The sequence below is a fragment of the Sus scrofa genome, chromosome 7, assembly GCF_000003025.6.
Source record: "Sus scrofa isolate TJ Tabasco breed Duroc chromosome 7, Sscrofa11.1, whole genome shotgun sequence".
In the NCBI taxonomy this organism is placed as follows: Eukaryota; Metazoa; Chordata; class Mammalia; order Artiodactyla; family Suidae; genus Sus; species Sus scrofa.
Genome location: NC_010449.5, coordinates 91,226,714 through 91,334,936, shown reverse-complemented (window position 1 = coordinate 91,334,936; position 108,223 = coordinate 91,226,714). Strand labels below are relative to the sequence as shown.

The following is a 108,223-nucleotide window of genomic DNA, read 5'->3' as shown; positions in this document are numbered from 1 at the left end:
ACTTCCATATGCTGTGAGTGTGGCCCTAAAAAGATGAAAGGAAGAAAGGGAGAAAGGGAGAAAGAAAGAAAGAAAGAAAGAAAGAAAGAAAGAAAGAAAGAAAGAAAGAAGGAAAGCAAGCAAGAAAGAGAGAGAGAGAGAGAGAGAGAGAGAGAGAGAGAAGGAAGGAAGGAAGGAAGGAAGGGAAAGAAAGAGAGAGAGGGAGGAAGGGAGGAAGGAAGGAAGGAAGGAAGGAAGAAAAAGAAAACCTAGGAACCTTTTTTAGAAAGGCTCAAGTCCATCCTGGGCATATATCTGGACAAACTTTCATTCAAAAAGATACTTGCACCCCATGTTCATTGCAGCACTAATCACAATAGCCAAGAAATGGAAACAACCTAAATGTCCATCAACAGATGAATAAGAAGATGTGCTATGGGAGTTCCCATTGTGGCTCAGTAGTGACGAATCCAACTAATATGCATGAGGATGGGGGTTCGATCCCTGGCCTCACTTAGTGAGTTAAGGATCTGGCATTGCTCTGGGCTGTGGTGTAAGTTGCATAAGTGGCTTGGATCTGACGTTGCTGTGGCTGTGACTGGGAGGTACAGCTCCAATTTGTTTTTTTGGGGTTTTTTTTTATGATTTTAATTTTTTCCATTGTAGTTGATTTACTACATCTGTGATTTGACTTTAGCTTGGGAACCTCCATACGCTGCAGATGCGGCCCTAAAAAGCAAAAAAAAAAAAAAAAAGAAGAAGAAGAAAATGTGGTGTACATATGTACAATGGAATACTACTCAGCCACAAAAAGAATGAAATAATGCCATTTGCAACAACATGGATGAACCTATAGTTTATCACACTAAGTGAAGTCAGAAAGAGAAAGACAAATACCACATGACAGCACTTAAATGCGGAATCTAAAACATGGCACAAATGAACGCATCTACAAAATAGAAACAGATTCAGATACATAGAGAACAGACTTGTGGTTGCCAAGGGGGAAAGAAGTGGGATGGACTGGCAGTTTGGGGTTGATAGATGCAAACTATTACATTCAGAATAGATAAGCAATGAGGTCCTACTGTATCCAGTCTCATGGGATAGACCAGGATGGAAGATAATATGAGAAAAAGAATATGCCTGGATCACTATGCTGCACAGAAGAAATTGACACAATACTGTAAATCAACTATACTCTAATTTTATTTTATTTTATTTTGTCTTTTCTAGGGCCACTCCTGCGGCATAGGGAGGTTCCCAGACTAGGGGTCCGATCGAAGCTGAAGCTGCCAGACCACACCAGAGCCACAGCAATGCCAGATCCAAGCCGCGTCTGCGACCTACACCACAGCTCATGGCAACGCTGGATGCTTAACCCACTGAGCAAGGCCAGGGATTGAACCCACAACCTCATGGTTCCTAGTTGGATTCGTTAACCACCGAGCCACGATGGAAACTCCAACTATACTCTAATTTTAAAAAAAGGCTCAAGTCCATATCCTCCCTCCCCTACCACCTGCCCATTATTTACCAGGGAGGGACACAGGCAACAGAGTTTCAGAAGTTCCCGGGTGGTTCCAACAGACAGTAAGGGTTGAATCCAGTAAAGAGAATCCAGTATTAAGAGTTACATCTTTCAGGAGTTCCCATGTGGTGCAGTGGGTTAACCTGTCACTGCAGTGGCCCAAGTCACTGCTGCAACACGGGTTTGATCCCTGGACCAGGGATTTTCGCATGTCTCAGGCACAGCCAAAACAAAAAACAAAAAACAAAAAAAACTCTTTCAGTGCTTCTCAAATTTTAATGTTCAAGCAAATCACCTGAGGATCTTCTTAAGCTCAGATTCTGAGTCTATACGTCTGTGGTGAGACACAAGAATCTGCATTTCTAACAAGCTCCTAGGTGATGCCCATGCTGCTTAGCTATCTACCACTTTTTTTTTTTTTTCCTTGTCTTTTTGCCTTTTCTAGGGCCATTCCGTCGGAGCTGTAGCCACCGGCCTACACCAGAGCCACAGCAAAGCGAGATCCAAGCTGCGTCTGCGATCTACACCACAGCTCATGGCAACGCCGGATCCTTAATCCACTGAGCAAGGCCAGGGATCAAACCCGCAACCTCATGGTTCCTAGTCAGATTCGTTAACCACTGCGCCACGAAGGGAACTCCTCTACCACACTTTGAATAGTAATACTTGCTTTAGCTAGGGCTCTTTCACCTTTCCTTTTAAATTCTTTCTTTTTTTTTTTTTTTTTTTTTTTTCTTTTTGGGGCCGCACCTGCAGCATATGGAGTTTTCCAGGCTGGGGTCAAATTGGAGCTGTAGCCGTTGGCCTATGCCCCAGCCACAGTAACACCAGATCCAAGCCACATCTGTGACCTACACCACAGCTCATGGCCACACCAGATTCTTAACCCACTGAGCAAGGCTAGGATCGAACCTGTGTCCTCGTGGATGCTAGTCAGATTCGTTTCCGTTTTAAATCTTCAGAATCATTTTCACGTGAAGATAACATTTCCTAGGCCACACAGATGTGGCTGGATCAAAATCACTTCAAGAAGTCATTGCAACCAGTCACTTGAAATTGAGCTGAGAATGTAATTGTTTAACTGAACCTATTTCTCAAACCTATGTCCGGGAAACCAGATCCATCATTTTAACTAAACTTTCCCATCTTTCGTTTATTTAATTTAAAAACTTTAGTGTAAAAGTTATAAAATGTCCTGATGTTATAAGGGAAGAAAAAACTTCCACAAAAAAAGCCAGGTGTGTTCTCTGATTTAAATTGAAAGTTTTAAACGTTACTATCCTAAAATGCCACAAGATGGGGATGTGACTCCAAACAAAAACAAAAACAAAACTGCTTCCTGTGTTTTATCTGTTTCCATAGTTTTCCTTCTATTTCTGTATCTGTTTTTCCTTTCTTCTCTAGTTGTCTATTTTTTCACTGTCATTCTTTCTCATTTGAAATTTTTACTAGGTATTTTCACCAGGTAGAAAAATAACAGGGTGATATGAAATAAATTATGGTAGAGTAACAGGCTGGAACACTATGTAGCTATTTTAAATGTATTTATAAAACCTATAGAAATATGGAAAATGTTTGCCAAAACATTAATTTTTATTGTTAAATGAATTACATTGGGGCAATTCTAATACCCCAGCTGCCTATATAAGCAAATGGAACCTATAAATGCCTCAAGGGGAGTTCCCCTCGTGGCTCAGTGGTTAACAAATCCGACTAGGAACCATGAGGTTACAGGTTTGATCCCTGGCCTTGCTCAGTGGGTTAAGGATCTGGCATTGCCGTGAGCTGTGGTGTAGGTTGCAGACATGGCTCGGATCCCGCATTGCTGTGGCTCTGGTGTAGGCTGGCAGCTACAGCTCCGATTAGACCCCTAGCCTGGGAACCTCCATATGCCGTGGGAACGGCCCTGGAAAAGGCAAAAAGACAAAAAATAAAATAAAAAAATAAAAAATAAATGCCTCAAGGTTAAGAAATCTAAACCTAAGGATATTAAATGTTTCTGCACAGCAAAGGAAACCCTAAATAAAATGAAAAGACAACCCACAGAATGGGAGAAAATATTTGCAAATGAATCAACTGGTAAGGGATTAATCTCCAAAATTTATAAATACCTCCCACCGCTCAATACCAAAAAAGCAAACAACCCCATCAACACATGGGCAGAAGATCTAAACAGACAACTCTCCAAAGAAGACATACGGATGGCCAAAAAACACATGAAAAGATGTTCAACATCACTCATTAATAGAGAAATGCAAATCAAAACCACTCTGAGGTACCACCTTACACCAGCCAGAATGGCCATCATCAAAAAGTCTACAAACAGTAAGTGCTGGAGAGGGTGTGGAGGAAAAGGAACCCCAGTACACTGTTGGTGGGAATGTAAATTGGTGCAACCACTGTGGAAAACAGTATGGAGATTCCTCAGAAAACTAAACATAGAACTACCATTGGATCCAGCAATCCCACTCCTGGGCATCTATCCAGAGAAAGCCATGACTCGCAAAGACACATGTACTCTGATGTTCGTTGCAGCACTATCTTCAATAGCCAAGACATGGAAACAACCTAGATGTCCATCGACAGAGGAGTGGATCATGAAGATGTGGTACATATACACAATGGAATATTACTCAGTCATTAAAAGAAATGAAATACCGGCATTTTTAGTAACATGGATGGACTTAGAAATTATCATGCTAAGTGAAGTCAGTCAGATGATGAGACACCAACATCAAATACTATCACTTACATGTGGAATCTGAAAAAAGGACACAATGAACTTTGCAGAACAGATTCTGACCCACAGACTTTGAAAAAGGAGACAGCTCAGGGGGTGAGGGGATGCGCTGCGGGTGTGGGATGGAAATCCTATAAAATTGGATTGTGATGATCATTGTACAACTATAAATATAATAAATTCATTGAGTAATAAATAAATAAATTAAATAAAATAAAAATAAACCTAAGGATAACCAATCACAAATGGCCAACCAGGCTTTCAAATAATGCAGCCTTGGAGTCCCCTTCGTGGCGCAGAGGAAAAGAATCCAACTAGGAGCCATGAGGTTGCAGGTTCCATCCCTGGCCTCCCTCAGTGGGTTAAGGATCTGGTGTTGCCACTATGCCGTGGTGTAGGTCACAGACTTGGCTTGGATCTGGCATTGCTGTGGCTATGGCATAGGCTGGCAGCTGTAGCTCTGATTAGACACCTAGCCTGGGAAGCTCCATATGCCATGGGTGCAGCCCTAAAAACACAAAGACAAAAAAAAAAAAAAAAAAAAGAAGAAAAGAAAGAGAAAAAAATCAAATAATGCAGCCTTACTCTATAGCTGATCAAATAATTTCCTTGCTTTGTTTCCACCTTTTCCCTATAGGACTCCTTCCCCTAGCTCTTGTCAATGGAGTGACTCCTACCCATGGCCAGTTTGGTGCTGCCTTATTTGAAACGATTTTTTTTTCTCAAATAAACTGTTAAAAAATTTAAATGCCTCAGTTTACATTTTAACACAACAAAATGGTGTGATACTATCACTACAATAATTTTTTTAAATGCAAAAACTAAGAATGATGGAAAAATAATATGTAAAACTGAAAGGTTTTAAGATTCGTGTAATTTTTTTCCTCTCATTTGCAATTTTTTTTCTTTTTCTTTTTTTGAAATGAGAGGTGCAACATTTATTTCAGGTTCTCTTTTGGATTTGCTTTTGTTTGTTTGTTTGTTTTGCTTTTTAGGGCCCCACCATCTGGACGTTCCCCCTCTAGGGGTTGAATTGGAGCTGTGGCCACTCACCTACACCACAGCCACAACAATGCCAGATGGGAGCTACATCTATGACCTACACCACAGTTCACGGCAACACTGGATCCTTAACTGCTGATCAAGGCTAGGGATTGAATATGCATCCTCATGAATATTAGTCGGGTTCGAAACACACTGAGCCATGACAGGAAATACCACTCTTGGGTTTTGGGGGTTGGGTTTTTTTTTTTTTTTTCCTATTTTTTTTCCTTTTTTGCCACACAGGCAGTATGTGGAAATTTTGGGGCCAGGGATCAAACCTGTGCCACACAGCAGTGACCAGAACCACGGCAGTGAGAACCCAGGACCCTTAACTGGCTAGGCCATCAGAGGACTCCTGCAAATTTTCTATATTACATTGTCTTTCAACAGTAAAAACATTAAAACAAAATGACTCAGATACTTGGGAAATTAAGATCTTGTTTAGGTCACAGGATTATGGATGTATTTTCTTTTTCTTTTTTTGTCCACACCCATGGCATGAAAACGTTCCTGGGCCAGGGACTGAACCCAAGCCACAACAGTGATAACATGGGATCCTTGACTGCTAGGTCACCAGGGAACTCCTAGATGTATTTTCTATTATGAAATTTCAATTTGATGGTTCTGGGAAAATAATAAATATATCTTATTAAAAATGGATGGGTAACACAATTCTTAAAATATATAAGAGTATCAAAAAATCAAATACCAGGAGTTCCCCTTGTGGCGCAGTGGTTATCGAGTCTGGCTGGGAACCATGAGGTTGTGGGTTCTATCCCTGCCCTTGCTAGGTGGGTTAAGGATCCGGCGTTGCGGTGAGCTGTGGTATATGTTGCAGACTCAGCTCAGATCCTGCGTTGCTGTGGCTCTGGCATAGGCTGGTGGCTACAGCTCCGATTGGACCCCTAGCCTGGGAACCTCCATATGCCGCAGGAGCGGCCCTAGAAAAAGCAAAAAGACAAAAAAAAAAAAAAAATCAAATAACAGAGTTCCCATTATGGCTCAGCCATTAACGAACCCCACTAGCATTCATGAGAACATAGGTTTGATCCAGTGTTACCGAGAGCTGTGGTGTAGGTCGAAGATGTGGCTCAGATCTGATGTTGCTGTGGCTGTGGTGTAGGCCAGCAGCTACAGCTCCAATTGGACCCCCAGCCTGGGAACCTCCACATGCCACAGGTGTGGCCCTAAAAAGATAAAAAGACAAAAAAAAAAAAAAAATCAAATACCTAGGGAGTTACCTGGTAGCCTAGAGGTTAAGAACTCAACATTTTCACTGCTATGGCTCAGGGTAATGCTGTGGCTTAGGTTCAAACCCCAGCACAGGAACTTCTGCATGCCATGGGTGCAACCAAAACACACACACACACACACACACACACACACACACACACACACATTAAATATCTAGAAATAAGTCTAATGAAAGAGGTACAAGATAACTTGCAGAAGATTGCTGAGAGAAATTAGAGAAGACCTAAAAAAAACGAGACACAGATAAGGTTAATGGGCTGGAAGATTCAATATAAATAAGACATCTAAAATATGGAGTTCCTGTTGTCGCTCAGCACGTTAAGAACCTACTGGTATCCCTGAGGATGCAGTTTCAATCTCTGGCTTCGTTCAGTAGGTTAAAGGATCTGGCGTTGTTGCAAGCTATGGCGCAGGTCATGGATATGGCTCAGATCTGGGGTTGCTGTGGCCAGCAACGGCAGCTCTGATTTGATCCCTAGCCTGGGAACGTCCATAGGCCGCTGGTGTGGCCCTAATAAGACAAAAAAAAGATAAAATAAAATAAATAAGCTACTAGAATATATTGTACAGCACAGAGAATACAGCCAATACTTTATATTTTTATTATTTTTTAATTTTAATTTTTGTCTTTTTAGGGCCACACCTGCAGCATATGGAAGTTCCTAGGCTAGGGATCAAATTGGAACAGTGGCTGCTGGTCTACCCACAGCCACAGCAATGAAGGATCAGAGCCGCATCTGTGACCTACACCACAGCTCAGGACAATGCTGGATTCTTACCTACTGAATGAGGCCAAGGATTAACCTGCATCCTCATGGATACTAGTCGGGTTTGTTACCGCTGAACCAGGATGGAAATCCTAAAATAACTATAAATTGAGTATAATCTTTAAAAATTCTGAATTACTTCGTTGTACACCTGAAACTTATATATTGTAAATCAACCATACCTCAGTTTAAAAAATATTCAATTCTCTCTAAAGCAATTGATTCAATGCAATCCAAGCAGGATTTTTGGTGAAAACACAAAAACCTAGAATAGCCAAAACAATCTTGAGGTAAAAGATCAAAGTTGGAAGACTTAATATCATGAAAAACCACAACCTACTGTAAAGTCATGATGTGATGTTGACACAGGAAAGACAAAAGAGAACAGGATATAATAGAGTCTGGAAACAGACCGAAGCAAATGCAGTAACTTGATTTACAACAAGTCAGTGGGAAAGGAGAGTCTTTTCAACAAGTATGCAGAAAAAAAGAGCCTTGATTATTTACTTCATATTAAATAAAAAGTAATTCAAAATGGATCATAAGCATAAATATGAAAGGTAAAATAATAAAACTTCTAGAAAAAAAGGAATAGAATATTTGCATGAACATGAGGCAAAGTTTCTTAAATGGAACATAAAACAGCACTAACCATAAAAGAATATATTGCTAACTTAGACTTCATTAAATTAAAACCAAAAAAAAAAAAAAAAAGAGGAAGGAGTTCCTGTTATGGTACAGCGGAAACAATCTGACTAGGAACCATGAGGTTGCAGGTTCCATCCCTGGACTCACTCAGTGGGTTAAGGATCCAGCGTTGCCATGAGCTGTGGTGTAGGTCACAAACACAGCTCAGATCTGGCGTGGCTGTGGCTGTGGTGTAAACCGGTGGCTGTGGCTCTGATTAGATCCCTAGCCTGAGAACCTTCATATACCACGGGTGCGGCCCTAAAAATAAAAAAAAAAAAAAAATTAAAACCTCAGGATCTCCCGTTGCGGCTCATTGGTAACGAACCCGACTAGTATCCATGAGGACATAGGTTTGATCCCTGGCCTTGCTCAGTGGGTTAAGGATCTGGTGTTGCTGTGAGCTGTGGTGTAGGTCACAGACAAGGCTTGAATCCCAAGTTGCTGTGCCTGTGGTGTAGCAGTATAGCTCTGATTCAATCCCTAGCCTGGGAACTTCCGTATGCTGAGGGTGTGACCCTAAAAAAAAAAAAAAAAAAAGACAAAAAAGTAAAACCTCTGTTTGTTAAATTGGAAGAATCAATATTATTAAAATGACTATACTACCCAAGGCAGTCTACAGATTCAATGCAATCCCTATCACGTTGTCAATGACATCTTCACAGAACTAGAACAAAATATTTTAAAATTTGTATGGAAACAAAAAAGACCTGAATAGCCAAAGAACATTTAAAAAGAAAAACAGAACTAGAGGACTCAGGCTTCCTGACTTCACACTATATAATAAAGCTGCATACAATATCAAAACAGTATGGTACTGGCACAAAAAAAATTGAAACGTATATCAGTGGAATAGGATAAAAAGTCCAGAAATAAACCCAAGTACCTACGGTCAACTAATCTGTAAGAAAGGAGGCAAAAACATGCAGTGGGGGAAAGAGAATCTCTTTAATAAGTGGTATTGGGGAAACTGGACAGCTAAATGTAAAAGAATGAAATTAGAACATTCTCTAACACTAACACAAAAATAAACTCAAAATGGAATAAAGCCATAAATGTAAGGCCAGATACTATAAAACTCCTAGAGGAAAACATAGGCCAAACACACTTTTGACAGAAATCACAGCAATATCTTGTTTGATCCACCTCCTAGAATAATGACAATAAAAACAAAAATAGGAGTTCCCATCGTGGCTCAGTGGTTAATGAATCTGACTAGGAACATGAGGTTGCAGGTTCATCCCTGGCCTTGCTCAGTGGGTTAAGGATCCGGCATTGCCATGAGTTGTGGTGTAGGTCACAGACGAGGCTCGGATCCGCGTTGCTGTGGCTCTGGCATAGGCCGGTGGCTACAGCTCCAATTAGACCCCTAGCCTGGGAACCTCCATATGCTGCGGAGCGGCCCAAGAAATGGCAAAAAGTCAAAAATAAATAAATAAATAAATAAATAAAATATAAAAACAAAAATAAACCAATGGGACCTAATTAAACTTAAAAGTTTTTGCACACCAAAGGAAACCATTAAAAAAAAAAAACCCAAAACCAAAAATACAACCCACAGAATGGGAGAAAATCTTTACAAACAAAGCAACCGTGAAGGGATTAATCTCCAAAATATACAAACATCTTATGGAGATTTATATAATAAAAAACTAATCAAAAAGTGGGTACAAGATCTGAATAGACATTTCTCCAAAGAAGACATACAGATGGCCAAAAAGCACATGAAAAGATGCTCAACACTAATTATTAGAGAAATGCAAGTCAAAACTATAATGAGGTAAGACCTCATATCAATCAAATGACATCATCAAATGTTTACAAGTAATAAATGCTGGAGTGGCTGTGGAGAAAAGGGAACCCTTCTACACTGTTATGGGATGTAAATTGGTGCAATCACTATGGAGGACATTATGGAGGTTCCTTAAAAACTAAATATAGGGGAGTTCTGGTGGCTCAGTGGAAATGAATCTGACTAGCATCCATGAGGACGTGGGTTCAATCCCTAGCCTTGCTCAGTGGGTTGAGGATCTGGCATTGCCATGAGCTGTAGTGTATGCTGCAGACACGGCTCAGATCTGGCATTGCTGTGGCTTGGTATAGGCCAGTGGCTACAGCTCTGATTCGACCCCTGGACTGGAAACCTCTATGCCCCAGGTGCATCCCTAAAAAGACAAAAAACAAAAACAAACAAACAAAAAAACAACCTAAATATAGAATGACCATATCATCCAGCAATCCCACTCCTGGGCGTATATACAGAGAAAACTCTAATTCGAAAAGATACATGCACCCCAATGTTCATGGCAGCACTATTTACGAGAGCCAAGACATGGAAGCAACCTAAATGTCCATCAGCAGAGGAACGGATAAAGAAGAGGCAGTACATATATATATATAATGGAATATTATTCAGCTATAAAAAAGGATGAAATAATGCCATTTGCAACAACGTGGATATACCTAGAGATCATCATACTGAGTGAAGTAAGTCCGAGAAAGGCAAATATATGAAATCACTTATATGTGGAATCTAATAAAAATGGTACAAAAGAACTTATTTAAAAAATAGGAACAGACTCGCAGATTTCAAAACCAATCTTACGCTTATCATAGGTGAAATTGTTGGGGGGAGGGAATAATTGGGAGAATGGGAATAATTTATACACACTACTGTAAAAATAGATGATTAATAACCTATAGCACAGGAAAATGTACTCAATAGTTTATAATAACCTATATGGGAAAAAAGAGTGGATATATTTCTATGTATACCTGATTCACTTTTCTGAACACCTGAAACTAATACAACATTGTAAATCAACTATATTCCAATAGAATTAAATTTTAAAAAAAGATATCATTAAGACTATGAAAAGGTAGGGAGTTCCCATTGTGGCTCAGCAGGTTAAGAACCTGACATAGTGTCCATGAGGATGTGGGTTTGATCCCTGGCCTTGCTCACTGTGTTAAGATCCAGCATTGCTGCAAGCTGTTGTGTAGTTCACAGATGCAGATCAGATGCAATGTTGCCATGGCTGTGGTGTAGGCCTGCAGCTGCAACTCCAATTTAACCCCTAGCCTGGGAACTTCCATATGCCACAGGTTCAGTTGTAAAAATAAGAAAGAAAGAAAGAAAGAGAGAGAGAGAGAGGAAGGGAAGGAAGGAAGAAAAAGTAAGGCACAGACTGCATTTTACTGCATGAATGATAACACCTCAATAAAAAAAAAATAGTTTAAACGGACAGATAACAAAAATTCTCCTCTGAAAGTTAGGGTAGACATAACTTTCCTTATCTTTCCTATTAAGAACAGCTAAAATCCTTGAATATTTTATATAAAACAATACAAAGAAGACTCCAAATGCGGGAAGAAGGAAGCCTTTCAGAGGCTATGCTAGGGACCCTGGAAGGACACAGTGCGTTCACTGGGTTTTCTTTTTGCCTCATCTATCTCAGACCACCTGCTGGAGAAGATGGCAACTGGGAAAATAGCCAGTAGAAACCCACACTCTCTAGCCAAAAGCCCATATAAAGAGCAGCCTAGCAACACTGCAAACTTTCAGACAATAACTACTTTACTCTGGCTAAATGCTACAGAAAAAAACATCAGGCCCATCATTACCCCTGCCACAAAGGCTGACTGAGAGACCTAGACTTCCACCTTCACCAGGCTGTAGAGAGGAGCCCACCCTGCTGCTGGGGTGAAATCAGAGACGGCTGAATGGTAATAGCTTCCCCTAATGCCATTCTGTGGTCTCAGTGGAGAACCTGTGGGAAGCCTAGATGTGTGGGAAGCTGCCCAAAGGTACATTGCATTTGTCCCCACCAGGGGTCAATGAAGGCCAAGTGGGGAACTTGGACTTCTGCCTCTACCTTGCAGTAATGTGGTAATGCTTCTCTTCCTCTGCTGGAGCAGTGTCAGTATGCTACCAGCCTGGGCCCCTGGACTCTAATCAATAAATGTTGATGAGAGACTAGATAAGAATTTCAGGCAAGTCTTTATTGGGATTCATGCTGCAGCATGAGGGAGTTGAGAACAAGAGTCACGTGCCCAGGCTCTTTCCACGAGGGGAGATTCTTGGGTCCTTAAAACGGGTGACAATAGGGGCAGGTAGGTGGGTTGGGCATGAGACATAGCTTAGGTGGTCTGTGTGCAGGGATTGTGCACAGTGATTTTTGCTCCCAGCACCTCAGAAGTCAAAGTTGGTTTTGTGGCCTGTTTGTATCTTATTTTTCTTAATTGTCCCAACTGCCCATATATGGAATTATTTTTAGTCTCTTATAGTTTCTTTGTATCCTGTTGCATGAGGGGATGTTTGTCCAGGTACAAGCACTCCAGTGAAGGGTACCAGGTTCCAGGTCTCAGTTTATCTGAAATGAAGGGCTGCTATAACAGAAGATTTAAATAAAGATCGAAAATCTCCTAATATGATAAGTGCTCGGGTTTCAATAAAAAATCATTCATCAGGAGTTCCTGTTGTGGTTCATCAGTAACAAATCCAACTAGTATCCATGAGGTTGTGGGTTCAATCCCTGGCCTCACTCAGTGGGTTAAGAATCTGGTGTTGCGTCATGGCATAGTGGTTAACGAATCTGACTAGGAACCATGAGGTTGCGGGTTCGGTCCCTGCCCTTGCTCGTGGGTTAACGATCTGGCGTTGCCGTGAGCTGTGGTGTAGGTCGCAGACATGGCTCGGATCCTGCGTTGCTGTGGCTCTGGCGTAGGCTGGTGGCTACAGCTCCGATTCGACCCCTAGTCTGGAAACCTCCATATGCCGCGGGAGCGGCCCAAGAAAAGGAAAAAAAAAAAAAAAAAAAAAAAAAAAAAAAAAAAAAAGAATCTGGTGTTGCCATATAGCTGTGGTATATGTTGCAGATGTGGCGTGGATCCTGCATTGCTATGGCTGTGGCATAGGCCAGCAGCTACCATCCTGATTTGACCCCTAGCCTGGGAACCTCCATATGCTGCATGTGCAGTTCTAAAAAGAAAAAAAAAAAAATCATTCATCAGAAAAATCTCAACTGGAATAACCATAGACAATTCACATATGCCAATAGCAGTATGGTGTAGTTGTTAGAATTATCTGACAAGGATTTTAAGCAGCCATCATAAAAATGCTTCAACAAACAATTACAAACACACTTCAAACAAGTGAAAAATTTGGTCTCAGTAAAGAATAGAAGGTATCAAAGAAGAACCAAATGTAAATTTTAGAACTGAAAAATAAAATACCTAAAATTAAAAACTCGGAGTTCCCGTCGTGGCTCCGTGGTTAACGAATCCGACTAGGAACCATGAGATTGCGGATTCGATCCCTGGCCTTGATCAGTGGTGTTGCCATGAGCTGTGGTGTTGGTTGAAGACATGGCTCAGATCTGGCTTGCTGTGGCTCTAGTGTAGGCCGGTGGCTACAGCTCCGATTAGACCCCTAGCCTTGGAACCTCCATATGCCGTGGGTGTGGCCTAGAAAATACAAAAATACAAAAATAAATAAATAAATTAATTAATTAAATTAAAAACTCAATGTATAGGCTCAACAACAAAATAGAAAGAGACAGGAAAGAGTCAGTGAACTTGAAGATAGAATAGAATTCACTCAATCTGACTGATGGTGAGAAAAAAAAACTGGAGAAAAGCAAAGAAAAGGGCTTTAGGGACCTTAGAAATATAACAAACACATCTAAAAATTATGTCATTTGATCAGAAGGAGAAGCAAAAGAAGGCGAGGCTGAAAAAAACATGTGAAGAAATAATGGCTGAAAATTTCCTAAATTTGATAAGACCTAAACTTGGGGATTCAAGAAGATGAGCAAACACAAAATAAGATTAACCCAAAGAAATTCGTGCCAATATATATCATAGTCAAACATCTAAAACTAAAGACAGAGAAAAAACCTTGAGAGCAGTGGTGGAGAAAAAACATTTTACCTAAGGGGGAAAAAAAATTCAAATGACAGACATTCTCCATCAGAAACCATGGAGACCAGAGGAGTGACACAGTATTTTCCAAGTTCTGAAATAAAACTGTCATCTCAGAATTCTATATCCCATGAAAATATCTCCCAGGAATGAAGGGGAAATCAAGACATCTTCAGATGAAGGAAAACTAAGAGAATTTGTCACAAACAGATCAACCTTAAAAAAATGGGTAAAGGATGTTGTCTGAGCAGAAAGAAAATGCTAAAAGGAGGAATCTTGGAGCATCAAGGAAGGAAGAAAACAATTTGAAAGAGCAAAAATAGACTATCTTTCTCCTGAGTTTTCTTTTTTTTTCTTTTTTTTTTTTTTTTTGTCTTTTCTGGGGCCACTCCCACAGCATATGGAGGTTCCCAGGCTAAGGGTCAAATCAGAGCTGTAGCTGCTGGCCTATGCCACAGCCACAGTAACACGGGATCTGAGCTGCATATATGACCTACATCACAGCTCATGGCAACGCTGGATCCTTAACCCACTGAGCAAGGCCAGGGATCAAACCTGAAACCTCATGGTTCCTAGTTGGATTTGCTAACCACTGAGCCACGACAGGAACTCCTCTCCTGAGTTTTCTAAATTATGTTTGATGTTGGAGAAAAAAGTATGCCGCTGTCTGATATGGGTCTCAGTGAATGTAGAGGAATTATTAAGACTATTATAAATGCGGAAGAGTAAAGGGAGGTAAGCTTTCTACACGTGACTTGAACTAGTAAAATGCTGATACCAGTAGACTGTGATAAATGGTTGTGAGGTATTAGAAAAAAAAAAATATGTATATGGAGTTCCCTTTGTGGCTCAGCAGAAATGAATCTGAGTAGTTAGTATCCATGAGGACACAGGTTTGATCTCACTCAGTGAGTTAAGGATCTGGCTTTGCTGCGAGCTATGGTGTAGGTCGCAGACGTGGCTTAGATCTAGCATTGCTGTGGCTGTGGTGTAGGCCAGCGGCTATAGCTCCAGTTGGACCCCTAGCCTGGGAACTTCTGTATGCCGTGGGGGTGGCCCTAAAAAGACAATATATATATATATATATATATATATATATATATATATATATGTTGGTCTCTCCCCCTGGTTCCTGGCACAAAGCTCCTAAAACAGTTGTAATTTCCTAAGTGATAAGAGTCCTAGAAACATTTTTTGTTCTAATATTTGTTCTTTGGTTCTTGACACAAAGTTCATAAACACTTTGGGGTTTCCTGGTCGATAACAGTATCTTTTGTTCTAAGAAGGCAACTCTTGGTGGGATCCTAGATGGGGGCTGGTCACCAGAAAGCCCAAGCATGATTAGAAGCTTGGGATTTTCAGCCTATGCTCCCCACCCTATTCTCCAGCGAGGAAGAGTGGCTGGAAACGATGTAATGATTGAGCATGCTACATGCTGAAGACTGCATTAAAATCCTGAAAGTACAAGGTTTGGAGAGCATCCATGTTGGTGAAGCCTCCATATACCAGGAAGATGATGGATCTCACTCGACGGGGCCAGAAGCTCCTGCACTCAGAACCCTCCCAGACCTTGTCCTCTGTATCTCTTTATCTGGATATTCATCACATCCTTTGTTATATAATAAACTGGTAAAATGTTTCCCTGAGTTTTGTGAGCCATTCTAGCAAATACTTGAACCCAAGACGTTAGAGCAGAAAAATCAAAGAAGAGGCAGGAGGACGGAGCACTGAGACATCAAGAGAGTTTTATTGACTAACAGATTCAGATTGGCCAGGAACACTGAGAAAGAACGTGGGGCTCCCGGCCCACTTAGGGAGCAGTTAGTTATAGAGGAAAAGGGGTAGTTTCTATTTTTAGCACAGCTTTGTTCCTGGGCTAAGTCAGTATTCAAGGGGGAGAGGGAGGCAATCTCCTTAGGCATGTGGGTGGGTAATGGTTTGGGGTGGGGGATAGATCGCAGTTGTAAGGGAACATCCCATGATGAATGAAGTTTAACTGGTCTCCAAGGCACTGTTGGGGTGGGGGAATCAACCTTCTAGACTGTAAGTCTGATTAGGGTTTCGGTGGTGCCTGGCACGTCATGTCTCCACCTAACACAAGAAAGAGGAGGTCATGGGGAACTCGGATGTGCAGCCAAGTGGGGAGAAGTCTCGTGGGACCGAGCCCTTAATTGTGGGATCTGATACTATTTCTGGGTAGATCGTGTCAGAACTGACACCAACTGGCGTCACAGATTTATTGCCCTTGGTGTGGGGACTTCTCCTAACATTTGGTGTCAGAAGTATTGTGAGTGTGGTAGCAGTGTGAAGGTAAAGGAGAAACACAGACCAAGCTTTTTCTAAAACAGTTTTGTATATGTAACATAATACCTAGAGCAACCACTAAAAAAGCTACATAAGGAAGCATATATTCACACTGTATAGATAAGCCAAAATAGAATTTTAAACAAGGTGAAACTGTAAGCTGCTTTTTGCAAGAAAGAGCTCTCTGCAGGAGACCCCTTTTATCTTGCCACTTTAACAAAGCTATATTTTAACTAGCTTCCAGCCCAAGCACACCTTTCAAATCTATTGATCACACATATTTTGTTCCTTAGATCAAAGAAAAAGAAATGACCAATAAGTCATTAACAGTTGGTCAGAATTTTTTTTTCTTTTTTGGGCCATACCTGCGGCATATGGAAGTTTCCAGGCTAGGGGCTGAATCAGAGCTGCAGTTGCTGGCCACAGCCACAGCCACAGCCACACCAGATCCGAGCCACATCTGTGACCTACGCCAGAGCTTGCGGCAACGCTAGATACTTAACCCACTGAGCGAGGCCAGGGATTGAACCCACATCCCCATGGATACTAGTCGGATTTGTAACTCGCTAAGTCACAACGGGAATGCCACAGATGGCCAGATCTCTTCCCCAGTTTCCCTTCAGTAATCTCACAAGCAAACTGCGTAAACAAGATAGCCTCTAAAGAAAGGTCAGAAGAAGTAGATGAGCCTGCACACAGTGGGAGATGTCGACGAATCGGACCGCCTACCTCAGTAATTAACTGAGATTACTTCCCTTTCTCCCTTGAAAACCTTCATGGCCAAACAGAATCTTGGGAGCTGGTCTTGTTATAGGGGTCCACTTTCTCCCCAGATTGCCAGCTTTTGATTAAAGCAATCTGTTTCTACCAGCACTTGCCTCTTGAGTATTGACTTTTTAGCAGCAAGCAGCAAGACTGGAATTTGTCAACAAAATGTGTTATATTTGTCTTTTTAATGTAAAATTTCTTTTTCTTTTTTTTTTTTTTTTGTCTTTTTGCCATTTCTTGGGCTACTCCTGCGGCATATGGAGGTTCCCAGGCTAGGGGTCGAATCGGAGCTGTAGCCACCAGCCCGTGCCAGAGTCACAGCAACTCAGGATCCGAGCAGCATCTGTGACCTACACCATAGCTCACGGCCATGCCACATCTTTAACGCACTGAGCAAGGCCAGGGATCGAATCCGAAACCTCATGGTCCCTAGTTGGATTAGTTAACCACTGATCCACAACGGGAACTCCAAATGTAAATATTTCTTGATCAATTTCACAAAAAACTGCAATAAGATTTACGAGTTCTTTTTGTTGGTTTTTTATTTTTTAATTAAAAAAATTTTTAGGGCTGCATCTGCAGTATATGGAAATTTCCAGGCTAGGAGTAGAATCAGAGATACAGCTGCAGCAACTTGGGATCCAAACTGCATCTGCAACCTATACCACAGCTCCCCGCAATGCTGGATCCTTAACTGACTGAACACGGCCAGGGATCGAACCCAGGTGTTCATGGATACTAGTCGGGTTCTTAACCCACTGGCCACAAAGGGAACTCCTTTGATGGCAGAAGGAAGGGATAATAATTAGACTCATCATCTTCCGCTCTTGCTAACCTCCCAGCCAGGATTTGTCTGCCTACTCAATGCTCCAGGCAGTGGTTTGGGAGAGAGGACACCTAGCCAGTGAGATCTAAACTCCTTACCAAGCCCTATACAAAATCCTCCTGGTTCTGACCGCTACCTACCTCCCAACAGCCGACTGCATTCCTTATGCGTCAGCCTCTCTGACCTTTTGATTCCTTCAATAAGCCGATCTTGTTCCAGCCTCGGGGGCTTTCTTTTTCCTGGTCCTCCTTCCTGGCAAATTTCTTCTCCAGACCTGCCTCAGACCAGTCTGGCACCTTATACTTGTAGCTCCAGTGTCTCATCTCAGAGGATGTCGTCTGTCCTCTTCAAAGTCCTCGAGTAGCCCTGCAGGTCCTATTATTGCCAAGAGCACTCTGAGATTATTTCCATATTGTTTCTCTTAATAGGAAGGAAACTACTAGAAAGCAGGGATTTTGTCAATACTGTTTACCGCTGTACCCCTTCAGCACCTAAAACTACCTTGCACCGGGATGAATGAATGAATGAATGAACAAATACCTGCGGGCTGTCTCCTTGGGCGTACTCTGGCTTAGAAATAGAAATCAGTTTGTTGGGCGAAAGCACATTAACAGCTGTTTTAATCTGCCCGCTGAGGCCTTGGCCCCCTTTGAATCTCTGGGGTAGATAATCTTCAAATCCCTCTGGGCCAGGGCGTGGAAAAACCTAAACCCGAAGAGCGTCCCTCCTGTCGGCGGCGGAACTGCGGCTGCGCGCAGCCGGGGGAGGGGCGTGGCCAACCCCGCTCGGGAAGCTCGCCCAGAGCCGGCGAGAGGACGCTGGAGGGCGCGCCAGACGCCGCGGCGTGGCCTGGTGGAGGCGAGCCGGCCATGGAGGACGAGCAGAGCTTCTCAGACATCTGCGGGGGCCGCCTGGCCCTGCAGCGGCGCTACTACTCCCCGTCCTGCCGGGAGTTCTGTCTCAGCTGCCCTCGGATCTCGTTCCGCTCGCTCACCGCAGTCACCTGCACCGTGTGGCTGGCGGCCTACGGACTCTTCACGCTTTGCGAGGTAAGGCCGGCCGGCCCCTTCCCGCGGGCCGGAGTCGGAGGCTCGGCTTTAGAAGGGTCTTGGGTTGAGCCCAGACCTCTCGCCGGACCCTCCTCCAGTCGCAGGGCTGGAGGGAGGGAACGGGAGGGTTCTGGGGACGCCATTCCGCTGCTGGACAGCTCTCCTCCTTAGGTTTAGTGACGTTTGTGCTCCTGTACTTTATCCCGCTCACGGGCCGCTGCTCTGCTCCCTGGTTCCACCCAGCATACAGATGGAGCTCGTCCTTGCACGACAGTCCAAAACATTAACTTCCCCGTGCTCTCTGTAGTCCACGCGCATGGTCATTCAGGTCCAAGAGTTCAAGAGAACTAAATGGATCGTCATCATCCATCACTTCCACTCCTCAGAGGAATCACTGCTAACAGTACCTTAAAGTCTTCTAGAAACTGCCTGTGCCGCCACAGTAATGTCTTTGCCTCCGTGTGTCTTTGCCTCCGCAGTTCACACAAGCAAGTTAAGAGTTTGATATAGTTCTTCCTAATCTCCTTTTCAAGGCAGCCTAACTCCTCCTCCTCCCGATCCCTTCCCCAAACTTAAATTGTGAAATTTTGGACATGGGTGGTTTCTATGCTCAGTTCTAGACTCATTCCCTTTTTCTGGGCCTCAATGTTCACGTCTCCAAAATGCAATTAATATCTGCCACGCCACTTTCACAGCATTGTGAGGGTCACATGTAGTGGCTTTGTGACAGCCCTCAAATAAAAGGAATCATCCTTATTGTTTTCTTCAGTAATTTAGTTTCGTATGTAGTGCCCTAAATTGAATGTATTATCCCAGGAGTGACCTAACTAGAGCTAAGTACAGCAAGGCTATTTATTTCTATAGTTTGGGTATTGTTTCCCATACTGCATCCATTAATTTGTACCAAATTGCATTGAAAAGCTTGTTTGTAAGTCACTCGAATTGGTTAAGTTGCCAGGACCGTCCTTCCCCTTCCGTAAAAAGATTTAATATATAATATAGCTGAACTTCAATACGAGCTTGAGCTCTGACCATGTAGTCATGTGAGGAAGAGGGAACAGGTATTTTTATTAAATGCCCACCAAGTGCCTGCTGCTTTACTAAATGCCTTGTTTCAACCTTAGAAGAAAATCAAGACTCAGAGTAATAACTTATCCGAAGTGATAAAGCTAGTAAATGGCATACCTGGGTTTCAAACCCAGGGCTGACTCTGAAACCATTTCTTCTCACTACACTATGATGTCTCCTCCTTGGGGAGGGCTTACTTAGGCAAAATTTTTAAATAGGGGAAGTTTGTTATTGTGCCAGCTCCCTTTTGTATGCATTTCTCCCATCCTGGTATATCCCACTTACCCCATCAAATGTCCAGGCTCCGTAACTTCAGCTTCCTTTAAACTCCACTGCAACACTTCTTAAGGGCCCTGTGCACCAAAATTTCTTTTCTTTCCTCCTATTCAAAACTATTAGAGTAATGAATCTCAGCTAGAATGAGAAGTCTGATGAAGAAATTCCTTAAAACATGTGGCTTAACTTCAACCCAAACGAATACTGAATTGTTAGAATTTCAGAAAGAAAAATGAAGTATAAAAAATTGTAGGTAGTGGAGTTCCCATCGTGGCGCAGTGGAAACAGATCCAACTAGGAATCATGAGGTTGCAGGTTCAGTCCCTGGCTCACTCAGTGGGTTAAGGATCTGATGTTGCCGTGAGCTGTGGTGTAGGTCGCAGATGAAGCTCAGATCTGGTGTTGCTGTGGCTGTGGTGTAGGCTGGCAGCTGTAGCTCCGATTAGACCCCTGGCCTGGGAACCTCCATATGCCGCGGATGCAGCCCTAAAGTGCAAAAAAAAAAAAAATGTAGGTAGTAATGAAGTTTGGGGCAAGGATTACTTTCTAGAAATGCTAATATGGGTCAAATCCCCTAAGTATATCATGTTCTTCATCCCTTCTTTCCTCCCAGTTTTTGAACTCACAGTTCTGTTGGAATTCTAAGTCTTTATTTATTCCTAGAATATCGACCTCCTTCCTTTTCTCAGCTAAGTATATCTGTCAATAACCACTACCTCCTCTGTACCAGCTAAATCCTGCTTCCTTGGACGTCTTCATGGGATCTTCCTGTGTGCTTAAGTCTCTTTCTTGCTTTCGCTCTCTCTCTTTTAATCCAGTCTTAGGCACTTCTAAAAGTATCACTTCTAGTGAATAGTATCACAGTATCCTCCAAAAGTATTTTTTATATATTGATCTTGCCTCTAATAAATCTCTAAGGGCCAGAACCGAATTTTATCATTCTCCACTCTTCCTAATACTTAACTCAGTTCACACTGTGTACAAGACACTACTGTACTAGATGCTAGACTCAGTTAACTAAAAGTGTTTCTGGATCATCAGAGACCCAGCACAAAGATTTCTCCATCTTCCATTTGTTAATCCACAAATGATTATCTAGCACAGAGGTCAGCAAAGTTTTTCTTTAAAAGTCCAAATAGTAAATATTTTAGGCTTTACAGGTCTCTGTCTCATATTCTTCTGTTTCTTTTTCTCTTTTTCTTTCTTTTTATCAACCCCTTAAAAAATGTAAAAAACAGAGTTCCCTGCGTGACTCAGTGTTTAATGAATCCGACTAGGAACCATGAGGTTGCGGGTTCGATCCCTGGCCTCGCTCAGTGGGTTAAGGATCTGGCGTTGCCGTGAGCTGTGGTGTAGGTGGCAGATGTGGCTTGGATCCCGCGTTGCTATGGCTCTGGAGTAGACTGGCGGCTACAGCTCCAATTCAACCCCTAGCCTAGGAACTTCCATATGCCACGGGTGCAGCCCTGGAAAAAGACAAAAAATGTAAAAAACATTCTTAGCTGAAGGTGGACCAGACAAAAACAGATCACAGGTCCAAACAGTTTGCAGACCTCTGATCTGACACTTAACTATGTGTTAACGTAGAAAGAAGTAGAAAGTTACTTTCAAGGAAAACCAGAGCTGGTCAGTAGCTAAAGGGGTAAAAACAGATTTTATTCAGAAACAACTGTAATTGGAGAAAAGAGACCTCAGTATCAAATTGGGCTCCATCCTGAATATAGCAGGGGTCAGTGGGAATTTATAGTCAAGGAGCAGGGTTGGGGGTTCGTGGGTGGAAAATTACTCAAAGAAAACCTCAGGGGCAAAGGGGGCTTCTGGCTAAGCTGATTTGACAGCATTTTTGCTAAAGGCAGTCCAAGGTGATCAGATTCCAAGGTGATCAGATACCAGGGGTGAGAAATTCTCTAAACTCACTTGGCAAGATTCTTGCTACAGCTTGTTGGACCATGCAGGCCCAACAAGTATGGACACCAAGGTCCGATGCTTAGGAGAGCCCGACTAGAGGTAGGTCAGAGAGGGTGTCTTGTCAATAATAAAGTTTTTTTTTGTGTTTGTTTGTTTGTTTTGTCTTTTTGCCATTTCTTGGGCTGCTCCCACAGCATATGGAGGTTCCCAGGCTAGGGGTGGAATCGGAGCTGTAGCTGCTGGCCTACACCAGAGCCACAGCAACGCAGGATCCCAGCCATGTCTGTGACCTACACCACAGCTCATGGCAACGCTGGATCCTTAACCCTACTGAGCAAGGCCAGGGATCGAACCCGCAACTTCATGGTTCCTAGTCGGATTCGTTAACCACTGCTCCTCGCCACGACGGGAACTCTGTCAATAATAAAGTTTAATGAAACACTTCCTGCCCTCTCTTTTGATTCAAGGTCATCATTTCCCCCCGCCCCCCGTGCCATCCTTCTAAATAAGACATTTTTGGAAAAAAAAGAGAAAACAGTGCCACATGAAAGAAACATACCCCAATAGAAACTTTCTACTTAAGAAATGTTAAAAAAGTTTGTAAATGTGTCTTAGACTCAAAGAAAGAAATACCTTTTTGGGCGCCCTTAACACATCAGTTAGTCATTTCACCTGGTCAGTCAGCCACAACCCAAAACAACTAAACTAGCCCTAGATGGTAAGACCTGTATTATTTAACAAAACAAAAAGTCAGGGCTCTGAAGGCATGAGAGACTCAGATGATTTTGTGTTTTCATCGTACTGCTCTTTCACCCTTGATGTCCTCAGCCTAGCTTTCCACACGGTTTGGCAGAGGCCAGGTAGTTCCAGGCACCAAAACCTCAGGATGAAGGGGCCTTCTCTTCTTAGATGTCTTTTGGAGATGGCCTTGGAAGGAGGAGTAGCTGTTGAGCATTATCTGCTACACTGTGCTAAGCATTTTATTATTATTCAGTTGGTGATTTTGCTGTCTGTTTTACCGATGGAGCATGGGAAGCAAAGATCAGAGTCCTTAAGTTACAATTCTGGAAGGAAACTCTCTGGAGAGCGGTGTGATGGTGGGTATTTTGCTGACGGAGGTTCTTTTCCCTAGACCTCTCCATTTGTCAGCTGCGTGTATTTCATCACATGCTTTTATAGCACTACAGAGACCAAATAAAAGCCATTTCCTCTTCCTCCTTGCATGTTCCTCCTATCTGTTCAACTCAGGATAGGACGAAGGCTTTTTCCCACCGCCTAAAGTTGACTTATTAAACCGCAGAGATTTATGGGGAGGACCACTGGGTAATCTTACCGCCCGTGTCTGGCTCTCTCTTCAGAACAGCATGATCCTCTCTGCTGCCATCTTCATCACCCTCTTAGGCCTGCTCGGGTACCTCCATTTTGTGAAGATTGATCAGGAGACTCTGTTAATCATTGATTCCCTTGGCATCCAGATGACCTCATCCTATGCCTCAGGCAAAGAAAGCACCACCTTCATTGAGATGGGCAAGGTGAAGGATGTGGTCATTAATGAGGCTATTTACATGGTAAGTATTTAAGCAGTAACTTTTTTTTAAGGGCCTCAGCTGTGGCATGTGGACGCTCCCAGGCCAGGGGTTGAATCCGAGCCGCAGCTGCGGCAACCCTGGATCCTTTAACTCACTGCACCGGGCTGGGGATCGAGCCTGCACCTGCTCAGTGACCCAAGCCACTGCAGTTGGATCCTTAAGCCACTACGCCATAGTAGGAACTCCCTTAAGTGGCAAATATTATTGGCCTCTCTGGAGGAGGGAGCCCACGGGGTGTGTCTGGATCTACACTGTCTTCATTCCGAAAGTTACTGGTGTCACAGAACTAAACTTGAGAGTTCTCCATTCTGGTTATTTGTAGTGTTTTATTTCTGGATGACCTGTCTATAGACCATAAAAGTGAAATTTGCATTGAAAATACATGTCCTTTATTTTTTTGCTTTTTAGGGCCGCACCTACAGCATATGAAGGTTCCTAGGCTAGGGGTCAAATCAGAGCTACAGCTGCCAGCCTATGCCACAGCAACGCAGGATCTGAGCCACATCTTTGACCCACACCACAGCTCACGGCAACACCAGAGCAGGCCAGGGATCAAACCCGCAACCTCATGGTTACTAGTCGGATCCATTAATTACTGAGCCACAGTGGGAACTCCTGTCCTTTATTTTTAAAGAGATGCAGCAGGTTTTCATGGATAGATGGCAAGTCAACTTTATTTTCTAGCCCAGCTTCAAAAAAACCTCTGGTTTGTTGTTGTTGTGTCTTTTTTCATTTAAAAAACGAGAATATGCTTCTCCCTCACTTCAAAGCTATCAAGTGGTCTCTCATTTATGAACAAGTTTTGCGCCTTCCCTTGAAGCAAAGAAAACTTGAGCTTGACTTAGAACTCTGCTCTTTGGTTTATTTTCTTACAGCAGAAAGTGATTTACTACCTCTGCATCTTATTGAAGGATCCAGTGGACCCACAGGGGATATCCCAAGTAGTACCTCTCTTCCAGGTGAGCACAGAACACTTAAGTTTCTTTCCCAAAGACAATCCTCTCCCTCCCCCACCTCGATGTAGATCCACTGCTCCTTCTGTTCAGGAGTAATCTTATGTTGTCAGGAATATCTGAGGATACCTGAGGGCTGTTTTTACTGAGAAATAGGATTTTAGTTACTTCAGAAGTTCCTGGAGGAGTTCCCGTCGTGGCGCAGTGGTTAATGAATTTGACTAAGAACCATGAGGTTGCAGTTCGATCCCTGGCCTTGCTCAGTGGGTTAAGGATCTGGTGTTGCCGTGATCTGTGGTGTAGGTTGCAGACAAGGCTCGGATCCCGAGTTGCTATGGCTCTGGTATAGGCCAGTGGCTACAGCTCTGATTCGACCCCTAGCCTGGGAACCTCCTTATGCCGCAGAAGCGGCCCTAGAAAAGGCAAAAAGACAAAAAAAAAAACAAAACAAAAAAAAACAAAGTTCCCTTCTGAGGCAAATAAAGGCTTTCAGAAATGTTATAAATGTATACAAATTTTAGAGATAAAAATAAACCTAAAGCAACTTCTGCCTATAATTCATCATTCAGGATTTCCCACTGTGGCACAGCAGAAACGAATCCGACTAGTATCCATGAGGATGAGGGTCCAATCCTCAGCTTCGCTCAATGGGTTAAGGATCCAGCATTGCCTTGAGCTGTGTAGGTCAGACAGGGCCCCAATCCTGCGTTGCTGTGGCTGTGGTGTAGGCCAGTACTGTAGCTCTGATTCAACCCCTGGCCTGGGAACCACCATATGCCGCCAGTGCGGCCCTAAAAAGCCAAAAAAAAAAAAAAAAAAAAAATCGTCATTCAGCCACTTTGTCTCTGTCAGTCAGGCAGTATGTGATTTTACAGAGATGCTACTGATCTACACCTACTGTTCTACACTGTTTGGTGTGTTCCTTTTCAAATCTGCGTATTCTCATGCAGCCACAGAGGCCATTATACTGATTATTTTAAATAATTGTATCATATCAAATATCAGTTTATTTAGTCACTCTTTTGTTCACTTTTGAAATCATGTCCAGGTTTTTTCTTACAAAAAAAAAAAAAACACTTATACAAACATGATTATAATATTTTATAGATATATAAAATATTTATGTATGCAGTAAACTGTCTCTCCACCTTTCTTTTTTCACAAAGGATTTAAGGCAGCTAAGCTAAAAGCCTTTTGCATTATAGTTCAAAATTATTTTACTAAAGCTTATGAAGTTTCAAAGATTTTTGACAGTGTTTGAGAGTTGGCTCCAGAGACTGGACACCTTTACCGTATTTTGGGAATTTGTACTTGCTTTTCTATAGTCTTGACTAACAGTGGGTTTAGCTATTTTTTAGTTTAGTGTGTAGGTAAAGGAATTTAGAGTTATTAAATTTGTATCCTTTTTTTTTTTTTTTTTAAGGGCCGCAGGTGAGGTATATCCAAGTTCCAGGCTAGGGGTCAAATCGGAGCCGCAGCTGCCAGCCTACACCACAGCCACAGCAACGCCAGATGCAAGCTCACCACAATGTTGGATCCTTAACCCACTGAGTGGGGCCAGGGATCAAACCCACATCTTCTTGGATGCTAGTTGGGTTCTTTTCTGCTGAGCCACAATAGGAACTCCTGTATTTCTAACTCTGTCAGTGCAAAGAGACTTTTCATATTTCCTTGTATTATCTATATTTTCTTGTTTTAAACTGTCCATCTCCTCTATTAGTCAAGTAGAATCTAGATACTGATTATGTGTTGTAACGATTCACATGTTTGGGGTAGCAAACTTTTATTAAATTTGCTTTCCATGTATTTTTTTCCCATTCTGTGGTTTTTAATTTGTATTACATTTTATTATGTAAAATAATTTTTGATATTTACTTTTCTCTTTTTTTTTTTTTTGGTCGCACTCGTGGCATGTGAAATTTCCTGGGCCAGGGATTGAACCTGTGCCACAGCAGTGATAGCACTGGATCCTTAACCCACTGCACCACAAGGGAACTCCTCAATAGTTACATATTAAACTGCCCTTCTTGACTCTGAGAACTGTTTCGCTTCCTGTGAGGGTCATCCTTGTTATTCCTCTTGCTTGCTCTTAGATGGAGATCATGAAATTTAGACAGATTTAAAACTGTTGGAGTTCCCTTCGGGGTGCAGCAGCAACAAATCCGACTAGGAACCATGAGGTCAAGGGTTTGATGCCTGGCCTCGCTCAGTGGGTTAAGGATCCGGCATTGCCATGAGCTGTGGTCTAGGTCGCAAATGTGGCTCGGATCCCCCATTGCTGAGGCTGTGGTGTAGACCAGCAGCTGTAGCTCCAGTTCGACCCGTAGCCTGGGAACCTCCATATGCCATGGGTGCGGCCCTAAAAAAATAGTTTAAAAAGTAAATAAAACTGTTGAGCTCCTGCTCTGCAGTTCACAGGCTGGGCTGTGGGCCTACAAAGGGACTCCTCCCAGCGAGGTGCTGTGAGGCCTGAACTTCTGCCTCTGAGGCCACACCCGTGCCGTTTGGACCCCCTTGTCGTGGGTGAGAGACTGCAGATGCAGCAGCCCTGAGCACTCTGACGTTCATCCTGACTCTGCACTTCTCCCCCTTGGAATTCAGAGTGCCAAGCCCCGGCTGGACTGCTTGATTGAAGTATACAGGAGCTGCCAGGAGATCTTGGCACACCAGAAATCCACGTCAACCAGCCCGTGAGTCCCAGCATTCGTGATCAGTATTATCTCCCAGGGGAGGTGACTCCTCAGCCACAGCGACTGGTTTATTTTCCGGATTCTAAACCATCAAGTGGATGCAGGCCCAGTAACCAGTCTGGATGCGGCGGATCCCAGAGCCATAGAGCAGCTGACTGGAAATCTAACTTATTTTCCGTGCGATGCAGCGGAAAATATTTATGTATGTTTTAGGGTTTCCCCTGTCAGGTTTTGTGTACTTTACCAACTGAGGGGAGACCTCGAAACCATACGTCAGAAGTAACACTGACAAAGAGCACTTTGTGAAATTCCTGAGCACATTCAAGTTTACTTTTTGTTGCAATTTGTGGAGCAAGAAAATGGGAAATCGATTATCAGATCTCTTGAGAAAGGTAATTTCCAATTGCACTGTACCCCTGTATAAAAGTTGAGAGGGAGGGAAAAAAAAGCCCTTCAGGTACTGGTTGGTAGGAGGAAATGTCCTACAAAAGATGAGCCTCTGCCCATCTAGCGCCCATACAGGGTTAGCTTATGATGATTCTCTTAATAAGCAGATCTCTTTCCAAAACATACAAGGAATTGCTTGGTTCAGGCAGCTGCTTTTTATTGACAGACTTGATCATGGCATTTCAGTCATGGGGGTTAAGCACATTAATACTCTCGTTACTCAGCATTGTCTATGGTTTCAAAAACTTCTTTTGCCAAGAGGGATGAGACAAAAAGCCAGACAGAAATTTGACTCTGGTTTCCAGATATGTTAAAGGCCAGACTACAGAAGCCTCTGTTTACATGGCAGTTTCTTCTGTGTAAAATTAACGAATTAGGGCAGGATTCCTGAAGGGCTGGGAAGAAGATGGGGCGGGGGAATAGCTGGATCCCCAAATTCAGTATGAACACAGCTCCAGTCTTGCTTACTTTTTCTTTGGGATTTTTTTAAAAATTCCTGGGTAGGTGATAATATTCTTATTTACTTTAGAGCCACTCAAGATCTTACAAAACTAGAGCTGTAATTTCTGCCTTTTATACCAGCCCTGGAAGGGTTATTCAGGAGCCTGCGGGGACATGGGACATGTCACCTGTTGAGGTAGAAATGTCTCAGCTAAATCCCAAATCCTGGGGGAAGGGCAGGAACAGAAATGGGAGACAGCTATAAAATTGCCAGCCTGGCAAAGTCAAGTTTGTTTAAAAGAGGCCGACACTCTGATGTGCTGCTTTTTTCGTCATGCCTGTTGATGTAAAGAGTGAGAGAGCAGAAGCTTACAGCCACTAAGGTGTTCCAGTAAACCAGTTCCAGCCTTGCAGTTCTTGCAGTGTGCAACACACACACACTTTGTTGGGGTTAAAGGCCTGGTTCTTGGATGCTACTGCTAAATCCATATCGTTTGTTCAGCCTTTATTGACAAATGGTAAGACTGCCTTAGAACTATGAAATAAAACGCAGTTTCTCCAGTGTTGGAAAATCAGAGTATGAATGAACTCTTTCGTTTTGTTTTTCCTGTTAGGGGAGGGTGGAGACAGGTCACCTCTGCAATCAACAGAAGGCCTCACTCAGGGAAGAGGGGATATTCGTATCAGCAGGGGGCCTGACACTCTTAGGCCAAGGCAGGTAACACAGACGAGTGCTCTGTCCTCACACTGGTTCCCAGCGCGGGTTCGCTGGAAATCCAGAGGGAGCAAATCCAGGCCCACGAGCCTGGAGGGATCTTCTGTTCCTGACTCATCTTGGGTGGCCTCACAGAGCAGCAAAAAGCAGAGCGCATCTGCTGGTCTTTCAAAGAGCAGGGACAACCACTTTGTCCTACAGTAGTAAGCACAGCCTCCACCGAGCCCCATGCAGTCGTTAAGATGAGACAGGGAGCGGTTCCATTGGACCTACCCCCTGCCGTGCTTGCTTGTACCCAATTGTGCTGACAGTCCAGGGTGAGGGAGAAGAGCTTTGGTCTCAGCCCAGCTTGCGCCTTGTCTTGCAGAGGTCGGTGCAGCTGTCCCCAAAGGGCCCCACCGCCGCCTCCTCATCTGCGGTAGGGGAAGGAGGGCCCTGAGGCTACTTCTCCTCCAGCCCTGCCGACGCCTTCCCCACGTGGGAAACGAAGTCCAGTCTTAGTGAGTTCTAGGCTCTTGTCAGAGTGGGGGCATTAGAAATTTTAGTCCTCTCCTGTTGAGGGATGCCGGGAAAACTTCAAGTATCCATCCCCACATAAGGACCATATCTGGCTAAGAAAGAGTGGTCTCCCTGAGTGTATCAGTGCAAAAACCTGACCTAGAGCACTGATGCCCTCAGTAACCGGTAGCGGTGGGCCATCTCTCTCTGTGTCTAGAATCAGGCAGCATCCAGGGCTCAGTATCCTTGAGGGGAAAAAAGAGTGCTTTTTCTACTGGGTCTGGATTTGTAAAGGTTGGCCCTGAAACGTTATAAGGCACCTAGAGTAAAAGGCTCCATGGACACTGATATACACACTTCACAGAACAAACGGGCGAGGGTGGGGAGGGCTGTGAGACCCATCACAGTAGCATCGCACCCCAGGATGCATCTCTCTCATCCCAGAGGCAGCAGGTGGGGGTGGGGAAAGGGGCAGGAGAAACAGTCACAGCAACGTCGGCCCCTTGGCAGCGCGGGGAACAGAAGCGAAGAAGTGCCGCGCATCCAGTTCCCAAGGCTGGCAGGCAGCCGGCGGGTTAGTGGGTGGGCTCACAGCTGTGGAGCAGTGGTTCATGTAGCTGGCCACGATGAAGGTCACCTCTGCAATCTAAGGAGACAGCACACGAAGGACTTGAACTAGCCTTGGCCCGAACCCAGCTTTCTCACTCACTAGCTGTTGTGCTGGGTATATACCCTGCGTGGGCTTTAGTTTCTCTTAAAATACCCACTCAGGAGAAAACATCCTAAAGGGGTCATTACTGTGAGGTTTGGCAGCCTAGTGAAATGGGCGCCTGGGAGTCCCGGGATGCACAGGAACCCGAGGACAGGAGGACCAGTGTTCCATGCTGGTTGTCTCCAAGCCAGGGCAGGGGGCCTGCCTGGAGGACGGGATCTGTATATCCTCTGCTTTGGCAGGGAAGGTATTGAAAGGAGGGAAGGGGTTTGAGCATTAAAACAACAGGCTTTCAGTTACTCAGAAGGGAGTCAGAGACTACAAATCAGAACTTTGGTTTCAGAGTCTCTGGAATTTTTTTTTTTTTTTTTTTTTGGGCCAATCAACATTTCCTGAACTGAGTAGGAACAAGGCCCTTAAAGCCAGCGGGTCTTTGGACCTTCTTCAAGACCCCGGGGAAGGGGGAGCATGTGTCGATGGTCCCACTTGTGACTAGTGTCGGGATAATAAAACCCAAGGTAAGCCAAGAGCACCTTGAGGAAGCTGCCCTGGACCTGGACCTGCTGTAAGAGGAGCAAGAGGGCGCCTGACTCAGGCCTGCCTTGTGCCGAGACGGACAGAACAGAAGGTAACAGGCGTGTAGGAGGCGCTGGACCAGAATGAGTTCCCTCCCCCGCCAGCCCCTTCACCTGCCAGCTCAGCAGTGACTCCTGAGACGCCACATGCCTGAACTTCAGAGGCCCAATGACAGACAACGCCAAAGCTTTATCTGGGGCAGGGCCCTTCTAGAGAACTGTCCTAATCCCAGTTTCCTGTCTTGGCTCCAAGCTCCCCCCCCACCTCAGACCAGATCAGACCCACCTTGGGAGCAGCCATTCGGAAGATCAGCTTCTCAATGTGGCTTCTTCCAGAGCCCTGGTCTGGAATGGATCTAATCACAAGCATGAAGTCATCCCGGTAGCCGCCAAAAGTCATCACCGAAGCATAGGGATAAGTCACGTGCACTTGCTGTGGGGAAAGAGCCAGTTTGTTCTGGGGAAACTTTCCACGTGCCTCCCGAGCTAGGAGCCAGCAGGCCCGGTCTCTTTCAGACCAGGCAGGGAGAACTCTGAAGTGGCCACACTTTGAAGAGCCACACCTTAAATGTCTACAAGCTGTGAGGACACCAGCACTTGGGCGGTGGGGGCAAGAGCAACAGTCACTTAGCCAGGCCTTTGAGTCCAGAGAGGAGAGGCAAAGGTACTATTTGGGGGTCTGGGAGCCAGCCCCCACCCTCCCGTACCATCGTGTTGTGGTCCAGGATGCTGACACCATCCTCGTTCACAGCAATCCACACTGGAGCATTCTCCTTGGAAGACAGCTCTGCAGGCTGGGGAAATAGAAAATGCCATCAGACAGAGCCACCGCTAGAGATTCAGAACCATGAGAGCTTTCTGAAAGAGAAGGCACATCCAGGGATCTGCTAGGCTGTGATGCCCATCTTTTTCCTCCTTTTGGAAAACACAGAATATGGTATTTTTACAGCATGCCAGAGTAAAGGGGCTGCCCGTGGCGGGAGGCATCTGGCTTGGGGCTCTGGCCACCTACTAACTACCCCGAGTGGGCAGAGTACCACTTCCTTGCCGTACCTCTAGCCCATCCTGCCACAGTATAACAACACACTACACTTTGTTCCTGCTGCAGGACCAAGGCCAGCCCTGGCTGCTCTGTCAGGGGCGTGGAGAACCGGCTGTTTTCTTCTGGCTCTCAGAGACTGACCGCTTCCCACCTACAGTCTCTCCCAGTGCAGGTGCACCTGCTTCCACCAATTTCCTAGGGACTGTGAAAAAAAATTAGGAAAATAATGCAACCTTAGGGCTTTAGGCCCTGCCAGGGAGAAAAGTGACTATCCGGTGGACAATTCCTAGAATGACTCATTTTCACTGCTTGGGCTGCAGTCGGCAATCTAGATTTCCTGGCCAAATGGCTGATGGGAGAGATAGACCTGTTCCTTTTTTCAGGAGCTTTTCCCAACCTCCCAGACTAAGTGGGTCCCCATGTTATATGCCTAACACCCCTGGACTTTCCTTTCATGGCACTTGTGACATCCTGCAAAAACATTATAAATATATTCAGAGAGAGAGAATGTGTGATTATTTGATTGACGTGCACACCCCCCACCAGGTGGGAAGCTCCATGAAGCCAAGGACTCTGTTTCCTTTGCTCACCTCCTGTAACCTCAAACAACCAGCACAATCCTTGACACACAGTAGGGGCTCAACAGTTCTTTGTCAAAAGAACGAGTGAACGTCCACCGTCTCATCTGTACCCACCGTGAACAGGATCATGGTCCAGCTTCAAGGACAGGATACTGGGGTGCACAAAGTTCATGCACCCCAGATACCCAGTGAAGAAAAGTTCCAACTGAAATTACTCTTGGCCACCTGGCCTTCACACAGGAGAAACAAACAGTTGCCTGAGTAGTTAGATCTCCCTGTGGCCACGCCAGGCCTGCAGAGATGTATCTGTTTAGATTATACATTAGTCTATCTTTCAAACTTCTTTTAAAATAAAAGCATTCTTGAAAGGGACATCATATCAAGTCTGAAACCTGTTGAAACTTAGTTGATCCTGTCTTTTCAGGGCTAGGATTGGGAAAGAAGTGAATAAAAGAAAGTTAATCCTGGCTCCAAAGCAATGAATCACACACAACTGCTGTGGACCAGAGAAGTCTAGAGTAGGCAAGAAATGGGTGGCGAGACAGCGACCCCTGGTGGTTGCTAGTATGCAGGGCGGGTGCCACAGACAACCAGCTCAAAGGTGACAGCAGCTCCAGGAGAAACCCAGGGAATTCCCAAAAGGGTGGAAACCACTCCTTCCACTGGAGGTCACTCACACTTACCTGAGCAGCAAAGAGCTTAGCACCAAAGAAGGGCCATTTCCGGGCCACTGTCAGGTAGATGCGGACGCATTCAGAAGAGGAGCAGCCTTGCAGGGCTGCCCACTTTGTGGTCAGCTGATCTGCCAGGTGCCTGGTTTGAACAGATGGAGAGAAATGTCATGTTTTTGTCACAGCTCTGACTTTTCCCCAGGTCTGCAGCCCACGCCTCCCCACAAGACCTTGCAGCCTACCTCAGCTGTTCAGGGGGGGCCCCGTGTCTGTAGCGCCTTGGGTAGAACCTATCTAGGACCTGCTGTAGAAGATGCTGAGCCTTGGCAGGGGGTGTGACCCCAGGGCCTGGCAGGACGGGCCTCTCCAAGTCCCCATACTCTACCTGTGGCAGAAGCACATGGAGGGTCAAGTCAGGAATCTGGACATGAATGGGGTGGGGAAGGTGAAATAAACCATTTTTTCATTCCTTTATTGGTGAGGTGTGAATGGATGTGAAAAACACTTCTTGTGAACAGACAGCCCTTTTAGCTCAAGCTTCCCGAACACTAGAGAAACCACCTTAGGGTCTTAGAATGTCAGACACTGTCCAAATTAACTTTCGTCTTGCAGTTGAGGTTAAGTGCCCTATCCTAAAACATGGTTAATTAGCAGCAGACAAAGGAAAACAATGTAGAAATTCTGGCTTCCAATCCAAAAGTATGGGATACAGGATGGAAAATGCTACAGATACAGCAGAGTGTTCCAAACACTGGCGTCAGACAGTTGCCATTTACCAGCTTTGTAACCCTGATCAGGTTAACCTCTGTGAGCTTCAATTTCCTCATCTATTAGGGGATGAGAATTAAATAGAGCAGTGCTTAGAAAAAGTTTAGCATAGGACCCTCTATAATGTATTCAGGAGTTCCCGTCGTGGCGCAGTGGTTAACGAATCCGACTAGGAACCATGAGGTTGCGGGTTCGGTCCCTGCCCTTGCTCAGTGGGTTAACGATCCGGCTTTGCCATGAGCTGTGGTGTAGGTTGCAGACGAGGCTCAGATCCCGAGTTGCTGTGGCTCTGGCGTAGGCCGGTGGCTACAGCTCCGATTGGACCCCTAGCCTGGGAACCCCCATATGCGGCGGGAGCGGCCCTAGAAATCACAGAAAGACAAAAAAAAAGAAAAAATCAACTATTATTATTTCCCCTTCCTCTTGAGCATGTAGATCCAGACTCGTGTGTATGTGTGTGTGCATGCGCGTGCACGTCTTTTTAGTACTGCACCTACGGCACAATGGGAACTCCCAGAATCTTTCTTATAGAAACCATAACGATATCCCAGGTAACTTCAGCAAGACGGCCTTCTAAAGGGAATGGGAAGAAGAGGAAAAGTCTGAATGTGTTTCTTTTCCTAGTTCGCATCACAGTGTTTGACAGATTAAGTACACATTTTACCACATACACCATGGGACACACGTTACCTAAGAATCATACTGAGTACAACTCTGTAAGGGCAGGCAGGATGTATTTTTTCTTTCAGTATACAAAAAAGGGAACTAAAGCATAGACAAGTAAAGTGACTTGGCTAAGATCTCATGGCAGGAAGGTGGCTTTGATTCAAACCTAGGCCCCGGGATTCCGCGCCCAGAGTTCTGCATGTAGCCTGTATCTGCTGTGAGGCGCTCTGCTGGGTGAGGGGTCCGTGAGGCCACCTCTCTGGCACCTCAGGATCCGCAGAATCTCCTCTTCCCGCCTGTGTGATACATTCCATCTGGGGGTCCAAGACGGCCTCCTGACCCTCCTGATACCCAATCAGAACCTTACCTGGGCCATCAGGGCAGCCATCTCCAGAGCCAGTTCCTTGTTGACAGGAAACCTCCCCGCCACTATCTCTCCGCTAGCCTGGGAGGCCAGCAGCAGCCGCTCTCGCTCTGTCTCCCCTTTGACTTGACTCCGAAAGTACAGCCTACAGGGGAGAGAAGGAGGAGCCAGCACTTAGCTGGGGTCCCAGTGGACGAGGCTGTCTCTGCATCTGTTTACCCTGATTTCCAAAGAAAGAAACTCTTCTTTTTACACCATTTGTGAGCCTATGTTCCACTGTCTCCAGAAAAATTTAACCAAGTATAACCAGAGGAGATAACAGGGCTATCAGATGTCACAGCAACAGTAGCTGTTCACTTTTTTTTTTTTTTTTTTAACTGAAGCCCATATTTCATTAGGATTTTCTTTTATTTTGCCTGATATTCTTTTTCTGTTCTGGAATGCCATCTGGGATCCCACAAGACATTTAGTCTCAGACTTTCCTTGGTTTTTTTTGTCTTTTTAGGGCCACACTTGTGGCCTGTGGAAGTTCCCAGGCTAGGGGTTCAATCAGAGCTGAAGCTGCCAGCCTATGGCACAGCAACGCCAGACACTTAACCCACTGAGCAACGCCAGGGATTGAACCCACATTCTCATAGATACTAGTCGGATTGGTTAGCCGCTGGGCAACCATGGGAACTCCTAGTTGTTAACTCTGAATTCACCATCAGACTTACTGGATTTAATGAGGGGAATCTGGTACCTAGCATCATAGCTTATTAGGGAACTGGATGAGTTAAGATTCCAAGAGAATTTATTTGCCTGGAGACATATCTGGGATGGAATTTTCTTACTCAAATTGATATAAATCAGGGTATCTCCTGTATTTCCTGGAACTGGTATAGGAGCGATTTATTCTTTAGCCTTAAAAATCTAGTGCTCAGACAAAATCTCATTCTCCTCATGTAACGCATTTGGTCTGTTTGGTGGGGCAGGTGTGTGTGCACATGTGTGCACATGGACATGTGATGTGTGAGTATGCAGACCTAGTTCAGGGACTGAAAGCCTGAGCTTCCCATGGCCTCACAGAGACCAGCAGAGCCAGCCTGGGCCCCAGCTGATGACCACCACGCATTGTTGTACGTGTGGGCTCCCTGCCTATGCAGGCCGGGCCTCCAGTTGGGGAATTGAAGACTGCACCCCAGTGGCAGCCATCCTGCTTGGTCCCCCGCCTCCAGGGGTGCTCAGGACCTGTTCTTATATATCAGCTTCACGACACGTGAGCCACCCTCAGACTTTCCAGAGTGCAGCTCCTTCAGGGCTTGCTCCCACTTGGAGATGGCATCGCAGATCTGGAAGAGGCAAAGAGAAAAGTCAGAAAAGCTCCCGATTTGGGGAATAAATAAGTCAGGGCAGAGCAGGGGGCAGAGCTGGCTGACTGCCCTCCTTCAGGAGGCTGACCTGCCGGCCTCATGCTCCCAGGACTCAGGGCGCCTGCCACTCCTGCACAGACACAGGTGCAGCTCTGGGCATGGCGTGAGCAGCAAACCTCAGAACGCTGCCCCCGCTGCCTTGACATCTGAGGGGGCCTCCCGGAGGCTAGACAGGCCCCAGTCAAAAACCACAACCTCTTGTCACTGGCTCCACTTCCCTTCCACTGACTCCATTCTCTTCAGCAAGTATACCAGGGGGCCTACTCTGTGACAGAACCTTACAGATGCCTGGGCATTTAGAAGGAAGGTCCATGGCGCAGTTTTTCCAAGCAACAGTAAAAGAGGGTAGAAGCCTTTGCCCTGTTACCATAAAAAAAGGAGATGCTGGAGCCCAAACACTCATCCTCATTCCCATAAACACCCAGCATGCCCCACGGCTCTGACCTCAGACCCTAGGACAATACAGGGCTCGAATCTCACTCTAGGGCCTTTACTCACACAAGTACCATAAGGATCTACCTCTTTAAAGTACAGTTGGACTTGGAGTTCCCGCAGTGGCTCAGTGGTTAACAAATCCATGAGGTGCAGGTTCAATCCCCGGCCTCACTCAGTGGGTTAAGGATCCGGCGTTGCTGTGAGCTGTGGTGTAGGTCACAGATGCAGCTCGGATCCCGTGTTGCTGTGGCTGTGGTGTAGGCTGGCAGCTGTAGCTCTGATTTGACCCCTAGCCTGGGAACCTCCATATGCCGTGGGTGCGGCTCTAAAAAGACCAAAATAATGATAATAATAAAAAAAGTACGGTTGGACCTGTAAGCGCAGCACAGGCCCTGGGAGACGGGGTAAGAAGGAGGTGCCAGTGTGCAGCCCCACCTCCCCTGGTGCAGGCAGCGCTGGCCATCTAAGCGTGTATGTACGAAACTGGCAGCAGGCTGTGCGTGGGCGGGGCTGCTGCTGCGGGGGGCCTCCCTGTCCTTCCTACACTGATCTGAGAAGCGGTGTTTCCCCTGAAGCTGGACAGCCCCTCCAGGGAGCAAGGGATGTAGAGATCTCTTTGGCACCAAGGGCACAGCACCTTTTCTCTGCCTGATGGGACACACTGCAGGATGGCCCAGAAACGCTGGCCTGGGGAACGCCTCGGGCTCAGCCCTGAACTGGCTGGGGCTGGTCAGGCACCCAGCAGGGGGGGGGCTTCCTCCCGACACAGAATCCTGACCCCTCAAGCTGGCTCCGGAGGGGCTCAGCTGGCTTACGGGGGAGGCCATCACCTTGACGCTCCCCTGCAGGCAGTGTTCCAGGTCCCGGCCGGAAGGGTCATCTGTGAAGAGGGCAAAGCCGGAGTGGGACGACGTCCTCATGCCCGCCTCCTGGTTCAGCCGCTGGAGGAACTCATCCACTGTGGACGAGCCGTCAAAACCCACCACCTGCCGGGAGAGGGAACGTCCTGAGTGGGGCTCGGGGGGGGGGGCAGTGGGGAGTCCAGGAGGTGGGAAGGCTTGGCTGAAAGAAGCAAAGGGAACGCAAAGGCCAAGGGACAGTGAGCACAGCGGCCTCATCACCTGGTATGTCCCGTTGGCGAAGTGCACGGGGATGCTGAAGGGCAAGGAGTGGTGGAAAGGGTTCCTCAGCAGGATGGACACCACCTCCATGCGTGACGGCCTGGCCTCCCGCTCCCCGGTCTGCAGCGTCCGCTCCACGGCCCGCTGGCAGTAAGTGGCGTACTGGCCAGTTTCATTTCTAAAAAGACAGGCAAAGGAAGAAGAGAACACCAGGGAATGTGCCTGTTCTTGCCACCTCGACACTCTGGCTCCCTACCTCACGGTCACCTGCAGGACCAAACCTGTAGCCGGGCAGGCTGTGATAAGAGCCCCAAAGACTGTCTGAGCGTTTGTCACTCGGGACCTATTTGCTGCAGGTGGCTGGCAAGGACATTTTCTCTAAAGGCCAGAAAACATGGTAACAGCGAAGGAAAATCTAGGGATGATTTGGAGGCGCCACAGCTTCACATGAGAGCCCCCGCAAAGCATCCATGCACAAGTGGACTGGTGTGCAGAGGAGCCCAGGCGTGCCCAGGTCTCCACACGCTCATCTGTGTACACGGTGGTGGGCAAAGTCTCCCTGTGCAGAGCTCAGAGGGCAGGGGCGAGCTGATCCATCCTAGTCTCTCCTGTGTCCCCTCCGTCTCGCTGGTCGGTGGTGCCGGAGTGGCAGAGGGAATGACGCTGACTCACCTGGGGTCTGCATGGCGTTGGAGCTGCTGTTTGACGTACCAGAGGAAGTGGTGCTGAGGCAGGAAAAGCGGGGCGCACAGAGCCAGGAGCTGCCAGCACTGCCAGCGGAGGAGAAGGCAGGGTGGGGTGAGTGCTGGGTCTGCAGCATCACTGCCATCCCAGTCCCTCCAAACCACAGCCCCCAACCTTCTGCGGGCACCAGGATGGCCAACTTGTCCAGAACCGCCATCCCACAATCTGTGCGCAGATTCAGGAGGGGCACAGAGAGGGCAAAGGGCCGCAGGCAGCTTTTTTGTTGTCGTTTTAAGGGCTGCACTTGCAGCATATGGAGGTTCCCAGGCCAGGGGTCTAATTAGAGCTGTAGCCACCAGCCTGCACCACAGCCACGCCAGAACTGAGCCGTGTCTGCGACCTACACCACAGCTCACGGCAACGCCGGATCCTCAACCCACTGAGTAAGGCCAGGGATTGAACTCGCCACCTCATGGTTCCTAATCAGATTCGTTTCTGCCGCACCACAGTGGGAATTCCTCCAGGCAGCTTTGAGCACTGAGGCTGCCCAATGGCTGCCAGGCTCAGGGAATACCTTCCGTCTTTCCCACCCCTGGGTAGCCCTGACCAGTGGGCTGTTCCACCCCAGGGGTGCCCACCTGCACAAGGGAGTACTTCTGTGGCGGGCGGCAGCTAGTCTGCTTCATGAGCTGGCAGTAGATCTCGCTCTGCAGCTCAGGGTGAACCAGGCAGACCTGCAGTGCTGTCTGTGCCAGGGACACATGGTAGTCCACTGAGGCGGCCTCCACGGGCACGTTGATGAACAGCTGGCAGGACTGCAGGGAAAAGGCGGTGGGCATGGGTAGCCCAAGAGTCCCTTGATTATCACCCCCTGTGATGGGCAGAGGCTGGACCATCCCCCTGGGGCAGTTCACTGCAGACAGCCCCTTCTAGGAGGGGGCATTGTTACTGCTCAAGAGCATCTACGCTTGCTGAGAAAGCTACTTTGGGACAGAATCCTTCCTTCATTATTTGTTACTCGTTTTTTCTTTTTAGGGCCACACCTGTGGAGGTTCCCGGGCTAGGGGTCAAATTGGAGCTGCAGCTGCCAGCCTACAGCACAACCACAGCAATGCCAGATCTGAGCCATGCCTAAGACCTACACCACAGTTCACGGCAATGCCAGATCCTTAGCCTGCTAAGTGAGGCCAAGGATCAAACCCAAGTCCTGATAGATACTAGTTGGGTCTGTTACCACTGAACTACAGTGGGAACTCCTGTTTTTAGGGTGTTTTTTTTTTTTTTTTGGTTACTTGCAGTATGTGGAATCTCCCGCCAGGGATCGAACCTGAGCACAGCAGCTACCTGAGCCACTGCAGTGATAACACTGGATCCTTAACCAGCTGTGCCACAAGGGAGGTCTAAATCTTTCCTTCTTTAAATGTTTCCATTACGTAAGCAAGACATATTCATTTGTTTTTTAAGACAGAATATTCAGAGGGGAACAAAGAGCATTCTAAAATAGGTCAGACTCTCTCAGATCCACAAGGAACATAAACCTGCCCTTTCCTGCTGTTCACTATTGGGGGGGGGGTGCTCCTCATGTCACTGGCGCTTCCCTAGGGCTTATGAATGAAGGCCCGGAGCTTCCAGCCTCATGGCCACAAAGGAAGCGGTGGGAACCCTGAGGGGCTGTCTTTCCCTTCATATCCCTCCATGAATGATCAGATCCCTCCATGAACTAGCCCCTAACTGCACGAGCCTCCTCCACCCCAGCATCACCATGGTGAGCAGAAATGCTCCAGGAAGAACCGGGCAAAGGTGAGGGCGCCGCTGCCAGCCCGTGGGCTGGGCTTTGCTCCCACTTTACCTTGAAGAGCTTGAGAGCCTCCGTCTGCAGGGCCTCGGAGGGCAGCGTGGTGAGGGAGGTGTACAGGCCGTCTTTGCTGTAGCACAGCATGGGGTGCCTCCAGAGAGGGGAGTCTGCGCAGAGCACCAGAGCGCAGCAGCAGTTACCACCCAGGAGGGAACTCGCCTCCCGCCCCACCCCCACTTTGATCTGGGGGAAGACGGGGGTTCACTGTCTGGACACTCGGGCTGTGCTGGGTGTGTATCCATAGGATGTAGGGTGTAGGCTGTGCCGTTGTGCCCTGCATTCATTCAGCACACCTGCAGTGTGGCTTACAGATAGGTGGCCACTGCTCTGCTTATGGGGCTGCAGTAGTGGTGAGTGTGCAAGGTGTGGGCACCTGAGCGCAAGTGTGTGTGCACAGGGATGGTCCCCTCCCTGCAGCATCAGGTCTGGATAGAGGAGCGTATATCAGCCTGGAATAAACAAGCCCTGGAGCAGCAGTAAAGCAGTGTGTGTGGTGGGAGACCTCAGATCTTCAGGGTCTTGAGGATCAGTAGCAAAATAAAGACCCCAAATGCCCCAGGCTTGGGATAGCCTGATCTCAATTTAGGCTTCGTTTATTAAGAAACTCTAACTATAGACTAACCAGCCACCTTCTTTCCTCAACCCTCTGCCTGGCCAGCAAAGTTGCAGTGAACAAAGCAAAACATTGACCCACATCACTGGAAAGCCTGCTCCCCACACAACTCCTCCAGAGGCAGAGTGGTCTCCTCAGTATCCTCACCAGAAACGGGGTTCCTGGAGCTTGGGATGGGAAGGCCCTTCTGTGGCTTAGATGGTTTGAAAAGAGCTTTAGGGTACAACAGTGCTTTCCTTGGGTCCTTGACCAACAATTACCCAGCCACCAGCCTCCCTCCCAGCAGTGAGGGCTCCCTTTGGCTTACCTGGGTCTCCCTCACCATCCATCAGCTTTCCAATGAGCTGCTCATAAGCCGTGCCCACCTTTGCACTGCTGCCACCTGCAGCCACTGTGAGGTGGTAAAGCCATGTATCCTGGAAGAGGATGGAAAGCCATCTGATGGGGAAGGGCTGGGGAAGAGGGGAGGCAACAAGAGCACACCAGACCAGCTTGGAGGCAAGAGCCCCAAGGGAGCTTCTCTGAAGGGGTCAAGCCCAGGGTCAGGTTCAGCCTGTTTGGTTGGCACAGGTCAAAGTCACCAGTCTCTCAGAGGAAAGACTGTGGTCCTTCTAGCTCATGGCCCCGCTGAAGAGATGCTGGTCACTGGGAATGAATTCAATACAAGGAATATTCCAATAAGGAAATACTCCTAGTTGCCAAAATGTCCAGGAGGGCAATAAATGTGAATCTGGGGAAACTCGGGAAGAGAAAGGAAAAATGAGAATCAGAGGTCCAAGCTTGGCCAAGGAGGGAGGCCCAGCCCCGTCTCTCACCTTTTCATGCTTGGTGCCAATGAGGAGGTAGGTGGGGCTGTGCTCTGGGGGATGGATCACCAGGGTGCAGTGGGAGGAACGCAACCGCCCGGTTCCTCCGGCCTCATAGTCCTCGTCTGAGTCACAGGATCGATCTACTTCCTCTATGCACGCGTCCCGCACAGGCAGCCGGCCCAGGGTCGCTGTGGATGTGAGCCTTCTGTGAATGGGGGTCCAGTGGGGAACAGAGGAGTCTGCTTTCCCTGAACCCTCGGGCCTCGCAGGGCTGGGAACTTGGATGTGGGTGGATGTCAGGATGGGGAGGGGAAATCCCTGGCTGAGGCGGGCTTGGGGGAGCACAGGTTGACCCCAAGCAGAATCCATGGGCCATGCACACTGGGCACACACTCTAGAGGCATCTGGCCAGCCGGCTTGGGGCTGTTGTGGGATTGGATGAGAAGAGGGTAAAACTGGGGCCTTCCATCAGGACATGGAACCACAGGGATTGGGAAGCTGCCAGGAGGCTGGTACCTTGTCCTCATGGCTTCGATAGTAGTAGAAGGTTCTTCCGATAAGAGCACACCAGACCAGCTTGGAATGCCCATGCTTGACCTGTAAGCCAGAAATGAACCGGCATTATGAAATCCAGGGCTGGCAAAGAGAAGCCACATGGAGACTAATCTCAAAACCTCTGGTCCAAGAGCTCCCACTGTGGAGCACCAGGATGCAGGTTCAATCCCCAGCCTGGCAGAGTGGGTTAAGGATCTGGCATTGCTGCAACTGCGGCTTAGGTCTTGGAACTGATCCCTGGCCTGGGAGCTCCATATTGCCACAGGGTGGCCAAAATGAAAACAAAAAACAAACAAACAAAAAAACCCCCCAGCCCTGGTCCAACTCAGATCTTTAGGTCAATCCCAGGCCAAACTCAGATGCCACCCAGGCTCCCTACTAATGGAACTAGCTGTTTCACAGGGCGCATCCGTGGTATGTACTACAGGACACCTCATGGGTCCTCATGTGACCTGCCATTAAAAGATCAATCAGGGAGTTCCCGTCGTGGCGCAGTGGTTAACGAATCTGACTAGGAACCATGAGGTTGCGGGTTCGGTCCCTGCCCTTGCTCAGCGGGTTAACGATCCGGCTTTGCCGTGAGCTGTGGTGTAGGTTACAGACGCGGCTCGGATCTCGCGTTGCTGTGGCTCTGGCGTAGGCCGGTGGCTACAGCTCCGATTAGACCCCTAGCCTGGGAACCTCCATATGCCACGGGAGCAGCCCAAGAAATAGCTACAAAAAGACAAAAATAAATAAATAAATAATAATTAAAAAAAAAAAAAGAGATCAATCAGGCCAACCAGATGCTCATCCCGGGAACATGACCACAAGAAGAACTGGCTCGTCAGCAGAGGCTGGAGTCGGGAGGGAAGGGCCATAGCCGGCTAAAGCCTTCAGGCAAGTGTAACCACCTCTCATGAGCACAGGAAATGGCCATGAACATGGGCTGAACGGGGAGGTAGAGGCAGAGGGAGAGCCCACAGCACTGAGCTTGCTCACGCATCATTCCTGACAGCGTCCTGGCCCAGTTAACGTGCTTCCTCATTAACCTCCCAAGAATGGGATTAACAGGTGCTTCTCCACTCCTCACAACCAGAAGGCCCCCAACGAAAATGTCTTTAAGGGCAGCCTGAGATGACATGTCTTTGGCCACACCTGCCTTGCGGAGATGAGTTTCCCACTAGTCATATGAGGCGTGGTGGGTACCAGACCGGGGGCGGGGGGGCACCTCCTAATGACTTCAAAATGGGTCTAAGATATGCATTTCCCTCCTCTGTCTTGAGAAAAGCTCTTGTTCTAACAACCCCGATCCCTATTTTTCTAGAGAGTCATTCACCCTCACTTTTTTTTTTTTTTGTCTTTTCTAGGGCCGCTCCCATGGCATATGGAGGTTCCCAGGCTAGGGGTCCAATCAGAGTCGTAGCCACCGGCCTATGCCAGAGCCACAGCAACTCGGGATCTGAGCAGCGTCTGCAATCTACACCACAGCTCACGGCAACGCTAGATCCTTAACCCACTGAGCAAGGCCAGGGATCGAACCCGCAACCTCATGGTTCCTAGTCAGATTCGTTAACCACTGCACCACGACGGGAACTCCATTCACCCTCACCTTGTGTGGTTCAGACCACAGCCAATCAGTGTGGGGAACTTCTTAGAGAAAGGAGCCGTGTGTTGGGAGGGGCCCCACCACCCCCTGGCACTCACTCCTGGCCCCCTTGACTCTCAGGAGGTCCCCATTCCCCATCCGCTGACCCCGCCCCTTGTACCTTGGTCAGCCAGCCCTTCACAGTGGGCTTGGTGCCACCCTGTGGCAGGGCTGGAGGCCCAATGGTCTGGACCTTCAGCAGGCTCTGCAGGACTCGGATCCACTCCTCCAGCAGGCTGGGTGAATCAGCCGTCAGGTAATAGGTTTTCTTCTCAGAGATGAGCTGGGGAAGGAGGCGGGGGTTGAGGGCCGAGGAGACAGAAGGGTGGAATAAGAGGGACCTGGCTCTGAGGTGGCACAGATCTCTGACCCATCAGTCCTTCCTTCCTTCTTTCCAGCCTGATACTCTCTCCCTCCTCTCCTCCTCCTCATCTTTTTCTCTGACCTTCTCTCCACCTTGCACATTCTGCCTCCTTTCCTTTCCCTATACCTACAAAGGAGGATGGCATTTGGCCCCATCTGGGTATCCAGTGGAGCCATATTCAAACCCAACACCTCTTCTATGTACAATATCAGCTGCTAGGAACATGCGCACCTGGAATGTCTGTGCACCCTCTCCTCGGACAATTCGGCAACGGGAGTTCAGTTCCACTTGACCTTGAGGTTTCCGGATGACGTCACTCTGCAGAGAAAGGAATGGGGAGGAAAGAGGTTAGAGCCTTCCCAGAGCACACCATTTCCCCCCAGATCTTTTCTTGCTTTTCTTTCTTTCTCTCTCTTTTTTTTTTTTCTTTTTTTTGCTTTTTAGGGCCCCACACTTGGCATATGGACGTTCCCAGGCTAGGGGGCAAATAGGAGCTACAGTTGCTAGCCTACACCACAGCCACAGCAACACCATGGGATCCGAGCCGCGTCTCTGACCTACATCACAGCTCATGGCAACACCGGATCCTTAACCCACTGAGCAAGGCCAGGGATCGAACCGCTTCCTCATGGATACTAATTGGGTTCATTAACACTGAACTATGACAAGAACTCCTCCCCCTCAGATCTTATTCCAGGTTGAAAGCTTTCCTGGACTGTGGTATAATTGGTAACTTGTTCTGGCTCCTGGTTCTAACTAAATGGAGTAATGGTGACAGACACAGGTCCCTCTGACCCAGGCCTCAAAAAATACAGATTGAGCCTTTAAATCCTGGGTAAGGAGTCGCCAGGTTATTATGGAGCTATAAAGCCCTAAATTCTTTCTACTACATCCTGTAAAAGATGGCAAAGAGTGTGGCAAACAGGTGGCATACATATATCACTATTACCCTTTCTAGTACCACTGCAGGCATGACTAATCAATCAGAGCATGGTACTCACTGAGTGAGGCAGACCCAGAATCCTTAACATAGTGTTCCAGACAGCCACTAACAACTGACTGGCATTGCACAAGAGACATGGCCTTTCTGCCTTTTTTAAAACATTAGGAGTTCCACTGTGGTCAGCATACAATTTTTTTTTTTTTTGTCTTTTTTTTTTTTTTTTTTTTTTTTTTTTCTTGGCCTTGCGATATGAGTTCAGGCTAGTTGATCGGAGCTGTAGCACGCCTACCCACCCACACGCATCGAGCGCGTCTGCCCACCACAGCTCACGCCGCTCCAAGCAGTAACAAATTTGACTAGTATCCATGAGGGTGGGGGTTTGATTCCCAGCTTCACTCAGTGAGTGAAAGATGTGGCATTGCCGTGAGTGGTGGTGTAGGTTGCTGATGTGGCTTGGATCTGGCATTGCTGTGGCTGGGGCTTAGGCCAACAGCTAAAGCTCTGATTCAACCCCTAGCCTGGGAGCCTTCATGTGCCGCAGGTGTGGCCCTAAAAAAAAAAAAAAAAAAATAAGGGGGAAAAAAAAGGCAAAAAAACAAAAGGTAAAAAAATCTCTTAACATTGGTCCTGCAGGGAGGTCCTGACAAACTAGGTCCCAATATCCAAGGCTCTCTAATTCCAAACAGTGTAGAAAGGAGTAATGGGCTCGCCTATTAGAATAATCCAGACGATGTGAGGGCAGCCTGGGGACAATTCACTTACAGGACGAGGCATAAGAACTCAGCTTCTGAAGGAAGAAGGAAGTGCCAAGCCAACTTGTCTACAAGGGCCCTTGACTGCTCAGCGCCCATCACTGTGAGACCCGGTGACCAGCCGCACAGTCCCGTGTGTGGCTCAAAGCGTCAGGTGCTCGCCAGGTTGCCTCTCACCACCTGCTAGAGCTTTGCCCTCTGCCCTGGTTCTAGCCCTTCTCACTTGGTCCTGGGCCTGCGATGAGGTCCTTGTGACTACTGTGCCAGGGAAGGAGGGTCTCACCGGAGACTTGTAGTACATGATCTGTCCCTGTCTCAGGACAAACCAGCGCCTCTTCCACGTCTTCACCCGGCTCCCCATTTTCAGCAGGTAGCCTGACTTCTCCAGCAATTCCTGCAGCAGTGGAAGGATGCAGGGGGAAGAGAAGGGGACAGAAAGGGGGAAAATCAGGGTAAACGGATGCAAACTATTGCTCATGGAATGGATTTACAGTGAGATCCTGCTGTGTCGCACTGAGAACTATGTCTAGATACTTGCAACGCAGCACAACAATGGGAGAAAAAATTATGTATACATGTATGTGTTACTGGGACCCCATGCTGTACAGTGGGGAAAAAAAGTGTGTTGGGGGAAATAACAATAAAAAATAAATTAAAAAAAAAAGAAAGGGAAAAATCACTGGGTTCCTGGACATCACACAGGACAATGTGGCCCAGTGGAGTCACTGCTTTGTCATCAACTTTAAAAAACTATTGAGGACTTCCCATCATGCGCAGTGGAAACAAATCTGCCTATTATCCATGAGAATGCAGGTTCTATCCCTGGCCTCACTCAGTGGGTTAAGGATCCGGCATTGCTGTGAACTGTGGTGTAGGTTGCAGACATGGCTGGCGTTGCTGTGGCTATGATGTAGGCCAGCATCTACAGCTCCAATTCGACCCCTAGCCTGGAACCTCCATATGCCACAGGTGCGGCCCTAAAAAGACAAAAAAAAATTTATTGCGTATTTGTTATGTGTGTTTTGGGGGCATGGTGCACTGCTAACGGTGCAGAGAAGATTCGAAGCATGGGTGGTTCTGCTGTTGAAGGAGACAGCACCTGACCACAAGGAGGTGGCAGATTAGGGGCTGCATGAGGGAGAGCCTGGCCAAGAGCCAGACCAGAACAGGCCTTGAAGGAAATCAGACTTTCCTTCGAAGACAAGCCCAGAGGAGGAAGAAGGCCATTCCAGGAAGCAGGGAAGGGAGAGAAATTAGGGAACATCAACCAAGCTGGGGCAGAGGGTCTGTAAAGTGGGGAGATGAAAGCAGGACAGCATGTGCTGTGGCACGAAGGCTGGGGAATGAGCCATCTGAATTTACTGCGAGCTTTGGTGCATAACAGCGTGTCTCTGAGCCTCTAGCTTCTCATCCATGAATTGGGCTCATAAGCCTGAGAGGACTGTGAGGACAAACGTAACAATGCGTGCAAAGCTGTGAGTGCAGTGCATTCAATAAATGTATTGTTAGCTCTCGGCATTCCAGAGTCAGTTTGGAGCTAAAATGAGGTAATTTGTGTAAACTCCTGGGCCCCATGGACCTACCTGGCCAGTCCCGGAGTACTAAGGACAAACCAGCTCCCACCCCTTCCTCCACCACGGGGTCTGTGTGCCTGATTCCCTAACTGCACACCCAAGCTCATTCCCCATGGCCTCCCATCAACAGTGGCAGCCCCCAGACCCCCACTCTCCCTTCACTAATCCCGGGACCCCCCATCTCACGCAGCTGCTACCTGTGTTCTTGTGCAGGAGGTGAGCTCCCCCCGGCCCTGCCCCCAGCTCACCCCGCCCAGGCTCAGCCCATCGGTGGAGTAGGACGAGGTGCGCTGTAGTTTGTGCTCAGGCTCTGAGTAGTCGCTGTCCAGGGAGCAGGCGTCTGGGGGGATGGCGTAGTCACCCTCGGAGCTCAGCGAGGACATGGAGACACCTGGCCAAGGAAAGAGGCAGGGCCGGGATCCAACCCCCTCCCCCAGCTCACATAGTCCGGGAGCTGCAGAGTCTTCCTTACCCACCCCAGATCCCCAAGTACGACAGCTCATGGGAGGAGGGGAGGGCCCCTTGTTGCCCTGCACCCCTCCTGCTACCTCTCTTGATGGCCCGGGGGCTCCAGTCCACTGGTCCTTCTGGACTCAGAGCAGGGCACTGAAGTTCGGAAGCTCGCCTGGGAGCTGCAGTCATCGTCAGACCCAGAGGACTCGTCCACAAAAGGCACCGTGCTGATCTGTGTGGCTCTCTGCAAGACAAGCCCCTCCGCCACTGCAGCTCAGGCTGCAAAACAAGCCTCATCCCATGTGCACTGGCTCTCTAGTGCCACATGCCCCGTGGGCCTAAGTGGCCATTTCTGATGTGCTGAGGACAAACCAGCTCCTGGCCTTTCCTCCTCCACGGGTCTGTGGCCTATTCTGGTCACCATCACCCAGCCAGGGTTCCCAAAGGACAACGACCCCTTCTCACCTTACAAGCTTACTCCCGTGTCCTCACCCCCACACTTCTCCCTCCCCCACACACCATTCTCCACGGTCCCCAAAGGAGCTGCCTTAACTGGGCTGAACACGTGGCCTGCTGACCCACTGGCTCCCGGCCACTAGGGGGCCAGAGGAACCACGCCATGTGCCAAGCATGAGAAAGGAGCTTTAAGAGGGGGTGGACATGACAAATTGAGAGATCGTGTCAACTGGCAAATATTTAAAAAGCAGTTACCTCGGAGTTCCCATCGTGGCTCAGTGGTTAACAAATCTGATTAGGAACCATGAGGTTGCAGGTTCAATCCCTGGCCTTGCTCAGTGGGTTAAGGATCCGGTGTTGCCGTGAGCTGTGGTGTAGGTTGCCGACGTGGCTCGGATCCCGTGTTGCTGTGGCTCTGGCATAGGCCGGTGGCTACAGCTCCGATTTGACCCGTAGCCTGGGAACCTCCATATGCCTCAGGAGCGGCTCAAGGAATGGCAAAAAAAAAGACAAAAAATAATAAAAATAAAAATAATAAAAAAATAAAAAATAAAAAGCAGTTACCTCAATCTTGGGGAAACTGTGGAAAAGGGTACTCTATAGTGTGATAAAGCGTTTTTAGGTCATTTGGCACTACCTGTCAACATTTAAAACATGCATATCATCTGCCCATAGATTCCACCTCTAGAATGCTGTCCTACCGAAATACGTATATCTAAGCGTGCAGAGAAATATCTGCCTGAAGATGCTCATCACGACATGGATTTTAGAGAAAAACTGAGACATACACCTACACTGTCAATCAGTGGAGAACAGGTTAAGGAGTTTTGAGCCTCTATACCAAGGGGTACTGGACATCCCTACAAAAGGAGGCAGAGTTCTGTGTGGAGTTGGGCCAGGAAGACTTGGCACATGGCTGGGTGAATAAATGAGGGGCAGTCCGACATGTATAATATCATCTTCTTTATGTGTGTGTGTGTGTGAGAAAGAGAGACAGAGACAAAATGCATAAATGCATTTGTAAATGTATCAGAGGGCATTACAGAACAAACACCAAATCATTAATGGCAGTTGCCTCCAAGGTTAGGAATTAGGGAAAAGTTATATAAGAGGAAATTTCACTTATGCGTTTTTATCCATGTGGACTAGTATCCATGAGGACGCAGGTTCAATCCCCGGTTTTGCTCAGTGGGCTGGGGATCTGGCATTGCCCTGAGCTGTGGTGTAGGTCACAGATGCGGCTCGGATCCAGTATTGCTGTGGCTATGGCTGTGGTACAGGCTGGCAGCTGTAGCTCCAATTTGACCTCTAGCCTGGGAACTTCCAATGCCACAAGTGTGGCCTTAAAAAGAAGCAAAAAAAAAAAAAAAAAAAAACCAAAACCCAAAAAACCCAACTTATATAGTTCTATACGTCAATTAGAGCTCAATAACACTGGAAGAAAAAAAATTACAAAATAAAAAGATTTTTTAAAAAATCCCATAAACAAAATAAAATAACATATGGGGAACTGAGCTCCCCGCCCAGAGCCATGTGTGCCGAGGCCTGACCATAGAGCCCCATTCCAGCCACTGCCTGCTAGATCCGGGCCTTTTCAGATGGGGACACCCACTCCTCAGACAGGAGCTTCTTACCCCCTTCAGGGCTGTGTAGACAGGCACGGTGACATTCTTGTAGACAAGGCCAGAGAAAGGCCCCGGGGACCCGAGGACAGGAGGGCTAGAGGCTAGAGAGAGTGGGGAAGAGGGAGGAGATCCACTTAGATGCATGACCCAGGAAAGGGTGCAGGGCAGGCAGAGACCTGAACTGAGGGAGGAGGAGAGAGGGCCCTGCAGACAGGGGTTTCCTGGAACAGCACTCTGGCGACAAACTGAGTGACAGATCTCAGCCGGGGTGCCAAGGCCTTCTTCAGTCCCACTCAAGGGGGGGATGCAGCTCCTCCAGGGGTTTATCTAAATCAAGGCCCTGGGGGCTCCCCACCCTGCTCACAGTCCTTGCCCTGCAGAATGGAAGCCAGGGCAGGTGGGCGGCACAGCTGGAAGAGCCCGCCTCTAAAGTCCCTCCCAGCTCTGTAATTGGCTACAACTCTGTTCACGCCCACGCCCACCTGTGCTGATGAGCCGCACCTTCGTGGCTTCCTTTTCTCTCCCTGGGAGCCCTGGCCCTGTGCTTTCTGAACCTCAGCTGCTGCAAGAGGGAACGCGCTGCAGGTGACCTCGCCCTGGGCCTTGCTCAGAGTCTCCTTCCTGCAAGCCCACCCTACCCACCACGGGCCGCTCCCCGGGAACTCACCGCAGCACGTGGTGTTACTTCTGGCAGACACCTCCGACAGCCGCATACCTGACGTGGCCACTGCGTAGATCCGGCTCTCCTGGAAGCGGAAGACCTAGTGGGTCAGGACACCCGTCCCACCCCCACCCCAGCCCCGGCCCCGCGCCCACCCCGCCTCTCCTCGCCTGTGGAGGAAAGGCATGGCTTTGGGGGCCGGCAGACCTGGGTGTGCATCCACACCCTGCCAGTTACTGGCTGCAGGATCTCAGGCAAGTCACACCCATTCTGGACCTCACTTTCCTGGGCTCTAAAATGGAGGTGATAATACACAACACCTGGAGTATAGACAGTGCCCTGCAGGCGATTTTCATTCCCTCTCTCCCTGCAACATTTCCAGGGCAAGGAATTCCAGGAGAAGAGGGGTCAGTGAGCTGTTTCTCTGAATCCTACCCATCCTATAGCCCTAGAAGGTGGGGTGTTGATCATGATGGTTTCAGAGCCCCATGGCAAAGGTATGCCCATTTGTAAGCCAACTGTTTGGAAACCGGGACACATGCTTTCCCTGCGGTGACAGTGTCAGTCACATCACGGTTAGGCCTCAGGGCCAACCTCAAAGCCCTAGCTCACCCGGAGCCCTGAACCCTGCTCTGGAGGAGACAGGTGGATAGAACCTCCACTCTCAACTCTCCCCTCACCCCTCTCGGTCCCCTGGGTCTGAAGCAGGGTTTGGATCACTCCTAAACCCAGAGGCCCCGCCTATCCTTCCTGAAATCTCCTTTCCGCTCAAGATAAAGAGAAACAAAGACCTCTTCAGGTGACACGTGAGTCCTAAGGACTGGGAAGGGAGGCCTGGCTCAGAGAGGCAGCTGAGCTGGGAGCTGGGGCTGGAAGGGAGGTGGATGCCACTGGGGTCACCCTAGAGGGGAGCAGCAGTGCTGGGGTTCCTAAGGAGAGAGGGAGGGGTGGCAAGGACTGGGAGGAGAGCCTGCAGTACTTGGAGGCATGGGAAGAGAAGAGATGGGGGCAGCAAGGAGGGATTTCCAGGACGGAGGGGGCATGGGCAGGCACCGAGGGCAGATAAATTGGGGCAGGGTATTCCCAGCATATAGAGGGCAGATAAATTGGGTCCAACCAGCAAAATTAGGCCCAAAAAAGATTACTCTTGCCAGCAGTGGTGGTGGAATTCAACCAAGGACAGGAGTCTCACTTAAGATAAGGAAATGAAAGTGAAGCTTGAGGATTTAGGTTGAACAAATATAGGAGTGTTTTACCAAGGGTTATGGAGGGCCTAACAAGTTTATTTTCAGGGTCAAAGAAAAAAGAACTCTTGAACCGATAAATAGGTCCAACTGACTCCCTCACATTAAGAAACATCCTCTGAATTCTGTCTGGACTCTCCCCACATGGGTACTGCCCAGCTGGTCCCACTCCGGAGGAGACATTGGGTTCTCTGGCCACCGTGGTTCCCCAGTGTGACAAGGGTGGTCCTGTCTGAGGGCCCTGATGGAGCCGAGCCCTCCTGCCCACGTCTGCTTTAGGGATCCAGAGCATCTGGACTTACAAGACCACAGTGAACAGAGGAGGGATGGTTCTGATGGTGTTCCCACACAGCCCGGCCCCTTCCAAGAGCCTCTCAACCTCTCCACTGACTGTGAACCACCACTGCAGCTACTCAGCAAATACGCATTCACCTACCTCATCCTCACGACAACCCTATAAAGCAGGCGCTATTATCCCCATTTTACAAAGGAGGAAACTGAGGCACGGAGGTTTAGTGGCTTGACTCGGCGCACACAGTTAGTGATTCAACCCTTTTTCTTTTTTTGTCTTTTCTAGGACCACACTCGCGGCACATGGAGGTTTTCCCAAGCTAGGGATCCAATCGGAGCTGTAGCTGCTGGCCTACGCCACAGCCACAGCAATTCGGGATCTGAGCTGCATCTGTGACCTTACACCACAGCTCACGGCAACGCCTGATCCTTAACCCACTGAACAAGGCCAGGGATCGAACCCGCACCCTCATGGTTCCTAGTTGGATTCATTAACCACTGAGCCATGACGGGAACTCTGGATTCAACCCTAATGATTAGATCTTGGGACCTGTGCTCTCAGCCACCCCACTGAACCTCCTTGAAGAGATGCAAACTATTGCATTTGGGATGGCTGGGCAATGAGATCCTGCTGTAGAGCACTGGGAACTATATCCAGTCACTTGCGATGGAGCATGATGTGAGAAAAAGAATGTGTATATTTATACATACACACACACACACACACACACACACACACGTGTGTGTGACTGAGTCACTGTTGTACAGTAGAAAATTGACAGAACACTGTCAACCAACTATAATGGAAAATATAAAAATCATTATTAAAAAAAAAAAACATGCACCAAGCACCCAGCAAGGCATGTGGCCCATGGTAAGCATTTGCTCAGGAAACGAGAGCCAACCATGGTCCGATCAGTCAGAAGCCCTGGCTCTGCCCAATGAGGGTGGGGTGGTCTGGGCAGGCTCGGGGGTAACCATCTTGCAAAGCAGCATGAGGGTGACAGCCTCATCCAACTCCCAATGCGTGGCTCTGCCTGACAAGCAGCATTCATGTCATCGTCAGCTCTGCCCCACTGCCCTGTCCCCAGGGAACCTCTTACCCAGGAAGGAAACCGGTGCAGAGGGGGTGTGGGCGGTTTGTTCCCCAAATCCACTTCCTCCAGCACTGTTCCGGGGGCCTCCTCCTTCCCTGCTGGGGGCTGCTCCTCCATCTCCATCTTCTCCGGTTCCTCCCGGAGCTCTGCCTCCGCCTTGGGAGGGCTGGCAGGGCGGAGGGCTGAGAGGGCCCCGATCTCAATGCTCACCACGTGGCTGAAGTGCCCAGGGCCGGCCTGGGGCTGGCTGTGGTGCCGCTTGGCCAGCTGGATGCTGTCCCGGGGAGTGCTGGAGGCCCGAGCCTTTGGCAGGGTCAGGCTGCAGCCGGGGCCACCTTCCCTGGCAGAGGTCTTTGTCCCAGGAAGCGTCCCTCCCTGAGCAGTGACCAGGCCCTCACCCCAGGAGACCAGACCATGCCTGGGGGTGCGAGGCTTCACGCACAGCTGGCCAGGAGAGCCCTGCCTTCCTAGATGGGTTGGAGGGGTCTTGGTCTCTGATACTTCTCCAGGGTGGACCATGACGGAACCAGAATCCTCCACGGGGCTTCCTGCTTTAGGAACAGAGTCCTTGCTCTGCGGAGGACCTGGAGAAGGTGCAGGCATGGCTGCCTTCAGGGGACTCTGGGCCCGGGTATCACTGTCCTGCCCCACTGGCTGGGCTCCTGGCCCTGAAGGGACAGAATCTTGCTCCACGGTTCCCTGGGGGGCCACCAGCAGCTTTCCTGAAGGTGTCATCTGAAGAGCTGTGGTTGGGGCAAAAATAGGCATATTAAGAGCTCCCTCCCAAAAGAGACTATAATTCAAAAAGATAGGTGCACCCCTATGTTCACAGCAGCACTATAACACAGCCAAGACATGGAAGTAACCTAAATCTCCATGGACAGATGAATGGATAAGGAAGATGTGGTATATACACAATGGAATACTACTCAGCCATAAAAAAGAATGAAATAAAGCCCTTTGCAGCAACATAGGTTGACCTAGAGATGATCATACTAAGTGAAGTAAGTCAGACAGAGAAAGCCAAATACCATATGATTATTACTTATATGTGGAATTTAAAATATGACACAAACGGACTTATCTACAAAACAGAAGTAGACTCACACCCTGCCACACCCACACCCAGGCACGCACGCATGCATGTGTGCACGCGCTGGCCTGCTTACCTTCTAGCGCATCTTGAAGGGCTCCCACCTGCTCCACCAGGTGCTGATTACAGCTTTTCAGGTGCTGATTCTCCATCTCAAGCTAGGTGAAAAGAAAAATGAAGCCTTAGGATACTCAGCCTACAGGTTTAGACATATAATTCAAAATCAGATTAAAATCCTTCTTAAAGATCAAATCTGCAAAAAAAAAAAAAAAAAAAAAAAAAAAACCATGGTGCCCCCCACCCCACTGCTGACTCTCCCTGGAGTTCTGACCTCCTCCTCCCTCTGTGCTACCTGGTTTGGGTGGGGACAGAATTCCCTTTGGCAGCCCCTGTGCTTTCCTTTCTAGGTTTTTTTGTTTGTTTGTTTGGGTTGGACTTGGCCTTTTTAGGGCCGCACCCACAGCATATGGAGGTTCCTAGGCTAGGTGTCGAATGGGAGCTATAGTGCCTGGCCTACTCCACAGCCACAGCAACTCGGGATCTGAGCCACATCTGCAACCTACACCACAGCTCACGGCAATGCCCAGATTCTTAACCCACTGAGCAAGGCCAGGAGATCGAACCCATATATTCATGGACACCAGTCGGGTTTGTTAACCACTGAGCCACGATGGGAACTCCATAGGTATTTTTAACCTTTCCCCCCAAATGGTAAAACAACACATACACAAAAAAAACTGCACACCACATCAATGAACAGCCTAACAACTGATTCTGAAATGAACACCCACATTTACTTCCACTGAGTGGAATCAAATCCCACTAGGAACCATGAGGTTGCAGGTTTGATCCCTGGCCTCACTCAGTGGGTTAGGATCCGGCACTGCCGTGAGCTGTGCTGTAGGTCAAAGACACAGCTCGGATCCCATGTTGCTGTGGCTGTGGTGTAGGTTGGCAGCTGTAGCTCCAATTCAACCCCTAGCCTGCGAACCTCTATGTGCCATGGGTGCGGCCCTAAAAAGACAAAAGAAAAAAAGAAAAAAAAGAAATTGTTTCTAAATAAAGCTGTAGCAAGTGATGAAGTAGGGAAATGGATGGACAAAGAGGGAAAGCAGAACTACAGGAAGTGACAATGGGGAGTTAGTGTTTGATGGATATGGAGTTTTTATTTGGGGTGATGAAAAGTTTTGGGAATAGTGGTGATGGGTGCACAAGACTGAGAAGGTACTTAATGCCACTGAGCTGTACACTTCAGAAACAGCTCAAATAGTACGTTTTACGTTTTTGTTTTTTGTCTTTTTGCCTTTTCTAGGGCCACACCCGCGGCATGTGGAGGTCCCCAGGCTAGGGGTCTAATCGGAGCTATAGCCGCCGGCCTACACCACAGCCACAGCAAAGCAGGATCTGAGCCACGTCTGCAACCTACACCACAGTTCACGGCAACGCCGGATCCTTAACCCACTGAGAGAGACCAGGAATCGAACCCGCAACCTCATGATTCTTAGTCAGATTCGTTAACCACTGAGCCACGACGGGAACTCTGCATTTTACATGTCTTTTACCAACAAAAAAAGCTACAAAGACTGGAGAGGACAGAGGAGACAGTGGAGAGGGTGGACAGTCAAGACTGTGTGTGCGCCTCAGGAGGAAACTGACAGGGATCCTCAGAAGTGAGACTTGGCAGTTCCCACAGAAGTGGTTCAACAGGATTGGCGGTCCCTATCACCAGGACACAGGTTCAATCCCCAGCCCTGCACAGCAGGTTAAAGGAGCCAGCATGGTCACAGCTGCAGTGTAGGTAGATCTGATCCCCAGCCCCGGAGCTCCACATGCCACAGAGTGGCCAGAAAAGAAAAAAAAAAGGAAAGAAAAAAAAGTAAGTGAGACCCATTCCTTTTCCCCAGACACAAAGCTGACCAGGCGCTCTAGGGAAACTCAGCCACCACAACAGGAAGGGGCAAGGGAAGTGAAGTGTCTCGTCTAAGCTGAACGGGGGACAAATGGTTAATGAAAGGAAAGGCAGGCAAGGCCCTGCCAACAGATGGAGGCAAAAAAAAAAAAAAAACAACACAGGGAGACAGGAGCAACCCCAGCCCCGGCCCTCCCAGCTCCCAACCCACCTCTGCTAATTTCAGCGTCACCCATTCCTTGATCTTTGCAGCTTTTTCTTGAACGATTTTTGCTTCCTCAGCTCTCATCTGCTTCTGCAAGACAGACAAGGGTCGTTAGTTAGTCATGGTGGTCACTGGTTTAGTAGGGAATTGGGAGTGGGAGGCCCTGAGAAGAAATATCAAATGACTGGATGCAGGTGAGCCCCTCCAGGTGCGCCCATTCATAAACAATCCAGCTCATTTATGAAATTAAAAAAGTATTCCTGGGAGTTCCCTGGTGGCTCAGCAGGTTAAAGACCTGATATTGTCACTGCTGTGGCATGGGTTTGATCCCTGGCCCTGGAACTTCCACACGTTGCGGGTGAAGTCAAAAAAATATATTCTTGGATGTTCCCGTCGTGAATCAGTGGTTAACGAACCTGACTAGGATCCATGAGGGTTCATCCCTGACCTCACTCAGTGGGTTAAGGTTCTTGCATTGCCGTGAGCTGTGGTATAGGTCACAGATGCGGCTCGGATCCCGAGTTGCTGTGGCTGTGGCATGGCCAGCAGCTACAGCTCCAATTTGACCCCTAGCCTGGGGACCTCCACAGGCCATGGGTGCGGCCCTAAAAAGACTAAAGTGGGAAAAGTCTTCCTTATGCATAATACAAGTCCCAAAAAGACATGAAGGAAAAGACCTATAAATCTATATCATCTGTATAAATTACTGTATGCCCCCCCCAAAAAAAAGGTTTCCTTAAGCAAAATGAAAAGACCAATTTGGAGATGATTTGCAACACAAATGACTTACATACAAAGGGGATAATTTGAAATGAACAAACCAATAAATGCATGCAGAGGATGTGAACAATCAATAGCAAATAAATAAAAGAAACCCATGAAAAGCTGTGCAATCTTAATTATGACTTTAAGAATACAAATAAAAGTGAGACATAATCATTCTCCTCTACCAGACTAACACAACTTAAAAGGTTGATATTTATTTCAAATGGTCAAGGGTGTTGAAAAGCAGCCCAAAGTATACAAACCGGCAAAGCCTTTTGGGGGAACACTGTGTCAACATTTTAAATGTCTCAACTGCGGATCTAATAAACCCACTGCTTAGGGATCGTTGGTTGCATTGCTATTTGATGAGGCAACAAGGGCAAAAAACTCAAAACTGGAAATAACCTAAGTGTACACAAATAAGGGCTTGGCTAAATAAACAAAATGAAAATAGAATGGCTGCGCTCTGATGCACAGGAAGCAGTCACCGTGAACAGGGGTTAACAGCGAGGAGGGGAAACGAAGGACTGGGGAAGGAGGAAAAAACGCTGCCATTTTATTCCCTTCCGGTCTTTTTGTATTTTGTACTCTACGTATGTATTACCTTTACAGTTAAAAGACAAAAAACAAAGGTAAATTAGCACATGCGTGTAATTCCCTCGAAATACTCAAGGGTATAAAGTGGTCCCTTGGTATCTATGGGGACGCCCCCTGGATACCAAGATGCAGGGATGCTCCAGTGCCTGACATAAAAGAACAGGGAGCATTCAGGCTTCCGTATTGGTGGATTCAACCAACCACAGACCTAATTCTGTGGATGTGGAGGGCTGACTGTCCTCTGCCCTTTTATATAATGGATTTGAGCATCTGAAGATCTTGGTATCTGTAGGGGGTCCTGGAACTAACCCCCTCCCCCAGAGATACCTAGAGAACCACTACAAAATGATGGAAAAGCAAGATCTGTATCTATAAAATAGCAGCCTAGGGGAGAACAAAATATAGACTGTGGGGATTCGACTCTGCCTCTGAGGCTTATCTGCTGTGGGGCGCTGGGCAGGCCACATCACACTCTGGTGACGTCATCTCTAAAATGGGGATGATGTATCTCCTTTCTGGGGCATCTTGAGGATGAAGGGACAGAAAGTGCACAGCACAGAGCCTGAGCAACCTGTTCTAGGACGCATTCTAGTTCTCTGTTCTCAAAAGCATGGAGGAGTTCCTTGGGGGCCTAGCAGTGAAGGATCCAGCATTGTTACTGCTGTGGCTGTGGCTTGGGTCACTGCTGTGGTGCAGGTTCCATCCCTGGTTCGGGAATTTCTGCATGCCGTGGGCACAGCCAAAACATTTAAAAACATAAAAAGCATGGAGATAATTGGTATATTCAGAGTCGTTTGGAGATCGGCAATAATGACTTCAGATCCACTTTTAAGGTAAAAACTCCCTCGAAACTAAGATGATAAACATAAGCTCCAAACAAGGGAGTATGTGGAAATGAGATGGGAATATGAAAATGTCTGATTCCCGGTATTTCAGAGCTGGAGGGCCCGTGAGGTTATCTAGGGGCTTGCAAACTGGCCGCAGGCCAAAGCCAGCCTTCTACCTGGTCCCTCCTGGAACAGCCCTGCCCACTCATTTCTGTATTATCTAGGGCTGTTTTCAGGCAGCAGAAGCAGAGCTGGGGAGCTGCAAGAGACCATGTAGCCTACAAGACCAAACACATTTACTGCCTGGCCCTTTTAGACAAAGTTGGCCAACCTCTGACCTACTCTGATTCCCTAATCTTTATGTGGCTGTGGAAACAGAGGCCCAGAGGATGAAAGAACTTGCCTCTGTCTGTTTGTGGCACAGCAGGGACTGACACCAGGTCCACTAACTTGTAGAACAGCATTCTTTCTATTCGGGTCTGGACCTATTATTACTCTAAAGGGATTTTGTTCCCTGGCCTAAGCTTTAGCAGGAATTATGGTGCCCCCCCATCCCCAGGTGCCGTCTCTTCTAACTATGAACCACTCAAAAGAGAAGATAGGTAGCTAAAGTCAACGGGAAAGCCCTAAGAGATTCCACGTGTTAACATTCGATTTTCCCATGATTCTCCAGCAACAGATGGTTCCCCCCACATTGCGGGAGGCACATCTCGCGAGGAAATGTTCCATGCACACTGACGAGTGGTTACAAATGTGCCCGTGACAGTGCGAAGGCGCTGGGAGGATCAGCTGAGAGCACCATGGAAAGTACACCTGTCAGAAACCGAAAGTTGTCTGACCACGTTGGTTAGAAATGATGGCACGGAGTTCCCGTCGTGGCTCAGTGGTTAGCGAATACGACTAGGAACCATGAGGTTGCGAGTTCAATCCCTGGCCTTGCTCAGTGGGTTAAAGATCCGGTGTTGCCGTGAGTTGTGGTGTAGGTCGCAGACACGGCTTGGATCCTGCATTGCTGTGGCTCTGGCGTAGGCCGGCAGCTACAGCTCCGATTAGACCCGTAGCCTGGGAACCTCCATATGCCGCGGGAGCGGCCCAAGAAATAGCAAAAAGACAAATAAATCAATTAATTAATTAATAAAAAAAAAAGAAATGATGGCACTCAACTGGTAGCTAAGACCAACGGCAGAGGGAAGGGACAGAATGAGGATGAAGTTAATGGGATTGTGAGGGGGAAGCTGGGCACAGGGGAGGGGTAGGGGGTGTTCCAAAAGCTGCTCCAGAGCAAAGGTGCTGACTGTGGCTGGAATGCCGGGCAGCAGCTTCTCCTGGGCTCCTGCGTGCTTTTCAGAGGAGGTGGCAACTCTGGCCTCTGCCTACTCAGGTTCATCGGGAAACTTTGACCAACCAGGTGACCAAGGCTGACGGTCCAGCTCTGTGCTGCTCTGATACTACAGGCAAGCATCGTGTCCCAGAGGTTGGCAGGCCGCAAGGCCAGGGGGAAGAGGAAAAGCTCTCTTTACCAAACACCAACCTCATGTCTGATACGGTACCCAGAATCCTGAGTTCATTCTCCCGGCAGCACTATGACATACTACAACCCCTCTTTTATAATGTGTAAGATGAGAATCCGCAGCTGAAGGGATCTGCTCACAGATGGACTGTGACAGGTGCTACAGGTGGGATTCAATCCAGATCCGTCAGCCTCCAAGGTCCCTTTCCCACCATCTCCCCGGCCTAGCTCCTCATGCACCTTCCAATAATCACATCATCACGTGAAAGAACAGCCTCCTGAAGGTGCTAGCTGAGGTGCGCTTCTCAGGGAGCTGTGGGCAGCCAGTGCAGATGCCGCAAGGGGCAGCGGTGTTCCCCTGTGCGTCAGCCTTACCTGCTTCTCCAGCTGCGCCTCCAGCTGGCCGATGAGCTCATCTTTGCCCTGCATGGCTTTCAGCAAATCTTGGTACTTCCGGTGCAGGCTGCCTGCTGAGTCCACATTCTTCAGATTGGACAATTTCACCTTTTCTTCCATCACACCCACCTGAAAAGTACCAATCGTCTCCTAGGGTTGGGGTACAGTGTGTGAAATGGCCACCAACATGGGAGGGACAGGATGCTTCCTGATGCCCCCGCCTGGGAGTCCCAGGCAGAATCCACACCCGGGGCAACTGGGGCCAATCAATTCAATGACCATTTAATGAGCCTCATCTGGGCAAAAGAAGGAACTGACAAAGCCAGGAAGGAATAGCTGGGTGTTGGGCCATCTCACTCTGGGCCCCAGCAGGGACAAGCTGGGCAGGACAAACAGCTCCAAGATCACTATGGCAGAGACATTTGCTGCTCACTGAATGTCCGTGAACTTCCCGATCCTTCCCAGCCTTCTTGCAGTTAGATGGCTTTAGAATTCACTGCAGCCAATGGGCCTCAGTGGAATGACACGTCATTTCTGGGCTGAAGTCTAAGAGCTGGCACACAAGCACCCAGCTCTTTTTTCCTGCCATGGCAACCAAGGAGGCTGCATGTTCCAGCTGGTTCAGCTGGAAAACGGGGACCTCCATTAGCCTGGATCCCAAATCACTGTGGGAAGCAGGAGTCCTGGCCAGCCCTTTATGGAGAAGCAGCCTGAGTGAGAACCACATGTGATAAACTGCTGACAGGTCGGACTTCACTGGGCACCTCGGCATAACCTGGCCTATTTGGACTAACCCACCCACTACCCCATTGCACTGACTCTCACCCCAAGATTCCTTTGTGCCCAGGCACCTTGTTTGTTCATAAGGTCTTACACATGACTGCTGGTCTTCCTCATCCATGTAAGGAGCTTAGCAGTGTGATGTGTCCACGTGTGTCCACAGGAAGGGTCAGGAAAGGCCAACAGTACCCCCGCCAACCCCCAGCCCCACTACCTGGGTCTCCGCGTTCTCTGCTCTCTGCTCTGCTTCCAGCAGCCTCTGCTCCAGTTCCTGCATCTGCCCAGAGAGGGAGGGGAGACAGAGTTGTGGTGTCCCTGTCCTGACCATGGCATCACGGCAACTCGAGCAATTTGTGCAGATACACAACCGCACAGTTCAGGTGGCTCACAGACGTCAGGATCAACCCTCACTCTCTCATTCTGAATATCAGAGGCAGGTGCAGAGCCTCGAGCTGCTGTCCTCTCTGCTGAGCGAGGAGAAGGCAGGGCGCCAGGGAGGGGCAGCAGTACCACGGTCATCCTTCCTGAGCATCCTCACTCTCGCTCTTGCCCTTGGACTCCTCCCCAGGCCCCTCTCCTCTCAGCACTGGGCTGCAGGCAGGACCCTACCCCTGCTCGCCATGTGCCTGGTGTGCAACATGCTCCCACGAGAGCCCCCACCATGTTATCAGCTCACTTTCGGGGGACAAACACTTCATCCCCTTCTGTCAAGGACACCACTGACTGCAAATGGCATTCACAGGTATCACCTTCTTTGATTCTTTTCATCCTAAACAAATAGAGGTTCAAGATATATATAGCTTATAGATACAGATAATTTGTTTTGTTTTGTTTCTGTCTTTTTGTCTTTCCTAGGGCCTATGGAGGTTCCCAGGCTAGGGGTCCAATCGGAGCTGTAGCCACTGGCCTACGCCAGAGCCACAGCAACGCCAGATCCGAGCCGTGTCTGCGACCTACACCACAGCTCACAGCAACACCGGATCCTTAACCCACTGAGTGAGGCAGGGATTGAACCTGCAACCTCATGGTTCCTAGTCGGATTTGTTAACCACTGAGCCACGAAGGGAACTCAGATAATTTTTTAAATTCAATCTTATTACCAGTAAGGGTCTGAGGAATGTGGCAATTCTGGAATCTCATGCCAACTGGCCCAAGCAAAGGGACCAATGTTTTTACACACTGGGCTCATCAGGGACCAGACATAAGCGGAAGCCTCGGGAACAACTCACACTGTATCTCAGCAGCTTCGAGAGCTCAAAGCCAGGCGAGGAGAGTTTGGGCTGGATTTCCACTCTCACCCTCCCCTGGTCAGGGCCCAGGGGCCTAGTCAGGCAGCTACTTTCTTCCTGGCCCTGCCTCGGGGGAACAGGTATTCAGGAAACATACCTCAGAGGCATCTCCCAGCCTTGTCCTCCAGGAGGCTGGACAGGCCTGGATTTCCAGGCTCTCATCCAGCCTTTGGCCACCTCATCCTGAAGATTTGCCTTTTTTTTTTTTTTTTTTTTGTATTTTTGCCTTTTTCTGGGGCCACTCCTGCGCATACGGAGGTTCCCAGGCTAGGGGTCTAATCGGAGCCGTAGCTGCCGGCCTACACCAGAGCCACAGCAACGCGGGATCCGAGCCGCGTCTGCAACCTACACCACAGCTCACGGCAACGCCGGATCCTTAACCCACTGAGCAAGGCCAGGGATCGAACCTGCACCCTCATGGTTCCTAGTCGGATTTGTTAACCACTGAGCCACGACGGGAACTCCAGATTTGGCCCTTTTTTTCCAGCTACTCAACCTTCCTTTGGCCTGGACCCTGGCTTGATTATTTGCCGGTGAACTAATTAATCCCTTCTTTCTTTCCCCATCTCTCACCTTCTTAGTTGAAATTCTGCATCACAATTGTTTCTTGATGAAAGGATAGAAGAGAAGGAGCCCCCAGCCTGGTGCTAGACAGTGAAAGGAAAACTACCGGAGCAGTTCAAGTTTGAGAACCTGGGGCACCTCTTTTCTCAGAGCCACCCTCCCTCCATCCATCTTCTTCCTCCTTGGGGTTTGTGGGAGAGAGAGGTTTTCAGTACACATTCCCTTTGAAAGGACCGAGGATCCCAAATAAAACTCGAGGTTCTCAACCTGTGGGACAAAAATGCCTCTTGGGCTCCCAATGGACAGGACCGCCTTTGACAGGCATTCCTGTGCTCAGGCCAAGGATGCCCGCATCTCTTCTTTCCTTCCTCTCCTGGGTTTAATAATCATGATGGAACCTCTTGACTCAAGTCTGAAAGGGTAGGTTGGTTCTGGCCAGACTCAGGCATCAATTGGAGCCAGATGGCCTTTCCAAAATCAAACAGTCCTTGGACCTTTGTCGCTGTGGGGGAGATAACAGCACAGAATAAACCAATATTATGGTTCCAGGGGAGGCTGCCTGGTGCAAAAAAAATTCTACCTGGGAGTGACTGTTGACACGTAGGGGTGGCCCCCCGGGGACCAGGTTAGTGTGATCCCTGATTCTCTGCCCGGGAGTCCGAAATGTGGGATCAGGAGACCAGAGATGAGGGCCAGGGGGCTTCCCTGGAAAATGTATACAGATTTACCTAGTCAGTTCTGTGAGCTGTTCAAGATCCTCCTAATAAAGTCCCATGCTTAAGCTAACCAGCATGGGAGTCTCTGCCCAGGAAATACCTCTAACTCATACAATTATTGGGAGCATTAAAATTTTAAGAATACAATGAGATATTGAATGGGAAGGCTCTAGATTCTTGACAAGTGTCCCAGATTAACCTTCATTTGGATCTGACACCTGCTATCTGTAGCTCGAAGACCTAAGATTTCCATAGGAAAGGATCACTCATATTCTTGACCTTACAGATGGAGGCACCAAGGCAGAAGGAAGAACAGGACACATTTGAGTCCATCCTCCCACCTGGCCATTTCCATTTGGGTCAAGAGTGGTCAATGATATTAGTCAGAGTCAGAAATCACTCTGTTATGGACAACATGGTGTGCAAAATTCTAATATTAAACATCCTTTAAGGTAAGCCATTACCAAAGCAGCTGGAAAAGAAGGCACCTCTTGGAAACCTTGGGTCTCCTCCCAGCCTTGGCCTGACAGTCACATGGTCCTCACTGCTGCTGACCCTCCAGCTATTCTCATCCTCCAGGCAAGGACACTCAAGACTCAAAGCCTGGAGTCGCCACTGTGGCTCAGTGGGTTGAGAGCCTGACTGCAGGGGTTTGGGTCACTGGGGAGGCACGGGTTGGATCCCTGGCCCAGCACAGTGGGTTAAAGGATCCGGCATTGCTGCAGCTGTGGCTCGGATTCAGTCCCTGGCCCAGGGTGCCATGGGTGCAGCCATTACAAAAAAAAAAGACTCAAAGCGTTTTGTATTCACCTTCATGCTGGAGTATCCCCCTTTCTCTAAAACGAACTTATGAACATTGAAACAATTTGGAACACCCATCACTGTGCTCCAACAATTACCATCATACTGACCTCCTTGTTTGAATATCCTTAACTTCATGTTTCCTTCCATTTTTATGAAAATACATTTTCTCCACTGCCCTCGGAGCGCTCTGAGGAGTGCCTATGCCGGAGGGTCATTTGGGGAGTTTGAACTTGTCTTTTAACCCCAGCATCAACGCATCTCATGATGGCAGATGGCTTTTTACACTCACACAAAGGGCCACCGCTAGAGCTCTGAAAGGCTGAGGCTATAGGCAGGCTCCCCTTATCGGATTCTGTTTCTCCTCTCAGAGGGTTCCCTAGGACTGTGTCCTCAGTTGTCCTTTTAGTCTATGCATCTGGGTGACAGGGCAGCCAAGGAGGTGTCAGGTTTGGGAGGCTGACTTTTAGGCGGGATCCACTTTCACCAGCTGCGGCTCATACCAGAGACTTATAAGTCACCCTAGAACAGGCTGCAGCGACCTGATGAAATGCACTTGGCACCAAGCTGGGATATAACCAAGCTCCTTGTTACACTCGGTGACCCTGTGATATACTGGTCCCAAGGTGGCAGCAGGCACAGGGGGCGCTCTCCTGATCTTAGCACCAGCCTGCATGCTGAGTTGTGGTCCCAGCCCAGAGCTACCCAGACGGGGATCTCAGCTATGAAAAGGGAACCTCTTAAACCCTTTTCAACCTCTGAAAAGGATTCAAAATTTTTTTTCCCCCCTGTGTCCTTAACTGCTTGCTGAAGTATTTAATATTTGGGGGTGTGTGTGTGTGGGGGGGGGGTTCAACATTCTTACCACTGCTTTGCATTCAAGGAGAGAATGGTCCAGATAAGCTCTAAGGCTCTGGATCCTGACTGGCTCCACCACTAGTGCAGCTTTAGATACATTTCTTAACCTCTCTGTGCCTCAGTTTCCTCACCAATAAAAAAGTAGTAAGGAGCTCCCGTCATGGATCAGTGGAAACGAATCTGACTAGTATCCATGAGGACACAGGTTCGACCCCTGGCCCCACTCAGTGGGTTAAGGATTTGGCATTGCCATGAGCTGTGGTGTAGGTCGCAGATGCAGCTCAGATCTGGTGTTGCTGTGGCTGTGGTGTAGGCTGGCGGCTACAACTCCAATTCGACCCCAGCCTGGGAACCTCCATATGCTGTGGGTGTGGCCCTAAAAAGAGGAAAGACAATAAAAAAAAAAAAAAGAGTAACGACTGTCCACCTTCTAGGGTTGTTGTAAAGATCACAAGATGCCTCTTGTCAAGCTCATGTGCATAACTTGGCACTTACTGAGAAGTTTGCAGAAACAAGCTACTTTTTGGATTTTCACATACATTAGGATCAGGGAGACCAGGCAGCCTGGTTGAGTCTGGTGTTTACCTGTCATCCAGTATAATGAGTAACAGCCTTCCTTTCTTTCTCCAAAGCGCCCTGGGTTAGAAGATAAATTACATGGTCATCTTACCTATGATCCATCTCCAAGAAAGAATGGCGCTAAGTCAGAGGTTGCCAACCATTAGCCAACAGAGCATCGGGTAAGACTTACAGTGTTGTGGGCACTGAGCTGACCCAGACATAACCAAACAGGACCACCTGATGTATGTCCGGCACTCGTTAAAGCACTTTACATGTATCAACTCATTTCATCTTCATCCTTATCCTAAGAGGCAAGTCCTATTATTATCCCTGTTCTGCAGATAAGAAAACATGGACACAGAGAGATTAGGTAACTTGTCTAAGGTCACACAGCCAGGAGGCAGAGCCAGGATTCAAACTCAGGAGCACTGGCTCCGGCGTCTACCACACCCTCAGCCACTGTGCCCCTCACATTCATATCTCACATCCTATAAAAACCCAGATATCACATGCAATCCCTGAGGTCCAGCTTTTCTTGAAAACTCAGGAAATCTGGGGAGTTCCTGTTGTGACTCGGTGGTTAACGAATCCGACTAGGAACCATGAGGTTGAGGGTTCGATCCCTGGCCTTGCTCAGGGGGTTAAGGATCCAGCGTGGCTGTGAGCTATGGTGTAGGTTGCAGATGCAGCTCAGATCCGTCGTTGCTGTGGCTCTGGCGTAGGCCGGTGGCTACAGCTCCAATGAGACCCCTAGCCTGGGAACCTCCATATGCCATGGGAGCGGCCCAAGAAATGGCAAAAAAGACAAAAAAGACAAAACAAAACAAAACAAAACAAAACAAAAAACCCTCAGGAAATCTGGACACACTCGGGTTAGGTTTTCTTCTGACAATGCCTGGCTTCCTCCTCCGCTATAGCACATTTCCTTGAATCCTCCCCAGAACCCTCCTGCCTCCCTCATCTAAGTTGCTTGCAAGCATTTGAGGTTGCAGCCCCCAATTTTAGCTATTAAATGGTTCCAAGTGTGCTACAATCAAAGACAATGATTTTCAACTTTTTGTTTACTATCAGATCTTTTGTCCAACTGAAATCGCATGCTTATTTCCAAATATATAAAATACACAACTGTGGGGCTGCCCTGGTGTCTGAGTGCAGAAGAGGCAGGAAACAAAGGACGCTGTCTTGTTTGTGGATCCTCTGCTCCACCCCCACCCCCAGCCCAGAATCCCCTCTGAGGCTCCTGGGGCACAAGGCGTCCACTAGACGGACAGGTGAATGGGGCCCAGGAACGCGGTCAGGGCAGGAGTTCCTGGCAGAAGATCTCACACCTTCAGGGGCATCAGGATCCCCAGGAGCTCGTTACAGAAACATTCCTGGGGCCACAGAGGTTTTTATTTAGTAGATCTGAGGCAGGGACCTGGGAATGCACTTGAAAAGAAAATACCAGGAGATCCTGATGCAGATGAAAAGCACACTCTGAAAAGCCGTAGACTGACCGCAGAGAACAAAGCAAAGTGAATGACTCCTTCGGGGATGCAAACATCCCAGGGCCAGGCCCCCATCAGCACAGGACTCTTCTTGAATGGCTTTATACAAAACTCTAGCAAGACAATGGTTTCTGAGAAATACTACATGGGTCTTATTAAAAATGGGGGGGGGGGCGCATCCCACTATGGCTCAGTGGTAAAGAACCCGACTAGTGTTCATAAGGATGTGGGTTTGATCCCTGGCCTTGCTCAGTGGGTCAAGGATCCGGCATTGCCTTGAGCTGTGGTGTAGGTCATAGATGCCACTCAGATCTGGTGTGGCTGTGGCTGCGGTGCAGGCCAGCAGTTGCAGCTCTGATTCAACTCCTAGCCTGGGAACTTCCATATGCTGTGGGTGCGGCCCTAAAAAAAAGGGTGTGTGTGTGTGGTTAGGAACGGAAACGACAACTATGTACACAAACCCTCATACACAGTGAGTAAAAGTTCGAGAAGACATCTGCTCCCAAAGCAAACTGAATCTTCTAGCAAAAGAGATGTGCTAATGCTGATTCTGTGATGACTTTACCCAGACTTTATTTCCACCCAGTTCTAACAGCCTTAGCATTCTTCTTTTATGGGACCCGGCCTTTTCATAAATTCTGAGGCATTTAAGAATATGTCTGTCTGGACCTTGAGTTCTATCCACATGCTGTGTGTGAAGCCGGTGATTAAACTGAATTGCCGCCTCTGTATAATCCATGGTCAGAGAGGGGAGGAGCAACAGTCATTGTTCCTTTGTTTAAGGCGACTGAACGGAACCATTTATATATTCAAAAAAAAAAAAAAAAGGCCTGAACTACAAATTTTTGGTATATATAAATATAAAACTGAGTCAGTGTATTTCAAAAGCCTGGTTGAAGAAACTAGTAAGAGATTCTAGAAAAGAGGAAGGACACACAGTCCCACTAGAACAGGCCTCAGGAAGAGGCACCAGAGTTAAAAACATTCCAGCTCCAAAATGAGGGATTTTTTTTTTTTTTTTGGTCTTTTTTTTTTTTGTCTTTTTTGCCATTTCTTGGGCCACTCCCGTGGCACATGGAGGTTCCCAGGCCAAGGGTCCAATCGAAGCTGTAGCCGCCAGCCTATGCCAGAGCCATAGCAATGTGGGATCCGAGCCGTGTCTGCAACCTACACCACAGCTCACGGCAACACCAGACCCTCAACCTACTGAGCGAGGCCAGGGATTGAACCCGCAACCCCATGGTTCCTAGTTGGATTCATCAGCCACTGAGCCACAACAGGAACTCCATGAGGGATATTTTATTACATAATGTCTTCTCCACTCAAATCCCTTTAGGAAACAGAGGGGAAGAAAATAAATTTTTTTTTTTTTTTTTGGTCTTCTTAGGGCTACACTTGCTGCATATGGAAGGTCCCAGGCTAGGGCTTGAATCAGAGCTACAGCTGACAGCCTACACCACAGCCACAGCAACACCAGATCCGAGCCGTGTCTCCAACCTACACCACAGCTCACGGCAATGCTGGATCCTGAACCCACTGAGCGAGGCCAGGGATCGAACCCACAACTTCATGGTTCCTAGTCGGATTCGTTTCCACTGCGCCACGACGGGAACTCCAGCATCAGGTTTTAAATTGATCTGACTACCTCTGTGACTTCTTCAATACACCAAGAAGAGAGCTGGGGAAATGGCCCCGGGAGCAGGGCAAGAAGTGAACTTCAAGACGTGATCCATTCCCTCGACGGCTGTGCCGAAGGGAAAGTGAGCCCGGAGCTCACCTGGTTTCGGAATGGGCAGCCCTGGCAAGGGCACAGCAGACCGTGACAGGTGTCCCAGCAGAAGGAGAGTTTGGTCTGCCTTCTCTCCTCGCCCTTCCTCTCCCCTCTTAGCTGGAGGGGAGGCATTATCGGGGAGCCTAGACATTTCTTCTTTTAAAAAAAATTTGGCACAACATCGTATATCAACTATACTCCAATAAAATTTAAAAACTTGCTTTTTAGCACAGACGATGCCATGTCTCAAATGGCAATTCTGCAAGAGGGAGTCAGGTATGAGCCAGCTGTGTGGTGGGGAAGGAGAGGGCTCGCTTCCAAGGCTTAGCAGCCAGTGGCATTCTGATCCTGAAGCACCCAAGCTTGACCTGCCCTGCACAACCACCTGCAGACAGTGAGCGGCCATCAGTTGTGCAGGGAATGCAATCTCCAGGGCAGGTGGGCGCTGTGGACGGGTGGAGGGGGCAGGCGAGTGAAGGGCCTGGCTAGAGGGACCCAGCTGAGCTGGCTCACCAGGGTGCAGGTGGATACTGACGATGACCAACAAGTAAGTTCTGGGAAAAGTGACAGGGATGGGCACCAGGGCCCGGCCCCAGCAGGAGCTCTCCTGAGAAACCTGAGCCACCCCTTCCTATGACCTGACACTAACCTTGACGTACTAGGGAAAACCTCTAATGAATTTTTGAACCCGACCTATTGGTTTGGGGATGACAGCAGGGGACAGGCACAGTCCCAACACTGAGCAACGGGGTGTTTATGGCCATCCGGTTTCCTGCCAAGAGGTCTGGTGTCGGGCTAATGTCCCAGCTCTCTACCTTACTTAAATGTCCCAGCCCATGATTCCTAGTCAAGGCTTCTTTCTCTCCCCTTCCACACCTCCAGTCCCTTCTGCCCTGTGTCTGTAACACCCCTAGTCTCTTCTGCCCTGTGTCTGTACGCTTCCCATTTTTTTACCCAAGTCACGCTCTGGACCCCAACATTTTTATGGGAAGAAATTATGTAGAATTCCCATTCTGGCTATGCAGCAACGAACCCAATTAGTGTCTGTGAGGCTGCAGGTTTGATCCCTGGCCTTGCTCAGTAGGTTAAGGATCTGGCATTGCCGCAAGCTGTGGTGAAGGTTGCAGATGTGGCTCGGATTCCACATTGCTGTAGCTGAGGTGTAGGCCAGCAGCTGCAGCTCCGATTGGACCCCTAGCCTGGAACTTCCATATGCCACCGGTGTGGCCCTAAAAAACAAAGCTAAAGAAGTTCTCGTTACTTTGACAGCAATCAAAGATAGTCTAAGATAAGGGGCCAATATTAGAAAAGTTCAAGCTACCCAGGCCCAAGGGTCTGTGGAAAAAGGTATTTATTTATAATGTATTTAAGGCCCCTGGAGAATAGGGGACAGAGGCATTTAAACAAAAACAAACAAACAAAAATTTTTTTGGCCACCCCCTCGATATATCGAAGTTCCTGGGACAGGGATCGAACCTCTGGGCCCCATCACCACCAGATCCTTAACCCACTGCACCAGGCCAGGGATTGAACCTGCGTGTCAGCAGGGACCCAAGTCGTTGCAGAGACAACATGGGATCCTTAACCTGCTGCACTACAGCAGGAACGCCAACACATTTTTTATTATGAAACATCTGAGGCTGGCAGAAACACACAGAGAGTAATTTTTTTAAAAGCATAAATTCACAATTCATTTTTGTCAAATCTTAATTTCTGTCATATGTGCTTCTGGTGTTTTAAAGAAATGGATCACTATATACAGCTGGAGCCTCCAGTGTACTTCTCCCCAATATTACTGCTCTCGTTCCAAGTATTTGCCCTACATTTGGTTGTGTTCACATTTTTACCTCATTTGTACACACCCCTAAACACACCTGTTTTGTGCAGGTTTTAAAAGTTTATATAAACTGTGTTGTTCTACGTATATATAGCCTTCTGATCTTTTTTGCTCAATAGTGGTTTTTGAGATTTATTGATCTTATACAAGTAGCTTTACTTGAGTGAATTTTTTTTTTTTTTTTTTTTTTTTTGGTCTTTTTGCCTTTTCTAGGGCCATTCCCGAAGCATATGGAGATTCCCAGACTAGGGGTCCAATTGGAGCTGTAGCCACCAGCCTATATCAGAGCCACAGCAACACGGGATCGGAGCAGCGCCTGCAACCTATACCACAGTTCATGGCAACCCACTGAGTGAGGCCAGGGATTGAACCCTCATCCTCATGGTTCCTAGTCGGATTCATTAACCACTACGCCACGACGGGAACTCCTACTTGACTGATTTTTAACTGCAAAGTGGTATTGCCATTGTACAAATATCCTTAACATGGTTATCCATCCCCCTGTCAACAGACATTTTAGAGTATTTTCAATTTTTCACTCATGGATGCTGCAATAGACAGTCTTGTAGAAGTTTCTTTATAACCAAGACATTTGGATTTATTTCTACTATTGCATTTTGTATTTTCTAGTCACTCCTTTTTTTTCTATACTTTTTTCTTTTCCCTGCCCTGAGTTAATAGACTTTATTCCATTTTCAGTAGCTGCTCTCCTGATCTGCTCTATTTCTATTCGAGTTTTCTTTTAAAATTAAAGTACAGTTGATTTACAATGTTGTGCCAATTTCTGCTATGCAGCAAAGTGACTCAGTCATACATACATATATATATTTCTATTTGCTACTACTATTATTCTAGACTTTAAATCTTTATTTATTTGGCTGTGTAGGTGCATACCAAAGTTCCTGGGCCAGGCATTGAACCTGAGCCAGAGCTGCGATCTACAGATGCAGCAATGCCGGATTCTGCTCTGCCACCTGGGAACTCCAAGACTTAAAATCTAGATTTTTTTTTTTTTTTTGGTATTTTAGGACTGCACCCGAGGCATATGGGAGCTCCCAGGCTAGGGGGTCAAATTGGAGCTGTAGCTGCTGGCTTATACCACAGTCACAGCAACACCAGATCCAAGCCACATCTGCAACCGACACTGCAGCTCACAGCAATGCACGATCCTTAACCCACTGGGCAGGGCCAGGGATTGAACTCACATCCTCACGGATACTAGTCAGGTTTGTTACTGCTGAGTCACGATGGGAACTCCCCAAATCTAGATTAAAGACTACTATCTCTTCCCCCCTTTCTTCTCATGTGAATAGAAGCTCTGACTTTTAATAGATCACATGGTAATCCAGAATAAAGACTCCACTTTCCAATCTTCCCTGCAGCTGGGTATGACCATGTAAATAAGTTCTGGCCAATGGGATATGAGCAGAAGGAATGAAGGCAACCTTTGCGTCATATGCTCAAAGGGAAAGGGCTGGAATGTGGACAAAGGGGTGAACCACCATCAAACGTGCAGCTAATCTCTCCCCAGAGCTAGGCTGCTTATGTCTGGAATGTTACATGAGAAGGAATGGATTTTTCAAAAAATGTAGACTGCTTAGTGTCATCCTGCTTCTTAAATCTGAGGCTTCAAGTCTTTCATCAAGTCTAGAAATTTTTAAGCCATTCTGCCTTCAAGCAATGCCTCTCCTGCCCTCTCTCCTCCACTTCTAGAACCTCCAGAAGGATCCTGCCATTGTGACATCCATGGCTCAGCCTGAGTCTTCGTCTGTGTCACATGATGTCCTGGGTGACATCCTCAGGCCTGGCTTTGCATCCGTGAGCTCTGTCTCTAGTGGCACCTGATCTGATGTTCAACGGATCCACTGAATGTTTAATTTCAGTGCAAACATTTCTCATGTCTACCAGTTCCGTTTGGTTCTTTTTCTGATCTTTTTGGATGTATTTTTATTAGTGTCTATTTAGTGTTTTATTTTTATATTTTCAACAGTTTATTGTGTCTTCGATTTGAACTCAGCGATTTTTTTTTTTTTTTTTTTTTTTTTTTTTTTGGCTGCACCCAAGGCATGTATAAGTTTCCAGGCCAGGAATCAAACCCATGCCATAGTAGTGACAACACTGGCTCCTAAACCCGCTGCGCCACAAGGGAACTCCTGAACTCACTGATTTTATGGTATTTTGCCAACAGTTCTATTAACAGAATTTCTTGGGGGATTGAGTCCAGTTTGTTATGTACATGAACTTGCACTCACTAAGGGTTATTCTCCCAAGTACTTAGTCATGGTAGATCATACATTCATCTTCTCTAAGGACATTTTTTCCCCTGTGGGGACTCTGAGTGACCAGGGTTGAGGTCTTGTTCCTCCAGGAGAGAGGTTCTATGTTAGCTTCTACCAGGTCTCCCAGGGGTATCACTGGCCCAGAACTTACGGTTCCTAATCCACAGATCGTATAAATTCTAATGTTAAACCAATAACATCAGGCGCTTGGGGGACACTTTTCATTGTCTTTAGTTTTCTTTTTTTCTGCCCGAGAGCCTTGGTTAAATTTGAGAAGCTGTTCTGTCATCTTCCTGTGCTGCTGGATGATTTTCTTTTCTTTTCTTTTCTTTTTGTCCACTCTTTTATTTCACATAAAGCCTTTTGATAGTCCTGACTTTACCTGGAAGTTTCAGTTTCATCTGGAGCCTCCAAGGGCCAGAACTCATCTCTGTCTCCACAGATGTTAAAACTCAACCTTGAACCTTTCATTACTAAAGGAAAACCAGGCATTCACCCATCCCAACTCAGCTGCCAGAGTTGAGTACCACTCTGGTTTTTCCTCTTCATTTTACCCCTGAGGATTCCTTTTTTTGTTTTTTTGTTAGTACATAGCTCTGCACTTAGAAAGATATTTTATTTTTTTTTTTTGATAGGCAAGAAATAGATTTATTAAGGTAGGACGCTTTGGAGTTCCCATCATGGCTCAGTGGTTAACGAATCTGACTAGGAACCATGAGGTTGTGGGTTCAATCCCTGGCATCGCTCAGTGGGTTAAGGATCCGGCGTTGCCGTGAGCTGTGGTGTAGGTTGCAGATGCAGCTCAGATCTGGCATTGCTATGGCTGTGGTGTAGGCTGGCAGCTGTAGCTCCAGTTAGACTCCTAGCCTGGGAACCTCCATATGCCACAGGTGCGGCCCTAGAAAAGACAAAGAAAAAAAAAGAAAAAGAACGCTTGTGAGAGATGCAAGCAGGTAGGCAAGGAGGCTCTAGAAGGATCTTTTAAATATTTAGTAGATCTAGGTGTCTCATAATGGTCATTTTTAGATTTAGAAATCTATTTTAGAAATAGAAGTCTCTTGCCTCTGAGCTGTGCTCTAGACCAGCAGGCTTAGTCAGTCCCTGCTAACCCCTTCCTTCCCTCACACACCTCCAATACCACATCCAAGACAAGGTTCTCAAACTTGAGAGTCTACAAATTCAACTTCTGGTGCTTTTTTTTTCTCTACTTTCGGCTGTCCCACGGCATATGGAGTTATGGAGTTCCCAAGGCCAGGCATCTGATCCGAGCCACAGGTGCAACCTACATATGCCGCACCTGCGGCAACACTGAATCCTTGAAGCCACTGTGCTGGGCCAGGGATTGAACCAACATCCTTGTGCTGCAGAGACACCACCAACTCCAGGGTACTTCTTTTTCTTTCTTTCTTTCTTTTTGTTTTTTTAGGGCCTCACCTGCAGCATATGAAATTCCCAGGCTGGGAGGTCGAATCAGAGCTACAACTGCTGGCCTACACCACAGCCACAGCATCACTGGATCCGAGCCTCCTCTGCAACCTATGCCACAGCTCACGGCAATGCCAGATCCTTAACCCACTGAGCAAGGCCAGGGACTGAACTGTATCCTCATCCTCAGGTTCATTACCACCAAGCCAGGAAGGGAACTTCTCCAGGGCGTTTTTTTTTTTAATTTATTTTTAATTTTTTTTTTTGGTCTTTTGTCTTCTTAGGGCTGCACATGTGTCATATGGAGGTTCCCAGACTAGGGGTCTAACTGGAGCTACAGCTGCCAGCCTACACCACAGCCATAGCAATGCCAGATCTGAGCTGCATCTGCAACCTACACCACAGCTCACAGCAACGCCGGATCCTTAACCCACTGAGCAAGGCCAGCGATCAAACCTGCAACCTCATGGCTCCTAGTCGGATTCGTTTCCACTGCACCATGAAGGGAACTCCTCCAGGGTGCTTCTTAAACACAGATTATTAGCAGCATGAGACTTGGGTCAGAAGGACTGGGGTGGGGCCCGAGAAAATACACATTTAATCAGCACTCTAGCTTTCCGGCATAGGAGCTCCCAGGATGACATTTTGAGAACCACTGGCTAAGGCTTGCCTCTCTTTCCCTGAGGTGGCTGAATTCTACCCTTTCTACTAGTAGTACCTGAACCACACCCACGGGAACCCTACCGGTCTCCACTCTGCAAAGCCTGAACTAGGAGACAGCAATGTCAACACACCCAAGGTTCTAGTTCAAGCCAGTCCAGGGCCACACAGCAGAAAGGCAGAGGTGACATCAGTGACTTGTCTTCCTGGACTTCAAGTTGTGGGGTTTTTAGAAAACACTACATTTATGCAGGCTTTATTCATCAAGACTTTGACATCATTTGGAGAGAGGTAGCCTGAATTTTACCTTTACACTAGGAAAGAAGGGTTTGCTAGCTGATGGATGCAATTAAAAAAAAAAAAAAAAAAAACACAAAAAAACTACAGGGAATAGTTGATTCAACTAAGATACGCATATTTTCAGGTCTCCGCTCTCTAGATGGGTTATGCTCCAAAAGGCCTCTAAAAACAGCCATTTAGAGTATCTTCCTGGAGTTCCCGTCGTGGCGTAGTGGTTAACGAATCCAACTAGGAACCATGAGGTTGCAGGTTCCATCCCTGGCCTTGCTCAGTGGGTTAAGGATCCGGCATTGCGGTGAGCTGTGGTGTAGGTCGCAGATGCGGCTCGGATCCTGAGTTGCTGTAGCTCTGGTGTAGGCCGGTGGCTACAGCTCTGATTAGACCCCTAGCCTGGGAAGCTCCATTTGCCTCGGGAGCGGCCCTAGAAAAGGCAAAAAGACAAAAAAAAAAAAAAAAAAAAAAAAAAAGACCCAGTCTATGTGAGAACCTTTATATATGTGATCTGATACAGTTCTCAAAATAACTCTGAAAGGTAGACAGTTGGGTGCCTGCCTTAGAGGTGGGTCTGGCTCCAAACCCTGTGTCCTGGTCACCAGGAAACCAGGCTGCCTTCCACAACTTCTACGTTTAATAGAGGGTGAGCAGCAGGGAGGGGATAGCCATTCTTCTCTCCCAACCATCTTTCTTCCCCAGATTGAGGAAGAAATATTAAGGCAATAACAGAATCTCCACTATAGCCACATGTGACTCAAGATGATGCAGGACCAAAAAGATCTGTATCATGTCTTTGGCGTGTCACAGAGAGAAGCAGGGCAGGAAAGAATGCAAGATGACAGATTAGTAAATGGCTTAGATTTTGATCTTTGAAAAAAACAGACTACCTTGGGTTTCATTTTACAAGTACAGAGAGCACCTTCTTAAAAGTGCACTTTTCTGCAATGGGTAGTAAATACGCCCTAACACACAGTGTAGGGAACACAGCCGACCGTCTTGCATTATAATCATCAAACCTGCTAAGAGGCTAGAACTTGATTCTTCCACCCACTAGAAAGAAATGGTAATTATGTGATATGATAGAGGTGCTAATTATTGCTATGATGGCAATCATATTATAATATGTATCAAATGAACATGTTGCATACCTGGAATTATACACTGTTACAGGTCAAATATATTTCAATCAAATCTCTCAAAAAAGAGAAAGAAAGAGGGGGGAGAGAGGGAAGGAAGGAAGGAAGGAAGGAAGGAAGGAAAGAAAGAAAGAAAGAAAGAAAGAAAGAAAGAAAGAAAGAAAGAAAGAAGAGAAGAGAAGAAAAAAGAAAAGAAAAGGAAAGGAAAGGAAAGGAAAGAAAAGAAAAGGAAAGGAAAGAAAGAGAGTTGGCTTTCCCCAACTCTCTCTGATAGTGACCTCTGTGGGGAGGGTAGGCGCCACCTGCTCTCCAGGACTCACCTTGTCGGCCAGCAGCTCCCTTATCTTGCTGGCCTGCAGGCGGAACCTGAAAAGCTGGGTTTCCAGGGCCAGGCAACGCTTCTGCCAGTCCACGCTGCCCCGGGTCTCCACCTTGAGCTCTGCCATGATGGAAGCAACTTCTGGATCCTCCAGGGAGCCCTGAGGAACCAGCACACAGAGAGGGAAAATGCTAAGTGTGTGAGGAGGAGTTCCGTAGAGAAAGGAGGAGGAGACCCAAGGAGGAAGGAGGAAACAGGGCGGGGGAAGGGACCTGAGCCTTGCCCTCCCTCTGTCCCTTTGCCGGTTTCCTTAGCTCAGCGGGTCCCATTCCACCATAAGTTAGCTGGGCAACCTCAGGAAATCACAAAACCTGAGAAACCACAGGAGAACCTATTCTCATTGTTACAGAAGTAGAACATAAGCCTCGTTTGCTTTTCATTCAATTATCCATTTAACAAACATTGATTCAGTCCATGAACACTGATATGCCTAGAACAGCAGTGGAGATGCAAAGGGAAATAAGAGAGGTCGCCTTGTCTTTTGAGTTTTTCAGGGACTCAGGAAAGTCTAGTTGCAAAATTAGTCACAGCTGCTAATCAATATGCAGATAAATATTAGCAGGAAATGGAGAGGAGTCTGCTGGGGGGTGAGGAGTCTTTAGGGAAGACTTAAAAGTGGATAACAGATTCATCCAAGATCACATGGCTACCTGAAGGCAGAACCTTGGTTCTCAGTTGAGCACTGATTCTTTGTTTATTTTTAAATTTTTTGGCTGCGCCCTCAGCATGTGAAACTTCCTGGGCTAGGGACTGAACTCATGCCATAGCAGCGACCCAAGCCACTGCAGTGACAATGCCAGATCCTTAACCTATTGCACCACTAGAACTCCTGAGTACTGATTCTTTACTAATTTTGGATAGGGAAAAAAAATGGAATAAAAATGGAATGCTTTAAATTTTCTGGACAATTCTCTATTTAGTTGGGATTTTGTCAGTTGTCATCGAATCATCCTGTTTTGGAACAGACTCTCATTCTTTAAGTTACAAACTGCAAACCAGAAAATTGGTAGATATTTTGCTGTAGCCTCTTTATTTATTTTCTTTTGTGGCCACCCCACAAGTTACGGCGGGATCAGATCTGAGCCATAGCTGTGACCTAAGCCATAGCCGTGGTAACCCTGGATCCTTAACCCACTGTTCGGGGTGAGGGATCAAAACTGTGTCCCAGGGCTCCCAAGAAGCCACTGATCCTGTTGCACCACAGTGGGAACTCCAGAAAACCACAAGTCTTTAGAAAACACTTTATTCAAATTCAGAACAAGTAGACACCTATAACATCCCCAGCCAGGGGAATTTACACAGATGTCTCTGGGTCATATTTTAGAAGGAGAAAAACCTGGGTCAGGGATGAGAAAACAAAGAAGGATGTATGAGTGTACATGAGAGGGGAGATACAGGTGCAGAGATGGCACAGAGCAGACACGGGCTAGAAGACATATCCAACACCAGAATTTTATTTCATTTCATTTTGTCTTTTTAGGGCTGCACCTGCGGCATATGGAGGTTCCCAGAATAGGGACTGAATTGGAGCTGTAGCTGCTGGCCTACACCACAGACACAGCAATGCTGGATCCGAGCCTCATCTGCAACCTACACCACAGCCCACACCAACGCCGGATCCTTAACCCACTGAGCCAGGCCAGGGATTGAACCTGAGTCCTCATGGATGCTAGACAGATTCATTTCTGCTAAGCCACAGCAGGAACTCCTTATAATTTTTTTTTTTTCATAACCAGGACTTTTAAAATCCTTCTTCTAGGGTGCTATTAATTACACTTGGCAAGAAGCACATACCATGATATATGGTCACCTGAGGATCAAGTGATTTTGAGGAATGATTGTTAATTTTCTAGGTTGATTTTATATATATATCTATATATGTATATATATAGATATATATATATATATTTAGGGCCACACATGTGGCATATGGAAGTTCTCAGGCTAGGGGTCGAACTGGAGCTGGAGCTGCCAGTCTACACCACAGCCACAGCAATGCAGGTTCCAAGCCGTGTCTGAGACCTATACCACAGCTCATGGAAATGCTGGATCCTTAACCCACTGAGGCCTGGGATCAAACCTGCATCTTCATGGATACTAGTCAGGTTCATTACCTCTGAGCCACAGCGGGAACTCCAAGGTTGGTGTTTTTTAACTCAATGAATTTTATTACATTTATAGTTGTACAATGATCATCGCAACCCAATTGTATCGCATTTCCATCCCAAACCCCAGGCTATCCCCCCTACAACCTGTCTCCTTTGGATACCATAAGTTTTTTCAAAGTCTGTATGATAATTTTTTTTGTCTTTTTTGTCTTTCCAGGGCTGCACCCGCAGCATATGGAGATTCCCAGGCTAGGGGGTCTAATTGGAGCTGCAGCTGCCAGCCTACGCCACAGACACAACACCAGATCGGAGCCACGTCTTCGACCTACACCACAGGTCACAGCAATGCTGGATCCTTAATCCACTGAGCAAGGCCAGGGATCGAACCCGCAACCTCATGGGTCCTAGTCAGATTCGTTTCTGCTGCGCCACAACGGGAACTCCCTGTATGATAATATTTTTAAATGTCACCATTTAGAGATACATATGGCTTACAGGTGAAATGAGGTAATGTCCTGGGTTTGCTTTAAAATACTTCATAGTAGGAGGTGATGAGTGGGGTAGAGGGAGATACATGAAATAAGATTTGTCAGAATGTTGATAATTTTTGAAGCTGGGTGATGGGTATACTGGTCTCTCTACTTGAATATATGCATGGAATGTCCCATAATAAAAATTTGTCAAAAAAAAAAAATCTCGGCATTCTCATTGTGGCTCAATGGTAATAAGCCCGACTAGGAACCAAGAGGATGTGGGTTCGATCCCTGGCCTCGCTCAGTGGGTTAAGGATCTGGCGTTGCCATGAGCTGTGGTGTCGGTCGCAGACACAGCTGGGATTCCGCATTGCTGTAGCTGAGGTGTAGGCCAGCAGCTACAGCTCCAATTAGGCTCTAGCCTAAGAACCTCCATGTGCCACAGGTTCAGCTTCAGGAAACCTGTCCATGTCCTATATGTCACTAAATATTACCCTGGGGCAACAATGAGCCTGTCCCTGATGGGTTAACCATCAGTATTGCTTCCCAACCTGCATTTGACTTTCACAATATCGTTCTCCCATTTTACACCACAAAGAGCTATTATTTATTAAGTTATTAGTTAAGAGCTATTATTATTTGCCAGGCACATGTGGCCTCTTTAATTTTCATGACAACCCACAAGAAAAGGGTTGGGCACTAGCCCACACTCTCAGGTGAGGGCACTGAGGGACAGAGAGCTCTGCAGCTAGTAAGTAGCAGGACTGGGATTCTCACTCCAAAGTGCCTGTTCTTGGAGTTCCCTAGTGGCCTAGGGGTTAAGGACTCGGCATGGTCGCTGCTGTGGCTCAGGTTTGATCCCTGACCCAGGAACTTCAGCATGCTGAAGGCACAGCCAAACAAAATAAAACAAAACACCAAAGTGCCTGTTCTTGGCCACTCTGCTCCTTTCCCATCCAAAACCTGCCAAACTGATTTCACAAAGAGTGGGGTGGACTGTTAAGAATGAGAGAAATATTCTAAGAGTTCCCATCATGGCTCAGGGGTTAATGAATCCAACTAGGAACCATGAGGGTGTGGGTTCGATCCCTGGCCTTGCTCAGTGGGTTAAGGATCTGGCATTGGCGCGAGCTGTGGTGTAGGTCACAGACTCGGCTTGGATCCCATGTTGCTATGGATGTGGCATAAGCCAGCAGCTACAGCTCTGATTTGACCCGTAGCCTGGGAACCTCCATATGCCACAGGAGCAGCTCAAGAATTGGCAAAAAGACAAAAACAAAAACAAAAAAAAAGAATGAGAGAAATATTCTATAGGATCTTTCAGGATCCTTGGCACTAACGTGAACCTAGGCACGAGATTTCCCAGCGCGTGCCAGTCTCAAGTATTCTGACACTCTACCCTCCAAAAGCACAGACATTTATCACAGGTCCCAATTTTTTCTTTAAAAAACAGCGTCAGTAGACCCGCCAAGAAGGGCCCAACAATGGAACCACTGATGGGTCTGGTGATGAAGTCTTTTGGTTCTGGGCTGCTCAGAACACGGATACATGACCTCAGCCCTGCTGTCCCGGAACTGTCATCCCAAACAATCCTACATTGTGACCTCCCAGCAATCCCCACCTCAAAAGACTGGGACCAACTGGAACGGGCAGGAAGACAAAAGACAAAAACAAAACATAACCTCCTCTGAGCTAAGATCACAGCTGAAAAGACAACAGAGCCCTGTGGGGCCTCCAGAGAGGGCCCGGAGGCTTCACGTCTGATTTTCTTTGTCCTTTAAGGGGATTTTACTTCCCTTGCATAAGGTAAAAAAGTGGCAGATCTGACGTTAGGACCTGGGAGTCTTGCAACCTAGCCCAGGGCTAAGAATGAGCTGAAAAAGCATCCAACTCAAACCAAAGGGCAGGGGAAACTTAATCCTTTTGTGTAGTTAAAAAAAAAAAAGTTTGGTGAATGTTCATTCCTTCTTACTGATTGTTGAAGCTGCCACTCAGATTCCAGGGTGAGAGTGGAAACCCAAATTATCAAAATCTCCAGGGACTTTGGAAAGAAAATGTCACTGGTCTCTGCCTCACCGGGACACCTGAGATTATACCTACTCTGTAGGGAGCACTTCCCCAGCATATTCATGACATCATGGATTTGAACCCATCAAGTGCTCTGCTTAATCCTCTCCCTGCTTGGGGATGCTGGCAAGGGAGCTGGCACCCTTGTTAAGCTTGTCCTGGCACGCTAGGAGAGCTAAGAGCTTTCTAAATGGATCTGGAAAAAGGTGCCTGATGCCAAGCCAAGGCCCAGAGGCTCTTCCGATAGAAGCAGGTGGTCAGGGCTGCAGCTATACAAACATGGGATATTGAGGGAAAATACCTGTACGTTGAAGCTCTGCTGCTGAGCCACCTTGCACGAGTACCTCCCACAAAGATGGGCAAGGATGAGCAGAACTTGCAGAATGGTTTGTAACTTTTTTGGGGGGGGAGGGCATGGCACCCACAGCATGCAGAAGTGCCCAGGCCAGTGATCAAGCTCACACCACAGCAGTGACCTGAGCCGCTGCAGGGACAATGCCAGATCCTTAATCCACTATGTCACAAGGGAAATCCCGGTTCATAACTTTCCAAAGCGTTACCTTGACAGGCATTATTTCACTCATTTCCCTCGCATTATCCCTGAGACGGAGGACAGGTGATATAATTCACACTGAATCGATGAGAAAATTCCTCACATCTGTGACGTGCTAAGAGAGACAGCGCTAAGCAGTATCAGAGCTGGGCCAAGCATCCTGATCTCCCAACATCTAAAACTGCCCTCTTTCCAGGAAGATGCTTCAGGAGTGGGGACTGAGTCTCAGGCTACCAGGCAGGCCTAACACAGATACGGCATTAATGTGTTCCCTGGGGAAATGATATAAGAGAGGTGATCTGGGGACAAACCCCAGCTCAATTGTTTGTGTTATATTCTGGAAAGCTTCAGACACGAAAGTAGGGAGAAGAGTACAATAAATCCCCAAGTGCCCTCCAGCCAGCTACAATGATTACCAACTCATAGCCACTCTTGTCAAAGCCTGTTATTTGAGTCCCACTAGTGCCCACCCTGCTAAACTGCTTGGCAGAAAAGTCAAATGGTTGCTGGGGCCTTGGCACCTGCTCTGGAACTCCCTAAGCAACCCCCCTCCCCCAGCACCCTGGGCTGCCAAGGCCAGAGGCAGTAGAGATATGCCTCAGAGGCAGGGGCCACCGATAGGAGGGTAATGAACAGAGGGCACAGGGCATCATTAGGTGAATTCAGACTCCAGCCAGCATCAGAGAAAACACAAACTTGGCCTGGGATAGCTCTGGTAAGTTTTGGGATTTGACCAGAAATCGACAAAACGCTGAGATTACATTTAATTTAACCAACTTTTGGTAACAGATGCCCATGTGCGAGGTTGGGGACCTAACAATGAAGAAAGAGCCTATGGCTTGTGAGGCTCAGGTCTACAGTCTGAATATCCCGGCACTTGCCTGCAAAGGGGGCCAATCAATCCAAGTACCTAAAAGAAAGAGGGCAGAGGTCTCCACAGGAAGCATCAGAAGCTAACGGAGGCTGTTCTGGAGACAGTTTCCACTAGGCTCTCCCATGTCAGCCGGCAATGGCTTACTCCCTGAGTGCAGGCACCTGCTGTGAGCTCCATTTGCCCGTGGCGTGCACCACCACCACCTTCTAACCATGCTTTGCCAGACTAGGCTGCCAACCCGCCTCCAGTGAGGCAAGGAAGAGCTATGTGCCCCTTTTCAGGGAATGGAGCTGGCAGAGGGTGAGCAGTCACAGGGGCACAGCCCCCACTGATCTCACACTGTCATCTGCTCAAGCCAACAACAGGTGTCTTACCTCCTTTGGGTGCTGAGTGAGACACCACAATGTTGGGAGAGACATGAAAAGGTGAGCCTGTGCCAGCCTTCCGGGATCTATATACCAGAAGGGCTAGGAGAGCCAGGAATAGCATCCCCTTGAGACAAAACCACTAAAGAGCAACAGCAGAACGGAGTGCTTAAGATTCTGAGTTTGGGCGCCAAACAGGCCTGGGTTTGAATCCTGGCTCAAGCACGACTTAACCCTGTGACCTTCAACCATCTGCTTAACTCCTCTCAGCCTATCTGAAATTAAGGGCAATGATATTTGAAAAGGAGAACAAAAAGATTAAGCTGAACCCCATGAAACTGTCAACATTTAACCATTTCTTTGACCTTCAAAACTGGCAGTTTCATTGCTCACAGTATGTCGGTTTTTTTTTCTGAGAATTAAAGGAGGTATTACAAAAGCCTGGCATACAGTAAGTGCTCAATAAGTGACGGCTACTATCAACAAACCAAAGGCAAACCCAGAGCACATACTAAGAGAGGCAGCCCACAGATGTGCTCACCACCACATGGGAGAGGAGGTCAGGGAATTTTTAAAAATGATTTTATCGCTTTATTTTTGAATACTGAACAAAATTCAATATGGTGCAAAGTGAGGCATCTTCCCACCCCCGTACTCCAGCCATAGTTTCCCCAGAGGCAACCACTCTTCCGGGGATTTGTGTCTTTCAAAATATTCCACGTTATATATAAGCATTCACACACACATTGCACACACACACACACACACAAATGGCAGCACACCATACACATTGTACTTAATGCAACTCAGAGAGCCTCCTATATGGAGATAGATCTCTGCCCCATTTTCCCCTCACGCTTTTTAACAGCTTTATTGTATTCTACTGTATGGCTTTCACCTGATTTCACTTGAGTCCCTACTTGACAGACATTTGGGTTGTTTTAAACCTTTTGCTAAAATCAACAATGCTGCAATGAATATTCAACGACCAGATATCACTTCATACATATCAGAGTTTATCTGAAGGATAGTCTCAGAAATGAATTGTAGGGCTAAGTGATGTGTATATATATATATATATATATATTTTTTTTTTTTTGTCTTTTTGCTATTTCTTGGGCCGCTCCTGCGGCATGTGGAGGTTTCCCAGGCTAGGGGTCGAATCGGAGCCATAGCCACCGGCCTACGCCAGAGCCACAGCAACACAGGATCCGAGCCGCGTCTGCAACCTACACCACAGCTCACGGCAACGCCGGATCGTTAACTCACTGAGCAAGGGCAGGGACCGAACCCGCAACCTCATGGTTCCTAGTCGGATTCGTTAACCACTGCGCCATGACGGGAACTCCAGTGATGCATATTTTTAAATGGCCAAGTCCAAATTGCTGTCCATTCAGGCTTTTGTCCCTCCCCACCTCATCGGCCGCATGCACAAATTCCCGGGTCAGGAATCGAACTCCACCACAGCAGTGACCAAAGCCACAGCAATGACAACGCTGGATCTTAACCCACTGAGCCACCCAGGAACTCCCTCCTGAGGTTATTCTAATTCATCCTCCAGCTAGCAACAAGTTCCACCTGTTTCCCCACAGAAGCGATCCGTTTTGAGTTTTTGACAGGAGGGAGACAGTTCAGTTGGGTTGGCCAGGACAGGCAAGATGGTGGCTCAGCGGCCAGCCTGCTGTAAGTCACCCAGATCAAGAGGGAGGCAGTGCCTCAGCATCAGTTATGTAGGAAGCACTCTTCAACCCCCAGGGAGCAGAGGTGTACACACAGATACACAGAGAGGAGAAGAGAACGGTCAAGAACACTCTTCTGGAAGCAGAGTGGGAGGAATAATACCTCTTGCTGTGGCTGGTGACTTCTAGAGGGGGCAGAAAGGGAGCCACATTTTCTCAGCTCCCCTATTAGTTTCAACGAGTCTGGGACCACAGGGTGTATGTACCCCACTGTACCTCAGCTTTGGTGGCTGATCAGAGAGGGAGGGTGGTGGACAGTGGAGCAAACTCCACAGTTGGCATTAAGGAGGCTTCCATCTGTGCCTTGCCTCTTCCCCTTTTCAGCTGTATGACCTTGGGCGAATCACAATTTTTCGGAGTCCCAGTTTCCTCCTTTACAAAATGGGGATAACAACCTGCATAAACACTGGAAGGGATGTTCTATAAAGTGTTAAAGTGATGTAACCGTATACACAGTGTCTTTGGCACAGAAGACAGTCCACAAAGTTTAAGGAAGGAACAAATGACTTTTCCATTGAAATTGTTATGAAAATGATCTTTCAAGCAGAAGTTTTAGCACGAACTACGGCTCTGTCCAGAAGTTTTGTGCGGTGTATTCGCAGCAAAAACTTATGGAGGAGACGTCCCCGGGCAGGAACAAATCCAACAGAAAGTGAACTTACTCCCACAGGAGGGGCTTCATTGCCTCTGTCCCCTCCATTAAGGTCCCCTGAGCCCCGAAGACAGGTTCCTCTCGAAGGCTTCTAAGACCCAAAGTTCCTGGTGTCACAGGGAGACCACCTAGTCTTCTTTTCTGTTGGACTGACCCTCCTCTAGGAGTCAAGCCTAATCCAAAAAGGACCCGTAAGAGAACACCCCCCCGCCCCCCCCAGAAATCGCACAGAGATAACCCGAGATGAGACGGGGAGGGAAGCGGGAGGAGTGAGAGCGAGCGAGAGCTCAGGCAACGCGGCGGAAAGCCTGCAAGTTCGCTCTGAGTAACTGGATCGAACCGGTCCCAAACTGAGGATCCTCCCCAGGAAGGCTACTCGCCTCGCGGTGCGGGTCCCCGGAGCCTGACCTGCCGCTCCCGGCGCTCCAGGCTGCTGGGAGCTCGTTTCCAGGTACGAAAGCACCTGTTCCGGAATTGCCCTCTGGCCAGAGGGAACCGATCCTCTCCGCCCAACTAAACAACTCTCCTCGGCCAAAGCACCCCGACCCGGGTCCCCGCCAACCCCATCTCAGCCAGCTGGGCGCCGGGGGCCGCTCACCTCCAGCCTGCTCGCCGGCTTCCCCGCCGCGTATCCGGCACACGGGCGCCCGGAGCGCGCGTCCGCCCCTGACCTTGCGTCGATCTCGCTCGAGTCCGCAGCGGCCGCCGGGTCTCCGCTCCCCTGCAGCAGGGGTCGTGGTGGGCGGGGCGGACCGGGCAGGGCCAAGAGAGGTGCCCGCGGGCAGGCAGTACAAAGCTGTGCGGACCTCGCAGCGCCCCATTCAGCGCTCTGCCGCGCCCCCTCCCCGCCCGCTCCCCGCCCGCTCCTTAAAGGCAGAGCGCCCGGCTCCGCTCCTGGGGCGGCTCGCCGAGAGGCACAGGAAATGACCTCAGCAGGCTCCAGCCTCCCACCTCTCGGCACCGCTCGGCCCGTCCCTGGGGCGGTGGGGAGGGCGGCGGGGTCCGGTGGGCGGGGGGTGGGGGTTTCTCCGGGACTTCGGTCTCCAGCTCTCTGCCGAGGCAGAATCGGCTGCCTCCGGGGGCGGCCGGGGCGCCCCGGCATCTGCTCATCTTCCAGGCAGCCTGGGACCCTCGCGGGATGGGGCTCAAGACCAGACCCTTCCCCCCAAAAGAGATTCCAGCCACTTGTCGGGCGACTGGCAGGAACCGTCACTCCCGGATATGTGGAGAAGTCCTTACTTCAAAGAGTCTGTCCCACTGGCAGACCAAAGTTCTGATTTGTAATTTGCAATTTGAAAAAAACCTCACCAGAGCCTAGAGGGTAACCTGCTTGCGTATGTATATATGTATGCATGTATGCATTCATGCATTATTTATTTTAAAGGAGCCGGCTGGGGAGCCAGAAAGGCCAACAGGACACTGCCTTCAGGCAGTTGGCAGTGCACCCTTGCTGTGTCTCAGCTCTCCAGGATAATCCTACACCCAGAGGGATTGGTGCTTTCCATTTTTGGTTAGGTGGGTATGGGGTAAAGAAGATGAATATGAACAATATTGCGGGGGAGGATTCACGTTTCAAAACAGCTGTCTTCCCCAATCCTTCGGTCTCCCAGTCAGGCCTGAACAGAGGCAGACATCAGCAGGGTCTGTTTCTCCAAAGGGCCTTTAGAAGTTTCACTCCAGGCGGTGGTAAGGAGCCCCTGGCTGCACCACAGGTTGGAATCTGAGTCTCTGGAGGTGAGGCTGGGAAGTTACCCAGCTAATAAGCTCCCCAGGTAATTCTCAAGCACCATTTTAAGAGCCCAGACTCTGTGGAAAGCTGACCCTAGTAGTTCGGGAGGCCAAGGATGAAAGTTCAACTGGGGTCAGTGGGACTTCAGGGGCTGAACTTGCAAATGGATTCATAGCTTCTGAGGATTGGAATAGATTACCCCCAGACTCTGGGACACTGGCCACTGCTATCCCTTTCAATACCTGAAGTGTTGCAAAAGCAAGTCCTGTGAAGTTCCTAAGGAGATTTTGTTATTTCATTCATTTATGCGTGCATGCATTCACCCATTTTAAATAGGTAATCATGCACATGGTGTATATTTCAAATAATACAGAAGGGCTAAAAATGAATGGTCAGTCTTCCGCCTGCCCTGTCCCTTGTCCCTCAGATCACTCCTCCTCAAGAGCAACTACTGTTGTAGGTTTTTGTGTGTATTCCTTTAAGATATTTTATGCATATGTAAGTATTCATGTATTTATGAATACATATGTATACATGTGTATTTTTTTCCCTTGACTTTTTTCCCTTTTGACTTCCTCTTTTTCTCTTGACTTTATCATTTGTTGACTCTAAGTGTGATGTGTCGGCACACTTAGAGATGCCTTTTCCCCTCAGTTTTATTGAGATATAATTGATATATAGCACTGTATCAGTTTAAGGTGTGCAGCATAATGATTTGACTTATGTACATCATGAAATGGTAACCACAAGTTTAGCGAACATCCCTCATCAGATGTAGATCCAGAATTAAAGAAATAGAAAAGAAATTTTCCCCTTGTGATAAGAGCTCTTAGGAGTTAGTCTCTTCACAACTTTCATAGATAACACAGCAGTGTTAATTATATTTATCATGTGTACAGTACATCATCAGGACTTATGTATCTTATAACTAGAAGTTTATACCTTTTGACCACCGACCTACAATACCCATCCCTCCGCCCTGCCTCTGATAATCAAAAATCTGATCTCGGAGTTCCCGTCATGGCGCAGGGGAAACGAATCCGACTAGGAAGCACGAGGTTGCGGGTTTGAACCCTGGCCTCGCTCAGTGGGTTAAGGATCCAGCGTTGCCGTAGGCTGTGGTGTAGGTCACAGATGTGGCTTGGATCCTGCGTTCCTGTGGCTGTGGTGTAGGCCAGCAGCTGCAGCTCCAATTGGGCCCCTAGCCTGGGAACCTCCATATGCTGTAGGTGCGGCCCTAAAACAAACAAACAAACAAACAAAATCTGATCTCTTTTCTATGAGTCTGTTTGTTTCTTTGTGTTTGAAGTATAATTGTCCTACCACACTGTGTTAGTTCCTATCATACAACATAGTGATTGGATATTTCTCTGCATTTCAATAAGTCTAGTTATGATAAATCTCCATAAACAGATATTAGTTATTAACTGCATTCCCCACACTGTTCATTTCATACATGTGACTCATTTATTTTGCAACTGGAAGTTTGTACCTCTTAATCTCCCTCACTTATTTTTTTCCTCCCCAACAACTTCCTCCTCTCTGGCAACCACCTGTTCTCTATATCTATAACTATGTTGGGGGTTGTTTTTTTTTGGCTTTTTAGGGGCGCACCTACAGCATATGGAGGTTCCTAGGCTAGGGGACTAATTGGAGCTACGACTACCAGCCTACACCACAGCCACAGCAACGCCAGATCTGAGCCTCGTCTGTGACCTACACCACAGCTCACGGCAATGCCGGATCCTTAACCCACTGAGCAAGGCCAGGGATCGAACCTGCAACCTCAAGGTTCCTAGTCGGATCCGTTTCTGCTGCGCCACAATGGGAACTCCCCATTTGCTTTATTTTTTAACATTCCCCTAGCATTCCTAATGATAAATATTTAGGATGTTTCTAATCCTTGGCTATTACGGATCTTGCTACCATGAATATCTCTGTACATACTTCTTGGTCCAGTTTAATACTTAGAAGTGGAATTTCTGGGTGTAAACACAATGTGAATTTTAAATTTCAATAGATGTTGCCAAATTGCCTTCAAAGGAGACTGCACCAGAGTTCTCTTGTGGCACTGTGGGTTAAGAATCTGGTATTGTCATTGCAGCTGCTTGGATCGCTGATGTGGCACAGGTTCGGTCCCTGGCCTGGGAACTTCCACATAGCACAGGTGAGGCCAAAAAAAAAAGGACCTACATTTCTGTAGGTGTGTGTTTGAGGGCCCCTTTGTTCCTTCCCACTGGTATTCATGGAAGTGATTTATCACAAAGTACAAAGCTTTTAGAAAGGGAGGGTGGACTGAGTTAAATGCATGGACGATTTCAGAACACTGAGGGCACACAGAAAAAGGCTCACCAAGGTGTTAGCCGATGGTCTCCCAGCTGCACTCCTCCGTGTGACTTCCCTCTTGCTTTGGGTTCTGTTTCAACCTCATCTCTGTAGACGTGGGCAGGTTCCTTAACTCTCCGGGACTCAGTTTCCATGACTTTAATATGAGAATCATAATGGCTCCCTCTAGAAGATTAAATCAGACAGTAGAATTACATAAGTTGTGGCATCTGATCATTGATTGTTTGTTTGTTTATTTATTTATTGTCTTTTTGCCATTTCTAAGGAAAAACCTCCATATGGAGGTTCCCTGGCTAGGAGTTGAATCGGAGCCGCAGCTGCCGGCCCACACCACAGCCACAGCAACTTGAGATCCAAGCCGCGTCTGCAACCTACACCACAGCTCATGGCAATGCCAGATCCTTAACCTACACTGTGCAAGGCCAGGGATTGAACCTCAACCTCATGGTTCCTAGTCAGATTCATTAACCACTGAGCCATGATGGGAACTCCTGATCATTGTTTAATAAGTGATAGCTATCCTTCCCTCAAATTCCATCCCCAAATTTTTTTTTTTTTTTTTTTTTTTTTTTTTTTTTTTTTTTTTTTTGTTTTCTTTGGGCTGCGGCATATGAGTTCCAGGCTAGGGTTGAATCGACTGTAGCCACCGCCTACACCAGAGCCACAGCAACGCAGATCCGACTGTGTCTGCACCTACACCACAGCTCATGCACGCCGATCGTTAACCCACTGAGCAGGCAACCGACCCGCACCTCATGTTCCTAGTCGATTCATTACCACTGCCCACGACGGAACTCCATCCCCAAATTTTTATTTGGAAAATTTCAAGCATTCAAATGTCAAAATTTAGATGTTGCAAAAAACAGTGCACTTGGGGAGCTCCCGTTGTAGCACAGCAGAAATGAATCCGACTGGTAACCATGAGGTTGTGGGTTTGATCCCTGGCCTCAATCAGGGGGTTAAGAATCCTGCGTTGCTGAGGCTGTGGTGTAGGCTGGCAGCTGTAGCTCTGATTTGACCCTAGCCTGGGAACCTCCATGTGCCGAGAGTGTGGCCCTAAAAAAAGCAAAAAACAACACAAAACAAAAAAACCCAGGACATTAAATACTCATATGCTCTTCACCTAGATTTACCAATTCTTAACACATTGCTGCATTTGCTTTCTCTCTCTCTCTTTCTTTTTTTTTTTTTGACTTTTTTTCGCCATTTCTAAGGCTGCTCCCTTGGCATATGGAGGTTCCCAGGCTAGGGGTCTAATCGGAGCTGTAGCCACCCGCCTACACCAGAGCCACAGCAACGCAGGATCCGAGCTGCGCCTGCGACCTACAGCACAGCTCACGGCAACGTCGGATCCTTAATCCACTGAACAAGGCCAGGAATCAAACCCACAACCTCATGGTTCCTAGTCAGGTTCGTTAACCACTGCGCCACCACGGGAACTCCTCTCTCTCTCTTTTTAAGTGTGCATTTTTTTGAGACTTTGTTGTCCATATCATGACATTTTACCCCTGGATACCTCAGCAGAGTTCCTCCTAAGAACAAGCATGTTTTCCTAATATCATCACACTTATGAAATTTATGCAATACTGCCATTGACATTACAAGCCATATTTAAATTTCCCCGAGTGTCCCAATAATGCCCTTCATAGTTCAATTTTATAGCTCTTCTATTTAGTATGTTAATCCCTACCTAGTACTTCCCAGGGTGAATGGATGCCTGGAGGAGAATGGACTTGTCCCCTCCTCCGCTCCAGGGAGAAAGTGACCCCCACAGCCCTAGACCCTGGCATTCTTTGGGGGCAGGTAATCAATAACCGAGTCAGCAGGGGTGATCACAGGCAGAGCAGTTTCCCATCTAGGGATTGTCCCACCAGCCTTCTTTGCTGAAATTGCCTCCTCTGCCTGACCCCAGGCACCCATGCGAGCAGTACAGAAAGGTCCTGCCTGCCTGTCTGGTGGGGTCTCTGCTGTCTCCTCCACCTCCCCCACTGGTCCCCAATCATCAAAGGCAGCCATTCTGGCTCCAGTGAGGTCTGGCTCCTCAGTGGCACCCTCAACCACAATTCCCCACCCCACGACAGCCCAAGGATGAATTCTTAGGGAGCGTCAGGCTGGCCTACCCCTAACTTAACTCTGGGATTAAAGGTTGGAATGTCTGAGACACTGTCTTTTTCCTGAAATCTTTCTGTCTTTTTTTTTTTTTTTTTTTTTTTTTGTCTTTTTGCCTTTTCTAGGGCTGCTCCCAGGGCATATGGAGGTTCCCAGGCTAGGGGTCTAATCGGACCTGGAGCTGCCAGCCTACACCAGAGCCACAGCAACACGGGATCCGAGCCGCCTCTGCTCACGGCAACGCCAGATCCTTAACCCACTGAGCAAGGCCAGGGATCAAACCTGCAACCTCATGGTTCCTAGTTGGATTCATTTCCGCTGCACCATGATGGGAACGCCAATCTTTCTGTCTTAAAGCACTTTCTATGTAGCTCTCCATGGAACCGAGACAGAGTCACACTGCGGCCACTGCCAAGTCAGATGATAACATCTATGGACACCAATATCCCTCTCTTCTTCCCTCCCTCCCTTTCATTCAGTCATTCATTTATTCATTCATCTGACTTTTAAGCTGTTCCAGGGATTCTGTTAACTGCCCCACAGTAAACTTGGATAAACCATCTCCTTGCTTCCTGCCTCAGTTTATCCTGTTGTAACCTGGGAAAATTATTTCCTCGGCCCAGCCACCCTTCAAGTCATAATATCTGAGAGTTGAAGGAAAAGGCAGGATCATGAGGGCATCACTACAGCAGAGGGGGAACTTTGCAAAACTGAAGGAAAGACTAAAAAGCCATGTTGGGCGCCATGTTGGGTCAGTGCCTCAGTGGAAGAGGGAGGAGAGCCGGAAAGGTGTTGTGGGAGCTGGGGGAAAGTCTCTGAGCTCCCAGACCTCTCCTTCTGAGCATCCACGGAGAAATGGTACCCACTACACCTAGATCTCAAATTTTTTTTTTTTTTTTTGCTTTTCAGGGCCGCACCTGCTGCATATGGAGGTTCCCAGGCTGGGGATCTAATCAGAGATACACTGCCGGCCTACACTGCAGCCACAGCAACGCTAGATCTGAGCCGTGTCTGTGACCTACACCACAGCTCACAGCAATGCCAGATCCTTAACCCACACTGAGCGAGGCCAGGGATCGAACCCGCAACCTCATGGTTCCTAGTTGGATTCATTTCCGCTGCACCACGATGGGAACTCCTAGATCTCAAATATTATTACAAGTGTCCTGACAGCACAGAGAAGGGGAGAAAACCATCAAGTGCCCAGAATGGAAGGGTCAGTTGGGCCACAGAAGCTGAGGGCCTCTCTTTACTCTTAGCAGAAGAGGGTCAGGCCTGAATGGGCACCTGCTGTGAACAGGTCTGAACCAATTTGGCCCTTTGGCGATTGTCAGATTCTTATATTTGCAGCCACTGGAAATGAGAGGTGAGTGGAGGCTATTTGTCCTCTCTTCCATTACCTCCTAAAGGTGGGCCATTCAAAATGGCCAAGGCCCAAATCTGCCACATACACAAACATTTATTAGCAAGCAGGCACCAAAAGTGCTACCACCTGCTTCAAGGGAGTTGGCCTGGTCTGGTTCTTACCCATCATTCACGAGAGGTTCTCGAAGATCTTTCTAGCTAACTCCATATTTTGAAAACCACTCATTTCACCAGTGAAAGATTACTTCTAGCACCCCTCAAGCACATCCAGCCCACTTGTGTGGATTTTTTTTTAATTTTTTTTTTTTGTCATTTTTGTCTTTTTAGGGTCGCACCCTCGGCAAATGGAGGTTCCCAGGCTAGGGATCTAATCAGAGCTGTAGCTGCCAGCCTATACCACAGCCACAGCCACGCCACATCCAAGCTGCATCTGCAACCTACACCACAGCTCACAGCAACGCCAGATCCTCAATCCACTGAGTGAGGCCAGGGATCGAACCTGCAACCTCATGGTTCCTAGTCGGATTCATTTCCGCTGCACCACGACGGGAACTCCCGACCAGTGTGGATTTTGATGGCTTTTGAAGTGTTTATGTAACCACCCTCAAGAGTGCAGACTCCTGATTAGATGCTAACTAACCACTCTAGGAGTGAGAGTCAGCTTATTATACAAAGGCCATGCCTTTTAGACTGAAATAGTTAAAAAAAAATTCTGGAGTTCCCGTTGTGGCTCAGTGGTTAACGAATCTGACTAGGAACCATGAGGTTACGGGTTTGATCCCTGGCCTTGCTCAGTGGGTTAAGGATCTGGCATTGCTGTGAGCTGTGGTGTAGGTCGCAGACACAGCTCGGATCCCGAGTTGCTATGGCTCTGGCGTAGGCCAGTGGCTACAGCTCCGATTAAACCCCTAGCCTGGGAACTTCCATATGCCGCAGGAGCGGCCCTAGAAAAGACAAAAAGGCAAAAAAAAAAAAAAAAAAATTCCTCCTGCGTCAATATAACAGAATGCTAGTCTGTGCCTGGTTCTCTAGGTAGCACTTTGGGAAAAAATGAGAACCTAAGAACTGGCCAGACTACATTCAAGTCCCAGCTTTGCCACATATGTGCTGACGTAACTTTGAGGGTGGGGGATGCTTATGCTTTCTGAGTGAATTCCTCGTTTGTAAAATGGTTGTTAATAATTCTTACATCTTAGCCTTGCAGAGAGGTAGTATGGTGTCTGGCACTTAGCAAATGTGTATAAACGGTAGCTTTATGTTATTCATTCTTTGAACGAATATTGGCTGGAGGTCACAGGTTTACCAGATATGCCCTGGATGCCTCCTACACTTAGTCCAGAGGTGGTACCTGCTCCCAAGGAGTTCTCTTTTTTGCAAGATTGCAATAGTTAAGCAAGATGGCTTGAGAGACAGTAATCACTTGAGGAGGACTGGTGAGATGTTTGACATTCATCTTCCCCATGTCCTGGGCCTTCCAGAGACCTCATCCCCCAACTCCGCTCCTTTTCTCTGAGCAGGACTCTGGGTTCTAAAGAGAATCCCTCCTGCTTCATAGAAATCTTTCCTAATCAAAGCAATCCTTCTTCTGTCTTCAGGGCCTGTTCTCAGTTGCTGTCAGAAGGAGGGTAAAGGGGAAGGAAAGCAGAGGAGCTGGGGAGGGGCCTCTGATTCCTAGGAGCCCTGGGGCCAGTCCTGGTCCAGCCTTCTGCTTCAGGAGCAGGGGCAGAGCTTGGAAGCTCTTGGGTTACAGAGAAATCTGGAGGCTTTTGCTACGGCTGAATCTCTGGGAGCAGCCAGAGCAACCAGGGGCTGGGTCACAGAGGTGCAGTCATCATCCAAGTGGGGCCGGGAGGGCAGGCGGTGACCAGACAGGCAGAGAGGTGCAGGGTAGGAAGGAAATGAGATGGCCCAGCGACAGAATTCTGTGTGTGTGTTGGCGGGTGGGTATCCTAACGCTGAGTGTGAATCCTTCTTTCATTTATTTATTCAGCTACTCACGAACAAATATTTACGGAGCACATCCTATTTTCCAGGCACTGCAAGGAAATGAAGAAGGGTGGCAGGCGTGACGATGGACTCAGGACATGGGCTTCAGAACCAGACATCCTTGCTGTTGAATCCAGGCTCTTCCCAGTGGGGAACACGGGGAAGAATGGATGCAGTTACCACCTGTGTCCCCACAAAGGATCTGTTCAGGGAAGCTGTGGGCTCTGGAGCCAGAGAGAGCCAGGAGGAAGGGGAAGGGAGGGGATCTGCATTTGTTTTTTTTTGTTTTTGTTTTTGTCTTTTTGCCTTTTCTAGGGCCACTTCCTGAAGCATATGGAGGTTCCCAGGCTAGGGGTCGAATTGGAGCTATAGCCACTGGCCTACGCCAGAGTCACAGCAACTGGGGATCCAAGCTGAGTCTGCGACCTACACCGCAGCTCACGGCAACGCCGGATCCTTAACCCACTGAGCAAGGCCAGGGATCGAACCCTCAACCTCATGGTTCCTAGTCAGATCTGTTTCCACTGGGCCACAACGGAAACTCCCTGCATTTGTAAAACAGGGAGCAGAATCCTAATCTTTGAGGGTGGTTGGCGAGGTGGAGATTGGGGTCTGCCCCTGTGCCTGGCATATCTTAGGCACCTAGTAAGTGTTGTCAAAGGAGGAGGGAACTTGAAGGTCTAAAGGGATAAAGGACTTGGAAGATGTGCAAAGACTAGGGACTTGGAAACGAATTACTAAGAGGAGCAGGTGAAGGAGGGCCTGGTGGAGAAGGATGCTGATGAGAAGGTAGGCAGTCATTCCCCATGCAACCTCACATCACAAAATCCTGGGGGAACTAATTAAAAATATGCAGAGGAGTTCCTGTTGTTGCTCAGTGGTTAATGAATCCGACTAGGAACCATGAGGGTGCGGGTTCGATCCCTGGCCTTGCTCAGTGGGTTAAGGATCCGGCGTTGCCGTGAGCTATGATGTAGGTTGCAGACGCGGCTCAGATCCTGCGTTGCTGTGGCTCTGGCGTAGGCTGGTGGCTACAGCTCTGATTAGGCCCCAGCCTGGGAACGTCCATATGCTGCGAGAGCGGCCCTAGAAATGGCAAAAAGTCCAAAAAAAAAAAAAAATGCAGTCAGACCCTGAGCTTTGTGATCAGGCTCGACGGTCTGTATTTCCCTGCTCCTTAGGACTGGTAGGGAGCCTGGTAGTGATGGGTTTGTCATACATCATGTTTTGACTCTCCAGTCACCTTCTCAGAGAGCAGCAACAGCCCCGGAGGGGAACACAGGGTAGAACCGATGTGATGATAACATATATCAATGCAGAACGATCTGTCCAGGGCAGCTGTGGGTTCCCCAAGCAAGAGAGAATGGGGGAGGGGGGACTCAGTAGGATGGGGGTTGGGGAGGGGAGGGGAGATGGCAGGGAGGGAGAAAGGGAAGCTGAGCTGGGAGCTAAGGGAGCTCAGGGGATGAGAACCTGATAAATCCAGCCAACCAACTGGGATGCTAGATCATTTAAAAACGTGCAACATCCTGGTTTGAAACCAGCTGATTTATTTCTCCATCAGCTTTCCTCACAGATGAAAACAACAACTGCTCACATTAGCGGGCAAGAGGGGCTGGGCAGGGACCAACGCCAAGGAGGTAGCAGGTGCTGTGGCAGCCTGGGGAACCCCTCAGCTTCCCCTCTAAGCAGCTGCTTCTGACAGGAAGAGGCCTACGGAGTGGGTTTTGGACCTACACGCAGGGCGGCGAGTACCCTCTGCTTCAGGGCTACCAGGTTCCCCCGCAGGGCGCCTTCCAGGGCCTGGTTGCTGTAAGAGTGGGCCAACGAGCGCCCCAGAATTCACAGAGAAGGGAAGACGAGAAATACCTGAGCGGACGAGACGACCTCCCTTCCTCCAGTAGGTTAGCATCAAACCGGTGGGTCCCCTTTGATCCATCAGACCTTTGCCTCCTTGCGTTCTGATGGTTCCGATCGTCAGGCTCAGGCGCAGGGTTTTGATGAGAAGCATCAGCGCTCATATCCTATTGGAAGCTCTCCTTGCCAATGCCTTTTTGTGAAGGGAGGTTTGTTCAGATGACCAACCTGTCTTCCCTCTCAAAAGTCCTGTGTGTGACCTCCGACCTTCTGGGTCGCCAGAGGCTATCTCTTAGCGCCATCTAGTGGTCAGCGTGGCTTATTTTCCTAAAGGACCCTGAGCTCGGGCATTCCTCCTCCCAGCCCACCTAGGGACATTCCCTTCTGATCTGACCATGGCAAGCTTGGGTCACTTTGAAAAGTGGTGATTGTTGAGGCTTTAAGCTCTGCCTAAAGTGGAGGCTGTAAGCTCTGTGTCCTTTGTCCCTGTTCAATTTTACATAGTTTCAGGGAAGGGGATTGGAGACGAGTGGTATTAAAAGACTAGGGTAAAATAGGAAAAAATGGAATGAACATTCTCCTCCTTCCCCGCACTGGTCACCCGGCTCTGGCATGCATAGACCATCAGCTTGGCACGTACCCCAGGCATCTCTCACCCAGCGGTGGCACAAGAGCAGGACACAGGAAGAGTCTTTTCTGAACCAAGGACAAATTGAGTATTAAGATTCATCTTTGCCACAGATCAAGTGATGGGACCTGGAGCTGGAACCAGACTGCTCGACTCAGAGCACCGAGGGAATCCACATACTGGGAGCTTTTCTTCCAGAGAAGTGAGCTTTGGGATTTTCAGAGAGGTTGTGTGGGTAGTGCACCTTTCCAAAAAGGAATATCCACGTTTCCTGGTTCTGAATTTCCTAGTCCAGGTCCAGAAGAGGGAGCACTAGCCCTTTCCCCTCACAGAGGGGTGCCCACCCAAAGGAATGAGGTAGAACCAACGCACGGGTCTTGTACCCAAGAAGGCAGGTCGGCAACAGAGCAGAATGCACTGATTCCTAGGATGAGAACAGGCCTTGCTCTGGGGGTGATACGTGACTGCTGCTCCTTCCAAACACTATGCATTGTTCATTGGCCACTGGGGAAACATTCAGATGGTTTCTGGAATGGCCTGACCCTGAAAGGAGGAATTTCCCTGCAGGGTACAGGGAGTTGTGCTTATGTGGACCCAGAATCTCTGGAATAAAGATACTCTTGGAAAGAATAAGATTTTCTTGAGAAGCAAAATTTTGAAATAAATCCATTGAAATATTCATAATGAGAAACTTCCCTAAATATACTTGCTACTCAAGCCAATGGAATAGTAAGGTGCATCTGTAGAAGTGCACATAAATTAGAAACCATTAATAGAGGTAAGGATCACTAAACATTTTCTAGGACCTTTTCCTCCACGCCAAATTCCTGTTCCCGCCAACAGGGTTTTATGATTCTTGTGTCCTTGAACTACATGGTTAAATATTTTTCTCTTTAGGAGAAGGATATTTGAAAGGACTGAATTGCCCCCAATATTTATATCAGCAATAATAACAAAGAAGAAAAGATACAACTTAAATGTCCATCCAGTTGGAACTTAGTAAATAAGATTCGTGTAGAAAATAAAAACCTATGCAGGGAGTGCCCATGTAGTGCAGCAGAAAGGAATCTGACTGGTAGGATACAGGTTCAATCCCTGCCCTTGCTCAGTGGGTTAAGGATCCAGCGTTGCCATGAGCTGTGGTGGAGGTCCCAGATAAGGTTTGGATCCCACGTTGCTGTGGCTGTGGTGTAGGCCAGCAACTGTAGCTCCGGTTTGACCCCTAGCCTGGGAGCCTCCATATGCAGTGGGTGTGGCTCTGAAAAGCAAAATTAAAGAAAGAAAGGAAGGAAGGAAGGAAGGAAGGTAGAAGACTTTTCCCCCAAACATTAATCATGATAATTTTGGGGTGTATAAATTTGGTGTAATGTTTTTGCTTTCTGCTTTGTTCTCTTTATATGATATGAATGTTTTACAAGGAGTGTGAATCATTTTTCTAAGAAAGCTATTAAAATGTTTTAAAAATATTGATCTCCTCAGCAAAGTAGAAAGCTGAGATTCAAGGAAGTTGACAACTAACTCAATAAAGCCACAATCTGCCAGTCAAAGAACCTGAATTTGCCCTCATAACCTCCCATACTTCGAGTTTAATGCCAACTCACTGTCTCCAGCTGGTGAAGCTCCTGGGCACGGATACAGCAAAAGGGAGAGCTGGGGACCAGTGCTGAGCTCAGAGGGCACTCACATGCTTTTGATATTGCCTGGATCCTGTTACCTCTTCAGAGCAATTAAGCTATGACCACAACAGCATTACCGGATTCCTGTTAGACACTCTGTTCTCGTGGTCTGGAAGTTGTCCAGGTCTTGAAGGAGCAGACACAAGTCTGGGGGCAGAGTTAAGTTGGGCCTAATTCTCTAATCCAAGCTCATTTTACGTCCTGCAAGGGAAATGACATATTCAGCCATGGTCCCCACTTGAGGAGAGAAAGAATGTGAAGCTAGATGCATGGAATCCAGAGGCTTGATCTTGTGATGTTCTGGGTGGGAGCAGCATGGTGGATGGTTCCAAGGAGAAAGTCTGGCACCCCTCTTCCTTCCCTCTGCCCCTTCTCGCTCCTCCCCACCCACCCACGCTCACCCAGGCTCCTCGACTGCAGCACCAGACTCCCTTGTGATCCTTCCTTCGATGCTCTTCGAGTGTTGGGCCATCATCCAGCTCTCCTCAGCCGAGCAAAAAGCAGCAGTTAGGACAGGGGGTGGGACCCCTGTCATCCTACCACACGAATTTAGATGTGGATAGTGAAAGCTCAAGAATACGATGGAGGCGTTCCCCTCGTGGTGCAGCAGAAACGAATCCGACTAGGAAGCATGAGGTTTCAGGTTTGATCCCTGGCCTCGGTCAGTGGGTTAAGGATCTGGCGTTGCCATGAGCTGTGGTGTAGATTGCAGATGCAGCTCGGATCTGGCATGGCTGTGGCTGTGCCGTAGGCCAGCCACTACAACCCCAATCAGACCCCCAGCCTGGGAACCTCCATATGCCATGGGTGTGGCCCTAAAAAGACAAAAAGACAAAAAAGAAAAAACGAAAATGATGGGGTGTTTAATCTCCCATCACACAAATGACTTACCAGGTCAAGATGAGGCCCCTGAACGACCAGTTCCCTTCTTAGCCTATGCACTCCGAACAGACATACAGTTCCAGAACAAATCCCTCAGCCCCCCTGTGGTCTTCCTTTGTGTCATCAAGAACCCTGCTACTCTTCCTTCCCTGTCCCTGGACCCCTCTGCCGTACTCCCTGGGGAGGTCATAGCTCTACACCTCACATTACTGCTCACAGACACAGAAAGAAATCTGCTAAAGATGTCAATGTGCCTTCCCAAGTCTGTATCTTACAGAAGGGCATGAGAGAAAGCCAACCTTAACCTAAGCTGTGGGCAAGAAAGAAGGGCAAAGAGTCTTTTGTTAGAAAGAAGTATATGAATTTGCAAATACGCATCCATTTGGAGCCAGTGCCTGAGCGTTTATTTTATAAACCAAGTGTGCTAGACTAAAGCCTGGCATGGAAAAAGCCCTATCTGAGAACGCAATAATCACAGACCTTCTAAGGCATGAGAAGAACAAAATTTAAGTCACTAGGAGCCCAGGGTAATGCTTGTTAGGGATCACCGTGTATTGCTCCCTAATCCATATGCTTAGGTCTTAATTTTATTACCCTTATGACTAATCCTTAGCACAGTACATGGTACATGAATGGTTGTTGAATTGAATAACAGTTTCCTTGAAGTCAGGAATTTAGCCCTCACAACAGCACAATACTAGAGTAGAGGAGACCTTAAGCATATAACTTACTGGAGTTCCTGTTGTGGCTCCATGGGTTACGAACCTGATTAGTATCCATGAGGATGCGGATTAGATCCCTGGCTCTGCTCAGCAGGTTAAGAACAAGGCATTGCCCTTATAGGTTGCAGTATCCATGAGGTTGCAGTATCCTGATTCGTATCCATGAGGATGTGAGTTCAATCCCTGGCCCCTCTCAGTGGGTTAAGGATAAGGCATTGCCCTTATAGGTGTAGGGTGCAGATGAGGCTTGGATCTGGTGTTGCTGTGACTGTGGTGTGGGCTGGCAGCTGTAGCTCTGATTCAACCACTAGCCTGGGAACTTCCATATGCCTGCAGGAAAAAAAAAAGGTATATATAAAACTTACTAATTAGTTGGCATCTGAGATTAATAGGACACCTCACCTGAACTAATTCTCCAGACAAGATGGAGTCCCTGAGATCCTCAAGCCACCCCTCAGGCTTATGCAGCCTTTTCTGAAGGTGGCAGGGCTCTCCTAGAAAGAGCCAGGATGAAGAGGGTAAGAAGAATTGAAACAGGTTTTATCCTACCCTCAGTGATACAATCCAAACACCCTCCTCACCTAGTTCCCAGGGATCAAACCTGCACCACAGCGGCAACCTGAGCCACTGCCGTGACAACCCTGGATCCTTAACCTGCTGTACCACAAGGGAACTCCTGGGACAACTCTTTTGACTCAGACCTACAAAAAGAAAGATTTTCCCACTCTAACCCATCTCAGGATCTAGTGGGGCCAAGAATCGGGTCTTGGATGAGAGGTTGTGATAGAAATTTGTAACCTATTCGTGTCGCCATGTCCCAAGACATCCTTCTGCAATCACTGCAAAAGGCTGAAATTTCTCTTTGAACTGATCCGGTGAAGTTGGGGCAGGCACACAATGTCCCCTCAGGCAGAATGGCTTAGATAGCAGCGCGAGAGAGCTTTTACTTGCAAAGCCTTCTCCTAACCAGGCTCTCCTTAACAATACCCCTTTGTCCCTACTCAGACGACTAAGCTCCTTGTATCCCGGCAAAGGGAGGCACGGAGGGGAGGTGACTAGCTCGGAGTTTGGTTTCTAATCTCCGGGGCAGAAATTCTTTCAAATTTGCCCAGCACCTGGGCTGACTGCTGAGTCAGAAATGAGAGCAGCTGGGGACGGGGATGGCTCACCCCATGATTCCCAAGTGTCCTAATCAACTCTATTGTCCCCCCACCCCCCAATTTACAATCTTCACAGTTAAACTCACCTTAAAACTATGAAATGGCGTGTTCCTATTTTCACTTTGATTTCTTTGAGTTTTGGCATTCCCTCTCCCGTTAATTTACTGCTAGTCTCATGAAGCTGCATTCATTTTCAGGGCTGTCTCAGGGCTCACACATGAATGTCTTAATGCTTTATGGATGAATTCACATGATCACAGAATGGTGAGTTCCTCATTTTCAGGCTCAAGGTGTTCATGAATACTGCATAGTTCTTATCCACTAAAAGAAAGAAAGAAAGAAAGAAAGAAAGAAAGAAAGAAAGAAAGAAAGAAAGAAAGAAAAGAAAAAGAGAGGACATGACTTTTAAATATCGCTAAAGTACGAGCATACGTTATTTCGAGAGCTCTGTGAAAGTACATCCTCCTTACCCACATGGCCATGTGGACAGCAAAGCTTGTGATAAACCTACAGGCAATTTGACCATTTTCCTGAAGTTTGATGCCTCATCCCCCTCCGCTGGTACCACTTTCCACCCCCTTAGAGGCATTGGATAAACATTCCAGGACATCCTGAGGAGTTCCCGTCGTGGCGCAGTGGTTAACGAATCTGACTAGGAACCATGAGGTTGCAGGTTGGATCCCTGGCCTTGCTCAGTGGGTTAGGGATCCGGTGTTGCCGTGAGCTGTGGTGTGGGTCGCAGATGCAGCTTGGATCCCGTGTTGCTGTGGCTCTGGCGTAGGCTGGTGGCTACAGCTCTGATTAGACCCCTAGCCTGGGAACCTCCATATGCCACGGGAGTAGCCCTAGAAAAGGCAAAAAAGACAAAAACAAAACAAAACAAATTCTAGGACATCCTTACTAACCTTTTACACCTACTTCCCTTATCAGGGTCCATCCATTCCTGAGCACAGCCTGTAGCTGTGCAAAGCCCCTAAAACGCTGACTTGTTTTCCAGCTCTCTATCCACCCCAGCATAAGCAGTGATTTTATTCAGCAATCTAAGCTTTCTTGTTCCAGTACATTTCAGAGCTTCTTGCTACCTTCTGGAAGCGTCTATATTTCTCCCTTCCCCTTTGCTCATAGGCAAGAACTTTATGGGGCTCTCGGTTAGGGTGTACATTCTCTGTGCTGCTTGCTCCCCACCCCCAACCACGTGCCATGGGCATGTGCATTTCCGGGACTGCCTGGCAGCCCCTCTCTTCCTTTAGGTAACAGCACTTTGATTTCTCTGTCACGGCATACCTGTCATTGTGATGTGGATGCTAGTAGATCTTACATCAAGGTATCCTTGCAGCCCTTCTCTGGCCAAGAGGAGGATGTCTGACTCAACTCAGGCAAATTTGACTCTTACACTTGAGCAGAAGTGATAAAAAGATTGAAGTCCTGGAGTTCCCATCGTGGCACAGTGGAGATGAATCTGACTAGGAACTATGAGGTTTCGGGTTTGATCCCTGGCCTCGCTCAGTGGGTTAAAGATCCAGTGTTGCCATGGCTCACAGACTCGGCTAAGATCTGGTGTTGCTGTGACTCTGGCGTAGGCTGGCAGCAACAGCTCCGATTCAATCCCTAGCCTGGGAACCTCCATATGCTGCAGGTGCAGTCCTAAAAAGACCAAAAAAAAAAAAAAAAAAAAAAAAGATTGAAGTCCTGTTATTCTGGTAGCAGAGCCCTGAGGAGATGCTCAGTTACTTCCCACGCCCTGAACTTCCAAACTACCCTGGTCCTAGCCCTTTCGCGTCTTATTTGCAGGCATCGCCGCCAAATCTGTGAGCCACCTGCTCATTTCCTGCCAATATATTCCTTTTAGACTTAAGATAGCTAAAGCCGGATTCTGTTGCTTGCAAACAAAGAATCCTAAATGATGTCGGTTCATCCTCCCTAGCCTCTTTATGCCTCTTTCCTTCCTATTTCAAGGAAAGGCTGTTACAGAGACCATGCCCCCCCCCCGCCCCCCATTTTCAAACTCCAGCAGATTACCTTGACCTCTTCTGTTACCACCAAGACCACGCCCATATCTTCTGGAGTTCCCGTCATAGCTCAGGGAAACAAACCTGACTAGCATCTATGAGGACGCAGGTTTGATCTCTGGCCTTGCTCAGGGGGTTAAGGATCCGGCATTGCCATGACTGTGGTGTAGGTTGCAGATGTGGCTTGGATCTGGCATTGTTGTGGCTGTGATATAGGGCAGTGGCTACAGCTCCCATTCAATCCCTAGCCTGGGAACCTCCATATGCTTTGGGTACGGCCCTAAAAGACCAGAAAAAAAAAAAAACCCACAAAAAACCCCAAGAACATTTATTTCTACCCTTCTACTAAGCCATTCACAAAGTAGTAGCTCCTGTTCATCGTAATTTTCATGATGACTTTTAAAGGGAACAGGAAGATTTCTGTATGTTTGTTAGGAGGGCTGGTTCCCTGGGGGTTCCTCCAGTTCTTTCTCGCCCAGCTCATTTTCCTGTAAAGCTGGTCCAATTAATTCCAAACTCAAGATTGCCTTTGACTTCAATACTTGCTCTGCTTCACCCTCACGTCTCTCCTTTTTAATCACAGCATCTGGGACAGATTATGCAAAGTTCTCTCTTGGCCCCCCATTCCCAGGCTCCTGCTCCCTCCCAGGTCCTTCCTGCTCTGGCTGCTGGCCCAGTTCCTCCACTGAAATCACCCTCTTGAGCAACCTCTCTCCTGACTTGTGGTCAGAGGACAACCCCCAGAGAACCACTTCTGTCTAATGAGTATATAGACGTCTTCCTGGTTCCCCTTGAAAGTCATCGAGAAACTTACGGCAAACAAGCTCTACCGCTTTCTGGTTTGCTTTGCAGGAGGGCAGAAAAGTTCTTGTTTTTCAGAAAACATGGTAAGGACCTAACCTATTCAAGTCACTTTAGAGATTACAAAGACACTTGAAAGACTCTATTTTTTTTAAACTTGCCTGGGGTTAGGAGTTCCCGACGTGGTACAGTGGTTAACAAATCTGACTAGGAACCATGAGGTTGCGGGTTCGATCCCTGGCCTTGCTCAGTGGGTTAAGGATGTGGCGTTGCCTTGAGCTGTGGTGTAGGTCGAAGACGCAGCTTGGATCCCATGTTGCTGTGGCTCTGGTGTAGGCCGGCAGCTATAGCTCCGATTCGACCCCCAGCCTGGGAACCTCCATATGCCACGGGAGCAGCCCTAGAAAAGGCAAAAAGACAAAAACCAAAAACCAAAAAATTTGCCTGGGGTTAGAAGAGAGATGTGGAGAGAATGACCATTAACTGCTGATGGTGGCAGGGACTTCAAACTATGTATTAAGTGCCTGGCACTCTGCTCTGTTCCTAACATGCAAAATCTTATTTATGCTGGCATCAGCCATGGGGTTGACTTTTATGGCCGTTTCCATCTTGCAGATGAGGAAATAGGCTCAGAAAGTTTAAATAAACTTCTTTAAGACACTGGTGAGGATGTGGAGTCTGAAATCAGATCCAGGTTGCTTTGGTAAGACAAGAAGCCAAAGGAGGGGCTGGCATCCTTTGGTGTGTGTTAGTGTAGTGGGGCTTGGTGTGTCCATGGCCCTCCACCCTGAATCTGTACTCGAATCACTAGAACCACTACCACTATGCCTACCTTCACCCAGGGCCACGCTCCCCACCCATTCCCACAACACACGTATGCATGTTTCAGCATTCTTTGGGTGAAAAGCCAGGGGACCCACTCACTGCTACAGATGCTATTTTTATTATTTTATTTTATTTATTTGTTTATTTTTGCCTTTTTAAAAATTACTCAATGAATGTATTACATTTATAGTTGTACAATGATCATCACAACCCAATTTTATAACATTTTCATCCCAAAGCCCCAGCATCCCCCCAGCCCCCAACCTCACTCCTTTGGAAACCATAAGTTTTTCAAAGTCTACAGATGCTATTTTTAGGTCTGCTTCTGCAGCAGACACCTCTGTCCTGTCCATACCTGATCTTATTTGAAATCTTCTAGGTGCAGATGGAAAAGACCTTGGGTGGGGGTGTCAGAAGACCTGTTTGAACTGCATTCTGCCTTTAAGAGCAATATAACCTTGATCAAACCATAAATCTCTCTGCGCCTTGATTTCCTCATTTATAAAATGGTGATGAAAAACAGCTGCCTTGGAGTTCTTGTTTTGGCTCAGTGGGTTAAGGACCTGCCATTGTCTTTGTGAGCATGCAGGTTCGATCCCTGGCCTTGCTCAGTGGGTTAAGGATCCAGCGTTGCCACAAGCTGTGGTGTAGGTCGCAGATGAGGCTCCAACTTGGCACTGCCGTGGCTGTGGTCAGGCCACAGCTGAAGCTCTGATTTGACCCCTAGCCTGGGAACTTCCATATGCTGCAGGTGCAGCCATAAAAAGAAAAAAAAATAGCTGCCTTACCCAAAGAGATAAGATATGTCAATTGTAAGGCAATATATAAATTTTTGATAGGAAGAAATGATTCCTAATTTAGGAATGAGGAAGACCGAGATGATGGAGTTATGTCCTTGGGAGAGCTGGATAAAGTAGAGAGTGGCAAAATCTTGTTCCTTAGTTTCTAACTCTTCCTTCTTTTGGATTCTGTAATTGGCATCTTGGCTTCTATATACTATGGCTTCTCTACTAATATTATATATGAAAATGTTTTCTTTGATCTCAAAGGTTTTTTTTTTTTGCCTCTGATTTTGAAAGACAGACAAACATTCTGTGGGCCCTAAAAATATTGTGGGTGCTAGGCACTGCACTGTACTGAAAGGATTAATCACCCCAAATTCAGATCTTCTGTCTTAACAGCCCGGTATGCTTTCCTTTGCCCAATGCTGCCTCCCAGAGCCAAACGGGAGCAGAATCAGCGGCCAGCCACGGATGAAAAACCAGAGCAGAACTGGGCCTCCGAGGCAAGGGGGCGCCAAGGAGGTCCCTCTTCAGCAGGTGGGTTTTGCTGCTAGACTCAATGAAGCCTCTTCTTGCCCAGATGTTCTTGAGCAGGGGCTGTCTCCTGACTCTTCAAGCATAGCCTACAATACCTCACTGTAGCCCTGATCCCTTCTCCCCCATCCCTGCATTACCCCCAGCAGAAAACAATTTCCTGTTATTGAAGGCTTTCTGTACTGAGGACTCTCCATGCATTATGCAATTGTATGCTTAGGGAGTAGCCATATTATCTCCATCTCAGCGGAGGAAACTAACTCAGGAAGCCAAGAGCTCTTGTCCCTGGCACCACATGGCTGTGTAATTCCTCTAGTGGTTTGAGAAACCCAACATAGCTCCTTCTGCCTGTGTCAAACTCCAGTGCGTTCCTTCTGGGAAGAACCATCCACTAGCCCAAGAACAAGGTGTGTATGAAATGAACGGGCTTAGAACT

At 47.8% G+C, this 108,223-nt stretch overlaps 3 protein-coding genes and 1 long non-coding RNA gene across 6 annotated transcripts; 2 read left to right on the top strand and 2 right to left on the bottom strand.

Moving 5' to 3' along the window:
• PIGH (phosphatidylinositol glycan anchor biosynthesis class H) lies at positions 18,589 to 28,818 on the top strand. Of its 3 annotated transcripts, none has more exons than XM_001928658.5 (4): positions 18,589 to 18,871; positions 23,482 to 23,691; positions 24,588 to 24,671; positions 27,267 to 28,818. In XM_001928658.5, exons 1-4 carry the CDS (start codon positions 18,692 to 18,694, stop codon positions 27,357 to 27,359), a joined length of 567 nt encoding a protein of 188 aa, XP_001928693.1. In that variant the 5' UTR covers positions 18,589 to 18,691; the 3' UTR covers positions 27,360 to 28,818. The 3 variants fall into 3 exon arrangements, with proteins under 3 accessions (XP_001928693.1, XP_005656402.1, XP_005656403.1); XM_005656345.3 differs by having other exon boundaries at positions 27,077 to 28,815; XM_005656346.3 differs by lacking the exon at positions 27,267 to 28,818 and adding an exon at positions 26,089 to 26,141.
• Positions 27,943 to 40,454, bottom strand: LOC100152619 (pleckstrin homology domain-containing family H member 1). The gene is made up of 12 exons (XM_021099393.1): positions 40,337 to 40,454; positions 39,126 to 39,302; positions 38,476 to 38,573; positions 37,804 to 37,981; positions 37,513 to 37,668; positions 36,066 to 36,166; positions 34,839 to 34,980; positions 33,280 to 33,422; positions 33,050 to 33,179; positions 31,451 to 31,537; positions 31,030 to 31,176; positions 27,943 to 30,102 (listed from the first exon to the last, which is right to left on the bottom strand). The coding sequence occupies exons 1-12, from the start codon at positions 40,424 to 40,426 to the stop codon at positions 29,941 to 29,943; spliced, it is 1,611 nt and encodes a 536-aa protein (XP_020955052.1). The 5' UTR covers positions 40,427 to 40,454; the 3' UTR covers positions 27,943 to 29,940.
• LOC106508372 (pleckstrin homology domain-containing family H member 1-like) lies at positions 41,766 to 87,252 on the bottom strand. Its single transcript, XM_021099392.1, is given in 17 exon segments — positions 41,766 to 41,952; positions 42,281 to 42,361; positions 44,068 to 44,229; positions 44,542 to 44,628; positions 46,289 to 46,399; positions 47,828 to 47,970; positions 48,128 to 48,150; positions 48,152 to 48,276; positions 50,123 to 50,214; positions 50,781 to 50,859; positions 53,413 to 54,149; positions 54,576 to 54,657; positions 56,620 to 56,703; positions 60,688 to 60,837; positions 61,703 to 61,765; positions 77,487 to 77,645; positions 86,975 to 87,252. Coding segments are annotated over 16 exon segments (2,184 nt in total). The 5' UTR covers positions 77,613 to 77,645; positions 86,975 to 87,252; the 3' UTR covers positions 41,766 to 41,913.
• Positions 87,420 to 96,208, top strand: LOC110261620. Its single transcript, XR_002345984.1, has 3 exons — positions 87,420 to 87,891; positions 90,210 to 90,272; positions 95,959 to 96,208. It is a non-coding gene; the product is annotated as an uncharacterized LOC110261620 (long non-coding RNA).

Excerpts from the sequence above, each read along its gene's own strand:
- PIGH (XM_005656345.3), top strand. The coding sequence starts at position 18,692 with ATGGAGGACGAGCAGAGCTTCTCAGACATCTGCGGGGGCCGCCTGGCC. Across the intron at positions 18,872-23,481 it reads GACTCTTCACGCTTTGCGAG|AACAGCATGATCCTCTCTGC; the intron begins GTAAGGCCGGCC and ends CTCTCTCTTCAG. Across the intron at positions 23,692-24,587 it reads TTAATGAGGCTATTTACATG|CAGAAAGTGATTTACTACCT; the intron begins GTAAGTATTTAA and ends ATTTTCTTACAG.
- LOC100152619 (XM_021099393.1), bottom strand. The coding sequence starts at position 40,426 with ATGCTGTGCTACAGCAAAGACGGCCTGTACACCTCCCTCACCACGCTG. Across the intron at positions 36,167-37,512 it reads GCCTGCAGGGGAGCGTCAAG|ATCTGCGATGCCATCTCCAA; the intron begins GTGATGGCCTCC and ends TGCCTCTTCCAG. Across the intron at positions 34,981-36,065 it reads AAGCTGATATATAAGAACAG|GCTGTACTTTCGGAGTCAAG; the intron begins GTCCTGAGCACC and ends TCTCCCCTGTAG.